The sequence below is a fragment of the Podarcis cretensis genome (genome assembly GCF_951804945.1).
Source record: "Podarcis cretensis genome assembly, chromosome: 7".
NCBI lineage: Eukaryota > Metazoa > Chordata > Lepidosauria > Squamata > Lacertidae > Podarcis > Podarcis cretensis.
In genome coordinates this window covers 40,424,427-40,568,605 of record NC_137176.1, presented here as the reverse complement: position 1 = coordinate 40,568,605, position 144,179 = coordinate 40,424,427, and positions in this window count along the sequence as shown.

Sequence of the window (144,179 nt, the reverse complement as noted above, 5' to 3'; positions counted from 1 at the left end):
CAATAACAATAACAATAACAATAACAATAATTTATTATTTATTATTTATACCCCGCCCATCTGGCTGGGTTTCCCCAGCCCCTCGGGGTGGCTCCCAAAAGAATTAAAAGCACAATAAAACATCAAACATTAAAAACTTCCCTAAAGAGGGTTGCCTTCAGATGTCTTCTAAAAGTCAGATAGTTGTTTATTTCCTTCACATCTGAAGGGAGGGCGTTCCACAGGGCGGATGCCACTACCGAGAAGGCCCTCTGCCTGGTTCCCTGTAACCTCATTTCTCGCAGTGAGGAAACTGCCAGAAGGCCCTCGGTGCTGGACCTCAGTGTCCGGGCTGAATGATGAGGGTGGAGACACTCCTTCAGGTATACTGTGCCGAGGCCATTTAAGGCATGGGTAGGCAAACTAAGGCCCAGGGGCTGGATCCGGCCCAATCACCTTCTCAATCTGGCCCATGGACAGTCCGGGAATCAGCGTGTTTTTACATGAGTAGAATGTGCCCTCTTATTTAAAATGCATCTCTGGGTTATTTGTGGGGCATAGGAATTCGTTCATTATTTTTTTTCAAAGTATAGTCTGGCCCCCTACAAGGTCTGAGGGACAGTGGACCAGCCCCCTGCTGAAAAAGTTTGCTGACCACTGGTTTAGGGCTTTAAAGGTCAGCACCAACACTTTGAATTGTGCTTGGAAACGTATTGGGAGCCAATGTAGGTCTTTCAGGACCGGTGTTATATGGTCTCAGTGGCCGCTCCCAGTCACCAGTCTAGCTGCCACATTCTGGATTCATTGTAGTAGCCTTATGTAGAGCGCATTGCAGTAGTCCAAGCGGGAGATAACTAGAGCATGCACCACTCTGACAAGACAGTCTGCGGGCAGGTAGGGTCTCAATATGCATACCAGATGGAGCTGGTTTACAGCTGCCCTGGATACAGAAATGACCTGCACCTCCATGGACAGCTGTGAGTCATAGAATCATAGAATCATAGAGTTGGAAGAGACCACAAGGGCCATCGAGTCCAAAATGACTCCTAGGCTGCACACCTGCTTCTTCAGGGGCGCAGTTAGCCCATTCAGGACCAGGAAGTCCTCCACCCCCACCCCCACCCCCCACCCACCCCCTGCCCCCCAAAAACAGTACTTCTGTCTTTGGATGAAGTCTCTGGATGACTTTTAGAAATGAATAGCAGGCAAGAGCAGCAGAAATTCTGATCAAAGCAGTGGTTGAATAGGAGCATGTTCTTAACTGTCTCCTGTGGGGACCATTCTCCCTCCCATCAAAATTGTTTTCTACAAACTACTCTTCCACTCATGGAGAGGGAGGGGGAAAGCACTTGAAGACTCTTACATGCTTCTCTGATCCTGTAAATGGCTGCATGTTACTTTTGGATCAGAAGCAGAAGCAGGGTGCTTCTGGCATATTAACTTTTTCTGGGGCTTAAGCAAATCTAAAACACCCCTATCAATGGAAATCAGATGCTATAAGAAATCAAAAGAGAACCTTCAGGCTACGGGACTTGTATGCCAGGTCTGATTTCTGAAAGAATTAAAATGCTAGGAATTGTGAATGCTGGCAGGAAAAAATTGCCAGAGCCCAAATAATAATGGCAGCTGGAAGCAGAGCTATAATAATAAGCTACACATTTGAGTAGCCTGAAATCCTTTTGTGAAAAAAGAAGCTAACATTAACAATAGAAGAAAGTCAGCTTAAGGAGGATGAAGCAGCATTCAAAAGTGGAATTTGCTTAAGGGGAAAGACCTCCAAGACTAACGTACTTAATGTCATTTTAAATTCTCATTTCAGTACTGTGTTTGTGTACTGGAGTATGCAGAATATATAGAATAGATGCATATATCTCAGATTGCGACAGGCATGCTCATACTTTTCCACACAATTGGTTAACATGGGGGGGGGGGCTTTTTCAGTCTGAGTGGTGGGCACCAGGACAGGCAGACAGAGCAGAAGCAAAAGGAGCCCAAGCAACGTATGCGACTCAATGTATGCCAGTGTGGTGTAGTGGTTAGGAATGGTGGACTCATAATCTGGTGAACCGGGTTCGTGTCTCCGCTCCTTCACATGCAGCTGCTGGGTGACCTTGGGCTAGTCACACTTCTCTGAAGTCTCTCAGCCTCACTCACCTCACAGAGTGTTTGTTGTGGGGAGGAAGGGAAAAGAGACTTGGCCGCTTTGAGACTCCTTAAGGGGAGTGAAAAGCGGGATATCAAGTCCAAACTCCTCCTCCTCCTCCTCCTCCTCCTCCTCCTCTTCTTCACAGTAGGTCACACAAGGGCCAGGGGTATCTAGCATCACCACAACAAACATCTCTCCCTCCTCCAAGTTGGCAGGCAAGAGGCATTATACCATTTCAAGGGCATATTCCAGCCAGACACAAGCACTCCAGGAATCTGGCGATGGGCACAGCCAGGAGAGAGTCTGAAGGATAGGGTTAGAGGACAAGTTGCATTTCAAGCCAAATTGATAAAATTCACATTTCTGAGAAATATGAGGACCAAACACTGACATCCTTACAATTCACACTTATCCTAATTTTGTGATACATTTCTCCAACCAAGCAATGCTTACAGAAATGCATAATTTAGGGGAGAGTGTGCATTAAAATGAAATGTATTAGTGAGAAACAACATGCAAAAATGCATTGCATGACGGTAAGCTCACTGTTTCAGCATAGGACCCATTCCTCTCCTGTGGCTTGCAGGAGATCACATTGACTCCACAGCAGAGGCCAGAGCACAGAACTGAGAGCTACTACCTGAAGTGGACTGAGATCTCAGGTGGTATATAGGGATACATAAATATCCTGTGTGTGCTCTAAAATGGGCCAAGGTTTCATGGGTATAGGGGAAATGGTTCTCTCTCAAGAATCACTTTCTACAAGCCACTTGCTACGACACAAACCATATGGTATCATAAAATTTCAATTACAAAATTGCCACTACTGAATTACACTCATAGCTTCCTTTTACAATATCTCTTTGTGCTGTCTTTACTTCTCCGTGGATGCAAGGAGCTAAAGGCAGACCACCCTTGGAGGTCTCAGCAGGAATTTCTCTGACTTTCTCTGATTTTCCCCCCGTTGCTAGCGTGTAGTGGTCAAAATGCAATTACTGTTTAAAAGGATAATTGAAGGCATTAAGCAAATGTGGCTTGTGGTATAGCAGGTCAATAAAACGGAAGAGTGTGGTGGAGAGAAAGAACAGGCAAACCAAACAGCACAGGTAGCGTTATTTTAGCACAGCTGCTAAAACAAGTGAATACACCCAATTGCTGATTTAACAAACTAGATGGGATCAAAACATGATTGCCACTTAGTATGTGTATTTAGTAATTGGGTTTCAGGACTGAAGTGATCGACTCTCTATCCAGAGAATTTGCAGTCCAAAAGCAACAAGAGGAAATGTCAGCTCATACTGGGAAATGTTTAGTCTAGCAACCCAGCCAAAGAACTGGAAATGTTTGAAACAAATGTCATATAGTGTAAAAATGACTAATTACGTCAGCAAACAAATAACCATACAAAAGCGGGAGTGGTGATTCTATACTTTTAGCAATTAAGAATTTATTCCTCCCACACACTGAGTCACTCTCATAGTTCATCCTGATTGGTTACTGTGACGCTCATTAAATATCCTCCCCTCCAGTGATCCTTTGATTGTGTTTTGCATTCTGACAAGAGCAGCCAATGGTGACCAGTTCTCTCTATTTTTGATGTCCCTTCACTGGTTACTTTCCCTTTTTTGCACTCAGTTTAAGTTTTAGTTAAAAAGGTAAAGATAAAGGGATCCCTGACCATTAGGTCCAGTCGTGACCGACTCTGAGGTTGCAGTGCTCATCTCGTTTATTGGCCGAGGGAGCCAGCGTACAGCTTCTGGGTCATGTGGCCAGCATGATTAAGCCGCTTCTGGAGAACCAGAGCAGCGCACGAAAGCGCCGTTTACCTTCCCGCTGGAGCAGTACCTATTTATCTACTTGCACTTTGATGTGCTTTCAAACTGCTAGGTTGGCAGGAGCAGGGACCAAGCAACAGGTTTTAGTCACTTGCTTTCAAATGTATAAAGATCCGTCCTCATTTGCTGCTTTATTTTTTCCAAGTGATAGCCAGCCCATAAGGGATTCAGTCCCAGTTGGACATAAGTGGACAATCATTATCACCAGGATATTTCTAACATGAAGTTTTCTTTTGCTTTTCTGTAATTGCTCCCACCTCCCTTATGGTATAGCAGAAGCCTTGTTATGCTTGCATGAATTTGCAGACTGCTCCAGTAATAGAGATAAGAATCTACCAGCTTAGCAAAATACAGTAAATGTGACCTTTAGGGTCTGAAAAGTACAGGTCTGGAAATTACTGTAACCACAGGGCATAACAGGAAGCTAGATGGCTTGCCAAAATCATATATGAAACTGCTAATGCAAGTAGGGTACAAACATGAGAATCCAAACAAGTGGGGAGAAGACCGACCAACTAGAGTTTAGAATGCCTTGTCTGTGCAGGACTCTAGCCAATTAGTAAGCTTATAGGGACCGGGCACAAGCTCAGGTATTTTTGCAATATGTGTAAGTATCTGCTTCCTCCAATGTTCGGGGCGCAAGCTTTGTGATCTTGATTAATGCATCTCTCAATAAACTGAATACTTTTTCCACTGATCATCTACCCAATTGGCTTTAACAGGGGAGGTGGTCTGGAGACCCTTGGGGGGGTTACACAAGGAATATTTTCCATTTCCAAAAATGTATCATTTCATGAAATTAGAAATAAACAAGCAAACAAGCAGCAGAGCAGTGAGAATGGTGGTTGCTGCATCAATTCACAGATCAAGGAGTCACGATACAACACTTAAGCAGGTATCCTCATGTCACATCTAATAAAAGTAGATCCTATGAGTATCAATGTAACAGTACAAAAGATGGGGATAGAACCCCCCCTTCTGTTTTTATAGAGCTCCATTTACAATGAACTTGACGGAAATGCCAACATTGTTCCATAGTAGTTAAAGTAATACTTTCAGAATCAGTGCTGAAGGATAATACAGTTTGAAAGCACAAAGCTACTCTTCAAAGGATAATAAAACTCTCTGATGATAGAAAAGGACCCAAAAAAGGCAGATGCCTGGAAGCTAAAAACATTAAGCAAGAATAAAGTGGGAAAATATAAAAGAAAAAGACCACTAGTACCATAAAAAGGCAGATAAGAAATGTGACACGAAGGGTAACCAAATGAGACAGAAGAATATTTTGGAAGAAGCATTTATTCACAAAAATCAGTGAAGGGAAAATGAATATTGTCAAAAAGTGGAATACAGATAAATAGTGATTTATTGTCAGTGGATGCTGTATTAGTCTGAGCAAATATAGCAACATTGTGCATTTTTTCTTTTGCAGTGATAAAAATCATACGATTAAGAAGTGAAAGCCTTCGTCAGTTCAGCAAACATCCTCTAGCATGCAATCTTCTTCATATATTAATTTTGAAACAACACATTAGATGACAAACAGGATCCCTCTTCCCTCATCTGTCATTCATGCAAACTTCTGAGCAGAAAAGCATCTGATAGGAAAGCATATTGAATAATGCCACAATGAAAAAAATAGAAATAATCTCAAGTCTTTGATTTTCATAAAGGAAAAGGGAAACAGAAAGTTGAAAGTTGACTGCATTGCTACAAATGCTTCCTGGATTCTCTGGCTATTTTTGAAGTGAAAAAGTCACCACTGTGTGCCTTTTCCCCTGAATATTTGTGAGATAAAATTGTCTTTTACATGTAGAGCAGAAAGGTATGCTCATGAATTACTCCACTGGGCATTCTAAAAGTCCACTTCAATATATAAAGCGGAAGCTTACGCAATATATAAAAGTGAAGCTTACCTCAAAAAGACTGAAGATCCAGGAAGATAAGCTTATGCTTTAGAACTCATCATATTAGGAGTTCCTGGCATTATTAACAGGAGCTCAGAAACAATGTCAGAGACATCATCTAAGTTTGCGGTCCTGTTGTTTTCTCCATGAAAAAACAATTGTGCCTCTTCTTAATGCATACCAGGTAAAGTTTCTGCTTTCATTGAAGTAAGCAATTAAAATATGAATATCCACTTACTGTCCCCCATGGTGATGCATTGGTTGTGGCCTGGTGCCTCCACCACCACCACCCTCTTCACCACTGTGGGTCTTGCTTCTGGCAACTGATGAGAGACGAATTCTTCTCTGGAATTCCTACCTGTGATTTGACCCAATCGCAGGCAGCCATGGGGGTGTGGCTACCAAGGGGGGCAGGCCTGGGTCTGACTCCAAGGAGTCTTCACTCAGGTCCACTCCAAGGATTTAAAAGGCTGGCGTGTCCTCTGACTGAGATCACAGTCGGCTTTGGTTCTCCCGCCTGCCCCTATAATTATGGTTTCTAATGTTATGCTTAGCAGTTGTGTTGTACCCTATGAATTGTTATGGTTGCCACATTCAGGGCCAGGGAGGAATTTATCCCATCAGGAAAATTGGAGCCACCTGTGGGTTTCACCTTCCTATAGCAATTGTCACAACTGTGGCGGATATGACATTGGCTTGGTTCCTAGTCACTGGTCAAACAAGAATTGGCAGCCTCTGCTTCCCTCTCCTGGGTGGTGGAGTATCCCGTTAAAGGCATCCCAGTGGAGGTCCTTCTGTTTGCAAACCCAGGTGGGGGCCGAGGATCGTATCACTCTCCCAACGCAGCAAGTCCACTGGGGTTGTGCCTACTAAAAATTGGCCTTGAACGCCGGTATCCCTCCAGCAGACAAGATAGAGGTGATGGCAGCTTCCCCTATACCATGCCAAACACAATGACACATGTAAACAATAAAGTTGTGGCCTAATTTTAACCCCAATTTTAACCCCCCATGCCAATTCTCTGTGAACGCAACTGATAAGGACAAGCATTATTTGCTGCAAAGGGGTCATTTTTCCAAACTGAGCCTAACAGCGTCTCATGAAATCTCTCCCCCCCCCCCCCCATGATATTTTCTTCTTCTTTTATACTGCACTATCCAGAAGCAGGAAGCTACTCTCCGGACAAGCCACTTTTGAAGAAACTCGTATCATATTTTCCTGATTTAGGATGCCCTGCTACGATACAGTTTTAGAAGACTTGCTTTAAGCAGTATGACTAATAGTGCTACTAAAACCTAATTAAAATGGAACAGAATCCATGGCGAGAACACCACAGGGAAACAAGTATCAAACCTGAACTAAAAATTAGAAGCTATTCCACAGTGAAGCACAGCAACAAACAGCATATTAATAAGTAATCTCCAGTTAACAATGTGCCGGGTGAACATAATATATCATTGTGCTGGATTTGTAAGGACAAGTAGGCATGTACATGTAAAAGATTCTCTCTCTCCTGCATCTTCCTAATGATACATTCCTGGGTTCAAGTTACAGTGCTGGCATTTATTTACAAAGCTGACAATTATTCAGGACTAGGACAGCCTTTGCCCTCTCTCTCTTTCCCTCCCTCCCCCCCCCCCCCCAGAATACAGCCCCCTTGGCGAGGAGAAAACAAATTTGCATTGGTGGTTTTTTTCAGGACTGATACTGCCTTTTGAGCTGGCACTAGCATTGCTCTGAAGGAGGTGTTCCAGCTAGCTAGAAACAGGTAATGGTTGAAACATCACGCCTCATTTCTTCAAAAGATGCTTTTTGAACAGAAATTGAGAAATCTTAACTGATATTTAAGAGTTTCTCAGTCCTTCTGCATAACAACCATTCTCCCTAACACACACACACACACAATCTCCGCTCTCATTGGAGAAGACTGTCAGACAATGTGATGAATCTTTATATTTGGCCTGGCTTCCCAGCATAGATACTGTGAATAATTTCCCCCAGTTCACGTAATGAAATGTAATTATTTGCCTTGCCAGCACCTCAAGAAAATCAATAGCTACAGCATCAGCAGATGATCCGCAGCTAATAGATGGCTCTGTATTCTTGCACATTTCAGACAAGAGATAGGAGCAGAGCTCTTTGGGTCTCTATCCACCTCACTGGGCTTTACAGCTAGAAATAATTAACAAGCTGCCAGTGAAAACTCCCACCTCACCCCCCTTACAATTAAGACAAGCCTATAATGACATTTCAACCATAGCACAGAATCGTCATGAAAGGTGAAAGGAGATTGTGAACAATGCTGTGCGGTTAAAAGACAGGACTCAGTGTGAAGACTTGGAGGATCACCTGTCTTTACCTCTACCTAAGATATTCAGTGAAGATATTCAGTGCAGGTGCCCCCATCAGCTACCAAAGATGGGTGCCATCTCATTGGTGACAACCCATTCTGGGAATGCCCTCTCCAGAGAGGTTCACCCACCACCTACCTTATTGCCCTTTCCGTGTCAGGCAAAGCTGTTTTCATTCCCCGGACTTTTAAATTTGAATTTTAACCATGCCGACTGTTTTGTGATTCTAATTTTGTAGCTTTTAGCTGATTTTTATTTTATTGCATTGCATTTAAATGATAAACGTTTTGTTCTAACTACCCTGGGAATATGACTGAATGGCAGCATAAAATAATTTTAAAAAATAAAGCTGCCCAAAGTGAATCACAATAAAATGTGTCTTGACTGAGGGAAAAAAGAAAGAAAGAAAAAACATCCAACGGAGTTATGCATGTTAAGTGACCTACAACTGTCTTACTGTTTTTAGAGTTTGTATAGATGGTTGTGTTGCTTTAGATTTTGTTGAATTGATTTTATTATTCTTGGAGTTTCGGTGTTCTATTTCTACCATGTACACTGCTCTGATGGCATTATGCTATGAAGCAGTCTACAGTTTACACACACACACACACACACAGAGAGAGAGCTGAATATATGGGATAGCTTACCAGATGTTTATTTAACTTCTTATATTTGGCCAGGATTCGAAAACCAAAAGTCAAGCACACAACCCACCAAAAGACAAAACAACACCCCATATAGCTGGCAGACCATACAACGTATGTTTGGTATATCCAGTCATAAGTATGAAGACCTGATCTAAGAAGCAGAATCATAAAATGGCATTCTGACTCTATGTGGCTGTGCAATATATTACATTAAAAGGAAGCTGAATAAGACAGCATTTGGTTCAAGATTTTACAAATATTTCAAGTTTTCCACCCTGCAAACTCTTTCCCCCTTTTCTTATATGTTTTATGGTGAATCTGTCTCAATGCCCTATTTGTGATCAGAGAAAAATTCCCTCTGCCCCCTGTCAAAGCAGTAATTGAGACTTTGGAGGATTTGGCTTTCCCCAGATGATTATACTTAAATGTTGTACTCTACATCATTTCCAAGTGCTCAAAGTAGACTTCCAAGCAGAATACTAATTTATAAATAAATAAATGAGTGCCAATTTGAAACCATTTTTAAAAAGTTAATTAATCACCAATAATTCAAATTAACCTAGCCTAAACGGATTACGGTAATAAATGATAACCTTCAAAATTACAATAATGAAACCTCATTAAAATAACATTACAGTCTCATAAACAGCCCTAAATGCCTTTCTGAAGAGGATAACTTCATATTGCTTTCTGGGGGTATACAAGGCTGGGCTCCAGCTTGTTTGCAGTTGTGACATACCTGCTGCATAATAGAAGGTTTGAAGCCACCATGGACATGATTGTTCCTTCCTTTACACTTTAGAAAATCTAGAAGCCGATTACCTAGCCTAGGTGAGAGCAGAACCAAAACATTCTCCTGACATGCTCCATCCTGTTAAAAGCTGGCCAATCTGCAATGTGGCTGGGGGCAGGAGGGGAATTTTTGAAGAGTTCTGGGGATCACCCCATTGGTGAATGGGTGAAGCTAAGTGACAGAGCATGTGCTCTGCATGCAGAAGGACCCATGTTAAATTTCCAGGTAGGATGGTGAAAGACCTCTGCCTGAAACCCTGGACAGCTTCTTCCAGTCAGGGTAGACAAAACTAAGCAAGATGGGCCAATGATTTGACTTGATATATGGCAGCTTCCTACCTTCCCTTAACAATATTAAGCAGTATTAAAGGACCCATAAGAAGGTTGCAGGTGTTGAATGGAGTTTGTGCAACCAATCTTTCCCATCCCTGGTACACCCCTGTATCCTTCCGCAGTGGTGGCACATCCCACTTTGCCGCCTGAGGCAAAACAGGAGGTGCTGCCTTGCAGCCAGCAATACTTCCTGTCACCATCGTTTCTTCACCACTCTGTCACCTCCACCACTGGCAGAGACACACACTGACATTTGTGCTAATTGAGGCCAAGAACTTGTCTGTTTTGAATGAGAGTTTGCCAAAATCGCATGAGATCTTGCACGCTCCACAAAATCTCACATGATTTGGGCTGGTGCTGGTGCCACTTCTGTACTGGCAGCGGAGCAGATGAGGTGTTTGTGGGGCTGCCCTTTGGGGGCTTCTGCTGTCTGAGGCCGTCGCCTCAGTCTGCCTAATGGCTGAGCTGCTTCTGCTCTCCACCACCCCCAGTTACTCCAAAGCTTATCCAGAAGACCAGAGGATGGAGGCGTTCCTGGAACTGTGTGGGCTGTGTTACTGGGAACTTCAGTGTAGTCAATTGCCCCCAATTTGGCAGAGGAACCTAGCACAGAGCAGAGCTCCACTATACAAAATCCTTCCATCCATTGCAAGAATGGCTGGGGAAACCCAGCCAGATGGGTGGGGTATAAACAATAAATAATAATAATAATAATAATAATAATAATAATAATAATAATATTGGGTTCCATGCAATTCCATGTGACACAGCAGCCCACGGTGTTCAGGAGTGGTCCCCAACTCTCTGGGGAAGCTTGCAGCAGGAGGTAAATGGGGATGCAGTGGGAGTAGTAGTAGTAGTAGGAAAGAAATGCTTGCAAAATCTGCCTTCCACTTGCATAAACTGATGTGTACAACCTTAAAACTGGATCCCCCATTGCACATGAAATTCTCCAACCGCTTTGCCTCTGAAGAACCTTGGGAAAGTTACAACAGCTCAGGGGAACTTGAAAAAGAATACTCTCAGGAAATGGACCTGATTTTTTCCCCTCTCTAAGAAATTTCAGCCCAGCTTATAGAACATATAATTTTAGACTTTTGGAAATTATATTGAAGGTCATTTAGTTCAACTCTCTGGTCAATATAGACTGCATTCCTCTACTGATGGCTGTCCAGACCCTACTTAAATAGTGAAGGAGACTGTGCCACACCCCAAGGCAGTCTGTCCCTCTGTTAAATGATTGCCAAATTCTGTTTCCTTGCGATTGCAACCCATCACTTGTAGCCCTGCACATTAAAGCAATAAAAAACAAGCCATCTTCCATGTGACAGATATGCCTTTACAGAGTTTACCGGAGTTATACATTCACATGGTACCAATTTAGTCAAAGGACTAATCATATGTTTAAACCCCGTGTCTACTCATAAGTAAGCTTTGTTGACTTCAGTAGGATTTACTCACAAGTAAAATGTATGGAACCACAGCCTTTACTGCTTTGTCAATCTATCTGTCTAGTGCTGGCAAGCAACAAAATTTCCTCATTGCTATGAAAAGCAGAAGCTAGTTCTGAGAAGCAATAATTTACAGACGGAACTTGCCAATCTTAAGAAGTATATAAATATCACTTTCTCCCATTCCTTTGATGGTGCACTGGATAATGCATTCTTGCATTATTTGAAAGGACTGGAATATGTTTTGTGCTACCTTGATTTCATTGTTGTTGCTGCAGCCAAGGTCTGTCTGAGATCGCTCTGCTAAGCCAATTTGCTGAAGAAAATTGCTGGGATGATGTCCAAAACAGGAGTGGGGAAAGCTTATTTCTATACAACGACTTTCTAATCACAATAACAAAGGCTTCCCAACCAGCATTTCATTGCTTGCTGAGCTATCCCTCTGAAATATATCACACTGAAACAGCCCATTGCCCACACTCTTTCTCTAAGTACTTATTAGTATCACAAAATGATAGGTTTGATGTGGTTTCAAAGCAAACTGTGTATGCTGATTCTCAAACTATTATTTTCATGCTTTGGCATTTCCCCCTATGATTCTAGGGCAAGTTTTAATGTTAAGATCTCCTATAAATATGGTAGAAAATCAGGATAAAAGTTGCTGGACACAAACTATTATTACTTCTAAAAGTTTGGACAGAAGTCTAGATTATTATTATTATTTATATACCATCTTTGGGCGGAAGGTGCTTGAGAAGAATGGTGGCAGTTCAGCTGCATACACTTTATTTGAACCTATTCAGGCTTGGTTTGGGAACAGAATGAGCCTTGGCTTTCTTTACAGGTGACCTCTTTCAAGGGAGAGACGGGGGGAGTGTAACCTTGTTGGTGCTGTTGGGTCTTTCAGCAGCTTTTGATGGCATTGCCCATGGCATCCTTCTGAAGACAGTGATGACCTGTCAGCCCAGGATCCCATACTCTCCAGCTCATAGCCCATTTGGGGGAGGGGGCAGTGGTAGTGAGGGCCATCTCCAAAAGAATCAAACAAAGTTATTAAAGCCTTGGATTCCATATGAGCTTATGTGCCTCAAACAAAGTACTCAGTTGGTTTTCTGTCCCCTTTTCTTCACATATGACTTTTGGCCTACACCTCAGAAATCAGGTGTGTGTACTGTCTCTAAGTCAAATCCCTAGATGTTCACATTTCTGCTTCCCATTTCATGAAGAAATGTGAGTGCTTTCCCACTTTCACTCAAGTCTACCTGCAAGCCTAACAGCACCTATGCTTTCTGTTCTGGGGAAAGCAGCATTTTGCTATGAGTGTGAACGAGGATTAAAGTTAAGTTCTAGGTTCATACAAGGAAAATACATTTATGGGTTTAGGGTGGTATTCAACTAAGCTTTATTCAGGTTAGGCCCATTGAAATTAATGAACATGAGTAACATCAGTCCATTAATTTCAATGGGTCTATTCTGTGTAGAGCTTAGTTGAATACCACCCTAAATTTCTCCTCCGCCTATTTGTAAAAAGTTTCCATGGATGCCAATGCGAAACTTAAACTGCTGCCCAAGAAGTTATTCCGGGTGAGAGCATTGCAGCTAGAAGACAAGGCTTAGCATTCCCCATGAGATCATTCTTGTCATCTCCCTTCCCCGAAATGTGTGTATATCTCACATAACTTGGCTGCAATAAGTACAAATAACGAGAGGGTAGACAATAACGAATGTCCTTCACTTAAGTGTTTATTGTAGCTTGAGATTTCCCATCTGTGGGAAATGGAGATGGATAGGTTAGAAGAGATTAGAAGTTAGGGCAGTGACTCAGAAAGAGAACATACACCCTTATTGCTAGCTGCATCAGCAGAGAGAAAACCCAGGAGCATCTCTTTGTAAGTCATCACAACATGGAATCTGCCTGCATTAAACCGCAGACAAAGTTGAACAAGGGTGACTGCCTGGTTGAGTTCCTAAAACAAGCAGTAAAGAATAAAAAAATATATACTGGAAGTTTGCTAAACTGGAAGGAAAAGCAATCTACTAATACTGACAGTGATATATCTCACTGGAAGCCGAGTATAGATTGTTTTTAACATGGTTCTGAAACTTTCTCTTAAATGAACGTCAGCCACTTTAAACGAAAGAAGGGGGATAACCAAATACTTATATGTCTGTGTGTGCAATTTTACAAGAATCACAATTTGACACTGAAAACGTGGCAGGAGAAAGCAGGCAATGAACTGCCAGGCTGAACATGTATGTTTCATTTCTTTTCTTTGACATAACTCCCATCCCTAACTTTTCGTGCTCTCACGTATAAAATCATCATTAAGGCTGAAGATCTATGGTGTGTAGGAGAAAGAATACCATGGGGCCACTGAATTGAGCAAACCTCTTCCTCTGTGGGAGAAGTGATGTTATCTATGGATGGGACATCTGCAAAGACATTCTCCTATCAACTGTGGAACCTTTCACAATGAACCATCAGTGTTTCTACAGTGAGGAGGGCAAATAGAGGGTATTCTGCAGCCATGCCCAGGGCAAATCAGGAGAGGCAATTTTGAAATCAGCTTGGTCAGCAGGGTCAGTTTCAGGTATGAAAAGGATATATGAGGGCTACAATTGCTATTGGAATGGTGCAGCAAGACTTCAAGAAACTGCAGGCTTCAGCAGAGGTTTTCTGCTTCATGCAGCAAAATATTTTGAGCCAGCATTGGTCATCCATGCATCATTCCATAGCAGGAGATCAGACAAAAATATCAAACAAAAGCAGAGCATTAACAACTGTGGTGACTACGTTTTAATTTCTGCTTTCAGCTGCTAGGAAGAAAGAAGCTTCCTTGAATAGTAGCTGTGGCTGTGTAAAGGTAAAGGTACCCCTGCCTGTACGGGCCAGTTGTGTCCGACTCTAGGGTTGTGCGCCCATCTCACTTAAGAGCCCGGGGGCCAGTGCTGTCTGGAGACACTTCCGGGTCACGTGGCCAGCATGACGAAGCTGCTCTGGCGAGCCAGCACCAGCGCAGCACACGGAAACACAGTTTACCTTCCCGCTATAAAGCGGTACCTATTTATCTACTTGCACTTAAGGGTGCTTTTGAACTGCTAGGTGGGCAGGAGCTGTGACCGAACGACGGGAGCTCACCCCGCCGCGGGGATTCGAACCGCCAACCATGTGATCGGCAAGCCCTAGGCACTGAGGTTTTACCCACAGCGCCACCCGCGTCCCAGCTGTGGCTGTGTACACACCATATATTAAAAGCACATTTAAAGCACAAGACTTCTCCCATAGAATCTGGGGGAATGTAGTTTGTTAAGTGTGCTGGGAATTTTAGCTCTGTGAAGCGTAAATGACAGTTCTTGGTATTCTTTGGTGGAAAGCATGCCCTAGTGCATTTAACCTGTCATTTAACCTCGGCAATGTTACATGTTTCTTCCTCTCTGCTTATTACAATTCCCCACTATGGTTATACAAGTAATTGTAAAATATGACCCATCCATTTTATTAAAGTAGGTTTTTAAAGAATGATTTTAATTAAAGCATTGCTAAATTTGCAACTGCGCTCTTAAAGTCAACCCCCTCCTGCCAAATACTTTGCTCCAGCTTTACATTTTTATTACATCCTCATATACAACGTAATTAATATAACCTGTACGCAGCTTATAAAAAGAGAACACAAATCACTGGCAACATTGATCAGCATATTCTAGCTATTCAGCAAAGCCACTTCTGTCATTTCTGATGTGCAAACAAATACATTGTCAGTTCCTTTTACACTCACAGTTGGTTCACTGCATCTTGTTAAGAGTAGCTTGTGACTACATTGCATCAAGTTTTTATATTTTAATATTTCAAAGTATAAATAGAAGTCTAGAAGATAATATTTTTCTTCTCACTTCTAGTGAATAGTATAGTATAGGCCAACTTGATCTATCAGCAGCTGTCATTCATTCTTATCTGACAAAATGTTAAGATTTGTAAATATAGTAACTACTATAGTGCTTCCTCTTCTTCATTTCAGAAATATCCTACATTCATACTCTCATCGGTAAATGTCCCATTACCACTATGTATCGTAGATTCAGAGTTTGACTTGGCATTTAATTTCAAGAAATATGTTCAACCTTTTGAGAATGTGACATGCTTCTTAAACCATTAAATAAATATCCGCGATATTCTTTGCAATTCTTTGTAAATTCCAAATATTTCAAATAACCCTTAGAATTGGTCACCTCAAAAAAATCTCTGATAGAGAAGTTGGGTATAAATTAAACATACTCCCTGACCGCATTCTGTCTTATGTTCTGTACCACCAATTATGCCTGTTACTTTACTAGGCACTTGGTGGCACACATGTCCCTCTTCACTGAACATGTGACGATGGATTGGTCAAGTTCCCATATAAAAATGTGCCCACTGGCTATGTCCCCTTGTGTCCATGCCTTTGAACAGGCTTCCTCAAACTTGGCCCTCCCGATGTTTTTGGCCCACAACTCCCATGATCCCTAGCTAGCAGGACCCGTGGTCAGGGATGATGGGAATTGTAGTCTCAAAACATCTGGAGGGCCGAGTTTGAGGAAGCCTGCCTTTGACTCTAATGAAAATGCACAGTTCTTCCTGGAATTCCTGACTGAGCTAAGATTTGGATCAGTAGAAAAAGCTCCACATTCATACAATCATATGCACCGTCCTAAAGCCCTTGTCACTTAATGCCACATGCTGCCAGAGAGACATTGCCAGCAGGCAGCACAACATCAGGAGAGGACCACAATGCTCCCTTCTCACATATCCAGTCTTCATGAGAGGGGCGGATGTACAGCTCAAATGCTGCTTGCTAACATCTATTATTATTTGTTCTATCCAACTCTCTCCTTTCACCCTCCCTTGAATACAGAGTGTTTCCTTTCACACTGCATGCATGATGCATAGGACTGTGCTGCATGTAGTATTTTCATGAGTGTGTGCTGGGTGTAGGGATAAAAGGATCTGTCAACTGCAGATCTCTCGGTTTAATTTTTTTCCCAGTCTCTGAAATTCATTTCCCCACAATTTGCAACAGTTTGCACATTCCCATAGGGGAAAATATCATGAAAATTCAACAGCTTTTTAGTGCCAATCTATCATACTCAACACAATTTTATATGCAGTTTTGACTAATGAACACATTTTTTGCAAGCAATTTTCCCAAATTATGAACTTTTGTATCCACTGTTTGATTGGAGAACTGAATCACAAAATTTGAACAAGTGCACATTTCAAAAGATAGCTGTGGTTCAGTCTGCATATTGTTTTGAAATTGAGGATTTGAAAGATTCATCTTCAGATGAATCCTGAATTAAACTTACCCTCCAACCCTAGTTGGCAGCTTCTCCTGTGAGCCCATGATTTCTTCATGCAGGCTTCTTACTGAGCTATAGTATAGTACTGGGCAACCCGCTGCTATTGAAAGACAGTCCTTTCTCTATATCCTCAGGAGTTTGCCAGTGAAAGCTTAATGGGACCACCAGAATGTCCTGGTTAATGTGGCTACTGATGTCAAAATCTCCACCTAAGCTTTCTTGTAGGAAGAGCTTTCATCTCAGTAATATGCTCTGCCCACTTGCTTAACAACAATTTGTTTTGTCCTTAGAAAGTACGTCTGTTTCCAAAATTAGTTTATCAATCACCAGCTGACTTCTTCAATAATTCAATTAGCGTTCATTGTGCTTAACTACTTTGGCATCTCAGTTGGTTGTCCGCTTATTGATTTCATTTGCTCTACTAATTTTTAATCAGTTTACCCGCTTAATTTCACTCCATTGCTTCTGTATTCTAATCCTAATTAGTTCAAATATCTAACTGTCTGCTTACTTAATTGATTATAGCTCATTCAATTGATTGTCTGCTTACTCATTTAATCGCTCGATTCTTCTGTCCCTAATTAACTATAAGTACTATCTATTTCCCCCAGTGAATAATATGAGATTTAATAGCTGATTTATAGGACAATAGTCATATTCTGTCAAGGGTTTCTTTTTATTTCTCTCTTCTTCCTCTGTATCTTTTTATATTTAAGCCAACCTATCCTTCTGAGCACTTTGCAATCATAAATCCATTCAACTATTCTACATTATCCTACCTTAATCTGTTGTAGCCTCCACAGTCATAATTCACTACTTGATGACAATTGTGAAACTCTTACGTTTTAAAATGGCTTTAAAATGACACCTGTGAGCAGTTCCCCTTCCCTCCGCCATTACTTCTGCTGTTATGATCATCCAAAGGGTAATGATCATACTTTAGGGGTAATGATCATACAGAGGGTAAGAGTCTGATCATATTGTTTTTCCAATCAGCGAAACTACTCTGGTTGATGTGATATCCTCATTTGGGGCCCAATGGAGGGAGGGACTGTGTACCATTCGATAGAATTTGCTGGAATGATGGGCACCCGCCCCCCGCAGCAAAGTGGTCTGTGTACACATGCATGCACATGTGCCAGGGCTGCAATGTTTCTGAGTCTACAAATATAGTAGAGGAATGAATGATTTCTTAAAACAACTCGATATTCTGGGACCTCTGAGACAAACTTTCAGGTTTTTGAAACTGCCAAGGTCATGTGATGTTAGGGCAAGACTTGAAATTGCCAACTTGATACTGAGGGACTATATTCTAAATTATAAATTCTCCCGTTATAGAGGTGTGGATACAAAGTTCATATACTGAAAAATTTCCTTGTGATTTAAATCACTCATTTAAAGGTTTCTATCAAAAGAGTTATTTCTTCTGGAGCAGTATCCTTAGTATCTACCTTCCACCAATCATTTTCCCCATAGTTTTACAATCTCCTTCTTAATGACTTCATACACCCATACAAATTTGATTACAATTATTATTATGGAGATAAATCACATTGCTACCTTTCTGAACCCCCTTTCCTTTTTAACTTACCTGATATCTCCCTGAAAATCTCAGTTTAACTTCTTCACCCCCAAAATATATCAGGCTTTTCAATCACGAGCACTACTGATGCCATCTTCATTCTCCTCACCCACTACAACCCTGATCACTCATGATGTGCAAAAGTGAGGTAAGCGAGTCCTTCACTCTTTCTACTTTATTTCACCCACAGAGGCTATTAAATAGCATAATTCACCCTCATTCTTTAATAGATCCCAGGATATATTTCCTTCTAGAATATTTGTGCTTCTTTTGTTTTGCTGTCTTAGACACTCACTTCAATTCTTTCTGTTCTAAATGCAGCTACAAATGAACAACCTAATTGAAGAAAGATGGGCAGAATGGATCAAGCAATAAATGCACATGAGTAATTATTGAAAATTAAGAGCTCATATTCCTTGAGGTTTTTTTCCTTTTAAAATTTTCTTTTCAATTTACCTTTGCTTCAGGTTTGTTTTTTGTTTGTTTTTATTTAAAAACGTTTTAATAGCTGGGTTTTTAACCATGAGAAAAGAACATTTTCTTTCATTTTACCTTATGGCAATAAATTTTTTCAGCTCCATTATAAGCTGTGGATATACAATGATGAAGCATCAAGGACAGCACAAGAAAACCACTTTTCGGTCAGATCAATTGTCCCATGTCATCCAGGGTAAAGAAGAAGGCTCAAACACAACTTGGTCTCCAGTGTTTTTTCTCACCACCTTATGTTAACTGAATAATGTTCAGATGTAGCCACAGATTAATGTTCTGCTTCTGGGCTGTTGCTTAGAAAAATAGATACCTTATTAATGAGGAATTCCCTTTCATTTGGTGATCCATGGAACATTTGCCATTGATAAACATTGCCTGCTTTCATGAAAGCTGTTTTGTTAGCTAACAAGAGCTGAACACAGAAGTATGTAGCTGACAACAATATATATGCAATTCTCTAAGAGACCTTCAGTGCACACAATTTAACACAAATAGTCAAATTGCCAGGCCAAGGTCTTTCCCAAGCATGTGCTCTGCCACTGAGATACAGTCACTTTCTTTACTGTAGTTTCTTGCTCATGCAGGTCATCCTTGAACAGTTGACATAGACTGCCACATTTTCCCTTCAAGGGTAGAAAGTTAGTTGGAGGGTCACATATCAGTAGTGAATAGAGCAGGCTTCCTCAACCTCAGCCCTCCAGATGTTTTGAGACTACAATTCCCATCATCCCTGACTACTGGTCCTGCTAGCTAGGGATCATGGGAGTTGTAGGCCAAAAATATCTGGAGGGCCGAGGTTGAGGAAGCCTGGAATAGAGCCAAAACAAAAAAGTGGGTGGGTCCAACACTTGCATACACACTCACTCAATTCACCTCTCTCTCCCTACATGTGTGTGTGGGGGGGAGGATTATGTCCTTTGGTCTGTCCCTCACCACTTCATCCGAAGGGCTGTGTGGCCCTTCTTTTTTCAGAAGGAAAAAGATCTCACACTCTTATGATATGATAAACTACAGCACCACAAACCGAAAGGTAATGAGCCAACTTTTCAGACAGCAAAATGTTCCTGGTTGGTTCCTATAAAAAACAACTACTGAATAGTCATGCATCCCTAGCCTACAGGCGAGTTGATGGGCTGCTGCTTTGCACTGAGGTGTGAGAAGAAAGAGCAGCTTCACAAGGCTCTCAGCCAACCCCTGCCACATCTTGCTCCTGTGCTCCTGGGTCTCTGCTTCCTCCGTGAATCAGCACCTGCATTCACTTCAAGTCTCCTGTTATCCTTGCCAGTAGAACTGTCCTCAGCACTGAGGGGATGAGGCAAAGCCATCTCTTCCAACAGGTGGATGGCAGTGATATATTTATTTAAAAATCTGTTCTAAGCTTTTTAAAATATATATATATAATAAATTAAAAGGCGCAGATCAAATTTGTTTAAGAAAAAGCCCTTTACCATTGAAATGTAGGTTATCTTTTAATCCTTGAAGCTTGTATAAGCACTAAAAAGCTGGCCATGAAATATCTTTATGGGCTTCACTGAGAATGTTTAGACTGGGGAAGGAAATGACTTCCATGCAAACTAATGTTTGTAATGAGTCAATAAGGGGTGGAGGGGTAGATGAAAACATCTCAGAAATAAGATGAAATAATTAAAAACAAATCAAATGGAGCCAATGGAATAAAGATTCTCCACGCCATTACGGATTCTCATAGTGGTAGGTTTTATGTTGTTTTCTTTAGAATATTGGGAATTAGCACTGGATTGGAAATGCTATTATCACCAGAGGCTGTAAAGCTAGCATGGTTTTCCACTTAATGTCCCTTGTATGCTTCATTGAGCATATTTCATTTCATTGTCAGCTTTTAAAATCTGTCTCTAAGTACACTTCATCCCAGTGAAAAAAAGAGAGAGCTTATAAACTAATTTGTGTTAACACAACAATAATTCTAACGCCTATCTGGAGCAACAGTTCACATTTTAATATCTTTTTAACTGCTTATCTGGAAATTAACTTGGTTCAAACCTCTTCCTTCCCCATCATCAAATACTTACATCAATAAGAATGACAGGTAGGGGGGTATTTTAATTTATCTTATGATATGCACAACCTACAGCCTGAGTCATAATTCTGACATTCCGTGATAAATCATGGATTAACACCTGCACTCACGTCAAGCTTCCTGCAAGCCTTAACAGCAGAAATGTTACTGAGGATGTGCATTGGAGGAAACAGATGCCATAGCCTTCCTGCTGGTATAATTAGTTGCAGGATGGTACTATCCTGATTAAGTTTGTAGCAATGTGACCTAGCAACAGTACCACCACCACCCTGTACATATATCCCATAAGTGTGGTGGCAAATTCAGAACTGATTGCCCAATCCTTGGGAAAAGCCTTCTGTTGCAGCTAAGAATGGTCAGATAGGTCAATTTCAGTTACTCTGGGCTTCTCATTTTCCCAGTATCCACATTTCTACATAGGTTTGTGGGGTTTTTTTTTAATGTCCTCATGAAAATTCATCAGCCTTTTAGCATGGATTTCTCCTAATACACACATTTTGCATATAATTTTCCAAATGCACATGTTTTTGCAAAGCTGTTTTCATAATATGTCTATCTGTATATCATTTATATTAATACATGTATTTATATGCACCACTTTCCCCTAGTATGTGCATCTTTATATGCATTACTTGGATGGAAAACTGCATTGCAAAATTCAGAGGAGTCAACATATAATATTATGATTTTGTGGGTGCCAGACCCCTATAATCCCTGGATCCAGCAAGAGTTAGAATTTAATTAAGGCTTGGAGTATCAAACTATGTGACAGACACAGATTAGAAGTGTTAAGAGGTAATTAAGACAAGTTAGCTTCGAGAACAAGGATCAAGGGGCTCATGAGAGACAGAAAATGGGTCCTTCCCCACTCCCTCAACAGATAAAGCCAGAGTTTAGAATAGAGCGGTGAGGGAGAACGATGTGATGGAGAAGCAAAGCATAAAAATGGAAACCCAGAGATGGAGAGCAATGGTTGATTTCTGTTTGAATCCAAAACTGCAGCTGTGGGAGAAGCGAAACCCTTTTGAGGTGTTGATACTGTGAACTCTTCCATCCTAGGTTCAGATTGTATACATGTGTAAACAAACCATATATCAAAAAGACACCACAGTCTTTGCTATGTCTTATTTCTAAAAGGAAGCACGAACCCTTGCTGAGTGTCTGGAACCCCTGGCATTTTGCATTGCTAGGAGAATGTGGTAGCATGCAACAATAGCATTTTAAAAAGCCTAGTTGCAATGCAAAGCCCATTTTGGAGACCAGCTATAGTTAAGAACTGAGGAAACCAAGTGTGTATGCATGAGAGAGAGAGAGAGAGAGCACTGGGTTTTGTCTTGATCATGCTCACTGTTAGCATTGGCTAAGAGGAATGCAGTGAAAAAAATGGGCTTTGGACCAAATATTGATTCATTACATCTGGTCTGCATAATACATCTCTCCTTTTCCCTTCCTCTTTTATATGTATTCAGATAAAGTTTACAGATTGAGACAAAACAACTCTACTTTTAAGAAACTGACATGTTGTTGAGGTTTAACAATCTTGTACTTATCTCACTCATGTTTCTCACTCTTAGAACATTCCTCTATGATTTAATCTAACAGTTAATTGCCAGACTTTTCCTGAGAACTCACTAAGCAGGGTATTGCCCCAGGGTATGGTCTGAATGCAGTTGAAGCCACCAACTTGCTGAAGATATGAGCCAATATCATATCTTCTTGCTTCCTCACTGATATGGAATCTCTCTCCAGGGTGATCTTTAATTGGTTCTTGACCAACTATTTTATCATCCTGTGAAACTTCTGGGAATTCTTAATATTAATACTTTCTCTGCAAGAAACTAAGCCAGCCCCCTAGCACTTGAAAACCACACAGTTTCCATGAACTTTGTATCATCTAAAAGATAATTTCCCTAAACTCACACACTTCTTCATTTGCAAGTCTAATTTGGAATTATACGTAACAGGGGATAAAACTATCTGTCCTATTAGGTATTCATTTACTTCTGAGTTAGGAAGAACTCTTTATATTGATGTGCATTTCTGAAATTGAAGAGCTACACAGAAGATTTATGTTTCCCAAAAGGCTGTAATTCTGGCCACACCAGTGTGGAAAGCACTGAAAACAAGATGATTTTGGCCATGAAAGTTCAAGCCTCTTGTAGCAAAATTCCATGCATGTATTTTTCTTAGGCTAAAATTCTTTATCCACTTACCTGGTAGTACACACCACTAAGTTAAATAGGACTTACTTTTGATTACAGGCATATAGGATTATGCTGCTAATTCCCTATTGGTTGTTCACCTGCAGTAGCCAAATAATGAAAGGGGCTGTAACAGTAAAACACTTTTAAAAAATGGTTTAGTAAGAGCTGTTGGTAGGTTAGAGTCAAGGCAGGTCCTGCCATGCAAATGTCTGAACTCAGACAACAAAAAAGATGGAAAGATGCCTATTTTCCCTTTTAGTTCCATAATCTTTGAAATTCCATTTGAAGTTTCCATTTAATTCCAAACTGTGCCTCTGTGTTTCTCTCCATATATCATTTTCAGCTTTTGCTTCATGTTCAAAACACATCTTATGGACATAATATATATTTTTTTTAAGTGTGTATTCATTATTTTAGTATACCCAATTCTCCTTACTAAAAAGAAGTTGATTAAAATAATATTATCCAGCTGGGGAATAATTGCTTCCCCTCAAATATTTTAGCATCATATGTGAAATATTCTATGAGATCTGGATCTCAGGTGCAGCTCACTTAGCTGAAAGGAGTGAAACTATAGCCATTTATGCTGCCAATGTCATTGTTTGAAATGCAAGTCTGTAGTGACCGAATACAACCAAGCCTGTAAGGTACCATTTTATATTTCCCTTTGAAAGAAGCACATTGTACCTACAACCACAAGAAGGGAAAACCCACAAACAATCCATTACTGACATCACTTCAATAATAATATTGCCAGGGGTCTTTTCAGCCGGAACTTTCCAGAACTCAGTTCCAGCACCTCTCAGGTGGGCACCATTGCCATTATAAGAGATCAAGGGAGACATTCATGGTGGGTTCTGGCACCTCTTTTTCTAGTAAAATTGCCCTGAATATTGCTATATGCAATATTGTAATTCTTTTCTTATTGTATATCTCAATAGCCACATATATCATGGGAAAGGCTGCCTGGTGCAGATAAAAGTTTGTGTGCACATGGCATATTGTCAGAGCTGCCCAAGGTCCCAGCTCACAAAGGACCAACGCCAGTTCTTACTATATACAAAAGTCTTTATTAAGGTTCAGTTTCCATTTCCAATCCGCGGCGTGCAGCTCTATGTCTCAACTCTAGACCGCTGAAGCTCCATCTGAATCTCTTCCCCCTCGACACCAGTTCAAGACCCTAGCCTTGCTCCACCTCCTCCTCTGCTCCTTTCTCCTCTGGGTCCTTCTGCCCTCTGGGGTGTCGCCCTTTCTGGACTCTTCTGATGCTGATTCCCCGGATTCTTCCCCCTGCTTCCGGCGTGCTTTAGGACCTGGCTCCCAATCCGACCTCCCTGCTGTCCCGCGCTCCTGTACATTTGAACTTGGCGCGCGCGCCCAGCCGGCAACCTTCCTCCTGACCGTTACACTGCTCCTGTCACTGCTTCCCCCTTCGGGGGGGTTGGCTGGGTCTGACTTCCCCTCCGTTCCCTCACTCAGCGATAGGGGCGTGGTCAGCCCTGCCTCATCTTCTCTCCCCACTGGAGGGGAAGCCGGCCCTGACACATGTGACTCTTCCCCCCCGCTATGCCCTGGTGGGGAAGCTGGTCCCGATCTCCAGCTGCTGCTTTGGGAGTCGCCGCTGGCCCCTTGCTTCTGGTGCATCCTTCCCGGGACCCCCCTTGCCCTGGCCATCGGTGCCCCCTTCTGGGAGTCTTCCGAATCGCTGGAGAAGCTCATGGAATCTCTCGGCCCACTGTCATACTCCCCTACGCTGCCCTCAGATTCTTCCCCTTCGCTCTCCGCTTCCTCTCTCCCCTGTGCCTCTGCTCCTGAACCCCTGACACATATATATCTCTAAGTGCCAATAATTATTTCAACAAATGTTTTAAGGAAAGGGTTTAATGAAAATGGATAAAGATGATTCATGTTTGCTAATTCACTTTATTCATTCCTTTCCCAAAAGTAAGAGCTCACAAAATGATGGTCTTGGAAACCAGAAATAGGGATGGGATATAACTTCAATGGGAGGTGGGTGGCGCTGTGGGTTAAACCACAGAGCCTAGGACTTGCAGATCAGAAGGTCGGTGGTTCGAATCCCCACAGCAGGGTGAGCTCCCATTGCTCGATCCCTGCTCCTGCCAACCTAGCAGTTCAAAAGCACGTCAAAGTGCAAGTAGATAAATAGGTACCGCTCCAGCGGGAAGGTAAACGGTGTTTCCGTGTGCTGCTTTGGTTTGCCAGAAGCGGCTTAGTTATGCTGGCCACATGACCCGGAAGCCAAGAAGCGGCTTAGTTATGCTGGCCACATGACCCAAGCCGGCTCCCTTGGTCCCTCGGTCAATAAAGAAAGATGAGCGCAGCAACCCCAGAGTCGGTCATGACTGGATCTAATGGTCAGGGGTCCCTTTACCTTTACCTATAACTTGGATGCATTTTGCATTTAAAGATAACTCTACTTAACTTGCCCTAAGCCCAGTCAGTTCAGTCACATGATCTGGCAGACCAGCATAGATCACTATTTTCATGGCTTGCTTTCCCTTTGCAAGGCTTAGACAGAGCAGCAGCCCTGCTGCTAAACAGAATTTGGATCTAGTGTAACTTCACACCAGCTTAACTTATACCAGCTTGCTTTGCACCAACTTCTTCTTTGCATAAGATTGCTTCGTAAGGGTGTGAATGAAATGTCTGCTAATTTGGGGGGACACTAACAAGTTTTTGCTGTGATATACACAACTGGAATCAGAGCACATGCTTTCTCCTTTTCATATCATTCTGCTTTCATTGTGGACAGTGCAACCTAAGCAGGTTTACTTAGAAGGAAATCCCACTATGTTTAGTGGAGCTTTGTTACTTCCAGGTAAGTGTGCATAAGATTGCAGCCTTAGTAAGTCAGTCCTTAATGTGCTTCCCCTCCAATCTAATATAAAACCCTCACTTTACCATGACTACAACCAGCTCACATCTTAGCACTGCTCTCTACAGCTCTTGCCACTATCTTGGAAAATTCAATATATATTAAATGAATTTTCACCAGTGCTCATAATTGCAATTAAAGATTAAACAATACCCTATCCTCTCTTCAATTAAAACTTGTTTGTGAGGTGAAGTAAGAGAAGATGTGGCTCAAATTTAATTAATTCCTTTTCAGTGTCTCTTTTTAACATTAATTATCAATTGCCATAGAAAGGAAGACATCTGTAGAAGGGGAATACTGATCAGGTCATTGAAGATTCTTGGTACAAATACAGAGGCAGATGGTTAGCAGTGAAAGCTATCCTGTATCTTTGCCTCACAAACCCCCAACAGTTGGCTTTGCTCACATTTAAACAAATTTAATTCCCCTTAGTTTGTCTGGGTGCCAGAAATGCAATGGAGAAACAACATAATGACAATGCCTGGATATATTATATCTGCAAGGCAAAGATAATTCTGCTTGTGTGTCTGTTAATGACATCTGTATTTCAGAGTACACAGAGGGCAGAACACACAAAAATACATTAGGCTGTAGCAATACTATAAAGTAGTCTAGGGCATGCCTGGCTGTTATTTAAACATTTCCTTCTTGTTGCCCCCCCCCCCCCAGGCTTCATTTGAGCTTCTATAATGTGAATGGAAATTGAGTTTATGCTAAATGGGCCTGGTTTGGAGCACTCATTTTTAGCTATAGACATAGCAGTTAATTGGCAGTGCCCACATAATAACTACATTGTTCAAAATTGTTTTGGACATCCAGGTGACAAATGGAGACAGTTAGAGAAAGAAAGAATCAGGTTCAAATGGACTACAGTGTGATCTTTCAGATCCATCATGCACAACCACAATATAAAGTAAATATTATCCAAGGAAGAAACACAGTCCAACAAGTATTGACTAATTATATTTGTAAGCAAACATTTCTAAATTATTCTTGAAAAATTGGCTGAGATCTCTCTGTCTCTCCCTCTCTCTGTGTTTGTGAATCTTCTCAATTGCTTTGCTTTGTAACCATTTTGTTACAGTGCACCTGCTCTCTGTTTGTGGAGCAATGCAGTTTGAATTGTACAGGTAGATCAGGGCAGGAGGTTAACAGCATATCCAAAAGCAGAATTCGTCATTTCAGCAAATTAACTGCAAGCAGAATAAATTATTCAGATTATTTTAGTCAAATCCCCATTCCTTAATACCATGTACCTTCCTCAGACAAATATTTTCACCTTCTCTCTATTGCTTGATTTTTAGCAATACAGGAATTCTTAAAGGTTGCTTTCAAAGCTCTATTTCATGCATAGCAGTTTGGGCTGCCCTAAAAAATCAAGATAAAAAAAAAGAGTAATCCTTCTGCTTGTGGTGTATGAAAATTATTCCAGTTGAGCATAAAGTGTGATTCTTTTTTGTCATGTATTCCATTGCCTTGTTTATCAGGATATGTCAGTATAAATTGTACCTCTGCAATTTGATAGCTTCAGGAAAATGTCCTCCATTAAATATCATGTACACTAGAAATAAAGGTACAAGTCTGGGAATTTGTACATGAAGTAACTATACTTCTGGGTAGTTATGAAACCCCAAGCAGCCCTTGCATGGCTGGATGAATCATATTTCAGGCACAAGTTTTCATTAAAATATTATACTAAGGAGAACATGCTAAAAACAGTTTCGCAAAGATATAATGAATCCAGCAGTTTTTCTACTGTTAATTATGTTCATGCAGATAGCAATTGCCATCTTCATTCAAACTGTCCAATTACTGTATGAAGTCAGCAATATTCTTTATTTATTTGCTAAATTCATCCCACAGCAACCCCTGAGTGAAAGCACCAGTTTCATTTTCAATAATATTATATATGGCAGGAAGGCTCTCTCCAGCACTCCCAGCATGGAATTAATTAAGCCGGCATGAGAAGGGTTTATACAAAGTTTATATTTCCATGAGGCATTGGAGAAGGAAACTTGCTGGGCAGATTTCAGGAGGAGAAAATGAATGTATTGCAGCAAAATGGAACAAATAAATACAGAGCAAAAGGTAAGTGTTCATATGGTGGGCAAATTATATGTAGTTGTAGCCCTAGGATTTTTTGGTGCAATTGAATATCACCACCCTCGCATAACTTAGGAATGCCCACAGTATTTTGGCTCTCTCTGGAGAGGAACCCTTGTTATGGATTGAGGGACCACTCTGCTGAGCACCTCTTATGTGAGTCTTGAGACCGCTGCTAAATGGTCTATGACAAAACAAAGAACAATGTGTTTAATGTTCACTTTCAAATCCAATAGTCAAATGATTGCTAGAAACCACTGAATTGTTCAGACGTGGCCAAGTTACTGGAAAGCGTAGAGAAATTAAATCCCTTTGTTATGCAGTGAACCCAGGATTCACCAGCCCCTTAGAACAAAACTAATAGATAGTGGCTTAAGACCAGGTAGCAGGATTTGTTTAAAGTTATAGACAGACTCGAGAATAGCCCAATATTTGTTGTTGTTTAGTCGTTTAGTCGTGTCCGACTCTTCGTGACCCCATGGACCAGAGAACGCCAGGCACTCCTGTCCTCCACTGCCCCCCGCAGCTTGGTCAGACTCATGCTGGTAACCTCGAAAACACTATCCAACCATCTCGTCCTCTGTCGCCCCCTTCTCCTTGTGCCCTCCATCTTTCCCAACATCAGGGTCTTCTCCAGGGAGTCTTCTCTTCTCATGAGGTGGCCAAAGTACTGGAGCCTCAGCTTCACAATCTGTCCTTCCAGTGAGCACTCAGGGCTGATTTCCTTCAGAATGGAGAGGTTTGATCTTCTTGCAGTCCATGGGACTCTCAAGAGTCTCCTCCAGCACCATAATTCAAAAGCATCAATTCTTCGGCGATCAGCCTTCTTTATGGTCCAGCTCTCACTTCCATACATCACTACTGGGAAAACCATAGCTTTAACTATACGGACCTTTGTTGGCAAGGTGATGTCTCTACTTCTCAAGATGCTGTCTAGGCCTGTCATTGCCCTTCTCCCAAGAAGCAGGCGTCTTTTAATTTCGTGGCTGCTGTCACCATCTGCAGTGATCATGGAGCCCAAGAAAGTAAAATCTCTCACTGCCTCCATTTCTTCCCCTTCTATTTGCCAGGAGGTGATGGGACCAGTAGCCATGATCTTCGTTTTTTTGATGTTGAGCTTCAGACCATATTTTGCACTCTCCTCTTTCACCCTCAATAAAAGGTTCTTTAATTCCTCCTCACTTTCTGCCATCAAGGTTGTGTCATCTGCATATCTGAGGTTGTTGATATTTCTTCCGGCAATCTTAATTCCGGCTAGGGATTCATCCAGCCCAGCCTTTCGCATGATGAATTCTGCATATAAGTTAAATAAGCAGGGAGACAAAATGCAGCCTTGTCGTACTCCTTTCCCAATTTTGAATCAATCAGTTGTTCCATATCCAGTTCTAACTGTAGCTTCTTGTCCCACATAGAGATTTCTCAGGAGACAGATGAGGTGATCAGGCACTCCCATTTCTTTAAGAACTTGCCATAGTTTGCCATGGTCGACACAGTCAAAGGCTTTTGCATAGTCAATGAAGCAGAAGTAAATGTCTTTCTGGAACTCTCTAGCTTTCTCCATTATCCAGCGCATGTTTGCAATTTGGTCTCTGGTTCCTCTGCCTCTTCTAAATCCAGCTTGCACTTCTCGGTCCACATACTGCTTGAGCCTTCCTTGTAGAATTTTAAGCATAACCTTGCTAGCGTGAGAAATTAGTGCAATTGTGCGATAGTTGGAGCATTCTTTGGCACTGCCCTTCTTTGGGATTGGGATGTAGACTGATCTTCTCCAATCTTCTGGCCACTGCTGAGTTTTCCAAACTTGCTGGCATATTGAGTGTAGCACCTTAACAGCATCATCTTTTAAAATTTTAAATAGTTCAGCTGGAATACCATCACTTCCACTGGCCTTGTTATTTGCAGTGCTTTCTAAGGCCCATTTGACTTCACTCTCCAGGATGTCTGGCTCAAGGTCAGCAACCACACTACCTGGGGTATATGAGACATCCGTTTCTTTCTGGTATAATTCCTCTGTGTATTCTTGCCACCTCTTCTTGATGTCTTCTGCTTCTGTTGTCCTTTCCACTTTTGTCCTTTATTATGGAAATCTTTGTACAAAATGTTCCTTTCATATCTCCAATTTTCTTGAACAGATCTCTGGTTCTTCCCATTCTATTGCTTTCCTCTATTTCTTTGCATTGCTTGTTTAAGAAGGTCTTCTTGTCTCTCCTTGCTATTCTTTGGAAATCTGCATTCAATTTCCTGTATGTTTCACGATCTCCCTTGCATTTTGCTTGCCTTCTCTCCCCCGCTATTTGTAAGGCCTCATTGGACAGCCACTTTGCTTTCTTGCATTTCCTTTTCATTGGGATGGTTTTCGTTGCTGCCTCCTGTATAATGTTACGAGCCTCCATCCATAGTTCTTCAGGCACTCTGTCCACCAAATCTAAATCCTTAAACCTATTCCTCACTTCCACTGTGTATTCATAAGGGATTTGACTTAGATTGTATCTTACCGGCCCAGTGGTTTTTCCTACTTTCTTCAGTTTAAGCTTGAATTTTGCTATAAGAAGCTGATGATCTGAGCCACAGTCAGCTCCAGGTCTTGTTTTTGCTGACTGTATAGAGCTTCTCCATCTTTGGCTGCAGAGAATATAATCAATCTGATTTCGATGCTGCCCATCTGGTGATGTCCATGTGTAGAGTCGTCTCTTGTGTTGTTGGAAAAGCGTGTTTGTGATGACCAGCTTGTTCTCTTGACAGAACTCTATTAGCCTTTGCCCTGCTTCGTTTTGATCTCCAAGGCCAAACTTGCCAGTTGTTCCTTTTATCTCTTGACTCCCTACTTTAGCATTCCAATCCCCTATAATGAGAAGAACATCCTTCTTTGGTGTCACTTCTATAAGGTGTTGTAAGTCTTCATAGAATTGGTCAATTTCAGTTTCTTCAGCACCAGTAGTTGGTGCATAAACTTGGATTACTGTGATGTTAAAAGGTCTGCCTTGGATTCGTATCGAGATCATTCTATCATTTTTGAGATTGCATCCCAGTACAGCTTTTGCCACTCTTTTGTTGACTATGAGGGCCACTCCATTTCTTTTACGGGTTTCTTGCCCACAGTAGTAGATATGATGGTCATCAAAACTGAATTCACCCATTCCCGTCCATTTTAGTTCACTGATGCCCAGGATGTCAATATTTATTCTTGCCATCTCATTTTTGACCACCTCCAACTTACCCATGTTCATGGTTCTTACATTCCAGGTTCCTATGCAATATTTTTCTTTACAGCATTTGACTTTCCTTTCGCTTCCAGGCATATCCGCAACTGAGTGTCCTTTCGGCTTTGGCCCAGCCGCTTCATCAGCTCTGGATCTAGTTGTACTTGCCCTCCGCTCTTCCCCAGTAGCATGTTGGACGCCTTCCGACCTGAGGGGCTCATCTTCCAGCGTCATAACTTTTATATGCCTGTTGTCTTTGTCCATGGAGTTTTCTTGGCAGGGATACTGGAGTGGCTTGCTGGTTCCTCCTCCAGGTGGATCACGTTTGGTCAAAACTCTCCACTATGACCTGTTCATCTTGGGTGCCCTACTCGGCATAGTTCATAGCTTCTCTGAGTTCTTCAAGCCCCTTCGCCATGGCAAGGCAGTGATCCATGAAGGGGATAGCCCAATATATTTAAGCAAAAACAAGGCACTGCTTCATGGAAAACAAAAGAAATATGATACAGGCATCTCTAAATAAAAGATGGTGGATCAGTGTCAGTATTAACCACTGTTATCATACCAGTGTGATGTACAGGAAGAATTCTTGTTCCAGAACAATGGCAAGAATAAATTGTTGTTCAATTTATTCACTAGCTGGCTAATAGTAAGTCATAAAATTGTGCAGCCCTACTAGGCTACAGGGATGTGGGTGGCACTGTGGTCTAAACCACAGAGCGTAGGGCTCGCCAATCAGAAGGTTGGTGGTTCGAATCACCGCAACGGAGTGAGCTCCTGTTGCTCGGTCCCTGCTCCTGCCAACCTAGCAGTTCAAAAGCACATCAAAGTGCAAGTAGATAAATAGGTACCTCTCTGGCAGGAAGGTAAACGACGTTTCCGTGCGTTGCTCTGGTTTGCCAGAAGCGGCTTAGTCATGCTGGCCACATGACCCAGAAGCTGTACGCCGGCTCCCTCGGCCAATAAAGTGAGATGAGCGCTGCAACCCCAGAGTCGGTCACGACTGTACCTAATGGTCAGGGGTCCCTTTACCTTTACCTTTACCTTTACCTTTACCTTTACCTTTACCTTTACCTTTACTAGGCTACAAGCGGGGGCCTTCTTATTGTTTGTTGCTAGTAAATGTAAATACTACTACTACTACTACCAAGAACAATAATAACTGAGAAGATAATACAAAAAAATGAGACAACAAACTTTTTCAAAATAATAATGATGATGATGGGTCCGGGTTTGATTGAAAAAGGATAGAAGGCAAGCACAAGCAAAAAAAAAAAAAAAAAAAAAGTCACCCAACCCTAACAAAAACTTTCTGAAACAGAACTTACAACTAAATCATATCTCTGCTTTCCCCCCTATAATAGAGCTGGTTTGACAATATTTCCATCTTCTCTGACACTATTTTATCAACTTAAACCTGGATCCAATAGATTTTGCATTTCTAAAGCTGTTTATTTATTTAAAAACTGTTTATTAAAATTTAATGGTGGGAAGCAGATTAATCTGGTAAAGTAATATGGGGAGAAAAGTATTAAAATGCAAATTACCATGTTTATTTACATGCTGGAAAGTGAAGCACTACATTAATGACAAATAGCAGCTATTCATTAACCCCTTCTCCAATTCCATTTAAACTGAATGGCAAGGCTCACAAATGATTTCCATAAATGTGGAATTAGAATAGATTCCGAATGAGAATAAAAGATGACACGTCTTTCAAATTTAGATGCACATACTGGGATGTCAATCATGAACTTCCTAAACGACAATAAAAATTGTTCTATCACTTTCTTCTGTTTGATGATCTGTTAATGTCATTTTAAATGGAAACAGGGCTAGCCTCCAAGTTATGGAGGTGATGCACAACTGACGCCCCTGAATTACCGTATTTTTCCGTCTATAAGATGCCCCCATGTATAAGACTCCCCCTATTTTGGGGAACTCAGATTTAAGAAAATGGGAGGAGATGGCCCTGTGTATAAGACACCCCCTAATTTTTGACATTATTTTTTAGGGGGGGAAACCTAGTCTTATACACTGAAAAATACGGTATTTATATTTCCACTTTAAAAAAGACATTGAGGGCCTTGAATTCACTTAGAGCAGTGATTCCCAAAGTGGACAGTACTGTACCCTGTGGGGTGCTGCTTGGGGAGCCCTATAAAACAAGGGGGGAGCATTGGAATCTGTTGTACGTGCAGCTGCTCACACAGAGTCAATTAAGGTTTGGCAGACAGCCAGAAGGCAATCTGAAGGAGTAAGTCTGCCTGGAGATAACAGAGACATGGAGACCTCTCCCTGATTGGTCAAGCTCTCTCAAGGGAGTGATAATTAATGGCCTACTAACTAGTGTTTAGGTTCAGTGAGTTCAGTGGTTCAGTGTGTGTCAGTGAGTTTAGGAGTTGTGAGTCGTGTCAGAGAGAGCTAGCAAAAGATCTGTGTTCTCTTCCTGTAAACAGTCTACTGTATATAATAAACACCTAACTACAAGTTCCTGATTCCTGCTTCATCTATCCTGTCTGCAGCCAAGTTGCCAATTGCTTCTGTGGATTCTGCGTATACTCTGCTAGGTCTGGCTAAGGTCCTGCAACTAGTCAGAAAGTTGCGAAACACCAAATAGGTTTTGCCAATAATATAAACGGCTATTTGACTTTGAAAAGCTGGTATCTCTGGATCAAGTTCATAAGTTTTGTTGAATTAATCATTTTAATTGCATTTTGAATAAATGTGCAATTAATTGCTACTGTTTTGAATGGCATTGTGTCATCATCTTCCTTAGTGGGTTGTGCAGATTGCTACTCTGAATAATGCTTTTTTATAGGATAGGGTAGGGGACCCTGGGGATGAGTTTATGGAACCAAGGAGGCAGTGCCCTGACTTTAAGAGCATTGGGAGAACAAGCATTTAACTCTTCCCCCAACCATTTTTCAGGTCAAAATCTCCCCATGCAAAGCTACTGTTTGCCCCGCTTGGTAGGGAGCAAATACTGGCCTCCACCTCCAGTATCGTTGCTCTAATCTAGCTGACTGTAGGTGGCAGGTGCCTGTTTGTAAGTGAAAATAAAGACGTGAAGAAATCCAAGTGCAGATCTCCCACATAACATGTACTTTGGCCTTCCCACTTCATTACATAATGAGACATTACAATATTCCTGCTTTCTGCCCACCCACACTCCCCCTTTTGCTTTGGTGATGGGAGTGAAGGCGACAGAAGATGTAAAGGGTTGCAGTGCGGGTCTCTCAAAAACGGGTAGATGTATTTGGGGAAGCTGACATGCTGCTGCTGAAACATTCACACACTCTCCTAGTTTGAAGACGGATTTTGTTTTATGTTATTCTGCCTCTCTTGCAAGCATTGAGCCTTGGCATCTTTTCCAAAAGGCCTCGCTCTTCTGTAGTTTGAGCAACAAGAGGAGGCACTTAGGTTGGAAAAGAATAGTTGATATGGTGGTATTTGCTTGGCAAGGGGCCTTTGAATATTCACTCAGTAGGTGATCTGCAATTTAAATGCCTTGCCATAGTTAATAAGGCTTGTAAAGAAAAGAGAGAGCCTATTAACAAGCCTTTGGGATTAATTCTCAACTTGCTCAACTGTACATACGTGAGCAAGGCAACCTCTCAACATGATGCTGGGTGAGCAGCTCTACATCTTTTATGCATTGATAGTTTCAAGTGGAAAAGGGGGGGAGAAGGCATTCATATTCATACCAGAAGAATGGCAGACATAGATGAGGATAAATGCTACAAAAATGATGTTCATCGTGTGATTTTAGAAATAAATACACACACATTATAATACAACTTCCCCCAGGATTTGTCTATCAGCCGGATGCCAGTAATCTTGCATTTTGTATTTTGACATTGTGATTTTAAATTCTTGTAATCCAACCTCAGTGGTGCACAGGCAGTGGAAGGGCAGGGTAGAGATCTCTAAAAATAACAACACTCTGAGTCACGCTTTCGAGAAACGTTCCCCTTTGGCGGCCAGCTGTAATGCAGAAGGAAGCAATGGCAAAACAGTCTTTTATCATTGCATTTATATCTCACCTTCCCTCCCAAAGGCTGAAGGCGGTGGAGATGCTTACAAGGAATCCGTTTCTGCCTACATCTTGGGGAACAATCCTATGCACAAGAAGCTGACATAAAGCAAGATAGTGTAAATTAAGCCAGTGTAAGTTACACCAGATTCAAGCCTCATTCATAACTGTGGCTACTATGGTTGCTTTGCCTAAGCTTGGCAAAGGGAACACAAGCCTTTAAAATAGTGTTCTAGCCAGGTCATGTGACTGAGCTGAACAGGCTTAGGATCCAGCTCACAGCCCCCTTTCTGGTCACACCACACCCCCAATAATACCCTTTTTTTGGGGGGGGGACTTTCTTCTGTATTGGCTCAATGAGTTTGAGCCCCAGCTGAGCTGGCACGCGAAAATTACAGTTGCATGTCTTCAGCTGAGCTGAGGATCCACTGCATCCTACAATCCTGCCAAAGGATTGTTCCCCTAAGAGTCTACACTGATAGGAAAATTTATAGGCCCTCATCAAATATCTCTATTGTTTTGCCTGGAGGTAAACCATGTTGCATGCTTTGTTGTCTTCCTATCCTTTGAGACGGATCCTGAAGTCTTATCCCACTCTTCCGGGGCCCTGGTCTTGCAGGGATGCAAGAGGATGAATATCTATTTTACCATGCCTAATTTAGTACATTCAGGGCACAGCAATATGGGTGCTTTCTTTGCGAATTGAGTATAATGTGTTTCTGGGCATCCAATTATTTCAAGCCAAACACAAACATCAGCCCATTCTAGTTGCTTACTCATTGACACAGTTCATGAAGATGACAATGAGACCAACATAGGCTGCAGGATCCAAGATACACTAGTAAAGGGTTGTTTTGTGCCAATTTGTCCTTTTCATGTTCCAGGCAATTTCCCTTGTACTTAGTTTGGCTGCGGGGTGGTGAACCAATAGCAGAATATATCCATATGCTGTACTGATACAACTAATGCCTTTTGGCTTTTTGTGTGTGGATGAAATATATAACAGGAGATCAGGAAAGAAAATCCTTATGGAAGTGATATTCTGAATAAAAATGAATGGAGGTAAGACCTGCAATACTCAATTCAAGAAGCATGAACTTCCTATCATAATAACAAGGGATTTAATATATAATCAAATTCTTCTGATAGGAAGAAGAGTTTGTGTTAAGGATGGTAAGACTAGTGTCTGCTCCCAGAGTGGCAGTGGGCATCTTAGCAAATGCTTAGAGACAGCCAAAATTTAAATAGTACATTAAATCTTAACATATGTGGCTGATAACCTTAACATATCACACTATAATAATTGTAGTAAATGTTCCAGTTTAACATCCAAAGAAGCAGGTTGTCACCTATGGAGGTCCATGCCATTTTGCAACTAGAAATATATTAACACTTAGTTTCCTGGTGCCAAACCATTGATTTATGACACTGGTGGACATTTTGCATGGTGTGTGGCAAGCAAAAAAACAAAAAAACATACGGAATGTTCAATGGTTAGGGGAAATGGATAGTTGGAGTCCAACAACACATGGAAAATAAGAGGTTCCCCATCCATGCTAGAGAGGATCACGCTATGTCAATGGGTCCAAATGTAGTTTAAAGAACAAAGACCCTTCCCTTTCTCACATTCAGAACCTGGCCATCTTCTTTTAGGACTGCACCAGTCTTGATACAATTAAAACCCTTCTTTATTTAAATAGTCTTTTCTCATTTTCACTTGAGTTCCATATGTTAAGTATAAGTGTTTAATTGTACATTGAAATGGAAAATAACTCTGTATATGTCTGTATGTGTATATCTAAAAGCATGGTATGGAAACTTCCATTCAGCTAAACAAAAGCTCTCAGAGAGCCTAACTATTTATTGATTAGGTGAAAATGTGTGTCTGCTAGCTGGAGGTGTTAATATCCATTTTGGGTGTGTGAGCTAGCCTTTGTTCTGAAACTCAAAGAAGAAAGGGTGTGTGCATATTCTCTCTAGGAGAACACAGTGTTGGAGAGGTAGAGCTTTGATTTCAGCTCTGGATGAAATTATTCCATATTTCTAAGAAATCTAGCCTGTGCTGGGATCAGCACATGATATTATGCAACTATCTGAATGTAACATTAATTGTTTTATGTTTGTTTTGAAGCTGGACTTTTGATAAGGCCCAAACTACAAACAGTATAGGAAATCTCTGACTGGATCGCCTGATGTTTAAGAATTTTTTAATAGAATTTTTGTTCACTTAAAACTTTTGTTCATAGAATATCCATGCTCATTTAAGTATCTCCATGTCTACAGATTCTGTCTTTTTGTTTTTGAATGCATTACCTTTCATGAGCAAATGGCTATATGGGGCATTAATATTCTCATTATTCACATTATCAGAACTTCGAGGCTCACAACAGTTTGATGCCCCAGCGAATGCACAGATGTATAGAGGTGGCAAACCAGATTCCTTAATTTCAGTGTACACACACACACACACACACACACACACACACACAACTGTTCAGGCATGAAGCATTAGCATATAGAGTATATTCAATATATGTGCAGTGCTTCAGAGAATAATAAATCAGGTGCTCTGTGCTGTCATTGCTGCATTGAATGATAACCATGAGAGGAACAGAGAAAACATAGGCACTGGAGGATTTACACAATATGCTGAAGGTATTTATGACTTTGTACAATAGGTCCATCATATCTTTGGGAGAAATATCAGTGGCCTAGCATTCTGCGTTTGTGCTGTTAATAGTGAGTAGGGATGGGAAATATTGCATATTTTATTATTACCAAAAGAGTTGGTGAAGCCAGTTATTAATGGAGAAAAAGGCACCAATAACACTATACATTTAAAGCATTACTATACCACTTTAAACAGTCATGGCTGCTCCCAAAGAATCCTGGGAACTGAATTTTGTTAAGGGTACTAAGAGCTGTTAGGAGACCCCTTTTGCACCCACAGAGCTACAATTTTCAGAGTGGTTTGACAGCCAATCTCTCCCTGCAGGGAACTCTGTAAATTGTAGCTCTATGAGAGGAATTAGAGTATCTTAACAGCTCTCTTAGCAAACTACAGTTTTCTTTTCTTCTCTTCTTTTCATTGGGGGGAAGTCATGCCTGTTTAAATTAGTATAATCAAAGGAAAAAAGAAGAGAAGAGGTGTGTGTTTTTTCACCGCTTGAGGTAAAATGAGAATGTTCCACTGCATCCCCTCTTTGCAGCCGTCCCCACACCTCTCTTAACTCTATTGCACAGCAGAACCAGAGAGTGGGGACTTAGGAGGGATCCTAAGCCTGTTCAGCTCAGTCAGGTGACTTGACAACACTGTTTTAAAGGGTGCTTTCCCTCTGCCATGCTTAGGCAAAGCAACAGCAGTAGCCCTGCTATTGAACAGAGTTTGGCTCTGGTGTAACTTTATGCCAGCTTAACCGACACAAACTTGTTTTACACCAGCTTCTTGCACATAAGATTGCTTTGTGGTTCGAGGACCCGACCCCCGTGAAGTGAAATGAAGACACAGGGACACGTGATATAAGGTTAATGGGCTAGAAAAGGCCACAACTTTATTGATTACAGCAATGCAAAGGTATTGGCTTAGGCATTGGATCGCGAAACAAGTGGGTTTATTCACCAGGGGTTCATCACCTGTTGATGATAATCCAACTATAGGCTCACCCCTGATGTCACCGAGGGTCGTGCCATGGCCTCCCACCAAGCAGGCTTCGGACGGAATACACGACCGCCAGATTCCTTTAACGGAATACCCCTAGAAATTGAAGGCATAGGCGATGGCCACACCTAGCACTTCGACACACCACAACACATTATTCCAATGCCTAACCTACCCACCAATACCACAAAAGTTGTGACGATTGCTACGAGGTAGGCGAAAAAACCAAAAAGCCTAATGCCAAATGGAAAAACTCCTACCAGGCCCCCTGGGCAACCAGGGCGACCAACCTAAGGTCCATAGCAAGGCCAATGACCTAAGCACTAACTCAAAGGGAGTGGAGGGTGGGTGACTCGCGATGAGACGATGGCGAAGAATGAGGCCGGGGAGAGGCTGGCACTGCAGCAAAAGGCTGCTGAACACGCCCCCTCTTTGGCACCTGGTTGGATGCCTACTGGGGGGCGTGGGCACCAGCCAGGTGAGGTGGAGGCAGGGGGCTAACGCCCCCTGCTAGGGGCGGTGCTCGGGTTCCCGCCCACAACCACTCCCCTCTCTTTCAGGGAGGAGAGTCTTTCTAAACTAGTACATGTTTTTAAGCATCCTTGAGAATTTCTCCCTTTACAAAGCCACACAGAAACAGGACAGATTTGATACACAAACAGGAGAGAACAGACTTAAGACTGATCCGTCCATCCCTAATATAGACATATGTTTGCAAAAGATTTTGCAGTTTTCAAAACCTCCAAGTTATTCTTCCCAGAGAGTTGGGGGGGGGGGGAATCAGTAGTGAATGATTCAAAAGGTCAGTCTGACTCAGTGGGAATTCACCTCACTGGATTCTCAATAAACCTTTGCAGTCATGTCCATTTCAATCTCTCAAGTAAATGTAACTGTGCTAGCAATAGCTACCTGGTTTCATATATTTAGTCTTGCAGTCCCCCCCCCTTCTACCCCACCAGCCTATGGTTATATATATTCCCCTCTCACTCAAGGCACTAGTTCTCAGCAATGGTATTCATATGAGGTATTCAGTGACTGATATCCCACAGATTCTAGGGAGCCCAACAAACACAAACATCTTCTCAAATTATCATATACGATAATTTCATCATAATCAACAGTTGTAGGATAATTTTGGTTGTTTTGATTCCTTCCCCCCCCCCCCCCCGCCTGAGATGAATGTGCCAAGTCTGAAGCTCATCCACCACTTCCAGTCAGAGAGATCCATTGTTGAAATTTCCCAGTGGTGAAAACAGGCAGCTCATGTCTTATGCCATCTGACTTCTTGCCATCTTTGGGTAGATTTTTCTGTTACTCTTGCCACAGAGAACCTTGGTCATCAGTGGCAGGCTTTGCCACATAGGTGACTGCTTTCTCATTCTCACTCCTCACATTGTTGTGGGTTTTTTTTATTTAAAAAATGGTAGAGATCAGCAGAAACCCATGTGTACACGCAGAGGCAAATTTAGGAGACTGTAACCTGTTCAGTCACACTGGGCAAGGAGCACTGTGGGCACGTCACAAGTATTATTTAGATTGGAGCACAAGAGGTAGCAGGGTGCTGAATTTTGGGGTTGCATGGGTTGCCGCTGAAATATGAGGCCCCAATGTCCGTCCCTGTGGTGTATTTAAAATGTTGCTCGTGCTAATATGCCTTTCTTATAAAATGCACACTGGTAGCAATCCTATACACCAGAAGCTGAGATAGAGAAAGCCAGTGTAAATTATATATATATTAATTTTTTTTGGTATTACAAATTTTAACAAATCAATCCAAATTATTTAAATTTAATACATTTTTCCCCAAAACAATAATAATTAGGTTTCCCAACCCTGTTACAAACATATGTCCATTGCATTCCTGATGTTACCACTTCATTCTTCCTCTATAATTACCTTCTCATCCTTCTACTAGTTTTAATCCATTTTCATAGCTGGCCTTTCTTATTAAAAGCCAGTGTAAATTAAGCTGGTGTAAATTAAATGGATATGCTGGTGGCTGAGCTGGCCTAAGCCTGGCAGAGGAGAAACAAGCCTTTAAAATAATGTTTGAGTTTAAGGCATCCTTTTTGCATCTTAACTTATGTCAGGTTGTCAGGTCACATGACTGAGCTGAACAGGCTTAAGTTCCAGCCTAAATCCCTTCCTTCTGGTCCCTCCTAAAATGCTTCCCCCCTCCCCTGAGGGCTTATACCGGTGTAAGATCTGTCAAGCTTGGCTCAGCTGTCTGGGTCCTATCTGAGTTAGGATGGAGGCAATATGCCAGCATATCTCCAGTTGAGCCAAGGATGAGAGAGTTAAGCATGCATGGCTAGATTGTGCTCGGAGCCTTCTAGCTTAGCCTGAAACCCACTCATCTCAGCAGATTTTGCTATATGATTGCTCCCACAGGTTCCAGCAGAGAAAAAGTTATCTGTTGGGTATAGCAGAAATGAAATTGCCTTTAGAATTGGTGCATGCACCTAATGTCTTCAACAGCTTCTATAGTTCTTAGTCTTTAGGGGTTTAGAAAGTTTCTCAGTAAACTATGCCAACTCGTTTGAAGCAGATATAAAGAAAGAATTGCACTCAGGATTTCTTAGAACTGTAATTTTAAAGCACACTACCTTAACCTTTGGATGTTGCTATTTTCTCCTTGGTGTTGGAACATAGCAGCAGGAGTCATGTACACTCAGCAACAGCAAATCTACTTTCCCCCCTATTTGCAAATAAAGCAATGCTGAAACCAGAGGGGGTAAAAATCACAACCCCTATGAATTATCTATTAAAAAGTGAGATGCTGGGTAGGTGTTGTTGTTTTTTAGAACCAGTAGCAGTTATACCCGGACCCCCATGGTTGTTTCCAGATGACCTGTTTTAATGACCATTCATTCTGATTTGTTTGCACAAAGTTTGTGGGAAGGTTGGACAAAGTCAGCTTTTTATTGAGCACACAAAATAAAAACAAAATAAGCAGATGATGATTCTGGGTTGTATCCAACTAAGTTGTTCTGTTCTCACAAGGACTACCACTGTACAACAGAGCTATTCTTCCTCCTCCTCTTCCTCCCTCTAAGCACCCTCATATCTGGTCAGGGGTTTCTTCCAACTCTCTGGGTCAGACTTGGAGGGAGGTGTATAGAGAGAGAAGAAGGAGGGGAGTTCTGTTGCAGAAACAGAAGTCCTTGTGTGAAAGGAATGACATGGTTGGATGCAACCCTGATCGGTTTGCAAATTGGTTTGCATCAAACAAGTGTTATTCCACTATGTATTTTCCTCCTTTCCCTATTAAAAAAAATATCCAACTATTATCATTATTATTATTATTATTATTATTATTATTATTATTATTTAAAGGGGAGGTGGGCTTGCTTTGCAAGTGAGATCAACTTTAATTGTGCAACATGAATTTGCTAGTATATGACTAAAATCCACCAGAATATAATGAAAGTTAGAAGCGGTTTTGGAATTCTGACTTGGTGTACAATGATAAAAATCATGATTTGATGCAGGCAATCTAACATTTCTATTATTAACAAACTCAGGCACTCAAGGGATGTTGAGGGGATCCCTGGAGACACTGTGCGAGGTACTAAAGGCAGCCTTCTGGGAATGGATTTATTATACATACAGGTGATTTTTGGACAATAAAGGGGATGTATATAAACTTGAGAAGGGCAGGCTTATGGCAATGTTTTAATGCAAACTATTCATCCAGGAAAGCTTCAAAAATCTAATCAAAATTGTGCAGCCAGAATCCTATGCATCACATAGGGAATAAAAATCTCTAGGAGTACAGGTGTTGAATTTTAATTAACACAGTAGGTAATTACAATCTTCTCTCTGATCTACACTATACCCATCTCTTGCATATTCTACTCTCATTGCCCACCTGGAGATTCCTTTTTGATATCAATGAGAGGCTTGGTGGGAGTATATAAAATCGAGAATGGAATCACAAACCTGAACAGATGAATGCAATTGGTCCAAAGTGTAAAAGGTTCATATCCCTTATATTGGAGTCCATGTAGTTCTTGGATAAGTGCTTGCCCATGAAAACAGATGAAATAATTAATGAGTTAGGTTTGGACAAAGCAATTAAAATAAGCAGAAGATCTAGGAAATTATACAGAATCGTAGTCCTAGCTTAGATGTAAAGGGAAGGGAGAGGAAGTAGATAAGCAGACTGGCTACATTATACCCAAATCTTGTCTGTTCATATCATGGTTGCGAGTGGCGCTGTAGTCTAAACTACCAAGCCTCTTCAACTTGCTGATCGTAAAGTCAGCAGTTCCAATCTGCGGAACAGGGTGAGGTCCCATTGATTTGTACCAGCTCCTGCCAACCTATCAATCCGAAAGCACACCAGCATGAGTAGATAAATAGGTACTGTTGTGGTGGGAAGATAAATGGTGTTTCTGTGCACTCTGGTTGCCATCACGGTGTTCCGTTGCACCAGAAGCGGCTTAGACATGCTGGCCACATGACCCGGAAAGCTATCTGTGGACAAATGCTGGCTCCCTCGACCTGAAAGCGGAGATGAGCGCCACACCCCATAGTTAAATTCAGCTGGACTTAACCTTCCAGGGGTCCTTTACCTTTACCTTTACCTTTACCTTTAGGTTACATTCACATTGTGGCCCAATTTAGACACATAACTTCCATAGTGTAGCAGCTGGGAAGAAGCAACAGGATCACACACACCTTTCTCAGCACTGATCTAATTAAACCATTCTCCATTACATCTGAAATGTGTGCATATGAATGCATATATTAGTGAAAATAACATAAAAATCTCATATATATTTTGGAAAATGGTTTGTTTGTCTGTCCATCTGTTCTCTATAGGTTTGGCTGCCTCTTGAGATATCATCACCAAACTCGGCATGGTAATAAGCAGAGAAAGTTTCTCTTTCAGATTCTGCAGGTCACTTATTTTCAAATTTAAGAGTGCAACTATATAATCACGTCCCCTAAACATTTTATCTTTGATCTTCACATCCCACCCAAATTAACTTGTTCTGTTACATGGTTATCTCCTTCTGCCACAAAATGCTGTACTAACACAAAATAAGGTATTTTTATTCTCTTCTGCTGTGTAAGTACATAAATGAGCAAACATTCTCTGCCATCTCCTTTTACTCATTCTCGTAAATAATGTTTACACGATCCATTTCAGATAATAAGATATCCCCTCCCCAAATACATTTCCCTATTCTGGAGCACCATAAAAGGACACAATTCTGCCCCTCTTGACTGCGTTTTGTAGCTACATTAGATAGGACTTTAGGTAGAGAACAGCTTCCTTATAAAACAATCCCCTCTGTGTCTCTGAATAATTCACAGTATCTTAAAATTCCTGCATGGCTGTTTCTGAAGTTATAACTATGCAGGCTCAGCCAAATCCCAATGCAAGGCTGTGAAAATATAAACAAGAAGGTAATTCTGTCATATAGTGATCATAAAAAAGAGGCTGGCTGTGTAGAAGAGATGAAAAATAAATCAGAAGTTCCGGTAAGAGTGTGCTTGTGATGTGCAAAAGCGAGAGAGATAAGGATGCTCTCCTAGCCAGTGAAGCTAACAAGGAGATACTTGTGACAAGAGAGGAGTCTAAATGAGAAATGTTAAACTGGGACATGTAAAAGTCAAGCTAATAGTTGCTCAGGTTTTCCCACACACAGCAGGTGCCTCGGGAGTCTAAACAGTTTGTTCAAGGCTTTCATTAGGCCTCACAGAGAACCAGAGGTCTGTGCCCCAGGGCTTCTCTGAGAATACTTTTTTGAAGAGGTTGGAGCCTGAGGGTAGTTGAAGGTGACAGCTGTTTCTGAAGGCAGATGTGGAGAAGCCGTTGTATATCCTGAGCCAAGTTTAGCTAACATTGTTCCTTTGATTCTTGCAATAGTGTGTCTTGTGTGTGTATCTGTGTGGTGGGATTGTTTGCCCTCTGAGGTGAATGAGAATGCTTCATGACAAATATGTTCAAGCGTTCAAAGTGGCTATTGAAAACAGACCCATTCTAAGACATATCAGATAATCATATTCAGCATTTCCCTATCCCTCTCATGTTAATGGCAGCTAATGAAGAAGAATAGACATGGGGAAATGCTGGATCAACTTTGTCATGTTCTCCCACCTACTTTAACTAAAAGAAAAATACTAGGAGACATGGAGAGGCAACATTTAAAGGCAAGGAGGAACTTGTGGTCTTCTGGGTATTGTTGGACTACCATCATACTCAACCAGCATAACCAATGATCAGGGCTGATGGGAGCTGTAGACAGCAACATCTGGCACGCCACAAGTTACACATCCTTTCTTAACTGAGATATTGTGTGCTTTGCCTTCATTCTCCATTTCTGTCTTGTCCATCATCTATAGTCTATACAAATTGCTGCCTTCTCTCAAACCAGGGATGTCTTTTCTGTGGCTTTCTACAGTATGTGCTGTTGGACTCCAAGTACCATCAACACTGGGGTGTTGCTAGAGTCTAGCAAAATATCTGAAGACCCACAAGTTATCCATTATTGCTTCAGCTCTCCCTTTCTCTTAGCTAAGAGAAACTAGAAAGAATTCCCTGTTCTGCCTTCCTCCAGCTAACTATCTTGAACTGGGAACCACATTCTGAGGGATCAGGATTGGAGACTTACAGTACTTATGAAAAGCATACAACTCAGAAGCAGATACATCAACATTTCTCCTACTTTCATCATGTTGTATTTAGAAGATCCATAACATGTTCTTGTTTTGGGGGATATTAAAAAGTTGTTAGACATTCCCTGCTTATCCGAGTGATGAAAAGTCCCAAGGTTAATGTTTTGAAGTTTATTTTCCTTTTTTGATAAGAGAGCACTGAAGACTTATGCAATATTTGTTTTGTCTATAAATATACAAAAGAACCCTTGGGAAAGAAATGCACTCACTGCTATCTCCACCTTGTATTCACAGAGAATTACTGCCTAAAACAGCACCCAAGCTTAAGTTTCCCAAATTCAGATTGCAAACACCCTCTAAACCTTTCTAGATCAAGGAAGGCTAGATTCCAGGGTTCTAGAAAAAGTCCTCTCCAGCATTATAAGAAACCCTTATAATACGTACCTAACCCTAATTCACAGACCATGATCCAGATAGTAATATGTACAGTAATACTTTACTGAATTCCCAAATGGATGCCATCTATGATGAACCCAGTGTGGCAGAGAGCAAGCATGAAAATGCTTTGCAGACACCTTCATTTTCGCATGTTCTTTTTTTGCATGAAGATGTAAATAGGGGCTACAGATCCAGCCAATGTGTAGCCAGTGTGCCACACTCCTCACCTGCCATAGACTTCATTCTGTGTCTTTTTATAAAGGCAGAAGTTGACATTGGGGGATGGGTGGAGAAAGAAGCAGCCCAGACTACACATTTTGCTTGACTGGCTTCACAAAGTTGACAGAAATATGTTGTGTCCTGAGAGAATATCTTCCTTTTCTAAGGATGCTTTTTCCCTTTTTGAATTCAGCACTAAATTGCTGAAGTGAGAGCCTAGGAAGGTGCCAAGAGGACAGACGCTTAGTGCAAGTCAAAAGTGTAAATTAAACAGTGTAATCATAATGTTTTAGTTTTATGCCAGCTTTGTGTCTGTGGGGCTTTGTCAGATACACTGATATAGTACACTATACCAGAAGTGTACAACAAAATCCTAATAAATGTGCGGTTCAGTATCGATAGTACTGCCTGTTTGTGGAATGTCCTCCCTAGGGAGGTTCGGTTGGTGCCTTCCTTATACACCTTTGGGCACAAGACAAAACCATACCTCTTCAACCACACCTTTGTCTGATTAACATCCTATACCCTTTTAAATGTATTGTGTGTGGGAGGGGTGGGGAGAGTGAGGTTTTTTTTGGGGGGGTCGTTCTTGTCTTTATTGTGTATTTTTATGTTGTGAACAGCCCTGAGATCCAGTGACAAAGGGTGGTATACAAATTAAATTAACAAATAAATAAATCAGTTAATGGTAACAATTTAGTTAAGGCTGGGCCATCAGCTTTTAAGCCCGTAGACTATAGATGCATACCTAACTCATGGAGTAATGCTTTAATTTTCTCTTGGGAAGGGTTTGTGAGAGAGCTGCTGGTAACATTCATTGTTTGACTGGTTAATGTGTCTGGTGTTGGGAAAGAGTTTCCCTACCACCACCCAAATTCAATTGTCTCAAGAAGAACTTGTGAGGTGTTCAGTTTCACCTGTAGCATTTGGCTTTGGTTCTGTATATGGACCACAATGAGTTATTTGTTCTATGAAGTACTTTCCTACAGTGTGTTTGCTCTCTGTCGTAGCAAATCAGATTGTGTATGTTGATATGGAAAGTGGTCCTCTGTTGGTTACTGAGTGGGACCAGAATAGATTTCTTGCCCAACTTTTAGGGCAAGCCCTCACAAGACAAATGAAAATAGAAATGTTGGACAAGACAATGGGGGGGGGGCAATAAAAATGTCTGATAACCTTCCAACTTCATGGTTTTATTATTTTCCAGGTGTTTCAGAAGAAGGTTTTGAAGGAAAAGCAGAATGTATTTATTTAAGCAAAAGGTCCTAGTGTGAGCAACAAAGTATGTGTGTGTGTGTGTGTGTGTGTGTGTGTGAGAGAGAGAGAGAGAGAGAGAGAGAGATTGCAATAATTTAAACAGCATCATCTTTATGTATGCAATAGCCTTAACACAAATAAACATTTATTTGTCTGGAAATATCAATGTCTCTCAAAATTCCTTCAATGGGAAAGACTTCTGTAGCTACTGATCATGCACTGTTAGGTTTCTCATTAGTGGACAGAGAAATTCAGGATTTGCTTCTCTCTTACTTTAAGCAAGTGCTGTCTACTCAGACTGCCATGTCTACGCAGATATGTGGTTTCTCTGTTGTATATTCCACAGGGATGATGAATTCAATTAGATGATATAGTGACTGTTTCCAGTTTTTTCTGGCTCATATAAGAAAGCATCCGCTGGAACATGCAGTTCCACATGAAAGGCCAACTGCACATTTCTTTATTTAGAAACATGAATGGCTAACATCACTATAGGACATTTGTCAAATGTGTTTATGTCTCTATAACATGACTAATTACAGTATTTAAGTGTTTCAGTTAAGTCCCCATGGAACTTCCTTTTTGAAAAAAACCAACCAGATCCAATCACTCTACTTTTAGGCAGCTGGTAAAAAAATATATTCTAATTTAGGAAGGCATCTTGGCCTGTGCTTTGATTTTAGTTCAGTAAGCTTCTGTAGCTGTACTACGCACTCTTAGATGGTTGTTGCTGTTGCTATTATTTATTAAAATTTATATATTGCTTAATCAATTAAAACATCTAACAGCTGACATTGAAGCTGCATTCAAGGAGTGTCAGGTTATTCTGGAGCTCCCTTTTCATGGATGGAAAGAGAGGTCCACCCTCTCACACAGGGAGACCTGACCTCGTGACCTGCTCTTTGATGCAGAAACCTCTTCAGCTCTTATATTGCCTGCATCAGAACTCTGGTGTTAGTAGAAGCAAAAGGAGGGAATGCCAGAGAAGTGTTGGGGGCAAATATGTAGATCTTGAGGATAAACAACCTTCCAATTTCCCTGAGATGCCCCCAAGATGAGGAACACCTACACCAACCTTGATGCATGTACGGACCAGCTATATGTATGGAAGCAATAGGTAGGTATATCATCTCTCTCTCTCTCTCTCTCTCTCTCTGGAAAAACTCAGGAAAAGAACAGTAAAAAAGCAAAACACCACTCCTCCATCTTTTATTCCTTGCCACCACATGCCTGGCAGGATTCTGGATATGGCTGCTTGTCTGCCTTTGCTTCTTCCTTCCCATCCTCTTTTTGATTGCTCTGCCCATGTGGTTGTCTGGATATTTTGTTTGTGACATTTTTGTCCTTTTTAATTTGTAATTAGGGGATATTATTATACGCCAGGCATGTCCAAAGTTCATTTTGGGGGCCTAATCCAGCCCACTGGTCAGTTTAATTTGGCCCCTGTGGCAGTCTATCTCTTGGAGTAAAATCCTTAAAAAAGCTCAATCTTAAATCTAATTTGGTCCGCCCCCATGCATGTTCACTTCATCAAATCTGGCCCTCTTTGAAAAAGTTTGGGCACCCCTGCTGTGGACTTTGAAAAAGGCCTAATGCCATATGCATATGCCATAGATAGATCAGCAGGCAGGCACATAAAATACACAAGGATGCTCCGACACAGAAATAGGTACAGTGGTGCCCCGCAAGACGAATAATAAATAATAATAATAAATTTTATTTATATCCCGCCCTCCCCAGCCGAAGCTGGGCTCAGGGCGGCTAACAACAATCAAAATAATCCAACGATTTTAAAAACATTTCATTATAAAAATTAATTAAAATCAAATTTATGGCAACCAATAAGCAAAATTCTGTGCAGATTGCCAGAGGAGGAGGGTCAGGCTGCGCCCTGACCAAAGGCCTGGTGGAACAGCTCTGTTTTGCAGGCCCTGCGGAAAGATGTCAAGTCCCGCAGGGCCCTGGTCTCTTGTGACAGAGCGTTCCACCAGATTGGAGCCGCAGCCAAAAAGGCCCTGGCTCTAGTTGAGGCCAGCCTAACCTCTCTGTGGCCTGGGATCTTCAAGATGTTTTTATTTGCAGACCCTAGGTTCCTCTGTGGGACATACCAGGAGAGGCGATCCCGTAAGTACGAGGGTCCTAGGCCGTATAGGGCTTTAAAAGTTAAAACCAGCACCTTAAACCTGATCCTGTACTCCACCGGGAGCCGGTGCAGCTGGTATAGCACCGGATGAATGTGATCTCGCAGCGAAGACCCCATAAGGAGTCTCGCCGCGGCATTCTGCACCCGCTGGAGTTTCTGGGTCAGTCTCAAGGGTAGCCCCACGTAGAGCGAGTTACAATAATCCAGTCTGGAGGTGACCGCCGCGTGGATCACAGTGGCTAGGTCAGGGCGAGAGAGATAAGGAGCCAACTGCTTAGCTTGGCGGAGATGAAAAAATGCTGCCTTTGTTATAGCTGTAATCTGCGCCTCCATAGAGAGGGAGGTATCAAAGATTACACCCAAACTCTTAACGGACGGTGCTGGCACTAATTGCACCCCCGCAAGAGATGGGAGTTGCCCCCTCAATCCCATATCACCCCGTCCCAGCCAGAGGACCTCTGTCTTCAAAGGATTTAACTTCAACCGGCTCCCACGTAACCAACCATGCCTCGCAAGACGAAAAACTCGCTAGACGAAAGGGTTTTCCGTTTTTCGAGGTGCTTCGCAAGACGAATTTCCCTATGGGCTTGCTTCGCAAGACGAAAATGTCTTGTGAGTTTGCTTCCTTTTTCTTAAAGCCGTTAATACCCGGGGAATCCGCGCTCCGCAAGACGAAAAAATCGCAAGACGAAGCAACTCGTGGAACGAATTAATTTCGTCTTGCGAGGCACCACTATAGAAGGGATATTTGACCATGGGGTCATCATTTTTTGTAAGATTTTTTTATGCAAATCTTAAATGCAAATCTTCTGTATTCCTTTCAAAACAGGCACCTCCAAAACTCAGGTTCATTTACTTTAGGCATTACACACACACACACGGCTGCTTGGAACAAATGAAATCTAAATTATTATTCTTGTGATTGCAACCTACCCCATCGCTGCCACCCGGCTCTAGTCCGCAATGCAAACAGGTTGTGTGGAATGCAGTTTTCTTTCTTTTTTCCTCTTACTCCTCCATTTTTCAAAGAAAAAAGAGTCCTAACAGTAGCCTGTTGTTAAGTAAAGATCACAAAGGTCTAATATTTCATTTACACATTTTAATTTGATGACTTCAAGAGATCTTAGGTATATATATATCCACATAAAGGAACTCTGACAGAAGTTCTGGGTGCTGAAATGGACATCATAATCATTGTGTAGGTGGCATTGTTAGAGTAGCTGAAGCAAGCTTTGATTCTTTTGAATTGCAAACCTATGGTAAAAACTGCTCAGGGAACCTGACTAAAAAAAAAACACATTAAAAGCTATGCTCTATTAAAATTTGGTTAGGTTTTTTGGCAGGCTGCTATGGTGCCAGATGGACTAAAATTCTCAAATGTCACCGTCTTTCAAGTATTCCCTCAGAAGCCTATTGAACTAATTCACTGTAGCTTCACCAGGTGGTTTTTTGCTTTTGCTTTTGTTTAGTTTTATTATTAACACTTTTATTATTGTTAAGCATCTTTCGGCGACTTGCACAGTATCATATACTAAATAGCATGGTTTATACTCATCAAGATATGCAATAGACCAAATGTTTTGTCAACACCAGCTATGGCATTCTGAAAAGCAGAAGCTTGCTGATGATTCTTCTAAAATAATACAAAAAGGGAAATGTCATTGTGCTTGACAAGTTATTTGGGTCCATTCTGGCCTGTCTCCACAAAAGAAAAGTGAAACACCCAGTTCCAAGCCAATCTGGAACTGGCAAGAATTATGCCAGAGTAAATCATGGAAAAAATGGTGTTGTGGGGGGTGGGGGATCAGGCAATGGGGAAACTTACAAAGGATCAACTCAGTCATGTGACCTGGTTATGCAGCAAAAGTTAAACAAGCAAAAGGGTTAGGGTAAGTCAAATTCTATTTTTTGTGGGATAATCAGCCTCATATGCTTAAGTCTGATTAATGCACGACAGGGTTAAGACTATTATTTCTAAGCTGTCCTGCCAGGCTGTCAGTTCCCCTCACCTTGGGAGGAAGAGTTGTCAAGCTCCTTGTTCTTCCATTCAACCATGTGAACTCCTATGAGATCTGAGCTGGTTGTTCCAAGCTTAGACTGCTTAGCTTATGCAAGCCATCTTTGTGTTTCTATACAGATAATTTAGAAACATTCACCACTTTGGAACCTAAGTTTTACTGCCTGTGTTTTCTGACTGCTGTATGGAAAAGTACATGAATCTGGCCTTCGTAGAGTTTGCAAGTAAACCATTTTTAACTTACAGAATGTGTGATCTCTTTCTATGCTAAAGGAGGAAGGGAACTTTGGAAGAAATGTAGAATGGGATATTTTAAAGGTCTAGCAACCTATATTTCCATGCTTTGCTGTATATTTTGTGATTTTAAATCTCTGCTGGGGTTCTCTCACCAAACAGTACTTGCCCCAAACCTGGATCTTGGCATCCAGGAATTTTCTTTTCAATGCCAATTTTCTTTAACCAAAATACCAACATTTTAAAGGCTTGTTTTCCCTCTGCCAGGCTTAGACCATCTCAGCCAGCAGTAGCTCCATTTCTGAATGGAGTTTGGCTGTGGTATACTTTACAATGGCTTAACTTAAACTGGTGTAAATTACACTGGCTTCCCATACTTAAGATTTCTCCATTCATCAACCTTGTAAGCTGACTGTGTTGAATATTTTTCTAGGATACAATATGCCTCATTTGAAAAAAAAACCCAGCAAACAAACAAAGAAAATTGAAACTGTCCATTGTTTCAATTTTCTAGTAGGAAGATCTTGATAATTAATAAACTGTAAACTGCCTGTTGTTCCATAAATCCATCAATTTAATTGGAACTAGCCTCTTCCATCTAGACAAATCCCCCATAAAGCTGTATTCATTAAAATGATATATAAACCCCCTGCTAAGGAAAGATAGCAGGCAATGACTGTCTTAAAAAAAAATCAAATCATCTCCATATCTTCAGGAAGCCTGATTTAGTTCAATGTTCTGACATGGTTTTATTTTCTCAAGATCACCAAATGTATTCTAGTTAGGTTCTGAAATAAAACTCATCCAGTTCTTTTCACTGATATTTGGTTTCTAAAGGACCAAATCTTGTCATTCTCTTGCATATAGATATATCTTTGGAGTCCACTTTTAAATCTCTTTGCTTATTCTAGGATTACTATTTAGCATTACAAATTTTATATTAAACTTGTCCTGTCCTTTGGGTTCTATTCAACAGTGTCCATATGTAAGCTGAAGAACAGTCTCCCTTCTTCTCCTTCCTCCTGCACACACTGCTATTCCTCTCAAATTTGTACAATAGAACATATAAGGGAGGTTCAGAAGGATCAAGGAGGTTAAAGTAACTCCCCTATGAAGGAAAGATCACAACATTTTAATTCAGCACATAGTTAAACTATGGAATTAGCTCCCACGAGAAAAGTAATCTGGCAGATAAGCCTTTAAAATATTGAGTTACAATGCTCTTTTTGCAAGCTTAATGTACACTATGTTGCCAGGTCATTTGACTGAGCTGGGTGGGCTTAGGATCCAGCCTGTGTCCTTCCTTCCTGTCCCTGCCTCTGCCACGTTCCTGGAACATCCCTTTTAAAAAGATTTTTGTTAGCTTAAGATCTGCTGGGCTCAGTTCAGACGGATGAAGGAGATACACTGACGTGTCTCCAGCTGAGTAGAGGATAAAGGAATTAAATCAGCATAGCCTATAGATCCGCTTAATCCAAATCCCACTGGTTTTAGTGGATCTTGCCACAGGATTGTCCCTTATATGGTTGTTGAAATCCAGAAAACAAGGGAGATTTCCCCATTCTGCTCATTCCTAGTACAAATTTTTTTTTGCCTGTCTCATATTTTGGCCTTCCATCATTGAGGAGTTGTGTTTGTGTTGGGCAGGGGAGATCTCAGAACCACTGAAGTAAAGTTAATACAAAAACTTGTTAAAACCGCCTTTTGTGTTAAAGTCTAGGAAGCATGTAGCTGTAGCCCAACATTCAATATGTCCTTCCAGCTTGCCATTGGAGAGGAACACCATACCTGCAGTGACAGAAAATAAGGTGATAATATTACTTATCTCAACTCAACATGAGCTCCTGGCTGGCAGATGCAAGCGCTACAAGCCTTAGCAGGAATGAATTTTACATCTGACACAATCATATCAGTTGGAGTGCACAAGCCAGAGCAAAGCTTAACAAAATCTGTCTCTAAGGCTGAGGACAGCAACAATAAATCTACGAGCATCACAGTCTATATGTGTGTGTGTGTGTGTGTGTGTGTGTGTGTGTATGTGCATGTGCACGGGTCCCTGGAAAATTCAGCCTACACAGGCTTTTGAAAGATGATTCTTAAAGTTAGCTACATGCAAATCACAAATATGTGTAAATCTGAATCAACAAGTGCTGGTTATTGTTGTTTTGCACATATTTTGATTCTTTTAAAAATGATCTAGTGAAACAATTCTGGTGATGCCATCCATTTTACCTTTCCCTTGCAGCCATAATAATAATAATAATAATAATAATAATAATAATAATAATAATAATAATTTATTTATTTATTTATTTATTTATTTATACCCCGCCCATCTGACTGGGCTTCCCCAGCCACTCTGCGCAGCTTCCAACAAAATATTAAAATAAAATAGTCCATCAAACCTTAAAAGCTTCCCTAAACAGGGCTGCCTTCAGATGTCTTCTAAAATCTGGTAGTTGTTTTAGTTTTTGACATCTGGTGGGAGGGCGTTCCACAGGGTGGGCGCCACTACTGAGAAGGCCCTCTGCCTGGTTCCCTGTAACTTGGCTTCTCGCAGCAAGGGAACCGCCAGAAGGCCCTCGGCACTGGACCTCAGAGTCCGGACAGAACAATGGGGGTGGAGACGCTCCTTCAGGTATACTGGACCGAGGCCGTTTAGGGCTTTAAAGGTCAGCACCAACACTTTGAATTGTGCCCAGAATCGTACTAGGCCATCTCACTTCATTGGGACATATCTGCTAATGCTGCCACTAGGAAAAGCCTTGGAGACAATCAAACAGTCACATAAGGCTGCAGTTCTATATTCATTTAAAATAACAGAATTGTAGAGTTGGAAGGGACCCTGAGGACCATCTAGTCCAACTCCCCGCAATGCAGGAATATGCAGTTGCCCCATATGGGGATCGAACCTGCAACCTTGGAGTTATCAGCACCACGCTCTAACCACATCTGCACTATACATTTAAAGCAGTATCATACTATTTTAAACAGTCATGGTTTCTGTTATGTACTGAAGTTCTCACCCTGGACCAGCAGGGGGATAGATACTGTAGATAGTTCAGGTCCACATATGCAAATAAGGGATTGAAAGTGACGTTCAGTGATTGGATAGTTACAGAAAGTTGTTACAGTTACGTTGTACTGGAGATCTATATAAGCAGCTGGCTGAACCCTTCAGTTCAGTTCTGTTCTGACCTGTGAATAAACAAGAGCTGTTTGGAGAATCACTGTGTCGTCTGATATGTTCACTCACAACCTAACAGTTTTCCCCAAGGATCCTTGGATCTGTTGTTTGTTAAGGATCCTGAGCATTATTAGGGGACCCCTATTCCCCTCTCAAAGCTACAGCTCCCAGATTTCCCTGGGAAGAAGGATTCATTGTTAAACCACTCTGAGTTATGTAGCACTGACACCAATCATATAATGGAAGCTGAAACAATTATTGGGGCAAGTGACTTCTTCATTTTGCTAGTGTGATGCCCACCTCCACTTACTTTAATGAGATACTTTGGTTTTGAAGGCTGATCAATTGAAAGCTATACTACAACCTGTGTAGGTATCTTATAAGCACAGGAGTGGAATTCACTGGCTGACAGGTTTCCTTGACAACCAATATGAGTGATTTTTGGATTGCATTTGGCCATGATCCAGAAAACTTTGTGCTCAATTGGGTCCAATTAAGATCAATTTTTTAAAGGCCCGCAAGCTGTTCTATCAGCAGCAGCAGGAAAAGTCCCAGCTGTGCTCATGGAATTTGCCCACTGGACTGTGGCCATCAGGCTATTCACATCATGTGTAATTGCTATCAAATACACCCTCTCTCTTATTGGGTAGGCTGTCATTTTATGTACCGTTTAACTGATGGTTTAAACTCTTCAAAATTGAACAAACATGCACATTAGAACTGATCTGGCATGCGTCTGCAAAATAAATAAATAAATGCTTAGTTATATATATTGCATGTCAACCTTTATTATTTTTAACTTGCCTTTCCTCAAGTGAGTTTCAGGCCTGGGGATGTGGTGTTTCCACCATATTAATCCTCAAATCTTTTCCCATCTTGCCGATTAGGCTGAAAGTTGAATGACTGGTCCAAGATCACTCAATGAACTACTCCCTCATCCCAGCTTAGCTAGGGCTAAGCTGGCTGAGCCAAGACCTGCAGATCTTACAGTGGCATCAACTCTGAAAAATAGGCATTCTGTGGGAGTGTCAGGGGAAGGGCCTGGCAGACAGTACTTAATACTGGATCCCAATACTGTTCAGCTTGGCAATGTGAACCGGCAACCCAGCAGAACTTGATGCTGGCAAAAAGAATTGTGTAAGTCAAACCTTATTTGAAAGGCTAGCTTTCTCTCTGCCAGGCAGTAGCCCTGCTCCTGAACAGAGTTTGGCTCTGGTGCACTTTACCTCTGCTTAACTTAAGCCTGTGAAAATTAGGTTCATTTTCCATTACTTTCCCATGCTTATGACTGCTCCCTAATATGGTAGCATGGAGGGGTTTTTTATTTGTGCAGGATTTGGAACCTGTTTAGATCTAGTCCTGTTAATGCATACACTTTTAGCTGCTCCGCTATCTTTTATATAGTCTTCTTCTTTTTTGGCAATCACTCATAGCTGAGTAAGACTGTCTTCCATGAATACGGTCTTAACAGTGTGTCCATAAGTGGATGTGGAGGCCAATTCTGGATCCACACATCCTTCCACCATGAAGACATAGCTTTCCGGGTGGGAGTTGATCACGGTCGAGATTTGCCAGATGTGTCTTCCTCTTAGCTCGTTTCTCCCTTTTGACCTGAGTTCGTGTTTCTTTAAAGTCCATGACACCTTTGGTAGAGGCTATTCTCCAATTGGAGCACTGTTATAAAGTATTGCTTTAATGTTATGCAGCTTTTTAAGAAATGGTCTGGGAGTTTTTAAGCGTGTGTGGAGAAGAAATCCAGTTTAGCCTTATGATTTTTGTATGCACCTACTGACACACAAAAATAGCACAGCAGTAAGGGGAATGCCCCCCCCCCAGTCCAGCACTGCATTCTCTTGATAGCAATGTACTACTTCAAATATGAAAAAATTACTTCATCTCTTAAAATTTCAAAGCAGTGCTTGGGGGTTTCAGATTATGATTTTCATTGATTTTCACAAGTTTAAAGAGAATTACAGCTTTTACTATTTTGCATTTGCAAAAGAAGTTAATGAATTGGGCAGGAGTACATTTTCAGGGAGCAGGGAGTTAAAACGTCGGTGACTTTCATAAGCTGCTTTAATTGGTTTTCCCCAAAACTCTGCATCAGTGTATCTGAAAATTATCCAAGGCTTTTCAAGATTTTAATCTGATCTGATTAACATTCTCGTGCACTGCTGAAGCTTAGTAATTTACTCTTTTATTGTAACCAAATACAGTTTACCTATATACATTTTTCATTTCAGTTTATTTCCATGTTGTCTTTTTATTTCCTCAAGGGCAGAAGCATACACTGTTTAATGCTTGTTGACATTACATTACCTCCTCATATTTGGTAATGTATTTGGTAGGATGCCTAGATCTTAATTTTAATGGTATGGTGGATCTATTGAAAAGCAATAACCATTTTATCTGTTTGGCAAATTAATTGCTGTTCGAATGCCATTTAGAATTTCATAATATTAATAGCCAAGGAGACTTTGAGCAGCTTATGCAATATTTTCCATTCAAAGGCTCATATTTTTGGCTTCTGTGCTGAGTATTCTCAAGGCAAACTTTGAAATGTATGTCTGCAAGCACAAAATATTCTATAGATGGCTGGCAGTAAGATTTCATTTCATGATTTGCTTTGTTTCTAAGAGTTCAAATTAAGGAAGGACCATAACTCAATGGTAGAGCAAGTTCTTCACATGAGTACAGTCCCAGGTTCAGACCCCAGCATCTTCAGTTTGCCTGTGGAAAGACACCTGTCAGAAACCCTTGACATTCACCTCCAATCAGTATAGACAGTACTGAACTGGATGCACCAATGGTCAGCTTTGGTATAAGGCAGCTTCCTATCTTCCTATGGATTTGCCATGCTAGGAGCCCACACTTCAAATCAAGAGATATACTAAAATAGAGTGATCCATTTGTGGGCACAGGATCTTGTGAGTTGATCCCTTTCCCAGACACACAAGTTTTTGCTGTGTCCTGCATACAGCACCTAAATAGGCCTTCTATGCATGTGTGCACTGCTGCAATGCCAATGGAATTTAGTACTGAGGAAGTATGTTTAGGATGCCAGCTTATTACTCCCATCCTATTACCCTGCTTATATTGATAGGAGAATTGCAGGTAAAGTAATAATCATTTCAGAGAACATTTCCATGCCTTCATCGTCCAGCAAGATTTCTTGAGAAGAAACACATTTATTTTTGTTTTTGTTTTTGTGGGACATGACAGCATAAGAGGCTACTACTGCCTTTTGGGGTTGCTTCTCTGGATAACAAATAAAAATCATATTTTGTTAAGCCAGCAAAGCTCCTTCTAAAGTTTTGTGCCTTGGTTAATACATCACCTAGACTAGTAATTCAAGTAGGAACAATACCTACATCCTTGAATGGTTCCCTTTGCATGTGAAAGTCCTACAGTATGATCCCATACTTGCCTACACAGAGGTAAGCCCAAATGAGCTCAATAGGACTTAAAAAGGTAAAGGTAAAGGTACCCCTGCCCGTACGGGCCAGTCTTGACAGACTCTGGGGTTGTGCGCCCATCTCACTTAAGAGGCCAGGGGCCAGCGCTGTCCGGAGACACTTCCGGGTCACGTGGCCAGCGTGACATCGCTGCTCTGGCGAGCCAGAGCCGCACACGGAAACGCCGTTTACCTTCCTGCTGGTAAGCGGTCCCTATTTATCTACTTGCACCTGGAGGTGCTTTCGAACTGCTAGGTTGGCAGGCGCTGGGACCGAGCAGCGGGAGCGCACCCCGCCGCAGGGATTCGAACCGCCGACCTTTCGATCGGCAAGTCCTAGGCGCTGAGGCTTTAACCCACAGCGCCACCTGCGTCCCAATAGGACTTACTCCCAAGTAATTCTGTATAGCACTGTGGTCCGAAACTCATAATGAAGAACCTATGGTGTGCACATCATTCCAGACACCCAGAATTTTTATCAGCACTTTTGATGCTCCAAGATTGTGGTTTGGAAGGAAAGAATTAATGCAACCAGATAGACTATTTGATACTCTCCAAAGTCTATCTTGGTGGTTTCCAATAATGTACAATTGTAGCCTCTTCTGTTTTCAAACGAGGTGAATGCCAAGTTTTTCTTGACAACATGGCCACATGGGCAATGAAAATAACCAATGTTTGCAATCCTAGTCACTTTTCCCTTCGTTTTTTGCACCTCAGATTGATGATTATAGCACATTTGGAAGAGCTCTCTGCTTATTTTCTCCTCACTGTCAAAGCCAGCATGTCATTACACTGACCTATCCAGTCCCTTAGCTAATAATGGCTGTGTCAGCTTAGTTCTCTTTCAGATGGTGCTATCAGTTTGGATTAGCACATACCTCAGAGAGCCTGGCCATTTTCTTCTGTGCCTTACAAATAGTTTGGGTGGCTATTTGTCAGCAAATTCTCAGTAAAAGGGAAATTTGCTTGTAAGCAATAATAAAGGTGGAGGACTTAAAGATGTTCCTGAGAAATATTTCCCAAACATGTTTTTTTGTGTCTTTTAATGGAGAAAAGAAAGAAGCAGGCATTACAACAGCGCATCAAAAGCATATTGTTTCCAGATGCCGTTTTGGATGGCAGTAAGGTACACCAATATATTATTTTGTAAATAACTTTTCAGTTACAAATGTTGTCCTAGTGATTAATTTTGGGGAGTGAGAGCATGCATATGCTCAGAACACTGGCATGTCTTTTATGTAGGAATGGGGACGAAATTTATTCTGGCTCACACACCTAACCCACGCTTATTCCTGAAACAAGAGGCAAACCAAAATACAGTTCTTCTTTGAAATTCACACTTCTCCAGATTTTGTGCTGAAGTTCTCCAACCAAAGGTGTGTACAAGAATGAATATATTAGGAGAACGTGTGCATAAAGATGCACACATTAGGGAAAATAGCATCCAAATATGGGAGAGGTACTAGGGACGCAGGTGGCGCTGTGGGTTAAAGCCTCAGCGCCTAGGACTTGCCGATCGAAAGGTCGGCGGTTCGAATCCCTGCGGCGGGGTGCGCTCCCGCTGCTCGGTCCCAGCGCCTGCCAACCTAGCAGTTCGAAAGCACCTCCGGGTGCAAGTAGATAAATAGGGACCGCTTACCAGCAGGAAGGTAAACGGCGTTTCCGTGTGCGGCTCTGGCTCTGGCCAGAGCAGCGATGTCACGCTGGCCACGTGACCCGGAAGTGTCTCCGGACAGCGCTGGCCCCTGGCCTCTTAAGTGAGATGGGCGCACAACCCCAGAGTCTGTCAAGACTGGCCCGTACGGGCAGGGGTAACTTTACCTTTACCTTTACCTTTTATGGGAGAGGTATGTGCAAAAATGTGTACATTAGGAAAAATGTACAATAAAACGCTGCTGAGTTTTCATGAGAATTTTTCGAAAAGTAAACAGATGTGGTGAACTGAATTTAGGATGAGAAATCAAAATTGACAGATTTGTCCATCTCTGCCTATCACCAAGCTCCCACTGCCATGCTAATGAATTTGGTGGAGCATTTCTATTTAGACAAGCAGTCCTTCACACAGTAGTTCTAGATTGCAGTGCCCCATAAGAAGAAAGTGATTTTCATGCACCGATGTTGTAGTGCAATCCTCCGGTGGACAGTCACAAATAGTGAGATGACACAGGTGGGGTATTGTTGCTCTCCTGGAGTCCTAAAAAACAGTGGATCACTTCTAATGACAGAGAGGGAAGTGGTGAGGTGAAATAAGGCATGAGGAGCTTGACCCAGTGCTATATGTGGCAGCAAGAACATGGGATTCATCTCTAGACTACATCCAGTCTCATATTCTGAGGTTTCAGATCCAAGATCCATAATGGAACAGAGGACCAAGAGGAATAAATGGAAGTGGAAAAGGGTGGATGGGGAGAAAGGATAATGCAAAATGGTGATTTAGAATGGAGGGTTTGGACAGGAGTGGGGAGGGATGCAGGGATATGAATAAGCTTTTTAAATTTTTTGATCAGATTACTGTTTTGCAGTTATCGAAAGTTGGCTCTAAAAAAGTCACTGATGGAATGATGAGTATGTTTTGCCAATTCAAGAATTATCCTTCAGCAAAGACAGTCTGTATTAATCACAGTTTAATCCAATGAGAGAAATTGGCAAGATTCCTACGAAGGATTGCAATTCCTCTATGTGGGGGAAGCATTCGGTTATAAGGTACATACATGCATGCCCCTCAGTGGAATCATTTTATTTTTTAAAAAAGTCTTGCCCTTGAGCAAGACTTTTAAGCCCTTTTGAAAACATTTGGGGATGGAAGTATGGGTGTGATTTGCTTTCTTGGTTCCAAAAGAAATCAGGATATCAGTGCACACTGATCAATGGTAGTTATCATGACATGCTTCCTCAGAATGCTGGATGTGCATGTGTCCAGATGAATATCTGCGCAGGGACATCCCATCATGGATAAATAAATCATATGACTGGGATGGTCCATTCTGCCACCCTGCAATATAGCCAGGAATGAAGGCATGAGGTGTACATTGGGTTAAATGGGCAAGTACATCATTACTTATTCTTATACTCTAAATAGACTTCAGCAAGAACCAAAGCATTTCAATTAGGGAAGAACCAATAATTAGTGTTTCATGTGTGTGTGTGTGTGTGTGTGTGTGTGTGTACAGTTTAGAAACATTGCATTATCACTTAGCATATTCTGTTTGAGGGGGAGAAACCAGCTGTGGCCTAGAATTTCTATAGCAGGTGAAATCACTGCAAACAATTTGTATTTCAAGTGGTGGTTTTTCCCTCTCTTTTTTAGAAAGAAATGTTAATTTAATCACAGCACTGTGTTATGTCGAATATGAACAGATGTCAATTTCTAATGCCTATCAATGTCACAATGACCTTCCTTGCCTTATCCTTTTCTGTGGCTCTCCTACACGGAAGAGAAATCCTTTGTTATTAATGCCCATTTTTTCCAAAAAATAAAATAAAATGCACAGCTGCCTTCCAATCTCAGAAAACTAATATCCCCTGCTCCCTGCTGCCATGCCTGCCATTTTCAATCACAACTGGATGTACTCTCTCATAATTATCCATTTACAGAAAAACTCACACCTATTCTAATAATGTAGTGCAATCCATCCTCAGAATAAAATAGATAGGATTTTCCTCATGGACCCTAAAGCAGTGTTGGAACTTATTCAGAACAACCGCTTTTGACACTTTACTGCTGTTTACAAAGGATGGACTAGAAGGCATGATATTTAATCCTTTTTTTAAAAATATAGAAATCTGAATAGAAATAAGATGCTAGGAGTGAAGAAGAAGAGTTTGGATTTGATATCCCACCTTTCACTCCCTTTAAGGAGTCTCAAAGCGGCTAACAATCTCCTTTCCCTTCCTCCCCCACAACAAACACTCTGTGAGGTGAGTGGGGCTGAGAGACTTCAAAGAAGTGTGACTGGCCCAAGGTCACCCAGCAGCTGCAGGTGGAGGAGCGGAGACGCGAACCTGGTTCACCAGATTACGAGTCCACTGCTCTTAACCACTACACACACAGTGCCTAGAATAGAACCATTATTGAAAAGAAGGAATCAGGGGGAAGTGACCTAAGAGATTTATACACTTGGCAGCTGTTATTATTTTATTTTATTTTTAAAAAATCTGCTTTCTTGGTTCAAATTTTGCATAGACTGATCAGATGAGATTATGATTATTCTCCATAACATGAGACCCCTCTTACCTCAGCACTCTGGGGGTGAAATGCTCCTTGAAACTTCAGAGTGTAGTCAAAAATTGCCAACAAATGAAGAGGAAGCAGCCCCAAACTAAGTGCATAGCAGTATCTGATCAAGTACCCATGCCTGAGGCTTTCCGAAGCATCTTAGTGGTGACTAAAAAGTAACTGGCTGAGTATTTAGTTCATATGGAGAAATATCACCTGTCGTTTCCCTAACTGAGGATGTGCCATATCGTGTCTGGTGCACTGATCCTCTCTTGTCCAAACCCCAATCTCACAGCAATACTCTGAACAAGGAGGTATATAGAAATGAGAAGTTTTAAAGAGAAAAATTGAGACACTCAGAACCTATTGTCATGTTTTCATTTATTTATTTATTGCATTTATTTTCCATATTTTTCTCCAAGGAGTTCAAGGTTGCATCCATGATTCTCCTCTCCTCATTTAATCCTGTGAGGTAGGTTGGGCTGAGAGGCAATGACTGACCCAAGCTCAACCAGTGAGCTTCATGGCTGAGTGGGGATTTGAACCCCCGTCTCCCAGGTCCTAGTCCCGGACTATAGCCACTACACCACACTGGCTCTCTTAAGTTCTCACAGCATTCAGCTCTGTTTCCAGGACCTTGAACCTGAGGTGTCCTTAGAGGAGGAACAAGGGGAGAAGCAAGCACCCACCAGCAGATCTCCACACTACCAGTGTTCCCAAAGAGCCAATGGACTCAGTTATCACAGCCCCAGGGCTACAGCTTCCTCCATCTCCCCCAGGACTGTAGAAGCAGAGAAGATGGCAAACTTGTAAGTAGCTTCAGAGGCACCATCAAAGTGCTTGGCTAGTGGCAAGCGATGCTATTTGGGAGCAGGGCTAATAACATAGAAACACCTGTCCAGATCAGGTCAAGAAGGACTAAACATATGCCCCCCAATCCATTTCTCCCCAATATTCAAAATATACATAAGTATCTCATACTTATCTGAATCCAAATCACAAGCTAAATTATCATTTTCCACCAATCAGTATATGGCATTAAACAGAACTAAAGGGTGTGTGTGTGGAGAGGGAAGATGCTTTTAAACATCACTGAGCCAATAAAATAAAAGGAGTCATTTTTGTAGCATTATTTAAGCATTTATTCTTGGTGTGGTTTAATTATATAAATGGTTTCTGTAGGAAGGAAGATGCTAACAGCATGTATTCTGATGTTGGCAGTTTGCCTAAATTTTTCATAGCTTCAGGGTCAATGAGGCAAAGCTAATAAGGAAAGTGGGGAACTTTTTTTCAAAAAGATCCACAATAATACATTTCATAGAAGAAAAAACATGTTTTTAGATGCATCATTATTATTGTTATTTCAAACAATTCAAAGCTGCCTTTCAATACAATTCATGCCTCAATAGAAGGATCAGTTTAAAAGTCTCCGATAAAATAAAATAAGCATCACCAAAATCCAGAGGGACAGGAACATGGGAAGCGGCCTTATACAGAGTCAGACTATTGGTCCATGTAGCTTAGCACTGTCATCTCTAACTGGCAGCAGCCTTCCAGGGTTTCAGATGGGATCCTTCCCCAAACTATCTGGAGATGTTGGGGGATTGAACCTGGAACTTTCTGCTTGCAGTTTAGGTGCTCTTTCATTGAGCTATGGTCCTTCCATAAGCTGCAGCCTTTACAAGCCTATACAAGTAAAAGCCATGTGAGATGGATAGGTTTGTAAAACTTAAAATTCAGAAGTGAAGGAGCCAGCTTAGATGAGAACTCCCTAGGGCAGAAGCCACCATTGTGAATAACCTACCTAACAGAAAGATGAGCACACAACTTAAGAAGGTTGCAATAAATAAAGTCAGCATCTTAACAGCTGTTTTGGATACTCTCCTGATGTGTCGACTACCTAGAACTGTAAAAGAGAGGTCCTTCTATGTGTTGACCCCCCCCAGTATAAAACTACCTCTCAAAGAACCTGATATCTCTTGACTGAGCTGAGGATGAAAGAGTTAAGTCAGCATAGCCTGGCTACTCTGGGAACCTCATGACTCAGCTAGAGATCTACTGGATCCAAATCTACTCATCCAGTTGCATTTTGCTCTAGACCTGCTGCCTAAGGCTTCATATGGCTTGCAGACTCCAATTTGTTGTGGGGAGCAATGTGATGGTTGATGAGTGACAGCAGTGTTGCTGGGACTTTTTTTATTAGTGATCATCACTGTTTTTATGCTTAGCTTTTTCTGTTGCTCTTACTATGGTATCCCTGCTGGGAAACCATATGCTATCAACTAGTGTTACATTGGTATGAATTCTGTCATAGTGGTGGCCAACTATCTGGGCCATGGCCCTGCTCTGTGATAAATGTTTTTCTTAAAAAAAACAAAGAATACAAAAGCGAGAAGATGTCTCATCAGCAACAGCTGACCCAGACCCTCCAAGTGTCCCTATTTCCCAGGGACATTCCTGGATTTACAGAAGCCCTCCCAGTTTCTGTTTTGATCCTGGAATATCCCAATTTTCCTAACGATGTCCCTCTTTCCATTGGAAAAATGTTGGAGGGTATGGTAGGGCATCCTGTTTTCATTGGTGAAATGTTAGGTGACCCCCCCCCCCAGCCAAGGAAATAAGTAACTATACAACCTTTAGAAGACATCTGAATACAGCCCTGTATAGGGAAGTTTTTTTTTAATGTTTAATGCTTTATTATGTTTTTATATATGTTGGTAGCCACCCAGAGTAGATGGGGCAACTCAGTTAGATGGGCAGGGTATGAATGAATGAATGAATGAATGAATGAATGAATGTTGGAGGGTATACTGACCTAAGCCACAGCCTCTGCTGAGCCTTCACTGAACATTTAGTATTTATACAGGGGATGATTGGGCTGCATAGTTCAGGGTATATGAAATTTGCCTGTAATACTGAATGGTAGGGCTGTGTCCTGCAGCTAGTATTTGTATTTGGGTCTGACGTATCCGGATACATTTGTGTAATGATTCAGGGTTGTTTGTGTGTGTGCATGCGTGTGTGTGTTTTAATTCCTCAAGAGGTTAGTGGGTGGATGATTGCTGAAGCAATCTGCTTTGCCTGCTGGGCTAGCATAACAAGGCACTGCGACAGTGATTCCAGCCAAATTGGTGGGTGGATCATTTTGTGACAGCTTTGTTATGCCTGCCAGAGAAGCATACAATGGACTCTTATTTTTTTTTAGAAATACTCTTTGCACTTAACAGTCACATTAAAGAAAGAATGAAAATAGTCCAGCCAACTTCTCACAAACTTTGCAGCCTCTGCAAGGCATTCAAAAACTATTTTAAATGTTTGACAGCATGCCAGGCTAGTGAGGGGGTGACTCAGCAAGTGTTTCCTAATGATTCTCTAGCAGGTAGAACAAAATACTTCTGCAATCATCCACCCACAGGTCCAGTAGCTTTTTAAGCAATTAAAAAGTGTTTTCCAAGATACATGAGAAGTGTTTATGTTTTCTTGCCTCCCCCTGAACAAATCAGGTTGTGGAAATCAAGTTATACACAAGACCTGGAGAATAGCTCATGTTAATCAGCCTGAGCAAGTTTATGAAACTAAACAACAATATTTTATGGAATGTGGAATAAAATGATGAAAGAAATCATATAATGCCTAGCAATTCAGTGCTGAATCTGCATAATGCACTTCTCTGTAGGCTAGTGCTGCTCTGTAGCATTTAGCTGTATTCTGTCCATATTGGTGTATCTCAACCCTGAGGAGAGCTTAACACCTCATTGCCTTAAAATATGCTGGCACAGCAACTGCCAGGGATCAGAAGGTGATAGCACAGACTCTCCTCGCCTTGTTAAAAAGTGTTATTGCTAACATCCGTGCCAGGAAATAAAATATAGCCCAGTGGCATCAGACATTCTTTCTAAGGATTTTGCCTAAATGAGACATTGCCCATAATAAGTAAAAATAATCCATAAATATCTGCCACCATCCCCAAATGGTTAAAGGAAACCTGCTTCCAATCCTTCTGGCATGGATAGAGGAGGGCAGTTGCTGATCTAGAAGAAGCCATTTTCATGATATACACCACCACACTAGGGATGTTGTAGGAATTCATTTGTTCTGTAGTTTTAAATGAACCAAACAGATTTTTCACTTCAAGGGTAATTCAGGAATTGCAATGCAGTTATCTTTCAGTGTTTGCAATTCCTGAATTCCTCAAATTTTAGATAACAATCCTCAGCTCAAATATGTACCAAAACACAGGTAAAAACTTTTTTTTAGTTTAAAATACATTAAAACATATATTTTGGGATAAAATACATGCATAATTTCATATGCAGGGTAATGGACCACCAATTGGGAACCACTAGTGAACACCTCAAATATGTTCCCCATTGCTCTCCTTGTTCCTAAACTGAGTAGCACCGAACATTGCAATATTTCCTATTTCAAGTGTTGTCACAACACACCTAGTTCTGGTAGCATTGTGGATGACCAGAACAGCGAGTTTCATGACTGGATCGAAGCTGAGAATCCAAAGGTGTTGTCAAAGAACAAAGAAAGTGACAAGCTGAAGAATCACAAGGATCATGGAAGTGAATACTAAAGCTCACAATAGGAAAGGTGAAGACTTGAAGTAATTTCATAAAGGAGTATGGAAGTGAGTGGGTAGCAGAGATATTCCACGGCAGAGAAAACCTACCTCTTAAGGATCACATTCTTCCTATCCAGGAGTGGATCCAAGAAATTTTGCCGTCTCAGACAAAAAAATAAGATGCCGCCCACATACAGAAGCATCTGCCTACTTGAACAAATGTTGCATTGCAGCAACGGTGCCACCAGTGTGCATGATATGAGCAGAGAAGTGCATGCACGAGCATGATGTGTGCTAGAATGTGCGGCCTGGCCTGGCTGACTCTGGTCATGGTCAGAAGATGTCAGGGACAGGGCTCCCCAGGGTGACAATGAGGGGGATGAGGGGGACAGAGAGTCAGAGGAGGAAGGAGTAATTTTGTTTCCTTCTCAGCCATTTGAAGACAGTCACCTGCAGCCCACCTTCTCCTCAACAGGAGAAGATGATATAAATTCTCAGGAAGGCGAGAGGGGGCTGGAGAGAGGCCAAGTCACTGATAAGCGTTCTCTAGCAACAACACAGGGGAGCGATGATTCGTCAGAGGAAGAGGAAAGAGGCCAGCCAGAATCTCCCCATACTTGTAGGTTAATGAGGGTCAGGGAAAGGTGTCAATCAAGGAAGCAGAAGGTGGGGTTCTGGCATGCATCCTGTTGGCGCCAAAATTGGAGCCCAGATGCCTCAACATCTTGAAAGAGGCAGTAGCCATGGGAGCTGCTCTGAGTGCAATCACTGTGTTTAATAAATATGCTTGTAAAACTGACGATGTCTACTTGTTGCTGATTAAGGCTGGGAGCCAGATAGATCACGACAGAAGCCTCTCTTAATGACGCCGTCTGTGACACGTTGAGAAATGTTGACTAGGTGAGCCAGATAGACAGCACTGGGCAGCAACAAGCATGCATCCCCTGGCTCTGAATCATGGAAACAGCAAGGAGGCTTTGAGGAATGGTTTATGTGGGCTGCTACCCCTGCACCCCCCATACATACGCTGCTCAATGCCCCTCTGTGCTGAATCCTAACACTATCTATCACCAGGCAAAATACAGGCAAAATAGAGCAGATTTCCACACATGGATGGCAGGGCATGTGGAGGGAAGAATAACTCTGCTTCCATGTCAGAATGTGCAATCTGTTCATATTACCACGTGGAGACTGATTGGCATCTATGCCATCTGATCGTGAACTTGCTGCTTCCTCTTTGGTCCATGTGTTGTGCACTCAGGAGTCATGATACAAATTGTTTGGAAGATTAGCCTTGTTGCTTTGCCTTCCTTATATTTGTAAGGAAGCATCTTCCAGGGGAAAATAAACGCCTAGATGCTTTAGTTCCATGGCAACATCTTGTTTTCAAAGACCTTCCTTGCTTCTTGCTGTCTATAGATTCCTTTGTTCTTATTCTCCAATGCAACTGTCAACGGCGTTTGGGCGTGAAACCTTGGACTTCCAGTCCTCTGACAGCATGCATTGTCCTTGCCATAAGGGGAAAAAATATTTCTGAAATTGCTGCACCTGCACACACGCACACACACACACACAACTGTGACACCTCATGTAAACCTAACACCACCAGCAGCAGCTACACAGACTGTACTCTTACATATATTTATGAGCCTATTTGATGTTTGCACAAACATGTCACATCATTTTCAAAACTTTCTCTTTCTATACAGCTTCAAAAAGACAGGGACTGTGTGTCAGAGCAAGCATTAAATGATCAAAACTTGTTTATTGCCACTTACTGTGTGGGGAGTCATCCTCTAGCTGTTTGCCTTGACCACTGGAGACATCAAGGTACTCCGTGTTTTGAAAGCAAAAGTAGCTTGGGAGTTTGGGGTAAGTTTTTTCTCTCTTCCTTTTCTTCTCTAAAGGAAAAAAAAGAGGAAAGCAGATGTAAGTTCTACAAAGTTTGAGGATCTCAGGGACAAACTAAGTTACTGGGATTTAAGATGTCTGGTTCTGAACTGCTGGATGGTTTGTTGTTGTTTTTGAAACCCATTAGGGTTTATAATGTTAGAATTGCAGTTCTGAAAGCAACACAACAGATTTTGTATTCCATCATCCATCCCTGGCAGATGAATAACCAGCTTTATTTAACTATATTCATGTCAGGCTATTCCACACGCTTCTAAAAACTGCTTAGTTCAGTGCAGAGCTGCTTTTAGAAAGGCATTCTTCCTGTAGTCTAACTAAATTTTACTTACTTATAGCTTTAAACTACTACTTATTTTCTGGTAGGGGAAGATGCAGCTCATCAGTGTGGTGCTAAACCTCTGCTGCCTTACAGGATATCTTCAGGAGAAGAAAAGGCTAAGAAGTAAACCTTACACAAATCTTGAGCAGAGCACCTTGGATGGCACCTTGTACACCTCCTTCTGGCAACTCCTGTAGCCAAGCTGGTGAAAAGCATATTGCTCTGCTTTCCTTTGGACCACATCAGCAAGACCAGGGGGCAGGGGGAGGGGTCCATACACATCAACAGTTTGATGATGCAACACTTTGACTTCAACCCATGAGGTGCACCCCATTCACTCTTGAGACGGACGGATGCCAACAACCATTTCCTTGTGTTTTTGTCTCATTATGAGATGCATTCAAACTGATTTATTTAACTCTTCAGTTCCTTTTTGCTCTGTGAGTTAATTCCTTCAAGAATGCTCACATCCTATTTGCAAATACGCAGTGACCTATCTAAACGTATTTTATTGGACTTCAGGCAGGAGTAAAGTTGAAATGAGGAGCTGAAGTATTTGTGTAGAGAAAAAGCCCAAAACTTTCCTGACTGTCTGCAGCTGCACAGTGGCAGGACATGAAATATAGGCGAGGAACCTGTTTCAGACAATCAAATGATTCTATGAAATACTGTTGGAGTTGCTTGGCCCATTGATTTGGTCAAGTCAGAAGGTTTAAGGCCACAGTGTCTGCCCAGACACTGAGGTCCAGCTCTGAGGGCCTTCTGGTGGTTCCCTCACTGTGAGAAATGAGGTTACAGGGAACCAGGCAGAGGGCCTTCTCGACAGTGGCACCCACCCAGTGGAACGCCCTCCCACCAGATGTCAAGGAAATAAACAACTATCTGACTTTTAGAAGACATCTGAAGGCAGCCCTGTTTAGGAAAGTTTTCCATGTTTGATATTTTATTGTGCTTTTTAAAAATCCTGGTGGAAGCTGCCCAGAGTGGCTGGGGAGGCCCAGCCAGATGAGCTAGGTATAAGTAATAAATTATTATTATTATTAAGCCATTCTCATGACTGCAGTCCAGCCACCTCGGAATGTGGCATAAGGTGGGCAGAGCCTAAGTCCCATATCCAAACGGTCTCTTAAGGAACCCTGCTCACTCTCCTTCTTGACTCAGGATCCAGCCCAGTTGCTCCCGTGCCAGTCGCAAGGTGCAGCAAGTTGTGACAAAGAATTCATAAAGGTTCTGTAGGATAAATCACAAAGAATGCATATCTAACAGACATTTGCTTTGAGGCAAATGTCTCAGTTCTCTCCTACCTGTGAACACACTGAACAGACTTGGAGGGGGTGGGGGATAGCCGACCATGAACCCCTCAGTTCCAGAATCAGCAGCCTTCCAATCACATTGCTTGTAAAGTAAGGCAATAGCCTGCAAAGTGATAGCATTAAACATGCCCCATAAGTAGGTATTACCCTGTGTTCATGGCCATTTAGTTCACATCACTCATACAGCATTATGCTTATAAATTGCATTGCCTTCATGAATACCTTCCCATGTACTTTGTTTGTCCTTGCTGTCTTAAAAAAACATGCCTTAGTTATCAGTCAAAGCCGGAAAGGAAACATCCTACAAGGTCACCCATCTCAAAACAGATGTTTCTGTAATTTATGATAATAAACATGTGCTTGTGCTTTATTCAATTAAGTATTAGGCAATAAATTAGGATAAATATTATCTTGCAGGAAATTCAACAGCCTGGTTTGATCACAGGCCAATTTATTTCACTGAGAAGGTACAAGGTTCTAAAACGTTTTTCTAAATAGTTTACAAAGTACCCATTAGACACAGACATGGCAGCAACAGAGAGTAATACTCAAAACACTTGCTTCTGTACCAGCTAATAAGTTACGTTTCTTGTTGCTTTTAATTGTACACTGGAGAATGTTTAGGGATGAGACAATTTCCTTTGTTCCATTATTTTATTGTGTTACTAGTTTGCCCTGCCCTCTGTATTTTTCTGCTGAAATTCCAGTTAAACTAGGATAAAGTCTAAATGTAACTCTAGAGTTGCAGGCTGAACAGTTTGCTGCAGCTTTCCTGAAGTGCACTGGCATTGCATGCCATCACTTCTGAGCAGATATGTATAGGCTTGCACTCTGAACGAACTGCAAGTCACAGCTTCACTGCACATAGCATTGAGGAACTCCAAATGCTTACGTTCCAATGTAAAATAATAGGACCAAAAAAATCAGAATTCCAACATCCATAGAGAAATTCTGATAAGGAGGATTTTGGAAGAAAATAACTCACCTAGCAAATTTAAAGAGCACTTTGAAGAATGCAGTAGAGAAATGGCAAAAAAATAAGAAATCAAGATAACAAACTTCTCATAAAAGAATGAAAATGGTTTATTGAATATTTACAAACAAACTGTAAACAGAACATTGGCAGGATTATTGTAATAACCTGCTGTTTTATAAGTAGATGAATCAATGAATAAGTTAATTTGGAATATGCAGAAAATATAAAAAATAAATTTAAGGAACTGAAGAATGAGGGGGAAGGAAGCTGAGTTTTGAAATGTTAAAATGATTGTAAAATCATTGAAATGTATATAACAGAAAATAAGGAATGTATGAAGAGCTCTGCAGAATCAGGTCAAAGACCCAACTAGTCCAACCTCATGAACTCACAACTGCTAGTGATACCTTTGGGAAACCCATAAGCAGGACCTGCATGCAACAGCAGTCTCTTCACTTGCAGTTCCCCACAACTGGTATTCAGAAGCAAAATGTATCCAACAATGAAAGAATACAGCTATCAGGGCTAGCTGCCACTTAACCTCCATGAATTTTAAAGCCATCCAAGATGGTGGCCATCACACACACACACACACACACACACACACACACAACCTAAGGCATATCTTTCACATTCATCCTTGGATTTTATTCTTCCTATCTCTGTCACATCGGAATTGTAATCACTGGCCCCAGCTCCCAGTGACATCATCAGGCTGTGAGTTTATCCACTCCTGCTTCGATCTACATCATTGACTGCCACTATTAGGACTGGGAAATTTAACAGCATGGGTTTTACTGTCTGGAATATGGCCTATGGCCCAGAAACTCCAGCGGGTGCAGAATGCTGAGGTGAGACTACTTACGGGGTCTTCGCCATGGGACCGTATCCATCCAGTGCTACATCAGCTGCACTGACTCCCAATGGAGTACAGGGTCAGGTTTAAGGTGCTGGTTTTAACTTTTAAAGCCCAATATGACCTGGGACCCTTGTACCTACGGGACCGCCTCTCCTGGTATGCCCTGCGGAGAACCCTACAGTCCGCAAACAATAACATCTGGGAGGTCCTGGGCTTCATTGAGGTTAGACTGGTGGAACACCCTGCCGCAAGAGACCAGGGCCCTGTGGGACTTGACATCTTTCCGCAGAGCTTGCAAGACAGAGCTGTTTTGCCAGGCCTTTGGTTGGGGCCCAATCTCTCCTCCTACAAGACCCTATATATAAGAGGCCTTTCTAACTCCTCTCACCAGCTCATATAAATAGCTGAGCCTGGTAAGTACCTAAGGTTCCCAACTCCAATAGTCATAATTTGCCAGTTGCCTTCTGATCTTATTTGATTTTAATCCGATTTTAAGATGTATTTCAGTTGATTGCTGAATTTTATGCTTTAATGTATTTATATTTTGATGTTAGCCACCCTGAGCCCAGTTATGGTTGGGGAGGGTTGGATATAAATAAAAAAATATTATTATTATTATTATTATTATTATTATTATTATTAAACATTATGCAGGAGGCAAACCGAAATTAGACACTACAATGCCAAGGTCTACCTTTGGGTTGCCTCCAAAGTTCAACAAAATCAGAGTAGATCCATTGAAATTAATGGACATAAATTAGTCCTGCCCATTAATTTCAATAGGTGAATTCATAAGTATGATATAATATAACACTTTACCACATACTATTTCACCAGAGTTTCAGGATGTTACAACTTCATATTAAAGAAATGCAGTCGAGACCTTGAGTGATATATGAGCCTTTGTTTTATCCTACCATATGTACAGTATATATAATGCAAATGCATTCATACATTTTGGGGTTTTGTCAACATTAGGCAAGGTGATTGAGAGGGTGATGTCAGCCAGCTGCTGGTATGCCCGGAAGAACCAGATTATTTAGACCCATTTCAATCTGGCTTCTGGCCCAGTTTTGGCACTGAAATAACCTTGCAGTTTGCCCTGATTGATGACTTCTGTCAGGAGAGAGACAGAGGGAGTGTGGTCCTGTTGGTTTCTTTCTTTCTTGACACCATTGACCACAGTGTCCTTCTGGAACAACTCAGAGTAATATTACAGTGGCTCCACTCCTACCTGCAAGGGATATCTCCAGAAGTAGTACTGTGCCCTGGCTTCTGAGTTGTAGAGTCCCACAAAGGTCCATTCTGTCTCCTATGCTATTCATGATGTACAGTGGTGCCTCACAAGACGAAATTAATCCGTTCCGCGAGTCTCTTCGTCTAGCAGTTTTTTTGTCTTGCGAAGCAAGCCCATTGACAGCTTAGCGGATTAGCGCTATTAGCGCTATTAGCTCTATTAGCGGCTTTTAGCGGCTTAGCGGCTTAGAAAAAGGGGGGAGGGGAAAAAACCCGCAGGAACTCGCAAGACATTTTCATCTTGAGAAGCAAGCCCATAGGAAATTCGTTTTGCGAAGCACCTCCAAAACGGAAAACCCTTTCGTCTAGCGGGTTTTCTGTCTTGCGAGGCATTCATCTTGTGGGGCACCACTGTATAACATTTGGAGTTGCCATACAGGGCTTTGGGAAACTGCCATCAATATGCTGATGACTCACACTCTACCTCTGATTTTTTTCAGAACCAGGAAGGCTGAGAAGGTGGGACGTCCTCCCTGGCAAGGTGTGTCTGCCTTCCCCATTATTGAGTTTTAGGAGAAATTTAAAGACATTTCTCTTTAAATTGTATTGTTTTGACATATTGATGTTTGACATCCTGGGCTCATTTGGGAGGCAGGATGGGATACACATTTAATAAAGAAAATAGATAAACTTTGTTTTTACTATAATCCAAACATTGCTTCCGTTCCTAAAAAAAAATCCTCCTTCATGTAAGTTTATTTTGAAATAAAGTTTAAAATAAAAGCAATAAAAAGAGGAGGAGGGAGCAGGATGTATAATATGAACAGGGTTTTTTGTTTTGTTTTTACTTTATAGGTAAATATAATATATAATATTACCAGAGCCTTAAATCATTGTTGTATATCATCTCAATAGATGACAAGAGATATATCCAGCCCAGCATCAATAAGCTCATAAGAATGATATTCATAGACCTGCCAAGTCTCATTCATTTTTCAGTTCATACTTCTCATTTCTGCTGACAATTTCAAGCAATTTGGGGAAAGTTCATGTATAAGCAAAATGGTTTGCTATCATTTTCAAGTTCTCCTATGAAAACGGGGAACTTCCTAAGGTGATCACAACTTTTCCTGTTCCAAGGACATTTTTACGCATCACACAATTTATTTCTCGTCTCAAAATGATTTGTTGGGCATTTCCACCTCACCCCTCGATTTTCTATCAACATGTCTGCGCAGAAGCCGAAAATCTCTCTGCAAGAGGCAAAAGTCTCAGAAAGGATATAAATCCTTATGGTTAAATGGCAGAAGGGTGACAAAGAAAGTGCTGGTAGCCAATGTATTATAAAACAATACAAAAAAAAAACACAGAGCAAGGGTATGGAGTGTTTGCTTTCAAGACACTTTTCAAAATCATATTCCTGATTCCTGTAGGATATTATTTTGCCCTTTTATCCAAAAATGTTAAATAAGTAATATAGCACTATAGCTCTGAAATGGTCAAAGTTACAGGAGCAGTCACTGAGAGAGGTTTAAAGCTGGGAATTACTCAAGAACTCTGTCCAACAACAATACTGAAACAATGTTCTCCCCAGCTTTTTTATTCTTCTGTATACTGTGGATAGTTTGAAAAAAATGAGCTCCTAATGGACAGATGATCTAATTTTGAAAACTAAGGTGTCTCATTTACCAGTAGAGTTCTATTTTGAATATCACAATTGTCTAGCATTTGCTTGGCTTGTTTGTTTGTTTCAGTTAATTCATGAGCATTCTACACCCCAGACTTCTATATGCATGATTTTATCAGATGTGGCTTCACAGTTTATGTAGGTGAACATCTACTTCATTGGATGCCACCCTATATGTTTCCTTCATTTAAACATTTTATATTTTGGTGGTGTCTACAAATATGGATAAGGCACAGAGACAGGTAGTCACCAAAGATGGTAGACTACCAAAAACTTTTTTTGACATGACTGAAAATATGGATTTAGTTGATATTTGGAGAATGAAGAATCCTTTGGGAAGAGAGGGAACTTTTTTCTCTGAAGCTAAAATGACATGGACAAGAATTGACCAAATTTGGATAACTAGAGGTCTGGTTCCGAAAATTAGCAGAGTGGAGATATGCCCCAAAACTTGTTCTGACCATAATCCGGTGAAGATGGAGATGAAATTGACGCCAATTGGTTCCTTTAGATGGAGGATGAATGATACTTTGTTTAGGAATGAAGAAGTGACCAAGAAGGCCCAAAAAACATTGAGAGACTATTTTGAGATAAATATGAACACTACAGTGGAAAAAAGAGTAATCTGGGACGCAAGTAAAGTGGTTATGAGAGGATTTTTGATACAACAGAATGCAATTAAGAAGAAAACAGAACATGAGAAAAAGGATAAAATCCTGGAGAAAATAAAGGAAGGAGAGAAGAAACTGAGAGCAAAACCAAAATCACAAGAGATCCTGAAAGAGATAAAGTTATATCAAGTACAATATATGAAATTGATGAATCAAGAGATAGAATGGAAGATTAAACAGATGAGACAAAAGACATTTGAATCGGCAAATAAGTGTGGGAAATTGTTGGCCTGGCAAATGAAAAAAAGACAAAAACTTAATACTATTACGAATTTGGAAGTGGAAGGAAAAAATATACAGAACCCAGTGGAGATCAGGAAGTGCTTCCAGAGGTATTTTAAACAACTCTATACACAGGAGAAGCAGAAAGAAATGGATATTGATCGATTTTTGAAAACAAATGGTCTACAGAAAATCTCTCAGGAAAATAAGTTAATGTTGAATTATAAAATAACGGATCAGGAAGTGGAAGGGGCCATACAGAACATGCAATTGGGTAAATCTCCAGGACCGGATGGTTTGACTTCAAGATATTATAGATCTTTGAAAGAATGGCTAATACAACCATTGAAGCAAGTCTGTAATGAAATATTGGAAGGGAAAAAGGCACCAGAGTTGTGGAAGGAAGCTTATATTACACTTATACCAAAAACAGAGACTGAAAAGACACAGCTTAAGAATTACCGCCCCATATCGTTGCTTAATGTGGATTATAAATTTTTTGCAGATATTTTGGCTAAAAGATTTAAAAAGGTGCTAGTAGAAGAAATTCATAAAGATCAAGCTGGCTTTCTCCTGGGCAGACATTTGTCTGACAACATGAGGAATATAATTAACATTTTAGAAAAATTACAAGTGAATATCAATACCAAGGCAGTCTTGATATTTGTGGACGCGGAGAAAGCCTTCGATAATATTTCTTGGAATTTTATGAAGAAGAATTTACAGGGGATGGGGGTAGGTCAAGGCTTTGAAAATGGTATAGGTGCAATTTATTCAGAACAAAAGGCAAAATTAATCGTGAACAATGTAGTGACAGAAGAGTTTAAGATTGAGAAAGGAACACGACAAGGCTGCCCAATCTCTCCATTGCTTTTCATATCGGTCCTGGAGGTACTGTTAAATATGATTAGAAAGAACCAATAGGTTAAAGGTATACAAGTGGGAGCTAAACAGTACAAACTGAAAGCATTTGCTGATGACTTAGTATTGACTTTACAGGAGCCAGAATCTAGTAGCAAAAGGGTACTGGAACTGATTCAAGAATTTGGACAGGTAGCAGGCTTCAAGTTGAATAAAATGAAAACCAAGGTTTTAGAGAAAAATTTAACTGTGAACGAGAGAGAGAAGTTCCAGGAGGAGACAGGATTAACATTGGTCAAGAAAGTGAAATATTTAGGGGTTAACATGACTGCCAAGAATGTGAACCTGTTTAAGGATAATTATGAAAAATGTTGGATTGAAGTGAAAAAGGACTTAGAAATATGGTCAAATTTGAAGCTATCATTGTTAGGTCGAATTGCTGCGATAAAAATGAATGTATTGCCAAGGATGTTGTTCTTGTTTCAAACACTGCAAATTATAGACAAGATGGATTGTTTCAAGAAGCGGCAGAGAGATATTTCCAGATTTGTCTGGCAGGGCAAGAAGCCTCAAATAAAATTTAAGATATTAACTGATGCTAAAGAAAGAGGTGGATTTGCCCTGCCAGACCTCAAACTTTACTATGAATCAGCTGCTTTTTGCTGGCTGAAAGAATGGCTGCTTCTTGAAAACACTGGTGTGCTGGATTTAGAAGGTTTTAACAATGTATTTGGTTGGCATGCATATTTGTGGTATGATAAGGTAAAAGCACATAAAGTGTTTAAAAACCATATTGCTAGAAAAGCACTGTTTAATGTTTGGATAAGATATAAGGACTTGTTAGAAAATAAAACCCCAAGATGGTTGTCACCAATGGAAGCGAAGGCACAGAAAAAACTCAATATGGAGGCCAAATGGCCGAAATATTGGGAAATTTTGGAACAAGATGGAGACAGAGTAAAACTGCAGAGTTTTGAAAAATTAAAAAACAAAGTGCGAGATTGGCTCCATTGTTACCAAATAATGGAGGCATATAATTTGGACAAAAAAGTTGGCTTCCAGGTGGAAAAATCAAAATTGGAAACAGAATTGTTAGATCCTAAAATTAAGAATTTGTCTAGAATGTATAACTTGCTGTTGAAATGGAACACTCAGGATGAAACGGTGAAATCTGCTATGATTAAATGGGCACAAGATGTTGGACATAACATTATGATGGCTGACTGGGAACAGTTATGGACCACAGGTATGAAATTTACGGCATGTAATGCCCTAAGAGAGAATTTAATGAAAATGATTTATAGGTGGTACATGACACCAGTCAAGCTTGCAAAAATTTACCATTTGCCTGAAAATAAATGTTGGAAATGTAATGAGACTGAAGGTACATTCTTTCACCTTTGGTGGACATGCCCAAGGATTAAGACATTCTAGGAGATGATTTATAATGAAATAAAAAAGGTATTTAAATATACCTTTCTGAAGAAACCAGAGGCCTTTCTCCTGGGCATGGTCGGCTAATTGGTGTTAAAGAAGGACAGAACTTTCTTTATGTATGCAACAACAGCAGCAAGAATACTCATCGCGAAGTATTGGAAGACACAAGATTTACCCACCCGGGAAGAATGGCAGATGAAGCTGATAGACTATATGGAATTGGCGGAAATGACTGGCAGAATCCGAGACCAGGGAGAAGAGTCGGTGGAAGAAGATTGGGAAAAAAATAAAGATTATTTACAGAAATATTGTAAAATTAATGAGCTTTAGAGAAATGGTGGAATGAAGTTATATGGCTTTGGCAGAAATGTTATAAGGAACTAGGTACAGATAGATTGTTAATGTATTAAAGGGAAAAAAAATAAGGTTAGAATATGTTAAGATTAATTACAGGACAGAAAACAGAGGAAGATGGAAAGGAATTGCTGAAACAGTTAATTGAAGTGGAATACAAAAAGGGAGGTGTGAGGAGGTCGCTGAAACAAGTGAACGAAAGTTATGATATTGAAATTATTGGATGTGTTTTTAATTGTTTTTGTTTTGTTTTGTTAATTCAATGTTTTATGTAGTGTTTTTGTTTTTGTATTGTATTATATTGATTTGTTTTAATTTTCTTTCTTTCTTTTTGTTATCTTTAAACTCTTAATAAATATTATTTTTTTAAAAAATAAACATTTTATATTTTGGTGATTTATTAAAGCTCAGCATAGCAAAACAGATGGAAATACACACACACACACACACACACACAGAGAGAGAGAGAGAGAGAGAGAGAGAGAGGTTAGTTGCTATCTCACTCAGAGCCCCTTTTCCTTGTTTCCCTTAATGACTTGGCACCCTGGTAATCTCCTCATCAGGAAGCTAGCCTGACTTATATTTTAACACTTGCTGGATCCAGGGGTTAGAAGGGTCTCAGCATACAGTCTACTTTCCCCCTGCCAAATTTATAACACTATATTAAATAGCCCCTTATTTCATTTTCTTTTCCACCATAGTTCTACCAAAAATCACCCACTCCAGCAGAGCTCCTATATCAGGCATCCCCAACCTGCAGCCCTCCAGATGTTTGGCCTACAACTCCCATGATCCCTAGCTAACAGGACCAGTGGTCAGGGATGATGGGAACTATAGTCCAAAACATCTGGAGGGCTGAAGGTTGGGGGTGCCTGTTCTACATGAAGATATGGTGCTCCTTCTCCACATGTGATGGAGTGCAGAACCTCTCACTGATGGTAATTAATGTGCAGTGCACCTTTTCCCCATGATGTTCTGTGCATCATATGTGGCCAGTGACAAGCCACTAGTTGTCTCCTCCTCAGTGGCAAGTGATGTGCAGTTTTCTGCCAGGGATCACAGAGCTTGTAGCTAATTCTCAAAATTCCTGATGGGAAAATACATTATGTGCACCAGTTATCGCCCATTTGAGTTGAGGGACCTCTCTGCTACCAACTCCTGCTTTTTTTCTTTGGGAAAAGTGTCAAGTAGAACAGGGAGTGCCTTCTTTTTAAGTTGGCCTTTTGAGAGCAGAATTGTGCCCAACTCAATTGGGACTGCTGCAAATTGATTAGGGGTGAATAGTTGAACACCTCTTCCCTTTGAAAAATCCTCTGATCTCTGCCTTTTTAAAAAAATAGTGTAAGGTGCCAGAGGTTAAACATATCCCTGTTTCGTCCCCCCCCATTTGTTAATTTTATTACATTCTATATTACAGTGAATGTTAAATGTTTTTACCCATTTTGAGTCCAAAGGATCATGCAGGCTACAAATCTACACAGATAAATTGGAAAACAAGCCATCTGTTTAAACTCTTAGCCTCGGAATTAGAAGACTGAAAGAAAATGTTCCAAACAACCTTTATGTGTGAGCCAATTATAGCTTAGAACATTTGGGGGGGGGGAGCCATACCTAGTAGCTTCTATAGTATGTCCTTGTGAGGAAATGTGTTCTTATTATTGTTTAGCTATTTTCCTTTGCTGAATGAAACATGAACTGGGGTGGGGCAGGGGATCCAAGTAAGAGCTCTTCTCAGCCTTGGGAGAATAAATCTATTTTAGTGACAAGTAAAAGATTAATATTACAGATAGTATGCACTTTCTACTCCATGACAGAGATGGGAAAATCTGTCAGTTTTGGTTTCTCTCCATTTCTCCTTTGTCTGATCTTAAAAGCAGTTGTCCACATTCCACCTCCATTAGCAATTTTATTTATTTATTTATTTATTTCAAAGAAGTTCTCATGAAAACTCATCACCACAGGACTTCGCCACCATAAATTGCCAGGGTGAGAGACCTAGTGTGGCAGTATGATAGCTTTCCTTCATTGCAGTCCAAATCTCAACCAGAGGTAGTGCTGCATCCTGCATTGCAAAATAATAAAAAAGGGGGATATCTGTAATTGCAGACACAGGGACCCAAGGTAGACTGTGACTGCATCTGGAGATGAAATCCCCTATAGACCATGCTAGGGTTCTGAACTGGCTTGGTGAAACCTGAAAAGGCAATTTGTGGGTGAGCTGTGGTGAAACCTTCACTCAAGGACAGAAGTGCAGATAAGGTCATGTGAACCTTAGCCTTGAGTTCACCGTAAGCTTTTCTTTCAAAAAAAGAGAGACGATTACAAAATTCAGGAGCGGCCCTTGACTATCTGGGATGGAGAAGAAATTCTATTCTATTTGCATTTAAAGGTGAAGCTACCTAATTGTCAAAAAGTACCGGTACATGAACACAGCCATCCTTCGAAATTTGCACCTATGGTAGCATATAGAATTGCACACATTCGGGATAACATACCACGTTTGCAAAAAAGTCTATATTAGACAAAAATGCACACAAAAAGTATAGTGCTACTATTAGGGAAAGTTCACATTAAATGCATTTGAAAAAATCAGAATTACTTTTTCCCTTTTTTTAAAAAAATGCACACTGATGAGGACTGGATCCTCAAGGCAACTTGGTTTACTGGGAGCAACAGATGATTTGCTGTGAGTAGTTACTAACTACACATGTCTGCATGCCCAGTGAACATTATGATTCCAAACACTAACTTAATCTAGTTTAGGTTGCTTCTTTCTCTTTTTTAAAAACTACTTTCCTTCCCTCCAACTGTATTTGCTTTAACCTCTTTTGACAACCTGAATACTCTTCCTCAGATTGTTGAATGACCTCTACTGCTACGGATGGACTTGACTGGCAGGTTGTGGAATGTGAGCACCCTGCACAAATTTCCTACTTGAAGCTCAGCATAAATCATCCAGTGCAAGTCCTAGAATCTAGATTAAGTCACATTGTGCATGCCCTGTGGAAGAAATAGGAAGCATGTGATGGCTGCATGCACAGTATTGCTTTAATATCACCCTATACATTGAAGCATGCTGTTATCCCTCGGGATTCTTAAAACTGTATTTTGGGTGATATTCAGAAATGAGACTAGTGTAGTGGCTAAGAGTGATAGACTTGTAATCTGGTGAACCGGGTTCATGTCTCCGCTCCTCCACATGCAGCTACTGGGTGACCTTGGGCTAGTCACACTTCTTTGAAGTCTCTCAGCCCCACTCACCTCACAGAGTGTTTGTTGTGGAGGAGGAAGGGAAAGGAGAATGTTAGCTGTTTTGAGACTCCTTCGGGTAGTGATAAACCGGGATATCAAATCCAAACTTTTCTTCTTCTTCTTCTTCTTCTTCTTCTTCTTCTTCTTCTTCTTCTTCTCCTCCTCCTCCTCCTCCTCCTCCTCCTCCTCCTCCTCCTCCTCCTCCTCCTCCTTCTCCTCCTCCTCCTCCTCCTTTTCAAAAAGTCCATTTAAGTTCAGTGAGATCCTCAGGTTGAGGTTGCCACAGCTTTCCTTTGCTAATCTGTAGCTAACACATACAGAGCTCCGAAGAAGTGAAGTAAGATTGTTGCTGGGGAAGAAGCTAATAAGAGTCCAGGACAGGAAGTGCATGCAATTCATGACTCATGACTTTTCCTACCCATGATGGACTATCTACTGTTAAGAATTTACTCTGGAGGTTCCATGTAACCATGGATAGATTGTTAGACACCACGAGGACCTGCTCATCCATGAAACTCAGCAGGTGATTCTGAGTCAATCCATATTTATTTGCCTTAGTTCTTTATTTGCACTATAACATCACAGTGCTTTAGCAATGATCATATGAAACGAGAAGGAACCATGTATGTTGGAAAGTGGAGGAAAATGGATGGAAACCAAGGTTGCTTCCAAACTGGCAGTTCCACCAGTAGACAGCCTCTGTATAACCATGGATCCATATAGCTTCCTTCACCCTCCTGCCTGCCCAGGTCAAAGATCTGCACCAAGAAATCTGAAGCAGCACAGTGAAAATTAGTAGTGTGATTACCTAGTGCGAAAGAGTGTCAGCTTGACATTCTGGATTTGCCCCAGGAGTACAAGTTCATCTTTAGCTGTTGACAGAAGGAGCAGCCGCTCTGTTCTCTGCTTTGCTGCTGATGGCGCTTAGCTTGTGATTTATTCTATAATGGGGTTTTCAAGATACCCAGCATTCTGGAAATCAGCTATTATTTCCAGCTGGCGACATTGTGCCTTGATGGTCCCACTAACTGCCCTTCATAAAAGACAAAAATCGCTCGCATCATTTCACTGATGGAATTAGATCTGATTTGTTTGTCAAATACATGGAAGACCTTCAGCATTTGGCATCTAACAGTAGCCGATTAGCATTTGAGAATGGCTGAGAAAACAAAACAACTTCAGTAATTAGACATCCTTGTAAAAAAGCTTACTTGGCGGAAATCCAGTGCCCATATATTAATGTAAATAGCCATTACAGCAACTTTCTTTATTGCTTGTCTCAGGAGATCCAACAATACAAAAAGCAAAGATGCACCAACTGTTCTCAACTGGGTTTGATCTATTACAGCCAGGGAACTAATTCGCAAAATCTGTTATTCCAGCATGAGCTCTAATATGTGTTTAACTTCTAAACTGTAACCACCTTTTATTTCCCTGTGATTTTTGTCAGCTAGTGACTGATAAAGAAGATTAATAGGTTATATCTGCAGAGTGCTTCACATTGCAAAGAGCATTACTATATCAGCACAGATAATGACATTTTCCCAGAAACTAGGTTAACATCAGTGATGCATTGGGGATGAATTTTTAGTACTTTAAAATCCAGAGATAGCCTATAATTATTAAATATGTCACAATGTGCATTGCAAATCACCATGCTTGAGGGATGGGCAAGTCAGTCTATTTCCAGAGTCTGTGTGTCACTTTCAGAAGTTTTCACCAATAAGTCTGCTCAGTCTCATCTCTCACATAAATCTACATAAGAATTTGCATTTAAATAATATTCTAAACCTTTTTCTCTCAACATTTATAAACATATTTTCTCTGAAAACGTGCATTTTAAAGCGTATTTTGATGATGATGATTTTTTAAAGCCAATAACAGTGCTGCAAGATTCAGAAAGTGTGGAATTTGCATGACGACAAAGTTCCAACTGCATGTTAATTTAGAAGGTGCAAAGTAGAATTCATACTGGCCAGTTTATTCAGGAATTCACAAAGACTGAATTCTTCAAGTATTCCTAACATGGTTCAGTGGATATTTGCAGTTAATAAAACAAATAGCCACAATTCCAGGCACATATATAAAGCTTTCTCTTAATCAGATGGCTGTGCCCTTGAGCCCAGTGACTTTTCTTTTCTAAGCTTTCTTAGAGGAGACTTTCCTCCCCATTCATAAAAATCTCCCACAAGCTGTGGTAACATTTTTTAAATGGAAGGGTGGTACACACGCCTGTATTTAATTAAAGGAAAGAGAAAGGGATAGCAACACACACTCTATTAAGTGTAACAGGTAGTTTGAGTCTAAATCTATTTGGACTTTCAATATAGACATCATTACAGACATAATGATGACGGTCTGCCAGGCTTGCGTGTTGAGCTGGCTGCTTTATGAAAGTCAGTCGTGAGCAACCTACAACCATCAGGAGTGATGCCTCAACACCTTCTCTGTGCTGCATCAGGAACATTTTGGGTACCACACAGCAGGACAGGGTCTCAAACAAGCCCTCATTCCCAGCATGTTTGCAGTTCTGTCTCAGTGATGTCTGTACTGCCTTGGTCATGTACACCGAATGGAAAATATCATAATCCCCAAGGACATGCTATACGGGAAGCTGGCTTCAGGCACTAGGCCTGTTGGCAGACCAACTCTATGTTACAAAGATCTCTGCAAATATGACATGAAGGCTGTTGGCAACCTTGACCACACTGTGTGGGAATCCTTCGCAGATGATAACAGTGCCTAGAGACAGACAGTCAGGTCATGCATCCACAGAAGTGACAAGAGGAGGAATGATCATTGGGAGGAGCGCAAAAAGGTGTACCATGGTACACCTGTATCAGCAAAATCTGATGCCTTCATCTGCCCTACCTGCAATAAAACATGTCTCACATATTGGTCTCTATAGCCACAGCAGGTGCTGTAACTCTCCAAAGGTTTGACTTCACTCTTGAAGGTGCACTCCTCTGTGGTCAGATGCAAACTGCCTGCAATACAGGAATCTCAACTAAAGCATCCAAAACAGATGGCCATCCAACCTCTGTTTCAAAACCTCCAAAGGAGGAGAATCCACAACCTCCAGAGGGAGTCCATTCCACTGTTGAACAGCTCTTACTGTCAGAAAGTTCTCACTGAAGTTTAGTCAAATCCCCTTTCTTGAAACTTGAAGCTGGTTTGGGTCCTAGCCTCTGGAGCAGGAAAAAAAACAAGATTACTTCATCCTCCACATGGCAACCCTTAAATATTTGAAGATGGCTATCATAGCTGATCTCAGTCTCCTCTTTTCCAGGCTAACCATACCTAATTCCTTCAACCAATCCTCATCAGGCTTGGTTTCCAGACCTTTGGTCATCTTGGTTGTCTTCCGCTACACACATTCCAGCTTGTCCATATCTTAAATTATGGTGCCCAGAACTGGACACTGGACACAGATGTGGTCTGACCAAGGCAGAATAGAGTGGTACAGTGACTTCCCTTGATCTGGGCACTATATATCTGCTGATGCAGCCTAGAAGAATTTGCTTCCCCACCCCCGCTACATCACACTGTTTACTCATGTTAAGCTTGTGGTCTACTAAGACTCCTAGATCCTTTTCACATGTACTACTGGCAAGCCAGGTGTCCCCTATCTTATATTTGTACAGCTGGTTCTTCCTGCTTAAATGTAGAACCTGACATTTGTCCCTGTTGAAATTCATTTTGTTAGTTTTGGCCCAGTTCACCAATCTGTTAAGGTCATCTTGAATCCTGATTCTGTCTCAATAAGCAACTCAATAAGCAACCTGGTTTAGAATGGAAAAAACACCTTCCCCAGTTGTTCCAGGTCGATGGCTTGCAGTCAAAGAGAAACAAAGCATTCAAGCTACTTCTGGGTACACTTGTGGTTCTAACTTGCCTGCACAAAGGTCTTTCTAGGTTTACAGTTAATAAGAAAATGACCTTTACTTAAAGGTTTGGGGCTTACTGAGAGGATGTTAGTGTGAAATTTACCTTTCAAGAAAAGGCACTAAGCATTGCATCCCAATACTGCCCATCAGTTTACAGATGATTTTTTTCTAGACTACAGCAGGAACACTACCAACACTTACATTTAAGATGGCCAATTAAGTGCAATGAATGTGCCAATAAGGGATGTAGTGTGCTTTCTAAAGTGACGTTAAGGCTTGTGCCTGCAGAGCAATGTGAGATGCACCTCCCACTGCCATGGCACATTGCTGGATCATCAATGTCAGCTTGATAATTGAACAAACGGTACTGAAAAGTTAAGAAGACTTACTCCAGGGGGAAAAGCCATTTCCTAATTGAGTAACACAGGATTTTTCTCTGCTGTTGCAGCACACAAAAAATTGTGGATGTGGTATTTCTGGAAACACAAAAAATATTGCATGAAAGCATGTATAATGTAGGACACTGCAAAGACACAACAATGAAGCTTGACACAGAAGAATAACAGCAAGCATCTCATGTGAAAATAATCATAGCTGGCTGATTCACTAACCAATTTAACTGAAGTGCAGTATTTGAATTTCCATATTGAACTAATAATGTTAATAAAAACCACAATATCAACTGCAGATATTATGCAGCACTTGTTCCTAAACATTTTCTCTATGACCTTGACACCAGTCCTGTACCAGGACAGTATATGAACCTAACCCTAGCTGCGCAAGCAGTTCCTGAGTTGCTGGGATCATTTTTCAGTGATCCAACCATGTGGTTGTGGGCTAATCATGGAAGATCTGACCATGAATTTGGCAGTATGAAAAGAGAGAATTGTGACTATGAATGAACTGCTACCCAAACCAGGAAGTTATGTTCTTTGCCACAGCTCATCAGTAATCTGTGACTGCAGTGGAACAAAAAATTTAAGCCCAAGAAATCCTGATTGAATGGGTTGTGGATCAAGTTTTTAGCTGAGTCATTCCTTGGATTTCATTAAAGATTTTTCTTTTATCATAATTTAGCTTTGAAGAAATGTTGACAAAGTAAATTTACAAGTTGTCTAACTGGGTCACAGAACTTGGGAATTAGGCCAGAACAGGCCTGCACAACTTGTAACCAATCAAGTAAAATGCAGGCAACCAGAAACTCAAGGAAACATTTTGTATTAATTCAGTGACAGTTTTGTGGTATTGCAATTCCAACCCTGGATGTATTTATTTAATTTCTATATCACCATCCATCGGAGGATCACAGGGTGGTTTACAATATAAAAACACAAAAACACATAACAAACAAACAAACAAAGCAATTGCCCCCCTCCCATTTAAAATACCGTATTTTTCGCCCTATAGGACGCACTTTTCCCCCTCCAAAAATGAAGGGGAAATGTGTGTGCATCCTATGGGGCGAATGCAGGCTTTTGCTGAAGCCTGGAGAGCGAGAGGGGTTTGTGCGCACCGACCCCTCTCGCTCTCCAGGCTTGAGAAAGCTCTGTGCAACCCTTGGGAGACTGGCGTGACTTCGCGCCGGTCTCCCAAGGGTTGCGCAGAGCTGCCTGCATTCCCGGGCTTCACACAACTCTGCGCAACCCTAGGGAGCCCGGCACAAAGCCGCAGCAGTCTCCCAAGGGTTGCACAGAGCCCGTCTGCATTCCGAAGCCTGGGGCGCGCTGAAGAGCGTGCCTGGGCTTCGCGCAGCTCTCCGCAAGCCTGGGGAGACCGGCGCGGCTCCCTAGGCTTGTGGATAGCAGGCTGTTCTGGGGGCTGGGGTTGGGGGAAGCTCAGGATTCCCCCGCACCAGTCCCATGCCTGGGGGGGAAATATTTTTCCCCCTTTATTTCCCCCCCCAAAAAAAAACTAGGTGCGTCCTATGGGGCGGTGTGCCCCATGGGGTGAAAAATATGGTAGATTGTTTAATTAGCCAAAGGTCTGGGAGAAGAATTCTTTCACCTGGTGTCTACAGACATGTAATGAAGGCTCCAGGCAAGCTTCAGTAAGATCTGCTGGAATGAGCAAGTTAGGATGTGGCAGCTTTCTAGCTCAGCCAGCAGGTTCCCAGCTTAGCCCAGTTCAGCCAGAGATACACTGGTGTATCTCCCTCAACCTGACTGAGATGTGGCTAAACTGACTAAGACAGAGAAAACTTACCTCAGCATTGTTAGGATTTTTATCCACCCAAGCTGCTCAGTAGTAGCACAATGGTTGTTTATATCATGTGAGTGTCTGAGAGCATAAGACAGGAAGTCTCAGGACTGTTGGAGTATTGCTGGAGAGTTTAGCTTCACTTCTGTGTGTGATGCTTTTCTGTACTGCTGCTGAGAGAGCACAGGCATGCTGATGGATTCTTTGTATATAGACTGTAAATAAAGTAGTTTAGAGCTACTGGTTGTCTCTTTCTTCTGCAATGAGATGCCAGAAGATGAGCGTGCTCCTCTCAGGAGGGAGGGGTCGCTTATCACCAGTCTCTCTGGACTGAGGAAGATTTACAGCCAGGGTGTGACCACCGGAGAGACGCCCCGGTGTCTTGGGAAGGTGGTGGCCTTCCCGGGTGTTTTTTCCAACAAGCATAACCCCTGCAAATTTGTGTTCTGAGGGAGTGGTGGAGGTAGGACCAGGCCGGGGGAGGGGGCGGGTTTACAGCAGATCCTAACACTGGATCCTAACTTCATTCAGCTTGATCATGTGACCTGGCAACCCAGCAGAATGCACACCAGCAAAAAAGGGTGGTGTCAGTCAAGCTTATTTGTAAAGGCTTGCTTCCCCTAAAGGTAAAGGGACTCCTGACTGTTAGGTCCCGTTGCGGATGACTCTGGGGTTGTGGCGCTCATCTCGCTTTACTGGCCGAGGGAGCCGGCGTACAGCTTCCGGTGTTGCAAATAAACAGGCTGAAAGGAAACCCCATGCATGTTGAGGAGAAGAAAAGGGTTTATTGTCTTTATTGGCCAGTAAAGTTGACTCAGAGGAATCAGTTCCAAATTCTGAGCAGCGCTTACAGAGCAGGCGCTCTCTGATATACAATTCTTAAGGCATGAATATGTATAAGCTTCTGTCCAATCCTAGAATTACACATTCTACTAATGAGATCCTTATATGGGCAACTCTAATTGCATATTAATTAAGCCAACCAACAAAGGATTCTCTGAGCACCTTCATGCAGCACGTGGGCCTCTTCTGTATTATGCATACACTTTGGTATGTGGTGAACAAGATAAGGAGTAGGGCCGTTCCTGATACCTTAAGGACAGAATGTCTCCTGATACAATGGGGCAACTCTTTGGTGCAAGATTAGCTGCAGGTCTCTAATTGCCACACCGGGTCATGTGGCCAGCATGACTAAGCCACTTCTGGCGAACCCACCGGAGTGGTACCTATTTATCTACTTGCACTGCGTGCTTTTAAACTGCTAGGTTAGCAGGAGCAGGGACCGAGCAATTGGAGCTCACCCCAGTTGGGGATTCGAACCGCCAACCTTCTGATTGGCAAGCCCTAGGCTCTGTGGTTTAACCCACAGCGCCACCCGCATTCCATTAAAAAAACAGAATACACAGAAATGCCGTTTACCTTCCTGCCACTGCAGGTGGCGCTGTGGTCTAAACCACTGAGCCTCTTGGGCTTGATGATCAGAAGGTTGGCGGTTCAAATCCCCACGATGCGGTGAGCTCCCATTGCTCTGTCCCAGCTCCTGCCTACCTAGCAGTTGCTTCCCCTATGCTAGATTTAAACAGTCTCAGCCCACAGGTAGCCAGCTCCTGAACAGAGTTTGAATCTGGAATACTTTATTCTACCTCCATTTACATTATTTTAGCTTCCCATACTTAGGATTGCTCCCTTAGGGGCTTTTAAAAAATACAACACTACTGGTTATCAGAATGAAATAGTAAGTCTTGGCTTACTATCACCCACTGTATTATTTTTTTCCTTCTGCAGCTTACCTTGGGAGAAATATACATGATATTTGAAAGTGGGTAAGACGTAGATCGAGAGAATTAACTTTACAGTCTTTGGGTAGTTACTGCGCCATGTTCAGTGGACAAACTCACAGTGGGGTTAGACATCTGGTGAAGATGGGAACACAGGCAGGGCAGATGGGAAGAGAATCATTACTGAAGTTTCTGGCATAAAGAGTTCATTTTCAAAACTATATTTTCCTTGAATGGTTGGAAATGACCAGCTGGGAAGGGACAGATGGGGTGAATGGGAGTACATCTGCCAAACACTTAGGAAACAATAAAAGTGACTCTTTTATAGAGGCTGTATCAAAGTTTTCAAAAAGAACCATTGGCTGGGCTACGGGGATTTTGCAGGAATCTGATAGGAGAAAGTTGGGGGAAAGCATTTATCTCACCATTGTGGGAAAGCGACCAGAACAAAGAAACTGCAGAGTTGCATTATCATTATCATCAACATCATCACCATCCAAGTTTCTCACCTATAGAGCTTATGTCAGCAGTATATTGTCACTAGGTGCTGCATTTTAATTACACAGATGCTGAACAATTTTTGCAATAAAGAAGTAGCAGGAGAAAAAGTGGTCTTAAAGCTACAATCCTATCTGCAATATCTACAGGAAACAAGGTTGTGGACTTAAGCACCTGTACTTAGAAATGCACTCTGCACAGAACAGGCAAAGTGCCCTTGAATTCAGTGGGAGATCTCCTGTAGCTATGTGCTTAGCAGTGTAACCTTGCACACATCTACTCAGGTGCAAGTCCCACTGGATCCAATGGGGCTTACTCCCAGGCAAGTGGATAAAAGATTAAACCTCTGACTAGACCCTATACTAGTTGACCAAAGAGTAAGTCTCATTGGACCCAATTGAGTTTAGCTTCAAAAGGCATGCATAGGATTGCAGTGGAAGAATACTGTACAGTCAAACCTCGGTTGTTGTATGAAATCTGTTCTGGAAGACCGTTCGACTTCCGAAACATTCAACAACCAAGGTGCAGCTTCTGACTGGTTGCAAGAGCTTCCTGCACTCAAGCAGAAGCCACGCCGGATGATTGGGTTCTGAAAAATGTTTGAAAACCGGAGCATTTACTTCCGGATTTTTGGCGTTCGGGAGCCGGAACATACAATAACGGAGGCGTTCGGGAACCAAGGTTTGACCGTAAATGCTTTGAGAGGGTGGCATAAAAACTGAAGAAATGGCTTTGTAAGGACATATTTTCTTGTTCATTATAAAAACACAGGCGCAAACCTTCTTGGCCATGGTCCACAAGCTACAACATTCAGCTGCTTTATCTCCACTGGAATCAATGTCCTTGAGCATGTAACTGTGCACTAGATGGGACACATATGTTTAGTGGATCTATAGCAGGCTTGGGGAACCTCTGGCTTTCAAAGGGGACTTACTGTAACTGCTGATCAGCTGACTGGCAGCTATAGCAAGCCCCTTTAAAGTTACCACCTGATGTCAGGTGATTTACAGGTGGGTGGTATCCAGCAAAAGTTGGCCTATGGGGTGAGGGAGGTAAGAATTCAGTTCCTCACCCCTAGTCTATGACAATTCATAGATGTGGATGTGTTTTCTTCTTTTTTCTTTGTCTTTGAAAATTAAAATAATAAATGTCAGAAGAATAGCTACATTGCTCTTTTGTGACAAAACAAAAGATTCGTGACAATGATAAGTAATGATTCAGTAATTTAATTTTAGTTCTCAGGCAGCCGCTGAAAATCTGAAACTGTATACATGTTGAGAAAGCTGACCAAATTTAATGGGATTATAAAGTAGTTTGTCTTCTCACAATAATGGAGAAAATATTAAAACATCCTGGGAGATGACAAACCTCTTAACAATTAATGTACTCATTTTGTGCATCCCCAAATTGTTCAATAGTTGGAAGTCACTTTCTCTTTCGTTCTTCTTTCTCTTTCTACTTTGTTATTCTTCTTATATTTCTCTCTCTCTCCATATTCTATTATTATTTCTCTTAATATTCTTTCCTATTGTATTTTGGTAAGAATTGCATGCAGATGAAGATGATGGACAGTTTGAAGGACCCTGTATGAGAGACAGGGAAGGAGAGCTCTCCCAGAGTGAGATGCTCAGAGAAGAAAGGGATGCTCCCAGGTGAGAGCTGGGATGGAACATATTTTTTTGTATGGGACAAAAGTTGGGATACACTTGTGAGAAAGATTCTTGTAGTTCTCTATCTTTCATGCCTGCTTAGGATGCATGTAACCTGAATATACCATTTTCACTCATCAACCCTACAAGCCAGTGTGGTGTAGTGGTTAAGAGTGGTGGACTCGTAATGTGGTGAACCAGGTTCAATTCCCCACTCCTCCACATGCAGCTGCTGGGTGACCTTGGGCTAGTCACACTTCTTTGAAGTCTCTCAGCTCCACTCACCTCACAGAGTGTTTGTTGTGGGGGAGGAAGGGAAAAGGAGATTGTTAGCTGCTTTGAGACTCCTTAGGGTAGTGATAAAGCGGGGTATCAAATCCAAACTCTTCTTCTTCTTCTAATACATTTTGTTTTATAATCATATAATCTGGAATATAAACATTTGGTGAAACATAACTGTTCAGAGATATTGTCACAGGCAGAGTTAAGATCTAGACCTAAAGTGCTTTGTCCTAAAGTGAACATTTATTTTACCCATTGTGGTATTTTAGCACCTGAGCCGTTGTTGTCTGCTTTCAGCTATCTTGTGAGATATAAAACAGGATAGATCTCCCATGGAAAGTCTGCAAACAATGAAACGTTACCTGTTCCGAAACAATATCTTGAAAGTCACCCAAGCAATGCTTCTTAAAGGGAATTTAAAAGCAAGGACCTAAAATCTGAAAACTTGGATAAGGAACCATACTTTAAATATAACAAAGCTATCTGAAAAAGCTTATGGATAAGCTAACTTTGGAGATTAATGTGGTTCATATTAATATGGTTCATATGATTAATGTGGCCATATTTCAAGAACTAAAAATCCAGACACAAAAAGCTTTTGTTGGGAAAGTTGTTGAGAAAAACCCAGATATTTTGCCCATTTCCTGAAATTCCCTCCAGGAAAACCCAGACATATGGCAACCCTACCAGTGAAAAGGACCTAATGCCACACTGAGCCAACCATTGTTTCTTTTATTTATAAAAACAATAAAGTCAAACCATGTTTGTGTCCTTTAGCCTTTCATACTTCTACTGCTACTTCAAAAGGGCCAGTTTCGAAACTTGATGTCTCCAGAGCTCTGCTGACCTAGATACAGGGGTCAGCAAATCTTTATAGCAGGGGGCAAGTCCACTGTCCCTCAGACCTTGTGAGGGGAAAAAAGAATGAATTCCTATGCCCCACAAATAACCCAGAGATGCATTTTAAAATAAAAGCACACATTCTACTCATGTAAAAACACCAGGCAGCCCCACAAATAATCCAGAGATGCATTTTAAATAAAAGGACACATGCTGATTCCTGGACTGTCTGCGGGCCAGATTTAGAAGGTTATTGGGCCGGATCTGGCCCCCGGGCCTTAGTTTGCCTACCCATGACCTAGAAGAATATCTTCATGCCTTCACCACTGTTTACCCTGTTGCTGTTGTTCATTCCCAGAGTGGTTTAACAACCAATCTCTCTTCCCAAGGAACTCTAGGAATTGTAGCTTTGGGAGGAGAATACAGGTCTCTACTATCTACTCTTAACACTCTTAACCAGCTATGTCCACTGGGACGGGGCTCAGCTCCCCACCCCCAATCTCAAGAGGGCAAAGGAGGCATGGCGGGTTGTCACCCTGTGCTGTGCTGCATTAGGAGGAGGCACAGCACGACCGGGCGAGAAGTCTCCCTGAGCTGCAGAGCATTGGGAAATGCTGGGTAGACCAGCATGGCTTGGCACACAAATGGCACATCAGGAGAAGGCCTGGTCGTCACGCACACAACATGCAATGCATTGGGCCTGTGACGTCAGACCCACCCCCCATCAGTGTCAGGCATAACTCGGTGCCTGTGCCCTTAACAAATTATACCTCTCAATATTCTTTAGAGGAAGTCATGGCTGTTTAAACTGGTATCATATTACTTCAAATGTATTGTGTGGATATGGCCCAAATTTTCATAAACCAAAGACAGACCAAAAAACACACACACCCCAATAAACCTTTTTCTCAGATGGCTGCTTAGGCTCCAGCTTAATTCATTTTGAGAGCTCTTCGTAACTAACTGAGCAGAGAACAGATTGCAAATTAAACAAAATATTTCCAGATTAGTGTTTTTCTCACGGCTCAGGTGTCATATGTAGGGTCACTTGAAGATCATTCCTTCCCTTGATTTTTAAATGACTCAGTTTTCGCTCCCCTCCCTCCAAAAAGACTATATTCAGCACACTATGATTATTCAAATAATGGAATGTCTTAAGAATGTGAGTGGAAATGTCTTATTAGCTGCCAGTGATCCTACCATCAGGAGACACTCCAGGCACGACATTTCTGCCTTTGGCTTCCTGCCTGATAACACAATCCAGGCCATACGATAATTGACTCAAAGTGCATTTCCTGTTGTGCCTCTCTGCTTAATTAGGATTAGTTCCCTTTGAAGATTTGTGGTATAACTCTATGGCTCTCAAATTAGAGACAGATGGAAAAAAGTTTGAGTACCTGCGAGCATATGAGACTAGGAAACTGTTATATATGCATACACTGGTAGTAATATAACTCGGAAGTGCAGAAATTCATAAGGAGCTCACATGACACAGCCCAGCTGCTAGGGATAATTGCACTCCTTAAAGACTCTGCATAGTGCACTGTACTGCAGTGTCAGGATGTCACAAATGCAAGTCAGGTAAATTGTCCCATTTTATAGCAGTCACCTAGAAAGTCAATTTCACTTTCATAGCACAAATTTCTGAACAGCTTTACAAAAGAACAGCCCACTCCTCTTAGGTCAATGTGTGCATGAATTTGAAATACGGTACTTGTTGCTGATGGACACTTGCTATACAGCCAGCTATAAGCACCCACAACTTCCTTCCAAACCATTTCTTTCCTGCCCATGACATGGGGTTATTTCAGACAAACACAAGACACGTGTTAAGGTGGGGAATGGGCTGCTCCCTTGCCACTGTCACACTTGCACACTCCCCACTGGCCTCACATTTGGAAGATGTCCTATGCACACACCAAAATACATGTGCAGAACTCCTTTTGCATGGGGGTAGGGCCAGGGTGCCACTATAGGAGACTCTGGGTGTCTGAGCACCCACAATAATTTTGTTGCAGGTGCAGCACTCACACCACAGAGCCCCTGTCGCAACTTCCAGTGCCTCGCAAAGCACCAGAAGTCAAGTCTGAGGCCTTGCAAGGCCTCAAAGATGCTGTCCAAGGCCTTCCAAGACCTCAGAACCTGACTTCCGGTAGCACCAGAAGTCAGGTTCCGAGGCCAGGGGGTGTATGTGACATCATGACCTCATGTTGTAACGTGATGTCATGACATCACACACACTGGGCAACCATAACCTGGGGCCGAAGTCGGCTTCCCTGGGTAGGGCTATCCTGGCAGAAACAGGATTGCCTGCTTCATGGTGGAGTTCTGTAAGGATATGTCATTGCACACATAGGGTCCTCTGTTACACTCATCAAATGTGTCAAAGTGGGCATGGCTGCTAGGCAGATTTGGGAAGCGCTAGCACACAAAGTGTCATTATCCCCCCCCCCCTCATTCTTGTAATGAAGCCTTCTTTGTGGTGGCACCCAATCAGTGAAATGCCCTCGTTATACTTACAACTAATACTGACATTGTTCTCATTTTAGCAACTGGTTAAGACTCATTTCATTTCCCACGCATTCTAAGTTTTGTAAGCTGATTTGTGCTTTTAATCTCACCCATGCTGTTCGCCAGCACAGACCACAGCTGAGTGAAACCAGGTGCCTGTTGGCCATGTGAAGCTAAGAGTGCTTTCCGCAGCACTGCATGGGTTGATGATAGCATGATAGCAGGTTGCATGATAGCAGGTTGCGGCAAGCCACAAAGTGCCTAAGGAATCAATGAGCCTTGTCTTTCTAGTTCCCCACAGATGTAGATGGGAGGGGAACCCTGGGCCCCAAACTTCTCTCCCGTATGTCAGCCGCCCCAAGCCAGCACCCTCAAGAGCACTCTCCATATGACAGAGGTGGTAGAGAATATCTCATTCCAAGGGGTGTTCCCAAAGCACCCTCAAAAACACTCCTCTATGAGGAAAGGAGTATCTTCTACCCCCATGGGCTTTGCCCAGCATGGCGCTTATCTGCACTTTTGCATTCTGGTCCACTACCAAAGTCATGTCTCCTAGCTTGCAGACAATTGCCTACAACAGTGGGAGAACCCTAGCAGTCAATACAGCCAGTAGAGGAGGAAGTGATATCTTTTCAGCCACTGGGAGGCCACCCCGATCCACTGTGATCACACTGGACTGCAACTGCTGCTCCCTACCAGCTAGCAGTAAGTGTTGCTTTCAAGCAAGATAATACAGTATGAGCTCTCATAGCTGCACGTAAGTCTTATTAGCCCATGCCTGTCTTGAGTTTGCTCTGACACTTGACCACAGTAGAGAACCCCATGTCTAGGTTGGCATAAACATAGCTGTTAGAACCACAGGCCCACACAACTCAAAATCGCTACCTAGCAACCCTGATGGAGCCCACGTTCAAACTGCCTTTGTCCCTCTCTTTATATCCCATCTTGTTTTGTTCTATCTTTCCAAGACATCTTGAGACGGGATTGTTAGGTTTGACATTTTCTTCTCAGAAGCCTCCTGACCCACCAGACCTCAAAGTCCTGTTCAAAAGGCATGTAATTAGAGATGAGATGAGCTTTAATAGGGTTTATTTTTCACAGCAAAAATGACATTTTGAAGAGCTCAAAGTTTTCTCTGAAAGAGTGTTGCTATTCTTTCGGGGGGTGGGAATCACTTTTCACCACAAAACTGAAATATGTTTCTGTCTCTCAGAAACTTGGGAAAACATTCCACCGGACATTGTATTGTAGATTTCCTCCATACTCCCCCCCCCCCATTAAACATGGTGTTGCAATTGTCCTATTAAAGCAGGAGTGAACAATCTACTGCCCTCAGCCCAATCTCAAATGTTATTTGCAAACAAACAATTCAGAAGCTGAAGAAGAGAATAATGGAAAAGAGAGGAAGGGAAAAGGATGAACTGACAATTTTTTACCCAGACCCCACCCACTCACCTCTAACATGTGTCCCCCACCAAACTATTCCTAAGGGAAAGTGGCTGTCAATAGACATCCCTGCCCTGAAGGAGGTAATTCCCAAAATACTGTATTTGTAAAATGAGGGAAAGCTCAATCACTATAAAATTCCATTCCATAAGATCTCCTGAAGAAGTTCTAATGCCCCTTTTCTTCAAGCAGGAATTGAGAACTAATGTAGTACGGTCTATTTCATTTTGAGTAAACCATCCTAGGACACTCATAGGACTTTCCATAGGCTGTACAGAGATTTTAAACAAATTATCTAGCAACCATTTAGAGATGTTTTAACATGCTTTAGCAGCATGGCATGATTTGATTGGGCTTCTATAAAAATTCAGTTAAAGTATTGAAGGTTTTGCTTTATATATTTTAAACAGGGTTTTTAAAATGCATTTTTATCAATCTCATTGGATTGATGGACTTTTGCTGGGGGCCGAAACCGGGGAGGGGATCTGGTGGAAGAAAATTGGGAATTTAAAGTGTATATAATATAATTTGTTTCTTGTTTTTTTAATGAGAGATGGGAAAATCGTGGAATGGAATCTTTTTTTGACCTTAGGGGAAACTTTAAGAATAAGTACAGATATATAAGTTTTGATGAGAGTTAAGATTGGATAAAGTAAAAGTGGATGGTTATTTGGTGAAAGAAAGAATGGAAAATTATAGTATAATAAGATAAGATATAAGGATAAAAATAAGATGAAGGATTTGTTGAAATATTTATATGAATTAGAATATAAAGAGGGGAATTATAGTATGCTAAGATAAATTATTGGGATTAAAACAAAGTTGGAAGGATTTGCTGGAATATCTAATTAAATTAGAATACAAAAATGGGAGGCGTGAGGAAGTCAAGGAAATAAGTGAATGTAAGTAAGTGAGTTAAAGGTTTGACTTGTTTTTTTGTTTTTTGTTTTTTTTCCCTTTTTTATCTTTTTTCGGTTTTTTGATGATGTCTTTTTTGTATGTGTACTGTTTTTTCTTTTTTCCATTTTCAATTGCTCTCTTTTTATTCTTTTATTTTCTGTAACCTTTAAAATCTTAATAAAAAATTATTTTAAAAAATGCATTTTTATGATGTTATTTTGATTCATTATCAAATCAAAAGTGTATGTCTTGCTGTGTTTTAATATTATGTTGGAAGCCGCCTTGAATGGCTGGGACAACCCAGTTGGATGGAAGGGGTATAAGTAAATAATAATAATAATAATAATAATAATAATAATAATCTCTTCAGACTTTATCACCCTGTCCAATATCATTTGTTCCAATAATTGTAAAGTGCACAGCTGCCCCCCCTCAGATATTTTTTCCCCAAGCAAAAATTAAGGAAGCTTACAAGGAAAAAGCAGTCTCCTTTTTAAGAGCAATACAAGAACACCTTTTTGTTGTACTGGGTTTTGTGCATAACCCAGTACAACAAATCTTGCTAATATATTGTCCTAGCACTTTTTTCTGATGACCTATTGGAACAACATCTGACCCTGCACTGAACTCTTATCTATCAGAACTGATGATATATTGCTGTAATTTGGAGTCATGCTGTGGGGGAAAAACTCTCAAGAACAGCAGGAAAGAACTGGCCCAGTTTTTGTTTTTTTAACTTGCTGTGAAAAGAGAAAAGAGAGTTTCCTCTCTCTTCTGAGGCCTGAGAAAAAAAAATATTGTAGTTAAAAAAAAATCAAGTATAATGTGAAACTAAAACAGCTTTCTATTACCAGCTCCTGCAAGGCTTGTCTATTGGAGGAAGCATGGTGATTTTTTCCCCTTTAAAAAATGAGCATATCAATATTTGGAATGGAAAACATAGGGGGGGGGAGTTTTGATCAGTCATTATAGATTGAAAGAAAATCTGATTGTTCAGAGAAGATGAAACGGTATGTTCTGGCATTATTCCAAGTGGTTTCATCATTCAATATTTGTTCTCCAGTGTGTGTCTTTTATTTTCATTTAAAAATTATTATGGTTAGACAGAGTACCTTTTATTGGAAACCTCCGATACCTCTGAGACAGCACAGAATTTACTGTTTGAGGCAAAATGAAGAGACCTATCATATTAACAGGACGGATCTTTCCCAAGAAATTCATATCTTTGATATAAACAAGAGGATGCACATGAAAGAGGGGAAATAAGCAAGAAGAGGTAATGAAGGAACAAGGCTGCACTAGCGGGAAATGATGGATGTGGTGTACAAATGTAGTGACGGTATAACACTCAAGACCAGAAGAACATAAATAATGTTCAGGGTCTGTTCGCTGTCATGCTGCCTGTTCATCTTAGGAGACAGATCTTCGGGGCTTTCTTCTCCTGCAGACAGCCCTGTTAATGCCCGTCTCCAAACATGGGGGTAGAAATTGACACGTGACTCAAAGATCAGGGCTCAGAGATCTGAATGTGTTTGCGTCCCGAGTTGCAAGCGTGCTATCATGAGGGCGGAGAAATGGAAGCTAAATTGCAGGTCCTCCTAGAGGAGGACGGGCTGGTGTGTGTGTTTTGCCCAAGGGCATACACAATCTTTGAGGCAGCCTTGAAGTCAGGAAATGGTTTCCAAATGGTGCAATGGCATTTGGGTTGCATTGCTCAGTGCACTGTTTATCACAGCCCTTGAATCATTTGAGGGAAGTTGCGTGTTGAGTCCCACAAGCCACCCCCCAAAAATTCACACTACACACATCAATTTTTGTTTAAGGTTTTTGGCATAATTTTGGCCACAACTTTATTCAAATACAAAAAATGTGAGTGGTTGCTTAGGCATTGGTTATGACTACTGTCCTTGCCCTCAGGGACAGAGCTGGTCTTCCGGCCACCATCAGAAGCCAGCGTGGGAAACAAGTATTGGGTGAGAAAATGGAGCTGGGACCCAGTCCCTCACCTCTCACCCTCATGTTCCGGTGGGGCTTGCACGGCCCAGGTCCGACTCCGGGGACAAGGACGAAAAGAATGGCAAGCCCCTGGATTCCTTTAACATAATTCCCATCCGCATCATTTGGAGGGATAGGCACTTACCCCTCCAAGCACCAATTTAACCAATGCCTAACTGCCATAGAGCCCCAGCTCACCGCCAACCACTCACAAGCCCAACCAAACCCTCAGCTTGGCCACCACTGCACCCAGCCATGCCTCATTCCCTGAGGCTGAAAGATGCACGCCGTCGGCTCTGAAAAAGGGTGCAGCCTGAAAATGAATCTCAGGATGGGCAATCACATCTCCACCCAATTCCAAAACCTTTTTTGACGCCGCAGAGTTGATGCGCTTTCTGGCCCTTTCAGTGGCATCTGGGCACCGACTGCCCATCCAAACGCGGCGTTGCAAAAGCTTAGACCAAAATATTTTCGCTGCAGGCACCATTGCCTGCAGAACCTCCAGGTCAGCCACTTGCAGCACGAAGTGAAAAACAGTCCATGGCAACCAGGTCATTCTCCCCCAGCTGCACCACAACAGCCGAGGGTGGCCCTTCCAAAAGCAGCTGCCTTCGGATCCGCGGCAGGAACTCAGACCAACGCATTCCCCGTCTGGACAGCCACGATAACTGCACATGTGGAGGAAGGCCGAGACCAGGACCCATTCCGGACTGTCGTGCTGCGACACCAGCCCAATGGATAATACTGTGCCCGATCATCCACACGCGGACAATCGCTAAACCTGAAGTAAACAAAGCAAAACAAATGTAAGAACCATGTTGTTAGCGGACATAACCTCTATACGCATTTGATTTCCAACGACCCAGATCTTTTATTTTAGCGGCTGACAGACCCCAGTGTGCAGCCGTCGTTGCAGCCCCTATCCTGAAGGAATGGGGGGCAAGCCCATAAGCTGTGCCACCACAAGCCAGAATTGCCTTACGGATCACTTTTGCAAACTGATGTCTTGCTAACAGCAACCCATTCTCATGCCTGAGCAAAGGCCCATCCCCTGGGTTGCGCACTGCCAAATACTTGCTGACATCCTTTACGGGGCAAGGGCCTGCTTCTCCCGTAGCTGGGAGACGAATGAGGGCACCCTTACCCAACTGATCCATTTTAGAGTTCCTAACTGTAATTCGCAATTCAGCAGGTAATAATTGCACATCCTGGAGCAATAGGCCCCTAGAACGACCGTCCTTGTGGATCTCCACCACTAATTCACCCACTCTCAAAGCTCCAAAAAAGGCGATAGAGAAGGCAGACGAAAAAAGGTGAGCCTCATAACCCGACCAGCACACCTCCCGTAACTTCCTGCGCATACTGCTCAATAGATCAAAAGAGATGGGGCTGCGGGATGCAGGTTGGGCAGGACGGAGTTTACCCCAACCCTCAAGGGCCTTGCGCACAATAAACTTTGCGCATGGATCTTTATCGAAAAATGTCTTACTGAAAAATGCTATCACAGCCGCCTGAATCCTAATAGTCTTAGCTGCACGCCCCAATTGAAATAAATGCGCCAAATAACTCAAAACCTGCGAGGAGGTGGGAGGGACCCCTTCTAGCTTGCAGGCTGACTGACGCATAAAAGCCAAAAAATCAGACCAGGCCTTTGTATATGATCTAAGGGTAGAAGAGGAAACAGACGCCGCTACTCCCTGCAAAACTAATTGCTGCCAAGGTTCCAGAGATGATCCGGGAAATATTCCGGACGTATTCGTGCCTCTGGAACCAGGAGTCTGAACCGCTCCATCTGAAAACGGGACAGAGCATCAGCAATTTCGTTAGACACCCCGGGAATAAAACGTGCAGAAAACACTATATTGCAACATAAACAATGCAACACAAAGGCCCGCAAAAGGGCTGACACCCTGCGGGAGCGTGACGACAACCTGGCCAGCACAGCCACTACCGCCTGGTTATCGGTCCAGAAGCAGACACGACGGTTCCTGAACTCCTCGACCCACAAATGCACTGCCACTGCAATGGGAAAAAACCTCAAGAAAAGTTAGGTCCCGCTTTATCTCTCCTCCCTGCCAGCCAGGTGGCCAACGCATGGCGCACCACCGACCTTTCCAGTAAAGGCCGAAGCCTAGGGAACCTGCAGCATCCGATTGGACCTGAAAATCATTATGCAAGTTCAATGTGTCTTGCCACAAGGACACCCCATTGAAGTCCTCCAGGAACTCCAGCCAAATGTGAAGATCAGCCCTCACCTCTGTAGAGAGGCGCACTCGATGATGTGGGGCCCTCAAACCAGCGGTGAGTCGAGCCAGGCGTGAACAGAAGGGGTGCCCAGGAGCCACCACTCTGCATGCAAAATTCAGGTGTCCCAAAAGCGACTGGAGTTGCCTAAGGGACACCTTTTTTAGAGGGAGCAATTCCTCTATGACCTTCCTCAAAGCCACAAGCTTGTCATTTGGCAAACTAGAAGTTTGAGCGACCGTATCCAAGAGGATACCCAGGTAAGTAATCCGCGTCGAGGGACCTTCAGTCTTTTCCGAAGCAAGCGGAACGCCAAGTTCCTGCGTAAGGTCGGCAAAGGCTTGTAACAGCACCGAGCAATTGCCGGTATCACAAGCCGAGGCCAATAAAAAGTCATCCAAATAATGAGGGACCCCGCCCAGACCGGTTCTAAACTCGAGGGCCCACTCCAAAAATGTACTAAAAGATTCAAAAGCGGCACACGCTATTGAACAGCCCATAGGCATGGCTTTATCGAAATAATAGTTATCCTCAAACTGAAAACCTAGTAGCCAAAAGTCCTGCGGATGAATCGGCAAAAGGCGAAAAGCAGATTCAATATCGCATTTTGCCAAAAGGGCAGCGTGGCCGTACTTCCAAATCATCTTGATCGCCTGATCAAAAGACGCATATTTTACGGAGCAGAGCTCCGGAGGAATAACGTCATTGACCGAAGTACCCTTGGGATGTGACAAATTATGAATTAAACGAAATTCACCTGGGGCCTTCTTTGGCACGATGCCCAATGGGGATACGTGCAAATTATGAAAGGGGGGATCGCCAAAAGGACCAGCCATACGATGCATAGCCACCTCTTTTGCAATCTTCTTGCGGGCGACCTCAGGTAGCTCACGCACTGATTTTTGGTTAGAAGGATTCCGTGCCACGGGAGTCATGGCTACCGGGATCCGAAAGCCAACAGAAAACCCATCACTCAAATAAGATGCAGCGTCCCTATTAGGGTAGAACTGCAACCAACTTTGCAGGACTGATACACGAACAGGAGTATGAGCCAAGGAGGTCAGTACGTTATTTTCCCGTCCCTGAGGTTGAAGGGAGGGGGGTGTTTTGCTTGGGGGGTTGCTGAGAACCCCCCTTTCCCCCACGAAAGGGCCGCCGCCCCACAAAACAAGAAGAAGCTGGATGCGAACCATTGCACTTTTCACATGTGTGAGTATACTTGCACCCCTGGCGCTGACAGGAGCCCCTATTAAAATCCCAGCAGAGCAGGCGACGGCTAATTCTAAATGCCGAAGACCTCGGTTTCTGTTGCTCCGGAACCTTTTTATCGATGAGTGGAGCTACGTGAGTAGTCCAGACATCGAGATCCTTACGATCCCAGTGGGCTGAGGGGATCTTGGCGGCGCGGCGCCTGAAGTTCTCATCGTATTTGATCGCCGCACTTTCACCAGCTTTGTTGAAAGCGGAGCGAACAATAGACAGATAAACTATCAGATGAAGAGATCTCCGAGGGTAAGCCGCCACGACCACACCAGCGAAGACCTGGAAACAATCGAGCCAATGTTCAAATGTTCTGTCTATAGTGGAGGCACCCAGGCGTTTCCTAGAAGAAATCCCCTTCTCCTGATCCTCCGAAGGTGGAACTAATTCAAAGATGTCAACATAACGGCCGTTTAGAATCCTAGACCGCAGTTTGGACGACAAATGCGAACCTGGAATGATGTCTCTGGCCGAATTGGTAGAGACTTTCATGTCAGGTACCAAAACACCGTCCTTACATTCTTGGACAGCCCCATACTTCGCCCGGTGTGAGTTGGCCCTTCGTTCCCAAGCCCACCGTGGCAGCCCCAAGGCCGATTCGCCAAAACCCCAGTAAAGCTGCATTGAGTTACCAGACTCATCATCAGAGCTGGAGGAGGACATACCAGTATACGAGGAAGATGAATCACCCCTCCTCCGCTTGGCATGCTTCCGCGAGGACTTCCTGCGGCGACGTTTTCCGCCCGAAGATTTCCTAGGACGAACTGGTAAGCTGTCTTCAATAGAAGACTCAGAATCAGGGCTCCGCTGGGATACACCTGCAGAAGCTTGAGGAGAGACAACAGGTGAGAGGCCAGAACCCGACGCCACCTCATCCGGAGGCTGGGCCATCGCACTTCGGCTGGTGGAAGAAGCCGAGGGGTTCCTATGCCCTGAGACCCTCCCGGAGGAACGACCTGCCCTCCGTGAGTGGCGACGAACAACAGGTAAGTCGCGGGGCTGGGTTAACTGATGATCCACCATCAAACCCCTAGATGATGACCCTTCTCTCCCATCTTCACTAGATGACGGTGACACTGGAGACGGCGCCATTACAGGACGAGGCGGCCTTCCAGACATAGAAGGTTGGGTGGAGCAATGTTGAAGGAAGCCATCCATTTCAGCTGCGAAGCGAGACAATGCTGCTGGATCGCCGGCCATACTTGCCACCAAAGATTGCACCCGCCCCACCGGTTGACTCGGTGTAGGGGAACGAAGTGCCTGCGATGGGCCTCTAATAGGCCGTTTTGACGTGGAAGCTGAGCCGGGGTGGGCAGCAACTCTCTTCGGAGCCATACCTGCTATTCAGAATCAATACAACAATTACTGACCGCCTAACTATTTCACTATTATATTTATATTATTGTTATTATATTTATTAATTTATTTATTTATAATTTATTTATTTATTTATTTTTATTATTATTATTAGATTTATTATACTATTATTCTATTTATTTATTCGTTTATTTATTTGTTCTTTATTTATTTATTATTTATTTCAAACAACCAAATAAACTAAAATTAAAATTAAATTAAACAACTGCACTTCCTGAGTCAGGCCAGCAGGGGGCACCAGCTAGGCCAAAACTCACCCAGGGAAGGTGCAGTAGCGAGCCGCGCCACCAGGGGGAGCCCCGGCACGCGGCTCAGCTGCAATAACCCTGCACGGCCACCAGAGGGCGAGCAGGGAAAATCAACAGGCGGGAAAATCCCCCTCCACCAGAGCGCAACAAGGAGCGGCAGAAAATGGCGGGTGCAACAACGAGCCGCAGCCCCAGGCCCAGGGAAGGCTATTCCCAACCTAAAGGGGGCGGCCTGGCCCACCAGGCCCCGTCCACGGCCCAGCCACCGCTAGCTCGGCCGCGCTACAGCTGCCGCCGCCCCTGAACAGCGCTGCCACCCGCGCTCACGCGGCAAGCGGCCGAAACCCGGGCGAAGGGAATTCTCCTGAAGCGCCCACCCCCGCACCCTCAAAGCCCGCGGAGGGGCCCTTGAAAAGGCGGGTGCCGCAGCGGCCCTGTTTTACAGGCCAAGCCAATCACCTTCCAGCCCCCGTCAAGGTAAGAACACCCTCCAAATTTCCGCGAGGCCTGAGCGGCTCGCTGCGGGCCTCCTGCCCCAGCCAAGGCTGTAGCCCGGCTAACAGCCAGCAGCCGCCGCTCGCGGATCGGGCAGCCGAGCCCCAAACCAGGAAGGCCCCAAGCCAGGGGGGGTGCCCACCCTCAGGCCTAGGCGTTAAATTGTCCTAAAATTATATAAATGGCTAACCGATACAATTAAATTATTAAACAATTATTCAATAAGAGGTACACGGGATGGGGGGGAATGGGGGGGAAGGGAAAGGGGGCTTAGGAAGGAGAAAATCAAGTATGGAGCAGCACGAAAAGGGGGAGATTTTAAGTCTAGGCCCAATGAAATCGAAAGTAGAAATCAATAAGCTCAGAAATACAACCGTCTCTCCTGATCCGGTGCAAATCGGCCAAGAGGACGTCCCAACTTCCGTCCCCTGTATTTAAAGACTATGACCCCTCCTCCAAATTGGCAACAATCAAAAATCCCCAGCAACCCAATTTTAACCCCTTAAAGGCTTGGGTTCTAGAAAAACCCCATTCACCGCAGGGTGGCCTGTTTCCCCAACCGCAACACGTGCTCTCTGCTAGGGAGAACACGCTTTATCAGTGCATGGGTTCAACCATTGTTCTCTGCTTCGACAACTTGAACAGCAAATAAAAGTGACGTGTATCTTCTGTAAGTAATGATGTTATCTCTGTAATATTATTATAAGATGCTGGAGCAACTCACATACATTTTTAACTCTTTACCATAGAACACCTCTGTAAGGCAAGTCATGATTATTATCTCCGTAAGAAGAGAAGAGTGAAGAGTTTGGATTTGATATCCCACTTTATCACTACCCGAAGGAGTCTCAAAGCGGCTAACATTCTCCTTTCCCTTCCTCCCCCACAACAAACACTCTGTGAGGTGAGTGGGGCTGAGAGACTTCAGAAAAGTGTGACTAGCCCAAGGTCACCCAGCAGCTGCATGTGGAGGAGCGGAGACACGAACCCGGTTCCCCTGATTACGAGACTACCGCTCTTAACCACTACACCACACTGGTGGTGTGGAGGAAGATCTGATGCTAGGAGAGATATTTGCGCCCCAAGGCCCCCAAGCCCTTCCCCAATAAATAATTTCAAACAGACACATAATTTTAGTTTACGATTTGGGGCAAAATTTTGGTCACAACTTTATTTAATACAAAACAAATTGAACGGTATTGGCCTAGGCATTGGTCAGAGACTATAACTGACTCCAGCCTCTCTGGCTTGCAGTCTGCAAGGGTAAACACCAAATGAGGAAGCAACATCGGTGAAGATCGATTGAAGCTCACCCTGGGATTCCTGTGGTCCTGGCATGGCCATAGCCCCTCAAGCGGACTTTGGACGAAATCCAGGACACCCCCCCCCGATTCCTTTACCAGAATACCCTAATTCTGGAGGAGCAGGTGATGGCCACACCTCCACTCCCACACATTTCTGTAAACCAATGCCCACATGAGCCTAGTGCTTGCTACCAGTACCCTCACCCCGCAACCATCACAGATTTCGGCCAACCACACATCTTTACCTTCGTCAGGTAAATGCACCCCATCTGCCCTAAGCAGGGCTGCATTAGAGAATGCAATGCCTGGGTGGGGAATCACCCTGACACCCAGGGATAACACCTTCCACACTACCTTGCAGTCTACCCACTTCCAGACATTATTTGTTCCAACTGGGTCAATGCTATTGCGCCAAAAGCTCCTCACAAGGAAACGTGACCAAATAATTAATGTGTCTGGGCAAGACACGACCAACTCCTGCAAATCCCTTTTGATACAGAACCTTAATCCTTGATCGAGAGCCAGTATGGTGTAGTGGTTAAGAAGCGGTAGTCTCGTTATCTGGGGAACCGGGTTCGCGTCTCCGCTCCTCCACATGCAACTGCTGGGTGACCTTGGGCCAGTCACACTTCTTTGAAGTCTCTCAGCCCCACTCACCTTACAGAGTGTTTGTTGTGGGGGAGGAAGGGAAAGGAGAATGTTAGCCGCTTTGAGACTCCTTAAAGGGAGTGAAAGGCGGGATATCAAATCCAAACTCTTCTTAAGTCCACACCTCTTGATGCAGGCAAATCATTTTCACCCAGCTGTATGAGGATCACGGACGGCGGACCTAAACAGGCCACTCGCACCGTCACCAATGGCAACAGTTCCCTCCAGAGCATCCCCCACCTGGAGAACCATGAAACTTTTACTCAAGCAGATAAAGTGAGATCGCGCCCCAAGCCAGTCTCGACTGCTCGGATGCCAACCCAGTGCACAATACTAAGGACAAGGATCCAGACGTGCAGCACCGGCAACACAAAAAGAAAGGAAACGCAAACAGGTAAGTAAACAGAAAAAGTCCAAAACGAACTGAAAACAGGTAAAAACTGAAAAGGCGCCAAGGAAAATTAACGAACATAACCCTTATAGGCGCCTGACTTCTAACAACCAAGATTCTTAACCCTTTTGGTCGACAAACCCCAATGAGCAGCAGTAGTGGCCGCCCCAGTTCAAAAGGAATGTGCTGCGTACTGCCCAGGTGAGAGCCCACAAGCCTGAATACCTTTACGCATGACTCTTGTTAACTGACTTCTGGACAGAGGGATCCCATCCTCATGAACCAAAAGAGGCCCGGGCCAGGAGGTCTAACTTGTAAAAACCTCCTTGCATCTTTTACCAGACAAGGCTCCCACTGAATCGATGCTGGAAGCCTCAGCTGTGCTCCCAAGGCTCTCTGATCTGTCTTAGACCTGCAAATGAAAACCAATAATTCTGCCTCCCCAAAGGCAACGTCTTCCAACTGGAGGCCCCGAGCAAGGCCACCTGGAACCCGTTCAAAAACCACTTCGCCCACCCTAAAGAGCACCAAAATGATATGGAATATGCGGCTGAAAACAACCAAGCCTCCTACCAGCACACCGATCGTAACCTCTTATGTATCTTGCACAGAAGATCATAAGTGATTGGCCTACTGGGAACTCCCCTTGAAGGTTGCAGGTGACGCCAACCTTCCAACGCCTTGCACAGAAGAAAATCAGCACAAGGGTCCAAAGCGAAAAGAGCCTTACTGAAATAAGATATTGCTGATGCCTGGAGCATGCGTGTTTTGAGCGTGCGTCCCAACTGAAACAGGTGAGCTAGGTACTGCATCACCTGAGGGGTAGAGGGGAGCTATTCTGAAGCAATGACCAGAGAGCGTGCACGAAAAGCCATGAAGTCCTGCAAAGCTATCTTATAGGACCTGAGTGTAAGGTTACATCAATCTACATCTGAGCATGTGCAAAGATAGCAGCAATTTATGCTTAGTCGTGCTGAACGTGTATGCATGCAAACTACAGATTAACTCATAATCAACCTCTGCTTTAATGATGAGAACATAGTTTGATAGGAGACCCAGTCTCTGAATACTTCTGCTCATTTTCATACCTAGTGGATTTGACCTTTGAACAAGCCAATGTCAAGTTTGCTAGCATCACCAGTTTTTGTACACATTTTTAGTCAAAGAACTGTATCACAAAATTTTGACATGTCAAAGGCTAGTTGTTTCAGAAATTGTGAATTTGGTTTGTTTAATGTGAACCAGGGACTCTAGGATGTGATGTGAAATATGTGAAAAAAATATTCCAACATGTAAATTACCCACATAGTCCTGATTTTTTTCACTGTGCTGCTCCCATAATATATAAATGGGGTTGGATCTAAGGATGATTACATAAGATTTGTTGTAAAATGGCCCTCACTTTATCCATAATGTAAGAAGTATACCAGCATTCCATTGCCGTCACTTTTTTTAGAGCACAAATTTCCCCACTTTTTCTTCATCTCCCTGCACCTGTGTTTTCTGTTTAGACAAAACATATTTCACTTTTCCTTACAACAGCAGATTTTTGCTTTATATTCTGAATTGGTATAACACCCAATGTTGATAGCAACAAACACAACAAAAATGATTTAGAGTGGTTCTATATGAAATAAAGCTCAAGCTACAGCAGTGTTGGAAGGAAATGTGTTATTTAAAAGAGTACTTTAAGAGCTGGCTTTTCACAACACTCTGAATTGAAGTAGGTACCGATTTCAGCGGTGTAAGTCTGAGAAACAAAATGATTGAACTATAAATACCAACTGGAGATAAAAGGCCATTTAGATAGTTGATAGCTCAAGGGGGTCTGTATTTTGTGATGGTGCAGGGAAAGAATAGACATCAGATATACAGGACAGAAGTATATTTAAGGAACCTGACTCAATAGCTGAATGAACTTCATAGAGACACTGTGGAAGACAGCTCAGATTCACCTCCCCTTGCCTCTTTTTAGATCCTATGATTTCAAACATACACTTTGATTCTCATAAGTTTGATTTGAAACGTATGAAAGAGATCTGAGGAGATCTCCATAATATCACAAAATCATGGTCAAATGACTATGAGAGTCCTCTGACCCCACAATCTTTTTGGGTTGTTGGCTGTCCTTTACCAATCCCTGGGGATGTCAGAGGATTCTGATGAAAACAGAAATGGGAGCAGAAGTTGTCAGTGTTTGCTTATTGTGACCAGATGGCCAAATAAAGAGACACACAGTCTGAGTTGAACTAGGGCCTAGTGGCTGTGGTTTCCATGTGTTCCACAAGTCCCAGATTTGAATTGCAGCTCAGATGCAAGTCCTCAAAGAGGGTGGTTTCCAAAAGAAGAAGCTGCACGTTCCATGAGACACTGTCATGGGACATAGTTCAATAAAGTTTCTGAGCCTTGGGAGTGAGAAATTATTGTTAATTTCAGGTATTTATATACAGCTTTATATTCAGAATTTCTAAGCAGCATATATAAAATATTTATAGAAATTACAAGGAATAAGGACAATTAAAATTCATCCTAGAAGCAGAAAGCAATTTTAAAATGCCTGCAGAAACAGGAAAGTCTTTGACAAGCATCTGAAATTTAGCCTCCTTAATCTAAGTCATGAGGGAGCTCCACAGGACTGGGTCCATAGTACTGAATGGAGGTGACAAGCCATGCATATGAACCATGTGGGACCACCAAGAGAGACACCCTTCTTTTGCCTTTTAACCAGTCAGTCAGTGTAGCTTGTTGCTGACTCCAAACCCTGCTGTACTGATGATCAGCTGATCCCTTCACTGGAAAAAATTAATCACTCTACACAGTTTTATGTTTTTCAAAGTCTCTGCAGCAATTAGTGAAATTTAACTACTGAATGTTGTAAGCAACAGTCAGGTTTCCTCTTCAGGGATACTACTTCGGAGTTATTAAAATGCATGGGTTTAAATCCTGATTTGCTAGCAAAAAATAATCCTCTTTTAATGCAGCAGCAAATAAATCAAATTAGTTCTTCATTAGATTATGCAATTTGTGGCAGATTTCTTTTATTTACTGTAAGGGTGAGAGCTTCACCTTGTCATTCAAGATTTGGCCATCTAAGCTAAATTAATTATGTGAATCACTTTGTGAAACTATGTGGAGCATGAAAAAGAATGTTCTGAATCCTGTTACGAACCTTCCTTCTTCCCAGCTCAAAGACTTGTTGAGAGAAAACTACAGTAGTACTTCAGGTTACATATGCTTCAGGTTACAGACTCAGCTAGCCCAGAAATAGTGCTTCAGGTTAAGAACTTTGCTTCAGGATGAGAACAGAAATCATGCTCTGGCGGCGCGGTGGCAGCAGGAGGCCCCATTAGCTAAAGTGGTGCTTCAGGTTAAGAACAGTTTCAGGTTAAGTACGGACCTCCGGAACGAATTAAGTACTTAACCTGAGGTACCACTGTATACACAATACAATTTTGTGAGATGGATTTGTACTCCATATACAACAATATAATGCACACCACAACACTTTTCTGTTCCATATGGAATGGTTTTATAGTTTTCAGTAAACATGTTCATCGAGTACATGGGCATACCATATGTGCTTGTATGATTGTGAACACGTGGTAGCAACACATAGCTGTCCATTGCTCAGTAATCGCAGATCGTACAGAGTTTTCATACGACCTGAAACTCATCACTACTATATTAAGGTAATCACACCTTCATCAATGATAAATTGATGGATGAAACACTGAGTGCATGAGCCTACATTTAGCCCATGTATTTAGTAATGATATAGTCCTATTTCACAGAGATGAAGAAATTCAACCTGTAAGTACAAACCTCATTTAAATTCCCAGGAGCTGCTAGGCATGCCCTTATTTTCAGCTCTTCAATCATTCTTAACTCACATTACCATGTCACTGAAATATTATCACTCCAAAAACCACTGATAGTTGCCAAATGGTAGATGAAATCTTTCCCTACTTTATTTTCGTAACCCCAAACTAGCAAACAAATAGTTCACCAGGTGTACTTTTAACATAATGATATGATATCATAGTATTAGGTCTGAAATCCTTAAAAGCTACCAGAGAGCATGGTAGCTCTTTACGTTTCCAGATTAATATTATGTACAGTAAGCTTCTTGGGAAATTGGAGGATATTCTTAAAAGAAGCTGGGAGGTTTTTCCCACTTCAAAAAAACAAACAGCATAACAGATGAAAGGTAGCATGGTTTTTATAGACCACAAGGGCCACCAATGTAAATTAGGAGAGGAAGATTAAAGTCTCTGAGGCTATATTATCCCAGATTGTAGATGCACTGGTTCTATTCTTGATTATGAAGAAATTATGGCTAAAGAAAAGACAATCTGTTTTCCAAGCTGTTTGAATTCCCTACTGTCCTTAGAAAATTGTTTATGAAAAGGAAAAGATGCTGTTCATATTCATTATTTTTCTTCCATATCTAAAAAAAGGATATCTATATTTAATCCATAGTTTTCCAATGTATGTGCGTATTTAATGATATGTTTGTTGCTAATAATACAAATTTCCTCCCCCAGGCAGTTTTTCAGTAAAGCTTTAAAAAGCACCCAGACGTAGCTTTTCAAGCTTGCAAGTAAAGTCATTTTCAACAAGTAGTTTAATTCAAAATACATATCTGCAGTGGCATTGTTTTGACATGCAAAACTAACAGATCTCTTTCAGGCACAGAAGGAACAGAGGCAATCTTTATTTGGCATCAATATTTGGCATTCATATAGCCAAAACAATATTTGTAAGACCTGCGTAGTCTGAACCTATGCATATTTAGTCAGAATCAAGTTCCATTCAGTATAATTGGACTCATGCCAAAATAGTTGTATTTAAGACTACAGCATTTTCTTTTTAAGTCATTGTTAGTGTATAGGCTTTCTTGGGGGTTGTGATCTTTAATTTATATACAGGGTCTCCAGGAATGGGAAGTGTTATTTAAGATATTCACTGATTTCAAAGTTAAATGACCCAACATCATATTCTCAGGAGACTTCCATTTGTTCCCCAGATCCATATCTAGATCTTTCACAGGTTTGCTGGCACCACTCATAGAGTCTAATATTTGATTTAAAAGTGTGTCTCATAAGATTTTGGTTCATTCAATGTCCAGTTTTGTTCTTTGTCTGAACTTTCCATCAACTCCACTGGATGCAGATTCACAAGCCCAGTTCTGACAATGTGGGGTGGTTGATATAAATTGGCATGATATGACCTAGTAGAAACACCGTGTTTGAGTGTGATTTCCCACACAGGAACACCTGCAATTGTGATGCTTAAATCACCCAAGGTGGCCAATATGTGGACCATAACTTGCATGGGCAAACTGGTGGTCCACCCCAAAGGCTCATGTCTAAATTTGAGCTTTGGACCACCTGCACAATACTTTTACTATCCTGCCATGATAGTAAAACCAATATGGCTCTGATGTATGCAACTGAAGTCTTCAAAATGGTGCCTAGGAGATGTTAAATGATGTCTCTTTTCCTTGCCTTGTTGCGACTGAGTGAAAAGGGAGCTGCTCTGTATAGTGAGGGTTTGAGTCCTCAGAGCTCTTTCTCTTTCGGCTCTGACATGACTGTTGCTGTCCAGAAACAGAAAAGATGAGTGAGACCCTAACCTTAACATCCCTCATGATGGAGCCTGAAGAATTCATATCAACCATTTGCCTATGCAATGAGCTACTGGACACTACCACTAGGAAAGTATTATTAGGAACTTAGAGTATTGCCATCTTCTAGCTACCATTCTGAAGACCTTGTCACATACACCAGGACCATGTTGGTTGCAGAAGTTGGCTGCTACCCATTTTATCTTCTCTGACTAGCAGTGGCTTTCAGAGGACTCAGGCAGAAGTCTTGCACACTTTGCAGAATTATTTTTATTTTATTAAACAAGATTTATATGCTGCTTAATTAACAAAAACCTCTCAGCAGTTTACATAAATCAATATGAAATAGTCCTTAAGAGTACTGATAATATGATCAGCATTATCATTATTGCAACATCTTGCTTAAACTAAAGGATTGTGTGCAAAGCTTGCAAAATGCTTCAGTGAATCTGACGCTCTTCCACCCACCTCTGCAGTAAGTCAAGAGAAGCAGAATTGACAAGGCACTGCCTTCATTGTAGCTGACATTGTTGCCACGTAAATTTTGAGTGTGGCAACAGAGGTGTCAGCCAGCTGAGCCCATAACAAGCTGGGACCAAACTCCTGAGGTGCCTTGGGTTTGGGTCATGATAGATATAGAAATTCTGAACTGGAAAATTCACTTACACACACACATGCACTGGACAGTTCCAGAGGTCACTGTCACCCCTGCTATTTAATCTCAGCCACTGGTGTCTGCCACTTTACTTCCTTCTCCTTGAAAATGATCATTCTTGTTTTCTTTGATGGTGCTGCTTCATTAACAATGTTCAGAGAGCATACCTTCCTTTTTAGAACTCTCAACTCCTTTCATCTACCATCAAAATAAAACCAGTAAAGATATCTGGCATATATTCTGAAGGCCAGAGCTAGCTACACTCTCCCCCCCCCCCGATGCTTAGTTCCCCCAGTAGATGTCTTCTGAATACTTGTTGATGGTGTTCATATAGTCGAAGAAGCCATCTGGCTGCCAGGGGGAAACGTGTCATGTAAAATTTAAAAAATGCCTGGCTGTGTGAAATATTGATAGCAAGATCTTTAAAAATGACTGTTGTGAAATATTTCTCTATCATACATATTGCATAAAACATAATCACTTTTACAGTATTCTTGAGGTTCATGATTCAGTGATTCTCATTTTCAGTTGGTGAAATCAGAGATGTTAATTAATGTACCAACCTGAGCCATTTAAATCAATATGAGATGTGACATTAGGGGCATTACTTTGCACTTTAAAAATGACTAATTTACTCTCAGTGTAACAGCTTCATTATTTCTTTTCTGTTATGGGAGAGACAGAAAATATGAACAACATATTTTACACTTACATACCTTAATTCAGTTTAAAACAGTTCAAAAACATCTGGTTTCCCAGACTGTACCACTAAGACCAAAAGCAATAAAATGGGCCTGCTCTGCATTTAATTGTTCCCTGGGAGACATATGCATGTGTTTGATGCCCCTGAGCAATGTTGAGACTCTTATTAAAATTCTTTTTGCATTCCTTTTGCATTTGGTTTAGACTCATTCATAGGATGTTTCTAGGCATTATATGCCAAGGAGTTCCTTCCACAGAGTTGGTGATAGCCCATGCATTTCTGAAGAATGGAGCCCGTGGTCTCCTTCTGCTATCCGTGTTCTCCTGCTAAAGTGAAATACTGCTCTATTGCAATTTGCTAGGTATCTTTCCCCAACTAATACTGATTTCTATACAATACACTTATTTCCCTGTCCTGGACATCTGACAAGCCTTTTTAATTACTCTCTGGAAAACTGTGGGAGCCTTTTAGATAACAACTTGGCTGGTAGCCACAGGAAAGAAGGAATTCCAAGCAGACAAATGAATGGGAAGATGCAGAAAGATCTCTCTCTGTTCCTCACCCACTGGTCAATGGTGATCACAGAGGAAGGAAAACATCCTTGAGGGTGGGAAGGGGTTGATATCAATATTGGGTATACAAAATGTGTTGTATAAAAATGTTTCCATGATGTAAAATTAGAAAATTGAAAAATAAAATATATTTAAAAAAGAAAAGAAAAAGAAAACACCCTTAATTCCCAATTAGTAGAAGGATATTTTCCCCTCTGGCCTGTCATCATCATCATTATTACATATAAATTGTCCACCAATCAATAAAGCTCTCTAGGCAGCTTACAGAACAGAAACAAACATCATGCCTTATTTTTTTAAAAACACACACACAATACAACAAACATCAATTTTAAAAACATAAAACTGGTGGGCCTCTTTGGAGAGGTTATTCCATAACAAGGGTGCCACCACTGAGAAGGCCTCTGGTGGTGGTCACAGCACCTTCTGCTGGTCCACCCAGCCAACCCATGCTTCCTTCCTACCCAGAGGGTCTCTCCAACTTCTCCTTTGCTGCCTTAGTCTAGGAAGGATCTGAGGGAAAATCTTGGTGGGTTAGTGGTTTAAGTGTTTCCATGAAGGGCAGCAAACCATCAAAGATTACCATTGGTCTGGCAGAATGTCAAAAAGCAGGACCGTGGCAAATGTCAACAGAGTTTGTGAGTTATTGATGCGTGATTGGCATTTGTCCATCGAAATGATGACAGAAGAATTGCGTATTCCATGTGAAATCCTTACTGAGGTTACTGAGTTGTCCAACTCTCCATATTCTCCCGATCAGGCCCCACCAGATTTCTTTCTTTTCCAAAACTGAAATCTGCACTGAAAGGGCACATATTTTCCAACATTTCACACATCCAAGCTGCTGTGATTAGGGAACTGAAAGCAGTATGAAAAGAGGACTTCTCCAAAATGGACTACAGAAAACCTCTCAGGAAACTAAGTTAATGTTGAACTATAAAATAACGGACCAAGAAGTGGAAGGGGCCATCCAGAACATGCAACTGGGTAAATCCCCAGGACCGGATGGTTTGACTTCAAGATATTACAGATCTTTGAAAGAATGGTTAATACAACCACTGAAGGAAGTATGCAATGAAATATTGGAAGGGAAAAGGGCACCAGAGTCATGGAAGGAAGCTTATATTAATACCGAAAACAGAGATTGAAAAGACACAGCTTAAGAATTACCGCCCCATATCATTGCTTAATGTGGATTATAAAATTTTTGCAGACATTTTGGCTAAAAGATTAAAAAAGGTGTTAGTAGAAGAAATCCATATAGATCAAGCAGGACCAAGGTATACAAGTGGGAGCTAAACAGTACAAACTGAAAGCATTTGCTGATGACTTAGTATTGACTTTACAGGAGCCAGAATCTAGTAGCAAAAGAGTACTGGAACTGATTCAAGAATTTGGACAGGTAGCAGGCTTCAAGTTGAATAAAATGAAAACTAAGGTCTTAGAGAAAAGTTTTACTGTGAATGAGAGAGAGAAGTTCCAGGAGGAGACAGGATTAACATTGGTGAAGAAAGTGAAATATTTAGGGGTTAACATGACTGCTAAGAATGTGAACCTGTTTAAGGATAATTATGAAAAATGTTGGATTGAAGTGAAAAAGGACTTAGAAATATGGTCAAATTTGAAGCTATCATTGCTAGGTCGAATTGCTGCGATAAAAATGAATGTATTGCCTAGGATGTTGTTCTTGTTTCAAACATTGCAAATTATAGACAAGATGGATTGTTTCAACAAGTGGCAGAGAGATATTTCCAGATTTGTCTGGCAGGGCAAGAAGTCTCAAATAAAATTTAAGATATTAACCGATGCTAAAGAAAGAGGTGGATTTGCCCTGCCAGACCTTAAACTTTACTATGAATCAGCTGCTTTTTGCTGGCTGAAAGAATGGCTGCTTCTTGAAAACACTGATGTGCTGGATTTAGAAGGTTTTAACAATGTATTTGGTTGGCATGCATACTTGTGGTATGATAAGGTAAAAGTGCATAAAGCGTTTAAAAACCGTATTGTTAGAAAAGCACTGTTTAATGTTTGGACAAGATATAAGGATTTGTTAGAAAATAAAACCCCAAGATGGTTGTCACCAATGGAAGCGAAGGCACAGAAAAAACTCAATATGGAGGCCAAATGGCCGAAATATTGGGAAATTTTGGAGTAAGATGGAGACAGAGTAAAACTGCAGAGCTTTGAAAAATTAAAAAACAAAGTGCGAGATTGGCTCCATTATTACTAAATAATGGAGGCATATAAATTGGACAAAAAAGTTGGCTTCCAGGTGGAAAAATCAAAATTGGAAACAGAATTGCTAGATCCCAAAATTAAGAATTTGTCTAGAATGTATAACTTGCTGTTGAAATGGAACACTCAGGATGAAACGGTGAAATCTGCTATGATTAAATGGGCACAAGATGTTGGACATAACATTATGATTGCTGACTGGGAACAGTTATGGACCACAGGTATGAAATTTACCGCATGTAATGCCCTAAGAGAGAATTTAATGAAAATGATTTATAGGTGGTACATGACACCAGTCAAGCTTGCAAAAATTTACCATTTGCCCGAAAATAAATGTTGGAAATGTAATGAGATTGAAGGTACATTCTTTCACCTTTGGTGGACATGCCCAAGGATTAAAACATTCTGGGAGATGATTTATAATGAAATGAAAAAGGTATTCAAATATACCTTCCTGAAAAAACCAGAGGCCTTTCTCCTGGGCATGGTCGGCCAATTGGTGCCAAAGAAGGACAGAACTTTCTTTATGTATGCAACAACAGCAGCAAGAAGACTCATCGCGAAGTATTGGAAGACACAAGATTTACCCACCTGGGAAGAATGGCAGATGAAGTTGATGGACTATATGGAACTGGCGGAAATGACTGGCAGAATCCGAGACCAGGGAGAAGAGTCGGTGGAAGAAGACTGGAAAAAGTTTAAAGATTATTTACAGAAATATTGTAAAATTAATGAATGTTAGAAAAATGATGGAATGAAGTTATATGGCTTTAGCAGAAATGTTATAAGGAATTAGGTACAGACAGATTGTAAATGTATTAAAGGGAAAAAACAAGGTTAGAATATGTTAAGATAAATTACAGGACAGAAAACAGAGGAAGATGGAAAGGAATTGCTGAAACAGTTAATTGAAGTGGAATACAAAAAGGGAGGTGTGAGGAGGTCGCTGAAACAAGTGAACGAAAGTTATGATATCGAAATTATTGGATGTGTTTTTAATTGTTTTTGGTTTTTTTTGGTTGATTCAATGTTTTTAGGGTTTGGGTTGTGGGGTGTTTTTGTTTTTGTATTGTATTGTATTGTATTGTTTTGTTTAATTCTTTTTCTTTTCTTTTGCAATCTTTAAACCGTTAATAAATATTATTATTATTATTATTTAAAAAGAGGACTTCTCCAGAAGTTTCCAACAGTTCTACAAATGTTGTCAATGGTGCATTGTATCAGAGGGGGGCTACTATAAAGACCTGTGAGGGATGTATGTTCGAATATTTCTCGCCGTCTGATTTCTGTGACCATTCACCGAACCTTCCGGTCACACCTTGTATGAACTGAGTAGGAAAAGAATTCCCAATCGAATGCTGACAGGTAGATTTGAATCCATTCTCAGGTGGACCCCAAACCTCAAAGGTTGACATAACAGCAAAACGCACTGTGAGAGTTAGATCTGCCCACTATTGCAATAATGACCAGGGACGGCAGCCATGGCTCAAGCAGTACAATCTCATCTGTTGGCTCTGTGTAGCTAATGCCTTGAATTTTCATGCTGGCTAGCCTCTTAGCAGGCTAGTAACGGTTGTGGGCTTATTTACAAGGCTGATCTATAGCCCAGATTACTTAACATGCAAAGTAGTGGGCTCCCTGCATATCTATTTCTTTTATTCAGATAGTTTCTGGTTTTCCCCCGACACCCCCTTTAAACACACCAGCCAAGGTAGTGGTAGGCTCCCTGTTATGTGTCAAGTCAATTGGCAAAGCCTTGCCTCTAACGTAACTAATGCAGAGATTAAATTCCGCTCTTCCCCACACAAGAAAATTTAATATCAACATTGAGGTGCCTTGCCAAAGACTGAATGCAAGAAAGCCACATGCCTGACCTGGCTCCAGTACTTTTTTGTCCCATCTGCTTTAGAGATATTATTCCCTCCATAAAAGCCATGAAAATTGCCTATCAATTTGCATGCTATAAACTAATCTCTTTGGATGCTACGCATTACAAAGTATTCGGTTCTGCCGCATGCTATTTAAATATCCAGAAATAATGACATCCCTCTGTGCTGGATGAATGCCATGAAGTCAGAGAGGATTGCCCTTTCAGTCTAAGACTTCAGTGTGTCTCTGTGTGTGTCACTTATTGAAAATGCATGAAAGTGTTTCCTAATCTCTGGGGGAAATACATAATGAAAAATCAGTGCCCACTTACGATTTGTCACATAAAAATATGTGCACATCCTTTACTTTATTTGGAAGATAAGAATCCTAATAACATGACATGCACTTTCAAGGGATAGGATTGTGTATTCTTCTGAAGAATTGTAGGCCTGATTGTTGATCTCAAATCAGAGTAGTCTAGGGTAGTGCTGTGCCAAAACCCACAAAAGTTTTATCCACCTGTGAAAGAGGCTTCCTGCTTGCCTTCTTCTTTCACTTTAGGATTTCTTTATAATTTTTGTGGGTGTGGGGCTTTTTTTAGCTTAACTTATCTCTCACAAACACCCCTCAGGCACCTCAAAAGTACGCTGAGCACAACAAAAACCCTGCACCCTGCCCATAATAATTTCACATAAATTTTATATCCCCTTTGGTAATTTTCAAATGCAATTTATTTCCTCAATCATTGATAGAGAGTGGTTCAAGAGGGAGCAGGGGAGGAAATTCAGGAGGAACTTTCAGCACAGCGCTGGTCTTGGCCTACCCTAACTTTCTTTTAGAGTGTGTGTGAGAGAGAATTATTGCTTTTTTAAAGGGCATTTCCAATAGTTCAGAACCAGAAGACTTCTTTTACCATTTCTCTCCCTCTCATCTGCCAGCTTTTCTCTTTCCTGCACCTCCTCAAACATACTAATTTATAGAAGAAAAGGAGGAAACAGCAGCTGAATGAACCAATCAGAAAACCAGGAACTGCTCCTCAGCCTTAGACTCATGAGTGTACATTGTTGATGGCAGCCCTCAGGAGTGAGTGTGTGTGTGTGTGTGTGTGTGTGTGTGTGTAATGTTTGGTGAGCACTCATATACTTCCCCTTAAAAATAATTTTCACACTTCATGCATTAAAATCAAATGCTCAGAAATCCTAGAAGGGGTTGTCAAACTATGCACAAAGGGCACAATACTGCCTTCTGACTACTACCACATTTCCCTGCAACAAAAAAGGTCTTACCTTCTGGATGGAGGAGGAGGTGCCTATCTAATAGAGGAAGGCTTCAGCTATGACAAGAAAGGCTCATTGGATTTCACCTCTGGTGGGAAATAACGTTCTGGACATCTTTTCCACCATGGATTACACTGGTTGTCCCTATTGAGAAAAGAGTTTCAGACCACCATTCCCTGATGAAAGATAAGCCTGATGATTCACATATCATCAATGCTGGACCCTCAACCTGCAACCCACTCCCACTTCTCCAAGGTGGGTTACCCCCCCTTTCTTGAAACGTGGGTAGTTCTTTACCCTATAAAAAGCATGAAAGGAAGCAGTAGAAGTTATTCATTTCTCCTGCTCCTCCTTGGAGATTTGAACAGCTGAAGCACCTCTTAAATGATTCGGCATAGTCTCCTATGGTTTTATTCATATACCTTGTTTTCTCAGCACAATCTCTTACCATACGCAGAATGGTGGTTTAGATGAAAGAGTGACCAGATGCTCTGCTCTTTGACCTTTGGGAACATCATGAGCTTGTAGCTGTCACATCACAAATGAAAATGAGCTCAGTTGTCTGAACCGTGCCCTTTGGGATGTTTGTCGACATCATAAAAGGACCACACACTTTATTGCAGTTGTCAGCCTCAGCTCAGGAGGCAAAAGCTATCTTTGCTGAAAGCTGGAAAACAAGAGAGGTACCTTTGGAAACCATTCAGGTATTAGAAGCTCTGTTTGCAAACTTTCTAAACTGGAATATATTCAAATAAACACATGGCACATACCAGAAGCTACAGTTATTTAGGACACACTTTATATTTCAAAATATGGTAAAAGCTGTTTAGCAACGTGCCAAGCTATTCTTCATTCAAACTAAGCTGACTCCCTTCATCCTCCCAACATCATTTTTTCTGTTACTCAATCAGCTGAGATACAGATTTATTTCTAAAAAAGAAGTTTCCATGTCTGCAAGGCACCTCCTCTATTCTGGGAGTCCGCTGACATCTGAGCAGACATGTATAGGATTGCAGGCATAGGATTAGTATTACTTGACATGTTCACAAGATAAGGCCTCACTGATCTGGAGAAATGCCTTTGGAAACAGTGCTGTGAAGGGATCCTGGCAAGGCAGGGTTGGTCTCCACACAGTTCCCTGGCTTCTCCAGAACAATGTAAAGTGTTGGGAGCGTAAGAGGAGACAGAGAGTGTCCGGCAGCTCATGAAAAGTTAGTGTGTGAGAACACTCAAGGGGACAGGAGCAACAAATGAGGAAAACAGAAGGGATAGAGAAAACAGGGTGGTTTAAATGCAAGGAGAGAATTATGAGGGAGGAACACAGAGGAGATAGAGGGTGAAGAGATGCACTACAAAGGGAATTTCTGCTGCCTCAGTGAGGAGAACAAGGAGAGGGAAAGAGGAAGCGGGAAAGAGGATGGAAAGGTCTGGGCTGTTACTCTGGGGCTGTTAGCTCCATAACAACACTATGGAATTGGTGTTTGTTTTTTAAGCAACTTAGAAGCCATCTGGCATTAAGCAGTACATAAAATAAAGACTACTACCAATACCTGGGGGTAGAGCTGACAAATGGCTAAAACTTGATGAGCCTGCAGGGGATGTGGGGCTCCCTGAACTGTCCCCTTCAATTTTGTGTATTCACAAGAGAATGCCTATACATCCATCAGGTATGAATGTGTGTCATATGCCCAGTCTTCTAATGCCTTAACGCAGCAGAATACATCTCCATCTGCCGTATATCATCACATTACAATTTGTTGGGGATAATTGCAGCCCTATTTTTAGAATCTATGTCTTACAAAGTAATCAACTCTTGCATGTGTGATTTAACCATCTGGTACACTTAACTTAGACCCTTTGGATTTCCCCCCAAGAGGCTACTGCTTCTGTTAATTTCAGCTATGGCTATTCTGTGCTGAATTTTTAGATCATTTCCCTTCTCAGTGGTCCATCGCGTTTGACCTGAATGCCTCAAATCCTTTCTGCAATTTCAGTAAGAAGAGGAATTAGTTACAGCTGCTATTGTACTGTTTAGATAGTTCTACGGTTGAGTATTTAATGGGACAGTGTCCCAGAAGGTTCAGTATCTTTTATGAACTGACCATTGGAAAGAACCATAATGGGTTTTCAGTTGCTGTAAAAAAAAGAGATAAGTCAATGAAACTGAAAATAAAAGTTGCTATCTCAGAAACTGGAACCCTGTTATTAATCCCCTCAAAACTAGTAGATAGATAAACTGTCTTTGAAAATGAAGAATGCACTTTTAACCAATGTAGTCAGTAGTGCTGATATATGATGTCCTTAATCATCTTAGAGCAGGCACCCCCAAATTCAGCCCTCCAGATTTTTTGGGACTACAACTCCCATCTTCCCTAGCTAACAGGACAAGTGGTCAGGGATGATGGGAATTGTAGTCCCAAAACATCTGGAGGGCCGAGTTTGGGGATGCCTGTCTTAGAGTATCATTTATTGGTAGTGATTACTACAAGGAAGTGCTGGAGGACACAAGACTGTAATAAGAATATATTAACAGGTAAAAGTTTACACCAAAATGGACAAACCCTCATTACAATTGCAAAGTGTACATTTGTCTTGCTGTCCAGGGTACAAAAAGTGAGGAAACCGGACTTCCTTTTTGGCTGCCCATTCTGCTGGGGAAACCGCTAGAGCGTCGTGGTACCCCTTAAAAACCTCGGATTGAGCATTCCGAGGACTTGGTATTCCTGCGGTGCCTGGAACGACTCCCTCACCCCCCAGTAAGCTCTTGATAAGGGCTCCGAGAGCGGGTGGGGTTGGAGACGGAGGCACTTGGGAACAGACTCGCTTCCTTCATCGCATGAAGCTCCGAGTCCGGCGATCGTGAGCGGCCAATTTCTCCAAGCAACTATGATTGGAAAAGAGTGAGTAATAAATTAAAAATTTGGACATTCATTTGGAACGGACAGGGGCTTAAAAAAACAACGGAGGTCAGTCCCTTCCTCTGATTAAGAGACAAAACAGCTACATTAGCCGAAGCCGTGATCTAAAATGTACGACTTTCTAAAGTCTTTCAAGTTAACCTTTGTATTCCTCCTGCTAGCAGGGGGGAGATACTTTTCAGAGTGTTTTAATCCTTGCAGACAGTTTGGATTCATGAGGTATTTTCTTTGTGGAAGCGGACTTCTCAGTCAGGAAGACTAGACTCCATTGTGACGTCGTAAAGAAAAGGACACTTTCAACTTTCATTTTCCTAATTGGGGGGGAAAAAGTAACTGCAGCTGCCCGAACTCAAAGGTTTTTCTTCTCCCTTTTTCTTTTAAACAGTACCTCTACCCCCAGATATAAATTGTAAATTGTGACTGTATTATTAACTTTTGGGGAATTAAGAAAGGATTACAAGTTACAGAGACTGTTTACTGGTATATTAAGTCTGGTGAAGAGGCTTGAGAAGAGAAACTGTCTGTCTTTTTATCTCCCCTTTGTGTTTGAGACTGACCTTGAACGAAAGAACTGCAAGTTATGGATGGGGGAGAGAAAGGAGAGAGGACAAAGAAAACAAGAACCAAAGCAAGGAGGGATTCTAAGTCAACATCTTTTGAGGACTCTGTGTTGCAATTGCTTCAGGAAATTAAAACAGAAGTAAGAGGAAATCAAAAGTCTATACAGGAATTAAAAAGTGACTTTGCTCAATTAAGACAAGATTTGACGCAAGTTAATTCAGATGTATCGGCACATGAGTCAAGACTGGCGCATTTGGAAACTGTGAGAATTCCTTACTTAGAAAATCAGCGACAATCTCAAATTTCAATTGCGTCTCTGCAGCTAAAACAGAAGGAATGTAATCTGAGATTGAGGGGCGTACCCCAGAAAGAGCAGAATAATTTGAAGGATTGGTTAATTGAAGAATTTGCAGCGTACTGGGGCCTCTTGAAAGAAGAATTAAATTCCTGGATAGACAAGGCTTACAGATTTGGACACATGACTGTATGGTGATTTTTAAAACTAAAGAGCAGAGAGAGATTATTTTAGGCCACCATTATAAAAAAAGTTTAAAGATAGATGAGAAAGGAATAATTCTGTTTAAAGATATCCCGACATACTTTTTGGCCCTGAGAAATAATTATACGGATTTGGCCAGTGCCCTAAGAAGAAAGAACATTTTCTTCAGGTGGGAATTCCCGGAAGGACTATCTTTTAAATTTCAAGGAAGGAAACAAAGAATAACAACTGTCGGAGAGAAAGAAAGATTTTTGCAGAAAAACGCAAAAGAACTCGGACTGGAAAGTTCTCCTTCATCAGGGGCAGGGGCAGTGGGCCCCTAATAAATCAGGATGTCATTGAAAATCTACTCCTGGAATGTGAATGGTCTAAATTCACGTTTTAAGAGGAACCAAGTTTATCACATACTGGCAAGACAGAATTTGGATATAATTTGTTTACAAGAAACACGTTATAAGACTTCATAGAAAAATTCTTCAAAATAAGAAACTTGGGCAGGAATTTCTTTCATTCGACAAAGTGAAAAAAAGAGGTGTGGTTTTTTATATTAAAGAAAAATGGAACCCCAAATTGTTGTTTAAAGATGAGGAAGGGAGGTACATTGCAGGTGAAATTACGGCACAAGGCGATAATGACCGCTCCCCACTTAAAACGGGGGGCGCCCTTTGCGGGGACGCGTGTAGCCCTGGATCTGGAGTGGCCCCATCAGCATAGGCTTTGCCTTCCCTCAGGTGGGATACCTGGAGGTCCCCGCCTACCCCAGTGAGTTGTCCAATCCCACCTGGGGGAAGCGTTGCCAGGGAAACCAGGCAAGGTAGGGGGAGGGATTACCTGACCACACAATAGAGGGTGGAGCTTAATTGTTAATCCTCACTTGGCTCCAGAGCTTCTCCCACCCTACCCACCCTCAGTTAATGCCTTCTTTTGCAGGTTATCTTTTCTTCATAGGTTTTGCAGGTTAACCTTTCTCCACAGGTATGCGGGCGCTGCTACGATAAGGTCGCTGTTAAAGGGCCGGAAAGGAATTTCCCTGCATTGGCAGGTTTCGCCTTTCCCGTAGCAAAACGTCACAACTTTGGCGGTATCAGGCCTTGGGCGGAATCCTTTAGTCCATCTTCCTCTTTGCGGCGGCGATACCAGGGTTCCCCGTTAAAGGGGTTTTTGAAGGGAGGCTTTGGCCGTACGCCGAAAGGTCGTCATTGCTCTCCCCTGCGGCGGCGTAACGGGGGCGGCTATCTCTGCTTGAACATATGTTCTCCAGAGCCGGCCCATCCCCCACACACACACTGGATAACCCTGATGCTCCCTAGGTCCCCGGCTGGGGACTAGGGAGGGAGAACGCCCAATGCCTGAGCCAAGGTCTACCCACATTTGAAATTTAATAAAGTTGTGGCCAATTTAATCCCATAGCACGTTGTCTAGAGTCGTTATTCCACATGACGGGGGGGACCACTCGGGATCTGGGGACTCCGCCTGTCCACGCAAATTTCTTTTGCTGGGAATTTATGCACCAAATGATGGCAAAGTGGAATTCTTTAAGAATCTGGACTTAAAACTCATGGATTATATGGATTACAAATTGATTTTAATGGGAGACCTGAATGGAGTAGCATCAACATTAATGGATAAAACACAGGGACAGACAAATCCAAGTTCCGGCAGACTACCAAAGATTTTCTTTGACATGACTGATAAATATGATTTATCGGACATATGGAGGCTATGAAACCCAATGGAGAGAGATTTCACTTTTTTCTCAAATTCAAATCAATCTTTCTCGCGAATCGACTACATATGGATATCCAGAGATTTGGTTCCTAAGGTTACTAAAACAGAAATTTGTCCTAAGACTTGCTCAGATCATAATGCAGTGGTTTTGGAGATGAAATTATACCTGCAGGGTTCCTTTAGATGGAGGATGAATGATGAGTTGTTGAGGAATGAACAGATGATTAGTAAGGCCTAAAAGACTCTAAAAGACTATTTTGAACTAAATATGAATACAGAGGTTGAAACAAGAGTCATTTGGGATGCAAGTAAGGCAGTAATGAGAGGTTTCCTCATACAACAGAACTCAATAAGGAAAAAGATACAGAATGAGAAAAAAGAGAAAAGTCTGTGTCAAATAAAAGACAAAGAGAAAAGTTTAAGATTAATGCCAAAGAGTCAACAGATTCCAAAAGAAATTAAAGCACTGCAGATTCAATTTTCTCAAATTATTAACCAGGAAATAGAATGGAAAATTAAAATGATGAAACAGAGAAATTTTGAATTTGCAAATAAATGTGGGAAATTGTTGGCTTGGCAATTAAAAAAGAGACAGAAGCAAAGTACAAACGTTGTATCTGATGGAAAATCTATGGAAAACCCTGCAGATATAAGAAAATGTTTTCAGAAATACTTTAAACAGCTGTATAAAAAAGGTAAAGAAGATAAGGATAAAATTGAGCAATTTCTTGTGGTGAATGAAATGCAGAAAATTCCCGAGGATAAAAGGTTCCTACTAAATGGCATGATTACGAGACAGGAGGTTGAGATGGCAATAAATAAGATGCAGTTAGGCAAAGCCCTGGGACCGGATGGTCTTTCTGCAAAATATTATAAAATATTGAAAGATTGGCTAATTCAACCGTTGGCAGATGTGTGTAATAAGATTCTAAGAGGGGACAAAGCTCCTGAAACCTGGAAAGATGCATTTATCACTCTGATTCCAAAAACAGATCAAAATAGATCTGATGTAAAAAATTATAGACCAATCTCATTACTTAATGTGGCCTATAAAATCTTCGCAAACATTTTGGCCAACAGATTAAAAAAGGTTCTATCAAATTATATACATAAGGACCAGGCCGGATTTCTGCCTGGGAGACATATGAAAGATAACATAAGAAATATAATTGATATAATAGAAAGGTTGGAAGCGAAAAGAAATTGTAAAGCAATGTTAATGTTTATTGATGCTGAAAAGGCCTTTGATAATGTTTCTTGGTTATTTATGATGAAAAATCTAGAAAGAATTGGGGTTGGCCAGGAATTTTAAAATGGTATTAATGCGATCTATTTTGAACAAAAAGCAAAAATCATAGTTAATAATGTGGTCTCAGAGGAAATCAGAATTGAGAAAGGAACCAGGCAAGGGTGCCCGCTTTCCCCTCTGCTATTTATTTCTGTTCTGGAGGTTTTGTTAAACATGTTGAGGAAAGAGGAGGAGGTTAAAGGCATTGTAGTAGGATCCAAGCAATATAAATTAAAAGCCTTTGCTGATGATTTGGTTTTAACTTTACAAGATCCAGAAACCAGTGCAGTGAAAGCACTGGAGCTGATTCAAGAGTTTGGGCAGGTAGCAGGATTTAAATTAAACAAGAGCAAAACCAAAGTTTTAGAAAAAAAACTTAGATAATGAGGAAAGAAAAACCTTTTTGAAAGGACAGGCCTTGTTTCGGTGAAAAAAGTTAAGTATTTGGGTGTGAATTTATCGGTAAAGAACTTGAATCTTTACAAAGATAACTATGAAAAATTATGGAATGAAATTAAGAGAGATCTTGAGGTATGGTCAAATCTAAAACTCTCATTGATGGGCCGAATATCGGTGGTTAAGATGAATGTATTGCGAAGATGTTGTTCTTATTTCAAGTTTTACCAATCACTGATAATGTCAAATGTTTTAAAGAATGGCAGAAGGTATTGTCTAAATTTATCTGGCAGGGGAAAAAACCTAGAATTAAATATAAATTACTTACAGATATAAAAGAAAGAGGGGGCTTTTTCCTGCCAGATTTGAAGATATACTTTGAAGCTGCTGCATTCTGCTGGATCAAGGATTGGATTCAATTAGAGAATGATGATGTGTTAGACTTGGAGCGACTGGATAATCGATTTGGATGGCATGCATATCTATGGTATGACAAGGTAAAGGCCCACAGGGGTTTTAAGAACCATGTAATTAGAAAGGCATTATACAATGTATGGACTAGATACAAAGATCTTTTAGTAAGAAAAACACCAAAATGGATTTCACCAATGGAAGCACAGGCTCAAAAAAAGTTAAATATGGAAAACAAATGGTTGAGGTATTCAGATTTGTTGTTAGAGAATCAGGAAGGTTTTAAATTAAAACCATTTGAACAAATTAAAGATAAAGTGAATTGGTTGCAATATTACCAAATTAACGAATTATATAAGATGGATAAGAGAAATGGTTTTGCAACAGAAAAAACCAAATTGGAAACAGAGTTGTTCGATACTAATGATAAGAATATGTCTAAAATGTATAGTTTGTTGTTGGAGTGGCATACAAAGGATGAACAAGTTAAATCGGTCATGATTGATTGGGCAAGGGATGTGGGACATAATATAATGATGGAGGACTGGGAGAGGCTATGGAGGAAAGGGGTTAAGTTCACTGCATGTACGATGTTAAACTAAAACATTATGAAGATGATGTATAGATGGTACTTGACCCCTGTAAAATTAGCAAAGATTTATCACAAAAGTGATAATCTTTGTTGGAAATGTAAAGAAAAAGAAGGTACTTTTTCCATATGTGGTGGACCTGTCCCAAGGTGAAAGACTTCTGGGAGAAGATTTATAATGAACTGAAAAAAAATGTTGAAATATACATTTATTAAGAAACCAGAGGCCTTTCTCCTTGGAATAACAGGTGTAGAATTGCCCAAGAAAGATGTTAAATTATTTTTGTATGCCACAACGGCCGCTCGAATATTACTTGCTAAAAATTGGAAAACACAAGAACTACCAACAGTGGAAGATTGGCAGATGAAGATGATGGACTTTTCAGAGCTAGCTGACCTGACTGGAAGAATCCGCGACCAGAAAGAAGAGGAGTTTCAAGAGGACTGGAGGAAATTCAAGGACTATTTGAACAAATATTGTAATATAAAAAATTAGAAATTACTTGAAAGAAACAAATAGGCCTAGGACAAATTAAGTTATAATTAAATAAATGGGATTCAGAATATCAAGAAAAGTGAATAAGATGACTATAATTCAAAATTGTTTTAGTTTAATAATGATATTGGAAAGCTGTTACTTTTAAATTACAAGGAAACTCAGAAGGGAGGGATTTGAGGAAGTCAATCAAGATGTTTAAAAAGTTGGATTTGTGAAGAATTAAGTTTGTTATTATTGTCTATTTGCTTATTGTTCCCCCTTTTTCCCCCTCCCTTTTTTTTCTTTTCTTTTTCTCTCTCTCTCTTCTCTTTTTTCTTTTCTGTTTTTGTGTATTAATCTGCTTTGTGGTTTGTGTTATTATGGTGAAAAAATCTAATAAAAATTTATTAAAAAAAAAAAACAAAGTGGGGAAACCACTGTATGAAAATATACACACGTGGGAAAAGACAGGTATTCAGGCCAAGGTAAGGTACAATATAAAATATAATATATAAAGCAAATAAAGTTTGGACTTGTAATAACTTTGGAGTACTGCTTCTATGCATTGTATGTTTTGTGATTTCGGGTACATTTGTTGAACCTTGCTTGCTTTATATATCATACTTCATATTGTACCTTACTTTGGCCTGAACCCCTGTCTTTTTCCACTTGCTGTCCAGTGTGGCAGAATTATACACATTTTTTTTGTCATAATGATTGTTGCTGTTCAGATGTCTTTCATGTGATTTCATAGTATTTGCTTCAGTGGGTGCTTTTGTTTTGCTTTTTAAGTGCAACAAAATTATACATAGTTTTTGCCGTAGACTAGACCACTTGTTACATAATTTCACAGCATTTGAGTGTATCCATTATGTTTTCTATTATACCTATATTGTCAATCTCTGTATTTGCCCTATACTTTGCTGCCTCCCCAAAACATCCCTCCCTGTTTTGTTTTTATTTATTTAACAGAGTTTAGATAATGTAATAAAACCTATAAAAAAACCTAAACATGAACATTATCAAGAAAATGGGGTTAAAAGCTTTTTAAAAAATTGAAACTGAAATATACTCGGAGTCAAGAGTAGATTTCATGCTCTTTATTCAGCTCATAGTAGTGAGGAGGAATGAAAGTTCCCTCAAAATATCTGCTTTATATACATTATTTACACAATGGGCTGCACCTGATTGGCTAATTCCAGGATTCTCCTGTAGGCCAATCCGGTAGTGGATTCACTTCCACCTGGAGCTGGACTGGGTGGCTCTTGCAGACCAATCATACTGCTGCATTGTGCTAGGACCAATCAGACTGCTGCATTCTGAATCCTATTGTTCTAGGACCAATAGTCTACTAAAACCAACAATAAATTCAAGTAACTAATCCCATTCATACTATTGCAATGCTACATTTAAAAGTGCTGTGTGCTTCTAGAAGTTGTGCATTGTGTGGGTATGTTTTTAACCTGGATTTGAACACTCTTGCCCTTCATCCATCTACCCCATTTATTTATTCAATAACAATATTAATTAGGCACGATGAGTCAGCTGCTGAAGCTCACCACTACATAATATCAAGGAAAGGCCTGACATGCGTTCGGGACTCTCATCCACCTTGGCAGGCCCTCTCCCAGTCATCAGCAAATCCTTGTGTCACACATGGCCACATTATCTTCCTCATATCTTTCCTCTGTTCTTTCTTTAAAGTAAACAAAGCAGCTAGTGACCCATAAATTAACCATCTCCCCACAGGGTTATAGCAGTCCCCCCCCCCCGCATGTATAAATATTACAAGTTAAAGTTTGCTGAGGAAACATCAAAGAGGCCCAGTAAGAAATGTGACATTAATTAATAATTATTAATTAAATTGTATGCAAATACTTAGACGCACTCTGCAGACTTTACAAAAACAAAAGCCCCATGGTTGCAATATGCTTTGAGAAACACCATTCCTGAATGCTGAGTGAATATGAGAGCAGAGAGGGATTTCCATATCTGTGTCCACTTAAAGCAGAATTCTCCAACATCCCAAACTGCTTGGAGGAGCCCAGGGGCAAGGCGGCTGAGGGAACAGTGCAAAGTAGGAAGAAGGCGAAGGAAAAGGAATGTGAGGAAAGGAAAGATGAAAGAAAAGGAGCAGAAAGGACAGCGCTGATTGGGAAAGTGGGTGTTAATGAGAGGATGGGGGGAAACCCATGGTTTAAGGTCAGGGACTGGGTGGGATGGTGTGCATGGCAGAGGATTGTGTGAGGCTGGTTAAAGGGAATGGGATGAAACATGCAGTGAGTTTGGGACCTGCAGAAACCCTTGGTGGCAGAAGCATGGATCTGAAGAACAACAGAGTAGCTAAGAAATGAGTAGGGCTGAGGCACATCTTCTCCATACTGCCTATAGGCATGATAGGCTGCATACTGTTGACAGGAAGGAAGCGGGCAGGCAAGAGAGATGTGGTAATGGGAAAGGAAATAGCCAAAGTAATACAGAATTACTAGGCCTAAAGTCTCTAAATCCTGGCAGAAGGATTATATCTGCTGTTTTCTTATAAATGTAGCTTTGTGAATTGGAAGCTCATAATTCACTTTACAATTTAACTCTACTGTGAAGAAGCAATAGACGGAGGGACAGAGGAATGAATTTTGCATATTGATTTGGACTAACTAGCCAAATTGTGTGTGTGTGTGTGTGTGTGTGGTAAATAAATTAAATAGAGATGTTTATGAGACTTTTCAATTCCATTTCAAGCTGTGAGTTAACTTTTATGCATGTATACAGGAACTTCAGCTCTAAAGATACAAAATATTTAAAAGGCTTGAAATGACATCACACACACCCCATTTCACAGATGGAAAAACTGAGTAACAAGTATAATTTAATTTCTTCCCTCCATTGCAATAAATAAATAAATAAAAGGGACGTAAACAGACCTTTGAGTTATTATACGTCTGAGAGAATCAACTTCTCTCAGTGTAATGAAGGCATGCTGATTTACCATATATCATTTGAAGGTCACATAAACTCAGTTCAAACATCTTTGTTTTAATCAATAGCTGATGAAAGTAATCCTCCCATAATTAGTATAAATTACAGATGTGGCTCAATTTTGGGAATTTTTAGTGGTGAAAATTACCAGTGTGAAGGGAGGGAAAAAAATTAAAACCCTTTGTCTTGAATTTATTCTCTTGTCAGCTCAAGTTTGGAAGATAATACATAAAAAAAGTTTCAAATCACATTTGCAGTCAGATGAAATTGAAAAAAGGCCAGCCTATTACTGGAAGGTAATGAGTCAGAGTGATTCATGCAGCCTCTTGGTGGTTTCTGTGTGAACCAATCAAATGAAAGGGCACAAAAGCCATTCACAGGGAAGATGATCCTCAGCTCTGACTAATATAAAATCTAAAGTCATTAAGATGCCTAACAGGAGGAAAAGAGAGAAACCAAAGAGCAGAGGAAACTCTGTCAATACAAAAAAACAAAAAGTCATAAATTTTGCACTGAAATGGCAAAACCCCCCAAAACCCTTTCAAATCAATCATTAAGGCACAACTGTTCAAATATTCTAATTTATGTTCCCTAAAAAGCATTACAGGGCTTGGGGGAAGGGAAGATACTGTCAAAATAGTTTCATTTCAAGTTAGGGCTTCCAGATGAACCTAAAAGATAACAGTCAGAAGGCAGTAGTGTCATGGACCGGCTGGATGCTGAGGAATGGTGGGAGGCACCAACTGGGGAACCCCCAGGAGAAGGCTCAGAGCCCAGGGATTGGTAGTGGGACAATGATAGGTGGTCAGATGGAGAAGAGGAAGAAGATAGGCAGGAGGAGGTATCAGGAGCTGGAGAGGCAACAGGTTTAGTCAGCAGGAAGAAGCTGAAGAAGACCGCAATCCTGATTCAGAGGATGGAGAGGACAGGAGCCAAGACACCGAACAAGTAGTAGCCCTATTCCAAAGATATATATAAGACCAGGGGTCAGCAAACGTTTTCAGCAGGGGGCTGGTCCATTGTCCCCCAGACCTTGTGGGTGTGTGGACTATATTTTGAATTAAAAAAATGAACAAATTCCTATGCCCCACAAATAACCCAGAGATGCATTTTAAATAAAAGGGCACATTCTGCTTATGTAAAAACACACTGATTCCCAGACTGTTCACGGGCCGATTTTGAAAACAATTGGGCCTTAGTTTGCCTACCCATGTATAAGACCAAAACATAAGTGGTGAGTGGAGTCATGACTGCTAGCGCTGCTGGGACCCAGAGATATCATGGGATGGGCCAAAGCTCCCCTCCCTGCCTTATAGACATTTGCGTTGTACACATGAACACTAGGATACATGCATCACATTGGAGGTGTGGCTACTCATGCATTGGTATAACTTCTGAACAGGAATTCCCTATTAGAATAATTGGGAAATGTATGGAGAAACCCATTTTATCTGTGATCACATCCACTCCTTCCATTTAAAGCACTGTTATACCCCAAATAGCTGTAGAGCCAGTGTGGTGTAGTGGTTAAGAGCGGTGGACTCGTAATCTGGTGAACCAGGTTCATGTCTCCGCTCCTCCACATGCAACTGCTGGGTGACCTTGGGCTAGTCACACTTCTCTGAAGTCTCTCAGCCTCACCCACCTCACAGAGTGTTTGTTGTGGGGGGGGAGGGGATTGTTAGCCACTTTGAGACTCCTTCGGGTAGTGATAAAGTGGGATATCAAATCCAAACTTCTTCTCCTCCTCCTCCTCCTCCTCCTCCTCCTCTTCTAGTTTGTTAAGGGCACTGAGAATTGTTGAGGGTTGCCATATTTCAAAAAGTAAAAACCAGGACACCCCCAAAAGTTGTTCACTTTTTTTTAAAGACAAACCCCAAAATTGTTGAGGTTTTTCTTACAAAAATGACAAAATATGTGCTTTTTCGATTGACTTGCCTGAGATCCAGGACAAAGCGACCCATTTCAGAAATTCCCCCCCGGACATCATTTCTGCCTTTGAAATCCTGCTAACATCCAGGAAAATCTGGACATGTGGCAGCCCTGAAGTTGCTATGAGGCACTTAGCGAACTATAGTTTTCGTGAATATTTGAAGCCACAACTAAAGTGGTATGAGAGCAATTTAAATGCATAGTGTGAATATGATCAGCATTATTCCAAATGAATATACCTATTGTTTTGTATTAGTGGTTTGGAATACATTTATAATAATGTTACAAACTCTTGTCAATTCTAATTATTCCTTTAAGAAACTCCTTTCTCCTTCACACAAATTTCCCAGTAATTACAGTGCAATTTGCAATCCTAATAACATCATGGACATGCAGAAAGGTAGGACAGGCATGCATATACTGTAAATATGCACATCAAATGGAAAAATGAGAAAGGGTTCAGGTGATGGAGTGCAACAATTATGGAGTGCAACAATACTCAAATGGGACTCAGCTGTTTTCTCCAGCTTCTAATTTATTGCTCTTTATAAACAAGCCATGTGCTCATTAAGGTGTAGCAATCTTCAATACAGTCCTTTATGTCACCTAAGTCCATAAGAGCTTGGCTGTTTCCTGAGATCAACTTTGGAAGCCCACCTGTTGCAGATATGCCTGGTGGTAACCATGGAAGGGGCCTTCTCAGTGGTGGCATCACAACTGCAGAATTCCCCCTCTAGGGTAGTCACTTTTTGTGTTGATCGTATTGGTTTAAACTGAGTCTTCTGTCTAATGAGAATTGTTTTGCTGTTTTATATTTTCTCATTCTTTCCCCGTGTTTTTATTTTACCATATATTGGTTTTGTTTGTATTGTATAATGCCACAATGGGGGGAAATCTATTTGAGAAGGTTTCTATTCCTCATTGGCCAGTGGCCAGCATGGAAACACAAACCAGCATCCCTCATAGAAGGCTAGTAAAATAAAAAAGGGGGGGGGTGAAGGCTTGTAGTAACTTTTGTGGGCTTATTTACAACTGCCTTCAAAGCTGCCTAAAATATTTGCAGCTGAGAGATCACTGGGTAAATTGTTTCCACTTCCATATTAACCTATCTTCAAAAGCTTAGTTTGTCTTCAAAAATTAATGAAGGCATCAAAAGAAACCCCAGAATAGACGGGAGCTTGGGAAAGCTTAGTTGCAAGTGAATGATTATGAACTAAGAATGCAATTTGGACAAAAAGAAAATGCAAATTCCCCACCCACATCCCCATTCAGAAATATTAGGGGGCTGAGTAGCTGCAGAGCTTTATTGGGTGCCCTAACAACAGACCTGAAAAACTTTCATAATGTAATTTTTCATTCTATTTTTTTGTTTCTTCAGCAAAAAAAGGGAAACTGCATCTGTAGAGCAAACAGCATAAATCATATTTATCGTGGGATATGGCCTAATGCAGAAATGCATAAATATTTATTATTGCATTAATGCAAAGGCTGGGAGGTTCCTGGCATGGGGCCATCTGGAGTTATGCATCTGCATACACAGAGGACAACACATTAGTATCTGTATGCCATGGCTTCTCAGATTTCCCCCTCCTTTGCTCTCCATGAAAACCAATTACATTTTGAATTACTCAGCTTCACTTACTCTTGGGTGGGTTGAGTAATAAATGCCCACTTATTCCAAGATATAATATACATGTGTATGATACTAAGGGGGGGAGCAAGGGAGAAGTGTCAATTAGACCAGTTTTTTAAACTGCCCCAGAGATTGCTGGCTTAACACTAATTGATGACCTAGTAATGTGCAATATTCCATATAAAATAATTTATCATCTTTTCTGACTCCCCAAAGCTTTGCATAATGTAGCATGATTACCACAGTGATGGATATAGCCAAATTGACTAGATGGGCTTCCCACAGTGGAGGGAGGCAGAGAGAACATGCATAGAGTAAAAACATTTCCTTTGCTAATTCTCAGTTTAGGATATTGCAGAGTGTGTGTTGAGCGGAGCAAAGCAAGATGGTAAAAGCTGCTGTGAGTTCAAAGGTCTAATTGCCATTGTGCTAGCCCAAGAATGTACCGTATTTTTCGCTCTATAAGACACACCAGACCATAGGACGCACCTAGTTTTTGGAGGAGGAAAACAAGAAAAAAAATATTCTAAATCCCAGAAGCCAGAACAGCAAGAGGGATTTGGCTTCTGGGATAGCCGCGCAGCCTTCATTCGCTCCATAAGACGCACACACATTTCCCCTTACTTTTTAGAAGGGAAAAGGTGTGTCTTATAGAGCGAAAAATACGGTAATCCCTTCTTCAAAGCATGGCTTGGGAGATTCTCTTTTAAGGTGTTGTTGCAATTTGTATTACACTTTTTTCAAAGGCATTCCAAGTGGCTTAATAAAATAAAATTCCTGTTCCACAGCCTGAGCTCTCCTCCTCATCACCATCCATTTTGTCTTGTACCCAACCTCCCTTCTTCTCTCATAGTATGACTAGTGTGGTCACCTTAGGGCAAAGTAGGGAATTTTTGCCCACTTACTTCTTTTGGAAGCTGGTTTTCTTTCTTTCTTTCTTTCTTTCTTTCTTTCTTTCATGTACTAAACATGGTGGGGTGTATTATTACTAGACTAATCTGGTTGATAGCTCAATCTGACTCTTTAACTGTTTGACAGGGCCAGGATTATGACTGAAATTTAATGATAATAAACCTTGAACAGCTCCATTTGGAGTTTTCTTGGGGAGGTAGGGACAGACACACTAACAGCATGCATTAAAATCTTGGATTTATTTGTTGATTTCTATGGGTAGCGCTCACTATTGTCCCTGGGAAAGTGTAAATGGCCACTCAACAAGAAATGACATATCCTAACAATAAGACAGCTCTCTCTTACCTCTGTCTCCTTCTTCTTCTTTTCCTTTCTCCCTCCCAGCTTTCAGCCACCCCTCCTTCTCACACCCTGGTCAACAGTCAAGGATCATTCTATGGGCACTGAGCATGGGCTGTTTGGGGTCCCCTGACTCCTTTAGGCTTCCTGCCCCTAAAGTTTTTTTGTGCTTCAGCCAGCTTTGGGGTTATCTTGAGTCTTTTATATGTCATGCTTGTGAGTGGATAGTGTCATTTAAGCTACAGGAGCAGCAGTACCCAGAGAATGGCATTGAAAATTGGCTCTAGGGTGATTCAAATTGTCTTAATAAATTAGAACGGTCTATTTGACTGAACTGGAAACATTGTTAACCATTAGAATAGTCCTATTAACAGCTGGAACTATCTTGCAAATGCATCAGAAAGCAAAAAAAAATAAAAAATAAAAAATGAGCATTTCAAAAATAAGTTTTAAAAAGCTGCCATGCACTAGGAATCTGGTTAAATCATTTATTGTTTTCCTTGCACTACAGAGGGCAGTAAATATTGAAAACAAACTTCAACACAAATGTGCCACAATTTTGTTTTTGAAATTAAGAATTGTTTCCTATCTCTCATCTTTAAAAATGGACTGGAGCCACAGGCAGATATTAAGGGGATAGAAACATTGGGTGGGGTCATTCATCAGCAGTAATGAACTGCTTTCCAGAACTGAGAAGTAGTTAAAAGTGTGTTAAATCATGCATGAGAGCTTGATTGGCTGCTTAATGACAATAAATAAAGGATTGTACGAATGTGAAGAAGAAGAAGAACCTGCCAAATGAATTGGAGTTCGGCACTAAAAGAAGATATATTGCAATCTCATCCTTTGGCTAATACAGAATGACACAATAACGCAACTGGAAGGGAGTTCTACAAAACTGAGCCCATAGTACTGAACATGCATTTCCTTGTCAATACAAGCTGTGCATGTGAGCCATGGGGGACCATTAGCTAGGACTCCCCCCCTCACCCCCCAAAATAAGGTGTTTAAGACAGGTAAACACATATGTGTTGTATTGCTTGAAGACTGGTCAAAGGTGAATGGGTAGCGGGAAATCAAGGATGGGGGACTTGTGGTTGTTTCAGATGTTCTTGGACTTCAACTCCCATCGGCCCCAACCACACGCTCACAGATGATGGGACTTAAGAGTCCAACAGCATTTGGAAGGCCACAAGTTTCCCATCTGCTGAGGTAAATGGGGCTTGGTCATCATCCTTTACTGCCATGTAAAGGTTTCTGGTCATGCAACCAGAAAGTGATATACCAGGAACTTAGGTGGCCCTGAATCAGTGTACAGTGGTACCTCGGGTTAAGTACTTAATTTGTTCCGGAGGTCCGTTCTTAACCTGAAACTGTTCTTAACCTGAAGCACCACTTTAGCTAATGGGGCCTCCCACTGCTGCCGCGCCGCAGGAGCACAATTTCTGTTCTCATCCTGAAGTAAAGTTCTTAACCCGAGGTACTATTTCTGGGTTAGCGGAATCTGTAACCTGAAGCGTCTGTAACCTGAAGCGTCTGTAACCCGAGTTACCACTGTATTTCTCCCATCATATAAGAAATTGGGAATGCTGAGGGCGAAATCATTTGGGAGCATTTGGGTATATACTCTAGACCATTTGGATCCTGTTTTTGGTCTCTGGAAATTCACCTTCATTTGAAAAGAGTAAGCTGCCAATAGTATCCTTGCTCTATTTCAGGCTTCCTCAACCTCAGCCCTCCAGATGTTTTTGGCCTTCAACTCCCATGATCCCTAGCTAGCAGGACCAGTGATCAGGGATGCTGGGAATTGTAGTCTCAAAACATCTGGAGGGCCGAGGTTGAGGAAGCCTGCTCTATTTCCTTAGACATTCCCCCACCCATTTTGAAACCTATCAATCGTAAATTTATTTAACAACATAGCTGTATTTACTCACCGAATGTAAGAAATGCTCTATTGATTAAAAATGATAGTAATAAATTAATTGCTTAGATCTCTGCTAGCATATAAAATTGAAATCTGCCCCCTCCTTTGTGTAAAATTGAGTGTAAAGTGCAAGCGAAGAGGTCTAACATACTTAGATACTTTGAATTGTCTCTACCAATTATCTTAAAACTAATTAGCCACTTTTCATTAGCATGTACTTCCAACATGAATTGAATTTTTAAAGCTCATTTTAAAAATTGCTGTGCCTAATAAAAACCTGTTATTATTACTAATTCCTCTCAGTGCTGTCAAAGCAAAGCCAGGTTTTATTCATACCATTAAACTGGAGGTGAAAATAGCATGGGGGGCAATAATAGGTTTTCTAAGTTAAAAACCTTCCTATTTTGTGAGCTATTTTATCCAAAGAAAGTAATTATTTCCCTAATTGCAGTTGCCCATGGGGGGGTCACTTGGGCTTACTGGTTGGTTGGTTGGCACTCATCAGTCTTGCAAGACAATGGAAGAAGGCACCTTCAGGTGTGAGTTAAAGAGTTTCAGCTGCTGTGGCTGTAGAGACTGATATGGGAGAGACATGTTTTGTTGTGGCTGGGGCAGATAAAGGCATCTGGTTATGTGGACTGTTGATCTTTGGGCTCTAAAGCCATACTGTGGTCATCTGTTGAGAACTATATGGGTGAAGGCTTTCCTCACAGTACTTAGAAGGGAGATTTCACAGTAGTTGTTACAGTCATGGCAGAAATTTTTGGTCTTGCACAGGTTTACAAAACTGGAGTAGCACATGTCTTGTGGCATGGATAATGTTTCCCAACACCACAAGACAAGGTAATGGAGGTGCTTCATGAAGCAAAAGTTGAGGGCAGCAGGTCAGAGGACAAGCCAGGACACATAGTCCTGCTGTCCTAGTTTGGGCTTATATTCTCTGAAAATATATGTGTTCATATATTTCATATTTTTTCCTACTCATCTCAGTGGCGTTCCTCAGAGATCTTGGAGTATGTTATATGACCATGGCCTTGAATTGTATACTTGTGTGTCTGGTCAATATTATTAAAACTGAGGTTGTGTACTGTACACCACCTGCCACACTCTCAGAGTCTCAGATCCCTCAGAGCTTAGACAACTTTCCTTGTGCTTTTAAGGAGCAGACTGTACTTTCTTCTTAGCCTTCCTGTCAGACCAGAGAAGCCCTATTAATCACTGAAGGTGGGGGAGTTTGTAGAAAAATCCACCTAACATTCTTCCCCAGTTACAATAGCCTCCTTCCTGAGTGAGATTCTGCCTTCCTAGCGATGGGGGACATTGGGCTTATTCCCTAATTTCCCTAATGCGATATTCCCTAATGCGATATTCCCTAATTTACACTCCCCCCCCCCAAAAAAAGACACCACTTCAGCCACAGCACAGCTTACCTTCACAACTGACACTTCTATGAATTTTGTAATAAAAATAGAAGTGGGACATATAGACTATCTTAATCACTGAACAATATTAAAAGATTATTGCAGCCAAACCCAGGAATAAAGAGGTGAAATGAATGTGATGTGTTGGCCTAGCTTGACATTTTATTTATAGCATCAGCAGGGAATGAGAAGTGCAGGAAACTAACTTCAATGACAATTATTATTATTATTATTATTATTATTACTACTACTACTACTACTACTACTATTATTATTTACAGTCATATGCACACTTAGGGCACTTTCGTATAGAGCTTAATTTACAAGGTCATTGATAGCAGTTGTGTTGTTTTTTTTTAAAACACTTCTTATTGGATTTCTCCCAGAAAGGATCAATCCAGTTTAAAAAGGGAGGGGGGGATGGGATACAAGTTGGCATTTAGATGCCAACAGTGTTGTGTGTGAGTGTTGCATAATGCTTGCAAAATGCTTGCTTGCATGCATGAGCAGCAGCAATTTCACAATAAACACCCATCTGGAAGCAGCTCTAAATTACATCATCCCCATTCAGAATCCTCAAGGAAGATTCAGCTACAGCCAAACAATTGAGAAAAGCATCTTCCAGACGTTCTGGCTCATCAGCTTTTTTCTGACATCAGCTGTGTACAGACTCCCATTTATTCTACATCCAGTGCACTACACCACTGGTTTGAGAGGCTGTGTACCTAAGACATTAGCTGCAATCCATATCTATCCTAAATTTATCTTGCTGTTTCATAGGAAATACTGTATTTTGATGTCCTTTTCCTTCAAACCTGCTTTGATATGTATTGCGATAAAGAATGAACTAATTGCCTTTTAAGCAAATAGTATGTACACAGCCAAAGTATCCAAAAGGCACACTTGGCCAGTGACTTTAAGCAGTCTTTCTTGTCCCCATTAACCCTCTTTCTGTCCAAATCATGTCTCCTATGCAGCAGCTGAATAATAACCCTATAACAAGTGGATGTGCTTTGGGAAAGTGGGGGAGCAGTTAATTTGTATGTGTGTGTGTTTATTTAAAAAAAAACATATGATCTGTATGCTGGGAAGGAACGCTATACAAATAGGAAGGGTGTCAGTAACGAGGTCTGAAAAGAGGGAAGTAACTTGATATATATGTGAAATACGGTGACATTTGTTCAGTTCCAATTTGATAAAAGGCTTGGATGGCTTTTATTCAGCTGTGAATTTGTTATCTAGGGAACAATCCTACAACACAAGAAGCCGGTGTGAAGCTCTGGAACTGCCTAGAGAGTCCCCACTGCTGATCTTAGCACCCAAGAGAGTCTGTAAAGGAGGAGGCAGTGCTTGTTTGTCTCTACCATGCATCTGTCTGGTGTTCTACTGCAAAGTGATTTGTTTGCCCCAATTTCTCCCCAGAATTATAAACTTAGAAATTATGCTTTCAAAGGCCTTTTAGGAGTTGGGTTGTTTTTTTTTAAAAAAAAAAAACAACAAAAGCACCACCACCACCACAACTTAAAGTCCCATTCTATAGAGTTAGGTCCATACTATTCCCACTACTACAAAGATATTCCTCTTTTGCTTCCTATTTCTCCCCTTTCTAAATATAATCACTTATTGTATTTTTATCTTGTCTTTCCTGTGAGTTCAAGGTGGCGTGCATAGTTCCTCCTATCCAATGTGATCCTCTCAACCTTCAGCTTTAAATTTAAGCCTTAAGAAGACTTTGAAAAGAGCTCAAGGCTTGAGGCCTAAGATGAGCTCAGACCAGGTCCTCAGTGTTTGCCATCAAAGTAGCAGGCAATCAGATAAAAGAAAAAACGCCAGAGGATGCCTTTCAAAAGACAGTACATGTATAATTTAATGTGTGAATCCAGGTAGAATATGCTGTGTATAAAATGGCTTAATATCTCATAAGATTAGCCAGTTACACTTTGCACTATTATATGGGAGCTTTTGTGTTCTTGCCCAACTGTAATTATTTAAACGCGTCTGTAACCCGTGTTGCACATACAGCTCTCAAGGTCACTTCTAATCAGATAATATATTAAAATGTTTGCACTGACAGCAAAAAGCTTCCTCATGAATAGAGGATGCATTCATACAATGACTGTATTCAAAATATTTCCCAACAACACATAAAAGTCAAATATAAATTGTCCCTATCATAGAAACTCTACTACTAGTGTCATTTTTTCCTGAAACAACCACAACATCCTTAGCCATACATGTTTTTCTAGCTTGAGAGGCATTTCAGTTTGTGCATATGTGACATATTCATTAAGGATTTTTATATTTGCCTATGGCTAAGATTCATGACACAGCAAGATGCACTGTTAATATGATGTGCCTAATGTTCCCTTTGAGTTGGAGACATCCAAGTTCTGATTTATAATTTATACAAATAATAATGATATTTCATTTAATAATGATTTTGATTTCATAAAAGCAAATAGAACTTAAATCAGAGAAAATATGTTTAAGATGAGGGCATTAATGGGAGTATGCCATCATTTTGATTTTCTAAGAGGTAATGTGCACCTTAGTACCAGTTCCTGGAAACTACAGGACGGGCGAGTGCTGTTGTGATCAGGTCCTGAATGCAGGCTTCCCATGGATATCTGGACTTCACAGGTCATTAGCTTGATCCAGCATGCTGTTCCTGTGCTCAGTTTCAGAAATCTAACACGTGGGTCACTCACTCAAAATTTTAGTTTGCTGCTTTTGTGTCTCAACACACATGTATACACCTCTCCCCCCCCCCCGCCCGATAGTGTGGCTACTGAATAAACTTCCAAAGTTTACTTCAGGGGGGGA